This window comes from Rhamphochromis sp. 'chilingali', assembly GCF_963969265.1.
Source record: "Rhamphochromis sp. 'chilingali' genome assembly, chromosome: 12".
In the NCBI taxonomy this organism is placed as follows: domain Eukaryota; kingdom Metazoa; phylum Chordata; class Actinopteri; order Cichliformes; family Cichlidae; genus Rhamphochromis; species Rhamphochromis sp. 'chilingali'.
Window position 1 is genome coordinate 8,901,203 of NC_137939.1, and position 144,179 is coordinate 9,045,381.

The 144,179-nt window shown below is 41.6% G+C and overlaps 5 protein-coding genes across 8 annotated transcripts; 1 reads left to right on the forward strand and 4 right to left on the reverse strand.

The window, feature by feature from the left end:
* Positions 1-847: 847 nt before the first annotated feature.
* dalrd3 (DALR anticodon binding domain containing 3) lies at positions 848-17,249 on the reverse strand. The gene is made up of 13 exons (XM_080899509.1): positions 16,807-17,249; positions 14,016-14,323; positions 13,403-13,713; positions 10,683-10,741; positions 10,468-10,569; positions 10,323-10,387; positions 9,952-10,010; positions 9,778-9,860; positions 9,566-9,692; positions 8,414-8,472; positions 6,344-6,460; positions 6,194-6,262; positions 848-4,374 (listed from the first exon to the last, which is right to left on the reverse strand). The coding sequence occupies exons 1-13, from the start codon at positions 17,041-17,043 to the stop codon at positions 4,255-4,257; spliced, it is 1,716 nt and encodes a 571-aa protein (XP_080755635.1). The 5' UTR covers positions 17,044-17,249; the 3' UTR covers positions 848-4,254.
* LOC308407695 (uncharacterized protein) lies at positions 16,926-27,203 on the forward strand. Of its 3 annotated transcripts, XR_013973710.1 has the most exons (4): positions 16,926-17,066; positions 20,707-21,147; positions 22,228-23,738; positions 24,721-27,203. XR_013973710.1 is itself a non-coding variant. In XM_080899511.1 (3 exons), exons 2-3 carry the CDS (start codon positions 20,959-20,961, stop codon positions 22,399-22,401), a joined length of 363 nt encoding a protein of 120 aa, XP_080755637.1. In that variant the 5' UTR covers positions 16,926-17,066; positions 20,707-20,958; the 3' UTR covers positions 22,402-27,203. The 3 variants fall into 3 exon arrangements, 2 of the variants coding, with proteins under 2 accessions (XP_080755637.1, XP_080755638.1); XM_080899511.1 differs by having other exon boundaries at positions 22,228-27,203; XM_080899512.1 differs by lacking the exon at positions 16,926-17,066 and adding an exon at positions 17,385-17,445 and having other exon boundaries at positions 22,228-27,203.
* A 3,446-nt stretch (positions 27,204-30,649) lies between these two features.
* Positions 30,650-54,603, reverse strand: impdh2 (IMP (inosine 5'-monophosphate) dehydrogenase 2). Of its 2 annotated transcripts, XM_080899861.1 has the most exons (14): positions 54,119-54,603; positions 52,467-52,515; positions 46,738-46,839; positions 46,575-46,649; positions 46,107-46,313; positions 45,924-46,011; positions 43,514-43,713; positions 43,056-43,146; positions 42,649-42,744; positions 34,597-34,740; positions 32,498-32,642; positions 31,961-32,104; positions 31,246-31,329; positions 30,650-31,027 (listed from the first exon to the last, which is right to left on the reverse strand). In XM_080899861.1, the coding sequence occupies exons 1-14, from the start codon at positions 54,214-54,216 to the stop codon at positions 31,006-31,008; spliced, it is 1,545 nt and encodes a 514-aa protein (XP_080755987.1). In that variant the 5' UTR covers positions 54,217-54,603; the 3' UTR covers positions 30,650-31,005. The 2 variants fall into 2 exon arrangements, with proteins under 2 accessions (XP_080755987.1, XP_080755988.1); XM_080899862.1 differs by lacking the exons at positions 52,467-52,515; positions 54,119-54,603 and adding an exon at positions 49,840-50,007.
* An 8,547-nt stretch (positions 54,604-63,150) lies between these two features.
* arih2 (ariadne homolog 2) lies at positions 63,151-83,729 on the reverse strand. Its single transcript, XM_080899526.1, has 15 exons — positions 83,573-83,729; positions 77,079-77,623; positions 74,813-74,880; positions 74,271-74,343; positions 73,762-73,903; positions 72,354-72,475; positions 68,393-68,502; positions 67,614-67,731; positions 67,362-67,412; positions 67,021-67,042; positions 66,447-66,598; positions 66,010-66,153; positions 65,431-65,499; positions 65,128-65,244; positions 63,151-64,711 (listed from the first exon to the last, which is right to left on the reverse strand). The coding sequence occupies exons 2-15, from the start codon at positions 77,340-77,342 to the stop codon at positions 64,640-64,642; spliced, it is 1,524 nt and encodes a 507-aa protein (XP_080755652.1). The 5' UTR covers positions 77,343-77,623; positions 83,573-83,729; the 3' UTR covers positions 63,151-64,639.
* Positions 83,730-85,274: 1,545 nt separating this feature from the next.
* On the reverse strand, positions 85,275-95,770 carry xpc (xeroderma pigmentosum, complementation group C). The gene is made up of 14 exons (XM_080898314.1): positions 95,478-95,770; positions 94,031-94,327; positions 93,815-93,911; positions 93,192-93,276; positions 92,948-93,102; positions 92,643-92,763; positions 92,451-92,540; positions 90,360-91,226; positions 89,908-90,068; positions 89,608-89,689; positions 88,146-88,277; positions 87,852-88,021; positions 87,202-87,295; positions 85,275-87,032 (listed from the first exon to the last, which is right to left on the reverse strand). Exons 1-14 carry the CDS (start codon positions 95,587-95,589, stop codon positions 86,700-86,702), a joined length of 2,796 nt encoding a protein of 931 aa, XP_080754440.1. The 5' UTR covers positions 95,590-95,770; the 3' UTR covers positions 85,275-86,699.
* Between the last annotated feature and the right edge of the window lie 48,409 nt (positions 95,771-144,179).

Consider the following 144,179-nt stretch of genomic DNA (forward strand, 5'->3'; position numbering starts at 1 on the left):
CGGAGTAGGCCCTGGAAACAGTTTCCTTCAATCACCATCACTTCTTTTTACAGATATTTATTTTAATCATGCAGCTATTATATCTACTAACTCACATCCCCCACTCTTTGTTTCACTGTGAAAGCATGTTTTTTTAAAAAAACAAAAAACAAAAATACAACAGATGCAGTCATTAATAATCTATTGCTCCCACACGTGTAAGCACCACAGCTTTTAAAGTCATGACTACATTTAACAGTGAGAAGGAAAACTAATAGCAAGAATGTGCAGTGTGCAGTGTGCATGCACATGTGTGTGAGTAGACAAACAAATTATTTTGGGTGAGGCATTTCCAGCCAAGCAACAGTTTAATTGAGTTGCAGGCCAGCGTGCGATTGCACAGAAAATCGGATGTGACCTTCAAATTTCCTGATTCGAGTCCACATAGAGGCCATGTGATGACCGCTCCTGCAGCCACTAGATAGTCCCTAACCCCGTGTAGTTATTTCAGTTTTCATAGCCTGAGCTGGCGAAAGTGCACGCACTCTTTACGTAAGTAGAAGCACAGATACTTGTCTTACAGATGGCGGCATGTTTTAGGTCATTGTCATGCTGGAAGACCCATCCGATCCGTAACCCATCTCCAGTGTTCTGGCTGTGGGAAGGAGGCTCTTGTCCAATGTTTGCCACATGGGCACAGAACCAATCTGTGGGAGCCAAAATTCAAGCTGGGTGGGATCTAATACATCTTTCACTCAATGACATTTTTTTCCCATGGATTTTTGGTTCATATTCTGTCTCTCTGCATTAAAAATGAAACTACCATAACAATTAGAGTCTGTTTATTTCTTTCAAACTCACACATCCATTGCACATTTCTCCAACTGTATCGTGTTTCATAAAGTCACAATCACACATCTGCATCTGTATAGAATTAAAAATGACTGAATGCTCCAGTTTTTCAAACCAGTTTACTGAGCAAAACAAGGATGAGAGTTGTGTGTCATTTACAGTACACAGGTATACAGCTATACATCGACAGCAGAGATATATAAGAAGGCGCGGGGTTAAAGTCGCAAGGTATCAACAAAGCACGGGCCTTATAAAATATCAAGATGGTGTCTTATTTTTCCTGGAGCACTGCAGACTCAATAACTATTTCATAAAAGCAAGTAAAACCATAAGTTTGGCTTGAGTCAGAGTTAACGAACGCTTTTCTTCTATAAATGAGGAAATAAATGATCAGCAAAAGGGAGAGGGGGTCTACACAAGGGAAAAAGACAAATTACACATGACACTAGCGGGGTTGTATCAGTGAAGGATCACTGTTAGCAGCATACAGTGAAGTGTACATATCTGTGCAGTGAGCGAGTTATTGTTGAATCCAAGGGCAGCGGGGAGCAGAGCACGAGAGGATTTATGTATAAAACATCAGTATCAGTATCACCATCTGTCAGACACTGAAGCTCAAGACAAACATACAGTGAGAGAGTCTGTCATGCTTATTTTTAAGTCTGCAGAAGGGGAAAAACACACACAAACTGCGGGTGCACAGATGTGTGTAGGCGAGAGTTTGGCAGCGTTATTTACATTCAGATGGACAAATACACTTACGGGGCAGAGGTGCAGAGATTTTCATTAGAGGGGAATTAGTAGGAGCTCGGCTGTAAATAATGCATGCAGCAAATGCAAAGCAAGGTCTCCAGATGGAATTTCACTTGGTATGATCAAAAGGTTCAACAGATGAAGTTAGTGTTTGACTGCATTCCTGACAATTCTGCAGTCATCTTTATAGCTGTCTGGTTTGCAGTCAACAAGACTTCGTGTCAATTTTTTTATGGGGAAAAATATTGTCAAAGTCCTTGGACTATTTGTGCGACTACACTGTATAATATAGCCCTGAATAAAATAACAAACAGGGCCTATAAGGAGGGAGTCGGCATAAAAGACGGAGAACAGAATGAAGGATGGGTGACCGAGGTCAGGTGTTAGGGCCTGAGGCAGCAAACATGGCAGCAAGAGAAAAATAAAGCTAATGTAAGTCAGCATCGTTCTGTTTAGACATGGTTGCAGTGCAGTAGTGTAGAGTGTAAGAGGAAAACATGACAGTCTCTCTGCAGATCCTCTGCTTTAATACTGTGGTAATTACAGCAGCAGCTAACAGGACAGCTACTAAAATAAAAACAACACATTGTAAACGTCTCATTCCCTTTTCTAAAGAAAATAAACTAACGGAAAAAGTTTGCTTTTTTAAATCATACATTTACAGGGTCAAACAACATTTCATGCAGTGAAAAGTAAATCTGTCAGATATTTGTGATCAATAACACTGGACTGTACTATCATAGAATTAAAAAAAAAAATGCTATGGCACATTTGTTGGTCACAAACAATAAAAACTGAACGATCAATGTTAGATCCTTATCATTTCACTCCCAAAATTTACAAATAGCATTTTTGGCATAAAAGTCATACATATTGTTATCATGCCATTTCATGCATGTCCTAAGATTGTGACACGATGCATTACGTTTGTCCATAACTGTCCGAAACAGCTGTTTCATAGTAACATCTGTGATTTGTCAAGCAGGATAATAATCATGTGAACACAGTGATTAAGACTCAGATGAAGAATATATATTCTGTACATTTCTCTCTATTTTTTATGACAATAAATATTTCTAAGTGTTGATAAATACAAGGTGGTAGATTTCCATGAATGGGGGCATTTAACATTTGGAGAAGACTCATAAAAGTTGATTTTCTTCCTTTAGGCAGTGACTAAACAGTTACATGTGTTCTAAAGAGGATTTAACTGTTGTTGGTGACAGTGAGTAGATGGGTAATAAGTAATAAGGCAAGTCTTAATACAGATCAGTTGAGACAAACACCTTAATTATAACTTGGCACCAAATATAAATTAAAGCTACAGGCTAGTTCAGATTTGGGGATTGTTATGTGAAAAGGACAAATACATTTAATTTATGGTTAGCAAATTCAAAAGGGCACACCAGCTCTGCCAATCTAATTTAGATCCTGACGCCTGCTGTGCTTAAGGGAAAGACATTTTCTCCATCATGTAGTAACAAAGCCAAAATTAAAAGAAACATTCTGACATTATGGGAAATGTGCTTACTTGCTTTCTCGTTGAGAGTTAAAATAAACAACAAACAAACAAACAAAAAAAAAAAACCCCAACAGACTAATATCACCAGTAGCTTACTCGTGTCTCCAGGCAACTGGAGGTTTCCAGGAAACCATCCAACCCCTTCCAAATACTGAGTTTAATGCCAAGTTTTTGTACTGAAACAAACAGGTTATAATGTTCCAATTAGAACACTTTAAAAATTCATAGGTGGACTTTGTTATCTTGATTTAGAGCCAGGCTCGCTCTTTTCTCACTTGTTGCGTTAAGATAATTAGCTAACTAACTAGCTGAGGAAAGCTAACTAGCTGTAGTATCTTCCAATTTCTATACATCCAAAGGGTGCCAAGCAATATGTCTTGCGTAGCATATTATGTATATCATAGTGTAGTATACTATATACCTTAAGTACTTGTTTAGTGTAGTGTAGTGTGTATTGTAAAGTGAATTTAACTGGCTAAGTCTTAAATCAAAAACGGCAAGTTATGCATTTTATGTTAAAGAACATGAACTGCTAGCAGCTATATTTTGCAATCTTCTGACCGCACATATATTGCCAAAATTTCTAATAGTAAACATGACACTGTAACAGGCATATACTCCAAGAAACAGCAAACCATGTCCATCAGAAAAAAAGCTGCCGCTGCTGGCTAGCTAGCAATTGGCATGCCATCACTGTAAATGACTGCTGGTTAGTGGCATCGCCCCTTTTTCTATGTACAGAAGACTGACACAACTGAAATGCTGACAGGTAATTATGCAGCACTTCTGTAGCTGTATTTGTAAGTGTGTGAAGAGATAGTACAAAAGCACACAGCTTGAGACAAGGAAGAATTTCTCATCAGTCAGTAAGAAAGCAAATAAGCAGCAACCCAAATGTCAAAATATTTCTTTTACAGCATACAAGCAGCTTGTATGCTGTAAAAATAACCAGACAGTTAGAATATGTCACAATACACTGACAGGGAAATGCAGAAGCGGGACAGTGGGCAAGTGAAATGTCATAATTTGTTTTAATATTGCCAAAAAAGGTATCAGCTAGACACACACAATACACATGGATGTGGTGTGTGCGTAGGGAAGGCAGGGAGGTAGAGCCAACAGTGAAGGGTGGGTGAATTATGTCGGGGCTATAGTTGCCTGATGGGGGGAAGGTTAAGGGTGTCCAGAGCGCTGTGGTAGAGCTCTCTCAATGCTCTCAGCAGATACAAACGACAAAACATTTGGTTGAAGAGATGAGGCAGTGGCTCCTGCAAGCAAGACAGACAAGAAGAAAGACTGAGAATATAGCAAGGGTATGTGAGGGAGTGAAAATACAGAGGAACAAAAATAACAATAAAACAACTGCTGGCTTCAAAATAAACTTCAGTTCTTTTCTGTCTGTTACAGATGTGGTCAGAGGTGGCTCATCATGGGCATGAATATCATGGTAATTTCAGGCTTTCTTTGACGTGTTCTTTTTCCAGAGTGTAATGAATGCACAGCATAGATCTTTAATGACTTAAAAGAAAACAGGAACAGGGTACATAAGTTTGAATTTATCTTGGATTTTCTCTAATCCTCCACACAATTACAGAAAATTAATTATTCCACCCTGGAAAAAGACCAGTTAAAAAAAAAAATCATTAAAAGCCTCAAAGTACTAGGATGTTCATGCATTAACGCAGTGGTTCCCAAAGTTTTTTTGCTAGGCCCCTCTTTGTTTTACAACAAACATTTTCGCCCCCCCACCCCACGCACACTCATGCACGCACGCATGCACAAACACATCCTCCAACCACACACACCCATATTTTGCTCCATTGCGGTTTATTTCACACCTCAGACATTTAGTAAACAATTAAGCAAATAACAGTAATCTGCAATAAATTACAGGTAGTAAGAAAATAAACTACTAACTCTTTTACGCTACGTCCACACCTACACGGTTATTTTTGAAAACGCAGCTGTTTCGTCCACACGTAAACGGCGTTTCGAATCACCGAAAATGGAGATTTTTTAAAACTCCTTTTTTGCGCTTCTGTGTGGACGAGGAATACAGAGTTCGTCACGCAACGTCAAAGGTATGTGCCTTTTTTCATGTCAGGCTGTGCACCACGTTATTGTTTACATGAGATGAAATGCAAAATAGCAGATAGAGACAAAATACTGTTAATCTGACCATCTGCAGATTTTACACGCTTACATATACACACACAGTTACTGTCCCTCCGTTTAGAAAGGCAGAGGCGTCACGGTGGGATTATTTTATGTGTAGTTGTTTTTTCCTGTGTAATAATATTCAACATTGCTATCAATACATTTTTCAAAAAAAATGCCTCTCTGTGCAAAATGGGTTTAAAAACATGAACAACTGTGGGATACTGTTTGTCTGTGATTTGAACCGGGGAAACAAATTTTGGCAGGATCAGCCTGATATTATTTGTATCCCGCTGTAACCTTACTGTATAAAGAGCTAACATCTCCAAAATGTCACCCCTAGTTAGTCATTACAACAAGTGTTTGTGAACTAAAAATCAAGAAAATTGTTTGTCCGTGATTTGAACAGCCCAGCTGCTCCCAACAAAGGGAAAACCAATTCTGCAGGGAAGACCTACCTCGGCACTTGTGCAGGTGAAGCCAAAGGGAAGATATGCTTCACTATATTTTCTAGTTTTTGGCTTAGAATGAAGTTGGTTTGGAAACATATTCAGCTATTCAGCTTCATCTCCTGCTTTGCAGACCTTCCCACACTTTGGGAAGGTCTGCATTAACGAATGAGTCTATGCAATCTTCTGACCACAACTATATTTAAATGTAGTGTATAAGAAGAAAGGGAACACACAAACACACAAGAAAAATCACATAAACGCATAAGCAAATAGATTTTGCAGCATTCACACATAATCAGAAAACCCTACTGTAAGCATATTTGCTGTGGTAATATATAATTCAGAAAATGATTAAGTGTATGTATACAGACAAATATAAAATCTACTTCTTGTGGGACAATATGTATAATATAATCCAGTTAATTTGTACACAGTCCCCTCTGTAAGTACACACATACATATATGAGTACATCCTTACCCCCAGTACGTGGACCCGGTTGTAGTAGGAGCTAAAGTCTTTACTGAGCGACACGAGAAATTTACAGATCTGAGGAACACAAACATGTGTATGAGTTATATAAACATCTGCAACAGCGGACGTATCCACCTTTTCTGTTATTGCTCTTACCTGTTCAGTTTTTATGTTCACTCTGGCTCCACCCCCTTCGCTATCCAGAGCCTGTCCCGATTGTTCAAGCAGCTCCGAGAATGGAATGAGGTAATTGAACAGGAGAAGCCATTCACCCTGTCAGTTAAAACACAGTCACATGGTAGCGCTGTAGGATTAACACTGCATTACTAAAATTTAGAAGTTACAGTTTCTAATATAATTAAAATTAAGAAATATAATCAAATTGTAGAGAACAGCATATCATAGGGAGGGAGGGAGGGAGGTGAGAATAGAGCCGACGAGTTGAATCTGTTTTTCAATAGATTCGACACCACAGTGTCTGCTCCCACCCCCACAACCTCACCTGCAGTCAGCCTGGAATCCAGAGCCACACCACTGTGCCAGCCTCTCTCTTCACATGTTGCCTCCTGTGAGATTCCTGACACCCCTCCCCCACCCATCACCTTCACTCAATACCAGGTTGAGATGCAAATGAGGAGACTTCACTCAGGCAAGTCTGCTGGACCAGACGGAGTGAGTCCCCTTGTCCTCAAGGCCTGTGCCCCCCAGCTGTGTGGAGTCTTTCATAAACTGTTTATGCTGAGTCTGAGTCTGCAGAGGGTCCCGGTGATGTGGAAGACATCATGCCTCGTCCCTGTACCAAAGACGCCTCGTCCCAGTGGCCCCCAGGATTACAGGCCCGTGGCACTGACCTCCCACATCATGAAGACCCTGGAAAGGCTCATCCTGGACCAGCTGCGACCCATAGTAAGACCACATCTGGATCCCCTTCAGTTCGCTTATCAGCCTCGTCTCGGAACAGAGGACGCCATCATCTACCTGCTCAATCGTGTCTACACCCATCTGGACCAGCCGGCGAGCACTGTGAGGGTCATGTTTTTTGACTTTTCCAGTGCTTTCAACACCATCAGGCCGACCCTCCTGGGTGATAAGTTAGCAGCGATGCAGGTGGATGCTTCTCTGGTGTCCTGGATTGTTGATTACCTGACAGGAAGACCACAATATGTACGTCTCCCACAGTGTGTGTCTGACAAGGTGATTAGCAACACAGGGGCACCACAGGGGACTGTCCTCTCCCCCTTCCTCTTCACCCTCTACACCACAGACTTCAGCCACTGCACAGAGACCTGCCATCTTCAGAAGTTTTCTGATGACTCTGCGGTGGTTGGATGCATCAGCAGGGATGATGAGACAGAGTACCGGGCTGTGGTCGACTCCTTTGTCACGTGGTGTGAGCAGAATCATCTGCAGCTCAACGTGGCAAAGACCAAGGAACTGATCGTGGACTTCAGGAAGACCAGGAAACACTTGACCCCTGTTTCAATCCAGGGGGTCAGTGTTGACATTGTGGAGGACTATAAATACCTTGGAGTACACATTGACAATAAACTGGACTGGGCTAAAAACACCACAGCACTTTACAGGAAGGGCCAGAGTCGTCTCTATTTTTTGAGGCGACTGAGGTCCTTCAACATCTGCCAGAAAATGCTGAGGATTTTCTATGAGTCTGTGGTGGCCAGTGCGATCCTCTATGCTGTTGCATGCTGGGGGAGCAGGCTGAGGGTCGCAGATGCCAACAGACTTAATAAACTGATCCGTAAGGCCAGCAATGTTGTGGGGATGGAGCTGGACTCCCTCAAGGTGGTGTCGGAGAGGCGGATGCTGTCCAAGATAAAGACAACGTTGGATAACACCTCCCACCCACTCCATGACATGTTGGTCAGTCACAGGAGCTCGTTCAGTGAGAGACTGAGATTACTGAAAAGCACCACTGAACGACACAGGAAATCATTCCTGCCTGTGGCCATCTCCCTGTACAACGCATCCACTTAACACACTGTTTGCTGCTACAGCTACACATGTTTCTTTTCCAAATATTTATTTATAAGTGACTTATGTATGTATATATATGTATATATTGTACTATTCTTAGTTAGCGTATTGTCTGTCTTGTCTTAATGTTGGTTTAAAATGGAGCACTGTAACAAAAAATAATTTCCCCCAGGGATCAATAAAGTATTCTGATTCTGATTCTGATTCTGATCATAGAAGACACTAAAGTGGCACCTCTTCTTTCAGAGCAGAGAAGTCCAGCTGGGAGTCCTCTGGGATTTCTGGGTAAAGACCTGCAGATAAAGAGTCAGGAAAACTAAATGTAGAAACATTGTGATAGATTTTACATTACATGTTCAACATTATAGACATATTGATTGAACCCAAGAGACCAAGCAATAAGCCAAGTATCCCTTCATTTAGCTGTGGATGAAAGCTTTCATTCTTTTGGACCCTGCATATCAAGGACTGTGCACTTATTTAGGTTTATTCTCATCTTTTAGAAATAACTCTCCCAGTCATCACAGGCATTTACTCTTCATCTAAAACTCATATTACCTTTGGTGTACCACAAGGATCAGTTTTAGGCCACATATAAAATTCTGTTTAAAATGATGGCACTTCAAATCATCCAATGTCAGCATCCTTATTCCCTGCTAGTTTGTTTTTAACCTTTATTCAACCAGGAAGCCAAACTCTTGAGATGGGCCCAGAACCACTGTGTTGCCAAGGTGTCACCCCTTAGAACAGCTGACCCACCTTCTTCTTCAGCAACACACCTGAAAATCATCATTGTTGTTCCCTTTTTTCAAACCACATCTTAACATGGAGTTCACATGCAGAATAGAAACAATTCCAGCACAATTTGATCCAGCTCAAAGCTTAGCCCTACCTAAGCTTTGAGCTGGATTTTCCAGATTTATCAGATGACATCACTCATATCTTGGTTTCTCATGGATTTTAAGATCTGATTGACACACGTGTGTAAAGCACTTTTTTGTCTGACTTGCTTTTTTTTCTTTGCTATTATTTTTTATGATCGTTTTTGTTCTGTTTTGTTCTGGCTTCTTAATATTCATAACAACATTTTGTGTTTTGCATGTCCTTGGATACCACCCTAAAGCAGCTAACCTTGCTTTCTTATAACTGTGACAGAAATAAAATGCTCCACATGCAACATTATCCACCCACTGAGCAATATCGATTTCTGATTTATTTATGCAACAAAACATCACAGTCCCGCTGAACTATAAATAAAACTCGTTCTGGCTTTTAATAAGTCTCTCTTTCTCTTCAGACTGGGTGAGGTTAAAGGAAGACTGCAATCATTGGCCACAATGACCTGAATTACGGGAACATTTATTTACAGAAAAGCACAGCTCTCACCTTTCTCCACTCCTCTCTCGTAGCTGTCGAACAGAGTGTGCAATCGGGCGCAGTTATACATCACAAACACTCCTCCTCTGGGCCCCTTGGTCGACACACCGCCTTCCCTCTTGACGTCCAGCGTCACCTAAACATATGGCTGTCAGTCAGTCTGACTTAGCGCGTTAGAGCATGGCTGCTTGAAAGGGAACAGTGCTGTACTGATGACTCACAGGACTAGTGTGGACAGTCGACAGCAGCTCGAATCTGACTGTAGCAGAGGTCATGACCTTGATGATGTCCTCCCACGTCTGACCTTCAAGAGGAGGAAGCACTTGTCTTCAGTTAATTCAGTTTACTTACAGTCATATAGACTGTACAATGAGAATGCGCATAAACACACACACCTTCTACTTGATCTCCATACTTCATCTCGGAGGCCTCTTTCATCTGACCTCTTCTCAACCTGGAGGAGAGAAGGAAGAATAGAAGGCTCATTAATACAGGGAACCGAGCTAAAAATACACCACAATTACACGCAGACGAAGAAAAACATCAACAGCGTCTTATTCATCACATCTGCAACGTTACGGTGCAGGGAAGATGATGGTAAGAGTGTTATTGGTGAAAACAAACACATCTGGTGGGGATCTGGGCAGGGTGTGTGGAGGAGTAACAGAAATGACATGAGTATGTCACAAAAAGGATGAGAGAGGACAAAGGATAAAAAAAAAAAAAAAAAAGAGGCAGCACAGACAGAGGAACTGATGTGTCTTACTGCAAGTACTGTGCAGCAGTCAGGTGTGAACCAGGAGTCTTCACAGGCCCACAAACAAGATGCCTCTGCAGAAACAGAAAGCAGAACAGGTAAAAATAGGAACCCTTCATCACTGCAGTGTGTGTGTGTGTGTGTGTGCAGCTACCTGTGTGTGTTTGGCTCCGCTGGCTCTCCACAGCATTGCTATCTGCTGCTGGCGGAACTCATCTTGACAGGAAGTCACATGTAACGCTGTTACCATGGCTGCCTATGAAAGAGGCAGTGACAAAATTAAAATCAGTGCTTTGTCTGCCCGTTTTATTTTGTTTTTTATTAATAATTTTATATTAAAAACAAAGACATGGAGTGTGTTTGTCTCACTGTGCAGTCAGCTGTGGATAGGTCCAGTTGTGCCAATTGGGAAACGCCGTCTCTGTTAACTAAAACAGGACAACAGTCTGTCAGCTGTTATTATACAATATACCCTGGACACAGTCTGTTTGACCTGCTCCCCTGCTCCCCTCAGTCCATTCGCACCAGAACCTCTCGCCATAAGAACAGTTTCTTCCCCTCTGCTGTTGGACACATGAACAATAACCGTATGACTGTTCCCACCACTAACACATGACCCTACGCTGTGTTCACTGCATCATTCCATGTTTGGCACTGATCACCACCTGCACTCATGTATATAACAGGGCTCTAGACTAACTTTTTGACATGGGCGCACCGGTACGCCTAACTTTAAAAATTTAGGCGTACCGGCACAAAAGTTAGGCGCACTCAAATTTTTCAACCGCATTGCTTAACACCGCAGTTTTACATGTGCACTTTCTTTGGGGGGGGGGGGGGGGGGGGGAGTCCATACAGACAATATTAATTTCTAAATTATTAACTAACAAACTTGTGCTTAAAGTGCTTTGTCAATATTGTAGAAAATGTTAAAAACTTAATCATCATCTTGGCCTCCTCTGACGACCTGTTTGCTGCTGTCTGCTGCTGAAAGGCCGTGGGGAGAGGGGACACTTGGGCAGTGCATTTACTGCAGCATATAATGTGTTTTCTGGATACACTGTGCTTTTTCAGCATTCAAATATTGATGGCACCGTGTCAGAGCACTGGCTATGAATTTCAGACAGATCAGGCCTTAACTTAACAAAAAAGTTATCAATAGTTCTTTTCATCTTTTCTTATTACCCACAGCTACAGTACATCCACTTCTCTCAGGCCTAGGCTGCTCACTAGGGCTGAGTATCATCACTGATTTCTATAATCCATTCAATTCCGGTTCTCAAAGTCCTGATTTGATTCAATTTAGCCTCAGACAGTCAGAAATATTATAATTCTGATCATTTATCAGTACTGATACACATGAGACTTCATCAGAATTGTGAAAATCACAGCAGATGCCTTTGTGTGAAAGTAACTGAGAATAAAACACAGGAAAACATGAAGGAGATTTTCCTGGTCTGGCTTTTTATAGCAGATAACCTTAAAAATATTCTGCAATTTTGCATAATTTTAAGAAATTTAAATTTCTTCAGTATTGAACAGCAGAAATTAGGCTTTCTTGTCCGAGGTCATTTAAGTGAAAAAAGAAAAAGCGCTGTAAACAACGGTAGACTGGTGGGTAATAAGCGAATGAATAATGCAGAAAACAGATTTGAGACGGGAAACTGTTCCTGAAGTACAGAGAGAGAGAGAGCTGTGCAGGAAGTGTGATTTTTATCGTGGTGGAAGCAAAACAGCAAAAGTCAGAGGGAATTCATGACGACATTGATCAAATGTGAAGCGCAGTTTGCTGCTTCTTTTGCTGCAGGCTCGGTGAATTTTGGTTGGAGAGAGGCAAAACCTGCAGCTCAGAATCAGCGCAAAAAGACGTAAACACAGCGCGGACCCGAAGAATCGCTAAGCTCCGACAGCGTGTCCGTGTTCAGGCCGTCGGGTGAGAAAGCCGAGAAAGACGAAGCTGATTCTGATGTGTTGGGTCCGCTCCGTGTTTAGGTCTTTGTGTGGAATCCGTTAATGAATTGATATCGCTTTATTCAAGCTACTCACCTCTCTCTTCCACCTGCACTTTCAACTGGACCACGGCCAATCAGAGAGGTCCCGCCCCTGACTATCTCTGATTGGTTTAGTCCACGATAGGGGCATAATGTGTGTCTGTTGTTGACCACACGGAGAGTTAGAGATTTTTTTTTTGTTACCGGAACAGTTGGTCGCACCTGTGCGACCAAATATTTATTTTTAGTCGCACCACTGAAAAATTTGGTCGCATTTGCGACCAAATTGGTCGCACTCTAGAGCCCTGATATATCATGTATATATCTATCTATCTACTTAGCACTTTTAATTCTTATTCTCATTTTTATTTTCATGTCTATTTAAGCTTAATTTATAACAGTATTTATAACAGTATGTTTGCACTGAAGCACCGCAGCAATTTCCTAATGTTGTAAACCCGCTCAACATTTGGCAATAAAACCCTTTCTGATTCTGATTCTGATATGAAATCTCTGTTATCTCACTCATCTTTTATCTAAGCTAAGCTGCATCAATGCAGTTTTATTACTTTGGGAACTAAGCTTGCTGGCTTTCTTGGAATAAGTAGGTACCCCTCAGACACACACACACACACAGGAGAAAGTTGGCTTAGCTTAACGTAAACATAAAACAGTCTTCTAAGCTCACTAATTAAACGGGAATGTTATAATTATGAGTGCCGCAAGTTATTCTTGGCCAGGTGAGAAGCTTGCCGGAGCCTCCTGGCAACCAAACTGGAAACATGAAGTTTGAAGTCACTGGCTCAGCAAGAAGCAATTCTGGCACAAATCCTCAGATAAAAATAAAACAGAGCTTGATTTATTTGAGTGGACTGCAATTAGCTTCAGTAAAGAGAAAACTGCCAGTTTCATTTTAATTTTTTTTTTTGGACAAGCAGGAAGATGAGATATAGAGATTTCTAGACCTTGACACAAAAAGCAACAACTGATGAAAAATATTTGTCCTAGATTTGGATAAACTGATCATTCTTCATGATGAGGTGTAAATGAAGGCCTGTGGTAAGCAAGGGAACAATGGGGGAAAGCACTCAGACTCACCCGTGCAGGTGCCAAGGCTGGGGTCGTATCCCGGCAGCCCCTCCTCTTGAAAAACTTGCTTCAGGTTGATCCTGAGTGCTCCTTCGTTCTCTCCCTCCTCTGCTTTCCTCCCTCCCCCTCCGCTAGCTCTCCTGCCTCTCTCCATTTCCCTCTCTCTGTATTGAGACTTCTCTAGCGAGTCCTGAATCTTCTCCTCCCGCTCTTCATTCGTCCAATTACCCGGGGCTGTCGGCCAATCGATTCCCAGAGCTCGGAGGAAACTGATGATGTTGCTGTCTTCAGGAAGTGTTGGGCAGAAGGACACGGCATATCTAAGACAGGGAAAGGGATTAATTAACAGTTGCATCCATTGATGGTTAATTGATTAGTCTATAGATTATCAAGAAGCCAATGGTAAAATCTTTCAAATGTCCACTAATGCAAAAAAGAGAAAAATCAGCTAATTGTCACATTTGGGAAGCAGAAAACAGTTAATTTAGGGAATTTTCCAGTGTTATGATGACTGTGTTATTAATTCATTTTGAATGAGAGAAAAATTAAAACCAAGAGGACTTTAAAAGCCCGACATTTCTGTCAAGGTTTACAAGGTCCAGGTCCATTAAACCAGACTCACCCCTGTCTTCTCAGCAGTGCCCCCATGTGGTCAGCCAGAAGAACAGTCCTCAGCTGGCCTAAACTCATTGTGTCAGGACTGGGTGTGTTGGACTTAGGGTGCAGTGCGGGGCAGTTGAGCACCACACAGCCCTGCCTCTGACTCAAGGGCTTCAGGTACTCTGCAGCTCCACCCGCCAGAACGGCCCTGAATGTGGCAGCCCGATCCACCCGTACCCTTAGACCTTCACCCATCACCTCCCCACCAGCCACAGGGAGAACCCCACTACCACGAAGGGACAGCACTCTGGACATCACTGCTGGAGGGACCTGGGAGGATGTAAAAATAGATATAGGATGTCACATACAAGCAATAAGAAAAGTATAATGTATGAAGGGCGTTTTTATTGTTTTTATAAGTATTAATGGTTGTCTGATACATGACACATTCACGCAGTTATAATCACACAATCCTCCCCTAGCATTAGCATTGTATTAAAGAATATTTGCAAAGAGGTTTGCAACTTGGGGGGTATTTTATGACTCTGACCTCTAATTTGAGTCTAATGTCATGCAATCCTTCTTCATTCAGCTTAGACAGATATCAAAAATCAATTAATTCAAAATCCTGCTGACAGGCACCAGTCCTTGCAATCATTCTTTGGCTACCTGTTAGCTTTAAAAATTAATTTTAACATTTTATTCCTGGACTTTAAACCCCTACATAGTCTGTCCCCTGCCTATATCTATGAGATGTTATTTTAAATGAGTATGGCTGCTGCCCACTAACAAAGCATATTCTTGTTAGTAGTCTGTAAAGCTTGTTTAGTCACTAAAGATCGAGGCTTTGCAGTCCAGGTCTCACAACTTTGGATTTCCCTGCCTGAGCATCTCATCCAGGCTAATTTTGTAACCTCTTTTAAATCTCTTAAAGCACATGTTTATCATCCGCTTTCTATAACTGCTAATGCGGAATCTTTTTCATTTTTAAGACCCAAATGTGTATAAATGTTTGTTTTTCCTTAATCTTTTCAATTTTTAATTGTTTTTAAATTCCCACTGTAGTCATGCTTAACTCCAACTTCTCATATTTGTTGCTTTTATTATTGCTAAGCACTTTGTAACATTGTTTTGAAAAGTGCTTCATGTTTTATTTGTTCTACACACATTTTTGCAAATAAAAAAAAATGCACACCATTCTCAGTATGTCTCAGTGGAAATACCTCGGTGTTTATATCAACGAGGACCTTAATTGGAACACACATACGGACTTCCTCATCAGCAAAGGCAGACAGCGCCTCTATCATCTGAGGCGTTTAAAGAGGTTTAAGATCTCCAAGAACATCCAGAGGAGATTCTACACCGGGGTCATTGAGAGCATCCTGTGTAATAACATCACGGTGTGGTACGGGAACTGCACAGTACAGCAACAGAAAGCCCTGCAGAGGGTCGTGCGCACAGCTGAACGCACTATGGGAACATCTTTACCAACACTGCAGGACATCTACGCTGAAAGGTGCAGATCCCGGGCCATCAGGATCACTAACGACTCCAGCCATCCCGCTTACAAACTGTTCAGGCCACTGAGGTCAGGGAAACGCCTCTGTAGCCTGAAAACAAGAACTGAAAGGTTCAGGAGGAGTTTTTACCCACAAACAGTGAGACTCCTCAATCAAAACACAAATCGGACAACATGATGGACAATTCCATACACAGTATATAATTTTCTTTTGAGTTTTATCCTTATTTTTATTTTTATTTTATCATTTACATCTGTATTTATGTAAATACGTACACTATAGCTCTTAACTATTACAGCGTAATATTTTACACGATATTATACATTTTTATACTTTTATATAGATATTTTTTTTTATTATAAGTTTAGTAAGATGCACAGTCGGGGGGGGGAGTACTTGTGTTGTACTAGTTATAACTACATGTGACAAATAAATAAAGAATTGAATTGAATTGAAAAAAACATTAGATAATGGAGTCTGCTTTAGAAATCAATGCCAGTGCATCTCTACACTGTAAACAAAACGAGTGCATTGTGGAACATAACACATGCACAAGGATATAAACAAATATGTACTAATGTGTTTCTTTTTTAATCTTTGCATTGTCATATTTTATGGCTGAAGAGAACAAGCTTTAAACGGGGTCTTTTTGTGCTCTGTGTAACGCAAGTTGCAGCACAGCCAGCTTGGCCTTTCTGTCTATCTGACCTATATTGTATGTGTCAGTCATGGGTTAATAATTACTGCTGGCTGTTAGTGCCTGGTCGATGATGATGTTGGAGCAAAGTCAGCAACCTGATCAATCCACGGTACCAGGCCCTCTTAGTATCATTCAGATGTACCTACTGTTTTGTGAATTTAGGTGTTATTTATGACTCCGTGTGGCATTCACGGGCAGTCGGAATCACCTGAGCACTTTAAAGCAGACAGTTCGGTCCCTCGCTCCTATTGGTCGAGTCACGTTCGAAACAGCTGAAAACACCTTTATTCGTTTTTAATATCACTGTATTACTGCGCGAAACGAACTAGCACTAACATAAACACACTAGTGCCGAGGAACTACACCGCTTAGCGGAAGAATAAAATGAAGAGCTGTTTATCGGAACTTCAATGTGTTTAAGCAGCGGTATTCCCGCTGTCTGGTGACAGCGTCCGGTTTGACTAGATTTAAGAAGCGTGTTCAGAAAGCGCATTGAGCGGCTTAGATACTATTTAGCGCTATGTTGAAATAACATAAAACAGCATGGAGTCACGCAGAGGCTAATATATCCAACAGGTATCAGTCAAACCAACCTGTCCGTCGGCGTACAGCGTGTTAAGCATCGTGGTCGGCGACAAGAAGTCCCTGTTTCGTAGATTTTTAGCGCTGCTCTCCTTAAACCAAAGCTTCTCTGGTTCAGGGAATACCCTGTCACCGTTTACACGGCTGGAACCGTGGACATCTTCACGCTTCCCCCGCAGCGCGGAGCTCAGAGCACGGACTGTAGGGGTGATGCGAAGGGGCGAGAGCTCCTCGATGTTCTCCATCATCACCACCACCACAGCACAAACAGGTGAGCTTTCTACCAGTCAGCTCATTCACCCTCTCCTCATATCTTGTGTCAAGGCGTCGTCCCGCTGCTCGCGTTGAGACGGGCGAAGATGAGCCTGATTTTGGGTTACGCTAGCCGCACGGTTGCTCGCTGGTTGATGTCAGATGTTGCGCTGCATTGCCTGTTTTCTCTGCGGAACTAGTGAAATGTAATTTGTGTTTTCCTACGACATACATTCGCGTGTCGGACCAGCATGGCGCCATCCAGTGTTAGGTGAAATAACTGCAGTAGTTGTGCCCCAAAATTTGTGCATACTGCTCTCTGTACTGAGACTCTGGAATTTTGTTAGGGTTTGAGCTCGCCACCTCTTATCCAGTGAGGGAGAAAGGTCAATCATAAGGTGAGCCCAAAACTCAAAAGTTGACCCTGGTCTTAGAAACCCAACATCATGAAATCCTTCCATCAGGGGTGAAGTTTAGTTAGATCATTTTCTTATTGCTTACTTTTTTTTTTTTTTTTTTGCTAATACAACCATAAACAGCTTTGTGTGTAGAAACTAAACATGCAGCAATTTTCACATTGATCATCTAAGCAAGATTGTAAATAAAGTTATGGGTAGCACAAAGGAAGGTCCTTACAGCAGTTCAAAGACATGCAGTTAGTGCGGTTAGGTGAACTGGTGATTCTAAATTAGCCGTAGGTGTAAATGTGAGTATGAATGGTTGTCAACCTAGCAGAGCAGCTTTTCAGTTATTAAATACAAAGCTGAGTGCAGAGAGAACCACAAACAAGTAGCAGCTGAAGACAGCTGCAGCAAAAGCCTGGCAGAATATCTCAAAGGAAAAAACACAGCATTCGGTGATGTTCGTGGGTTCCAGGCATCAGGCAGTTACTGACTGCAAAGGAATTTCATCCAAGTATTAAAAAAGTAACCCTTATATTTAAAAGTTTGTAATTTTGCCCAAGTAATGTTTGATCATTTTGATAGGTGTATAGAGGCAAAATTATCAAAAATTGTCTCTGTCAAACAAATTATGGACCTAAAGACATGGAGATCCCATTATCTCTATGATTTAAAGAGACGAACTGCAGAAAATGTGTCATTGTCCCATTAATGACACGCTGCATTTTGAACAAAGAAAAGGAAAACAACAATGATGAAGCTAGTGTCAGTGACGGTCACCTAGCTTGGAGAAAAGTCCTCCTGCAACTGCACACAGGTGCTGGAGGACATCCATCTGCAGAGGTCAATGGACCATAACAGGAAAATGCCTTATAATGTCAGCTCACAACCGTGACTGAAATAATCAGTTGATGAAACTACAAGAAAAATCATGAGATCTTGGAGTGCTACCTAGTTCCCTGCACTTTCTGCCTCATCAGACCACCGACTGTCTGACAGCTGTCAAGTGTCTCAGTCCACATTTCTTCTTATTATAAACTACTAAGGTGATATTCAAGGAACTTTAATTGTCTGAGCTGCTGTTGAGGCAGATAATGAACTGCACATTACGCTTGGAAATTTGATTTCACTCCAGAAATGACAGACAAAATGGATTTAGTAAATGTGAGCAACAAACACGACTTCGTGTTACATGGCTTAACACCTCTCGTGTGAACATGCAGCAACCTTCGGTTCACAGGAAAGAGATGAGTCAGTATAGCGCTGACGTCTGGATGTCCTGATGGTGTGCAGTTAGACGTGCAAAGTCTTGTTTTCCTGTGTCCTACAAACAAAATGAAGCTTAATGGTTTAGTGTTTGGCTAGCACTCTGGCTGCATTAATCACACTGAACTGAAATAAGGTAAAAAAAAAAGTGTCTTCTGTTTATCCCGGCTCCCTTAAGTGCTGCTGGTCAGATAAATATGGCAAACACTTTATAGTTCTTGATGTTCTAAAGCTGCAGCAGAGAGCTTCGACACTCTCATCTGATACAGGCAACTCTAACATTTAAAGTTTGTTCAAACAAAAGAAGACTTTTTAAATGTAAAGTAGGGAAATGAGCCCATCTTCTATTAACCTCTGGCTACATTAGCCGTAGGCTCAGGGACAAAGACTGCCCTCTGTAGGATGAGTATAGCTAAGAAAAAACTACTGACTTGAATCACACACTTGGTTAGTTTAACCCTCACTGTCACTCATAACTGACCGAGAGCTCATAACTAATCTGAGAAATGAAGGGATCATTTCAGGAAAAGACTCCGTTCCCTTATCCTGAAGGTTTGTTATTTTGAAGGAATGATTTGGAACCAGGCAGTGCAGAGCGACTGCAGCAGCTGTGCTGTAATACTGCTCCCGCCTTGATTTTATTTATTTATTTTTTTTGGGGGGGGGGGGGCTGTCAAGTTATCTGGTTCTGCATTTGCATGATGTCCAAGCCTGTTGTCCTATATTTGCTTTTTTGCCTTGGGGCAGTACCTGATCTGTTAACCGATTGGTTCACAAAGGTCCATCTACAGTACAGTGGATTACACAATACAACCCTTCACTTTATCACGAACCTGTTTTAGCCCAAGCATTGCTGTAACATAAGACTTGCCTTAAAAGCACATTAAATAACATGCCTAAACTTAAAATGCAACTATTTACACCAAGTAGGTGTGCCATGTGTTACCATACACCTGCAGACAGACCTGCTCTGATTGGATGATATATGTGCTCATCATTGTTAGGTTTTATTGAACCTTTCCAGTGTTGTTTAGACGGAGAGTTAGACTTTGACTTCTTTCATTCAGAGTCAGAGCACAATCAGAATACATATCATAAACAATATGTGATACTGGGATGTCCTTTGCTTAGCAACATAAAATCCATTAGGCGAACATGTTATAGTTAAATAAAAGTAAATTAAACTAGATGTGAAGAAATATTTTAGTTTGTGTGTTGTTGTGTGTAATATTTTTTAAATGACTTTTGAGAGCAATTAAAACTAACTGAAGCAATTTTGTGCACTACAATAATTAAATAAAGTAAAGCTGTGAAGAAAATATCCCTAGTTTTAGTATCTGTTAGTTTAGTATAAAAATAAAGTATTAAAACTTGAGTCATGAGGTGTTGAGAGACTGTTGGAGACTCTGAATGTCTACAATACTATGACACAATTTGAGTGAACCGCTTTCCAAAAGTTGTTTTTATTCTAATACCTGTACTAAGTTTCCTAACTCTAGCCTCTGACACATGCCCTCCATACAATAATAATTAGACTTAAACCAAGAGGGAAACTAATTAAACCGAAACTAAAACAAACCTTTTTTTTTTAACGATAAAAACAAACATGAAATAAGGAAGCACCCTCTGCAAACTAAACATAAATTAAAGAACAATAATAGAATCCAATAAATACGAATAAGACTACATATCTGTGATAACTTGGCTAGAAGGTGAGATTTGTAAATGACTATTTGTTTTCGCAATTTTTGGCTGTTTATCGGTGTTTTTAGTGTGTTTACTAGGGTTGAGAGTGACTGGCGTGACGTGGATGACGGTATCAGGAGTTTAAAAGGGGGGATGAGGGGGTGGGAGACAAATAATCCTCTATTTGCACGTCGTCTTCCGGCGGAGCTGTATGACGCACGGGGTGCAAAGATTAAATAAATAAATAAATGCATCTTTTTAAAACGGTGTTTGTGTGATTTTTGTTTGTTTGTTTTTGTTTTTTAGTAAGTTGAGACGTGTTGTTGGGGTAATTGAACGCAACCCCAGGATGCACAACTGGCAGGAGAACGAAATCCGAAGACTGCTAAGGATCCGCAACTTGATCGCGGGCACGGCGAGAACTCCGCGGTTTACCGGCGGATAAACAGCTGCTGGCGGAGAGGGTCGTCCGCGGGTCACTGTACCACGAGCAGAAGACCCGCTGCGGGACCGAGCGCGTCGTCTAGCTGATACGTAGACAGCGACGTGATCTTCGAAATGCCCAGGGGGGGGAACCCGGTGAAGCGCCATCCCCAGCACCTACACCCGCCACGCCCACCTCCGCACCGAAGTGCAGTCAGGGACGAAGTGGACGACAGAGGGCTCAACAAGCACCTGGGCCCAGCGGAGGTGGATGACGACGAGGACCAGTACAGCCCACCAGAACACGTGCACACAATCAGCCCCGTGAGTTTGATTCTGTTGCAAGTTTGCAGGGGCGGTGCTAGATGCTATCAATCAAGCGCTGGTATCGGTATCAGATCGATTCTAGTGCAACAGGGTCAATACTTAGTTTCTGTCCTCGAAGTTCAGTACTTCTAAACCGAATTGTTAATTTTTATTTTTTAAGAATGGGGGGAAAAAAAACTTTAAACTGCACTCTAAAAAATGTCTGAACCATTCTGTTGAATGTCTTTATTTGTAGCCTTGAGCACACTGAAACAACAAGCTTGTTTGACGTTTGAACTTCTATGGAGACCAGTGCATTTAGATTCCAGTAAAAATCACTAAAATAGTATAAATAGTATGTGAATTGGTCGTGAGGTGCAGATATCACATAGACTGGTTTAAACACACTACTGCACAGGAGGTTTTGGTCCAGTTACACTTTACTCTGTTTATATTCTCTATACAGGTCTGGCTCCACAGAGTAGCTCAAGCCTTTTACAGCAGGTAGTGAGGTCTGTGGGAGCTACATCATTTTTTTCTGTGCACATTGAAAACCTACAACAAAGCCCAAGCGTTCATGGCTATTCTTCAGTTTTCAAATTATCAGCAAAGACCATGCAGAGGTGTTTATTATTATCCCATATACTTTTGATGTTGGGGTTTAGTGGAAAGGACTTTCTGAAATTGATCGGCATGCCCTTGGATGTTCTTAGTATTTAGGTGTAGGTGGGCTTCATTGTTGCACACACATTGTCTTTGAACACAAATTTTCACAGTTGGATCCACTCTGTCAGATAAGCTAGCTTTTAAAAGAATGCCATCAGATTCCTGCATGCATTTAAACTGACCTCTGGCCAGTATTTGGGTCTCCAGTTCTTTATCTAATCTGTAGGAAATCTGCATAAGGATCAGTATCACTTATTCAATATTCTGTCCTTATCAGGAGGCTGTTTTATTGCTGGAGTTTGTTCTATTCACCAGAGTAGATTTGAAGGGATGGTCGACTGTAAGACCGGTGGCCATAGTTTCACTTTGAGCAGACAGATGAAAGGGTGTCACTGTCTTCTAATTGCATGCTGCAATGTCTTTGTTTTACAGCACACGGTGATGGAGGAAGTCTCCACATCAGTGTTGGCGACGGATGCCCAGATCAGAGAGATGGACGCCTGTTTGCAGAGGTTAAAGGAGCATGAGAGGGAAATGAAGAACAGTCTCATGAGCCAGTTCATAGCCATGAATGAAAGAATAGGACGTGACACCTCAAACTTGTGAAAGACTACTGTCCAAGTTTCCTTTGCCTTTGGCTCCTTCAGGCTGCTGACTGACTCGTTCTTGTGTGAATGGCACTTGTTCACCACTTGTCCAGTGCCTCAGCCCAAATTAACCTCAACTCTGTTCAGTTGTAGCTACTACTGATCCAGGTCATGTTCACACTTTTGTTTTCTGTGAATTGATTTCAGTCGTTAGTTAACCAGTACATATTTTTAGATGCATACTGTAATTCAATTTTATCGTACTAGCAAAGTAAACGTAGAAAATGAATAGCTGGTCTTTCTGGTTCTGCCTTTGCTTTTTGATAACACAGCCTACTGTGGAAGACTAAATAGAGTGGCTTTCTTTGTGTCAAAGAGTGCTGTGTGTTTTCTTTTCTTTTAAATTTCCCTGAGCGCTCTCACCTTCTGTGTAGCTGTGTGTAACTCAGATTTTCATCTTGTCTACAAATGACTAAGCAAGAATGAAAATGCAGTAGGCATGTTTGGCTTTTCTGAAAAATTCTTTTCTATAGAAATGCGGGTGGTTTGATCTACATTCCTCTTCACTCTCAGTGCTTTTGAACCTTTTAAGCTTCACCATCATGCTTCTGGGATCTGAGTTGTGTGAGTCTGAAAATCTGCATTTGGTGGATTAATACCTGCAGCGTGAACAGAAAATAAAAGATAGCTGAGTTAGTCTAGTGTCTGACACGCGGGTGGGTGTATTCCTCCACCATCCAGGCCAGACATGTTTGAGTGAACACTGAAATGTAACACAAAGTAGGAGTGCGCTCAGCTCCAGATCTTAAACATGTATCACGTGCCCGGTCTTGACAAATATGAAAACAAACAGAATACAGGCACCAGATGGGAAACATTCATTTTTCTTACCAAATATTGAAAGCATATTTTGGCTGAGACATCATCAGGATAGTCTGATGTATAATAAGATGAAATAATATTTTAGAATATAGTATAATAATTGTATAGAAATATGAGGTGAGGTCCAATCAACAAAGAGGACACACCGGCACGATAGAGAGCAGGCTAACCACCCAGATGAGAAAACTGCCATGAAAGAACAAAACAAAAAACATCACGTCATCATCCACAGTTAAATACTACAATAAGTTATAGCAGAATAAAAGTCTAACAGACTTGTATGAAGCTTTATCCCAATATGTTTGTCTTTATTTTGAACCGACCAAAACAGAATCTCTTATGAAGCCAAATATGTGCTCTGCTTGTTGAAAGGTTTCACCCTCTTTCACAGGGTCGGTGATGGCAGGTGTGGACTCAACACGGAACCTGCTGCTCAGTCATTTCCTGCGATCTTGTGGAACTGTCGAATTACAGGTACTCCTCTGTAGGTGATGCTGTTTGGTGTAATTGAGGGCAGTTTTTTCCTCACTCTTATAGATTAAGCAGCCTTACCCAACAATGGATATTAAGAAGAACACGTGTACATATTGTGTGCTGGTTTGTGGAAACAGTGGGCCACACTCATTTGTAAAAGCAGAACAAATTGCAGCTGCTGCTTTGTGATGTGTTTGGAGGAAATGGTAAAAGCTTGTAATGTGATTTGACATTTACAGGACAACATGGGTTGTCACGAGCTTTCCGAGAAAGCATTGTTGTCATACATAAACCAGGTAGTAGTACCAAGAGGACGAGAAAAACCACTGTTATTTACTGTACATATGTACCACTGAAACCGTCGGTGGTAGAGCGCATCATAAGCAACGTGCCACAATGGGCACTGCAAGAAAAATAATAACTTTAACTGTCAGTTTAAAGTTTGAGGTTTATTAGAAATACCTGTTTAGCAATACAATTAGTTTTTAAAAAAAACAACAACTACACACATTTTAAATATTGAAAGTAAAAAATAATTTTCAGCTGCCTCTTCAGTTGCTGTTTCAGGTGTCATTCTTGGCTGACACGAAATTCCCGGTTGCGTTTCCTGCTCACAGCAATCCGGGAGAAAACGTGTCATTGAGGAAAAACACCTCTGCATTAATCAGTCGAACCACTTTTGCAGACCGGTGACAGAGTGTCACATGACCTTACAGGCGTTAGTTTCACTTTCTTCACTGATTCAACAGAAACAAAACCACAGGTCTGCCCTGCGTGGGCCGTGATGGTGAACAGCGAGACAGTAGCTGTTATCAAAATGGGTTTTCTCAGTGACTCAGCTGGGTATTTTTACCCCAGATGCTTTTATAGCGTTCTTTACTGCCACTGGTGTTTTGCTTTTACTGTTTAAACATGGTTTTTGTTCTTCGTGTGAGAGTTTTGAACTGACGTGACATGAATTCTGTCTTAAAAACATTTCAAGGTGACCTGCAGTGTTGAAGCGTAATGTCTGATGTGTGGAAGGAAGGAGGATGCCCCACCGGGCTGATGGGTCGGGGGATGTCTTGTGCGCCGTGGGATGGAAACGGACCCCATAACCAGCTGGGGCTCAGAATCACAGCTGCATTATGGGTTCCGTTACAATCCCACCCACAAACAGAGGGTTTCAGCAGGGCTGGCCTCAGGTCAACACGGCTAAAATAAAAAGAAAAAAAAGAACAAGTTAGAAACAGAAAGTAGGTGAATTTACATGATATGTTTGAGAGCAGTAATCAAACTCAGACGACCTGAAACGGAAAAACATGAGTGAGCTTTTCGATGCATTACTTCATGTTTGTTTTGCACTGACAAATGAGTAAGGCGCTTTTTAGTGATTTGAAATTGAGAATTGTGGCTTGTTTCCATTGTTGGGCTGCGCGAGCAGCTGAGGGTTTAGATGATTCAGTGGCAGTCGCAACACTAACTTCCGCTGGCTCGTTTTGTTCTGGTTTTTGGGCGCTGACACGACCTGATCTCAGACCTGCAGTGGTTCACAGTGGATCTGAATGGAAATTGTGTAACCTCCACCCTGATGTACTTTAAGTTATTTGGCTGAAATGTGAACAATTTAAAGAAAAAAAAGATGTATTTCATCAATGAACAAGTGAAAACCCACTTTGTGATACATTTCTTTTTTTTCTTTTTTTCTTTTTTGATAAAGTTTGATCATTTTCAGCCATTTATTCCGACTCTCTAACTGCTGGTTTATGCTTCTGCAGAAGCAGACATTTAAGCCTATAAGGCGATCAGAGTCCAGTGTTCTTTATGCTGTAACATAAAAACAACCATTAAAATCACCCAGCCACTCAGGTCTAACTCGGTGATTTAAAAGTCCCACACAGATTCAGACCGATGCAAGGAGATTTAGTTTATCACTCCAAACACGACACACCTCCCAGTCACACAGCAGCTTGGCTCATTACAGTAGCTTAAAAAAAAATTACAGGCTCACCATTAAATTTGTAATAAAATGGACAAAGATGTTAGCGAGAGTTATGGGATACAAACTGCTTTTTACAGAAAACTCTTATTAACCAAAACTGGTTTCTGGAACTGATAATAGATGCTTTTGTAAAGTCTTCTGTTCTTTTAAGTTAGATAATTTACTGTGTTGCTGTCTGATTGAACGCTCTTAAACCAGAGTGCGTCTTAAAGAAATACTCCCCTTAAAGGTTTGGTCTGCTTGAGGGGGAAAGGTAGCAGAACAACTGTACGGCTTTCCTGAGAGGCAGGAGTCAGAAGAGGAAAAAGTCGTTTTTGTTTTGACCCAAATAAAGCATATATGTTAAAAAAACAACGTGAGGTTCAGCTTGTCAGCTTTAAATCCATATCCATATATCCAGATATTGAAAATAGACCCATCACTTACTGTAACTACAGTCATAAATAGGACTATATAGGTATTCTAGCTTGAAAAACCAGTTTTGTGTTATCAGTTGTCAGAAAGAAAAAGAAAGCAAACAACAGAGGGGGCGCGGGAGGTCAGTCTGACAAGGAAGAGCTGATAGAAACGATAAAAAGGAAGAAGAGAGCAGACGAGAAAACTTTAAGGAAGAGATTTCCATCGTGGGACTCTTCCTGTGAAGCCTGAAATATGCCTCACTCTGCCCTGTAATTAACAGCTAATCCAGGAAAACAAAAGACGAAGTCACTGAAAGAAAGATGCCTCGCAAAGGAGACAAAACAGCAGCAGCTCAAAGATACTTTCAGTTTGTCTTGTCGGCTTAAACCCCTGATTTAAACCTGACGACTTTGTAGCTCTTCTACAGTGTGTGGGAGAATTAAACAAACCCATCCGTTGCAATCAATTTAAAAAAAAAAGCAAACTGTGTGTGGGAGGAATGTGAGGAAAGAGTTAAAGTTAAACTGAATAAGGAGAGAGAGAGGTGGAGCCATTCAGAAGCCAAGCAAGAGAATGAAAGCAAAGTGAGTGTACACAAGGAGCTGTCAGACACACGGCTCATCATTAGATTCAGTGTTGCTGAAATTTAAAAAGCTTTTACCTAAATGTCGAGCGGCTCACCTGCGCGTCTGAGTGCTGCCTGCGTCGTCCTCTGCAGTCCCGTCTGCCAACAGCTCTGGGACTCCAAACTTCCTCTTTAAATACTCCACAGATTCATTTCACTTTCACTTCTCCTGAGGGCAAAACTCCTCCTTTCCTTCCTTTATCCACTCCCACTGCCCCAACTCGCCTCTCGCCCTCCGCACAGAGACGGCAGCTGGTTTTCTTTATTTAAAATGCATTCTAGGCAAACAAAAAACACCCACAATTGGTGTAAAAGTTCACTTTTATGTGCCTTTTCTGTTTAAAATTGTTGTACAGTAAGCACAACCTCAGTGTATTTAAACTTTAACTGATTCAAATGCTTTCATTTATCATGAAACAGCCATATGTTTTATACAATGTTTTATTGTCTGTAGTACATATAAGTGACACACGATCAGTTTTTATGACTTAAATACATTTATTTTCATTTTCATTCTCCTGTAGTGACTGTAAATTAACATATTTTTATATTTTATAAAGGATCAGATTATTCAGATTAAAAAATACAAGTTTAAGTGCATGTAGGTTTTAGTAGCTGATGTAATTTTTAAAAAGTCAGATTCATATCTTTCAAACAAATTAACTTTCTTTTCAGTGAAAACACTTCTATGGTGCTTAAAAAAAATAAAACTGGAAAAATCTGGATTATCCAGGACCAGAAGATATTCTACTTTTTACCTTTTTTTTTTTTTTAATGCTGTGAGCCTACACAAGAAACGTTATTCTCTTTCACTTTGTTTTGGTGGATGGTTAAATCTCCACAACTTAAACCTACTCAGTCCTGTTTGGGTTAACAAATAGGGCATAAGAGTGTCGTAAATTTCAAATTCAAATTTTATTTGTCACGTACACAGTCATACACAGTACGATATGTAGTGAAATGCTTGGACAACTGCTCGTGACCTAAAGAAAACAAAAAAAGGAAAAGGCTATGAATAAGATAGGAAATAAATATGAAAAATTAAAAAGGGTAAATTTAACTAGGAAGGAATAGAATATAAATTAAGGTTAAAAATGAAATAACTGTAGAACACAAATTAGAATGAAGGGTAAATTTAACTGGGAAGAATAAGATAAAGATAAATATATAAATTAAAGTTGAAAATAAAATAACTGTACAACAAAATACACAATACACAATATAGAACTATATAAGAATGTATGAAGAAATATAAATATAAATAAATATATACACAATAACAGCAGCTGTACAAGTATTAACCGGAAATGAAGAATATAGTGACCAGTGTTGTGCAAAAACAATGTCCAGAAAGTCCAGTGTGTGTGTAAGAACTGTATGTGTGGGTCAGTACTGTGTGGTGGTGTGATTGAGAGACCGTATCGCCTGCGGGAAGAAGCTCCTCCTCAGTCTCTCTGTGTTGGTCTTCAGGGAGCGGAATCGCTTTCCTGACCTCAACAGAGAGAACAGTCTGTTGTTGGGATGGCTGAGGTCCTTCATGATCTTCCTGGCCTTGGTCCAGCACCGCCTGCTGTAGATTGAGTGCAGGTCAGGGAGCTCGGAGCGGATGGTGCGCTCAGCTGACCGCACAACCCTCTGTAGAGCTCGTCTGTCCTGCATGGTGCTGTTCCCCGTGTAAAGGTGCATTTTTAATTTAATCTCATGAACTGTTGTTGTAGATCAGGTTTTAACACCACGCACAGATAATCAAACATCATTTGTAAAATAATTATTGGACTCCGTTTTTTTTTTTTTTTCAAATTTTATACAATAAAACAACATCTGATTGAAATTATACTCAATTGTTTCCACTGCAAGAGAATGCAGTGTGTATTATATTATATATCATTTTCACACTGAAAGTAGGGTAAGGAAATGAATCAGTCACTTTAAAAAAACCCAGTCATAATTAGAATCTGAAACACAATATATGAGAGATATAGTTCTTTATGTGACTCATTTCCTTACCTTACTTAAATGATATATAGTTTAACCAGTATGTAACCATTAAACATGTCAACTGTATACCCATTTGTTTATTCCAAAGACTACATAAAATGCATTATTAATTTTCTACAGCTATGAGTAGCCGTAGTAATGACTTAATACTCATAATAGTAGTGACAACAAAGGTGGTGTTAATTGTAACTATTAAAATGGGCTAAAATCAGTTAATTTGGAAAGTTTAATATTGCATTGTAATATCGTAACCATTGTTTTATCTGTGTATGGTTTGGGTATGTCTCACAATGTCGGTAGAATGCTGCTGAAAAGGATGTAACATGAACATACAAATAAGCTTAACCCTTTCAAACGTGTTCTCATCTGAAGGTTTCTTGTAACCAGAGTGAGCCTTTGTACCCGACGACGGTCACTCAGCATTAAAGGAGCCATTGTGGGAGTTGTATCGCCTATTTTTACAATTATTTTGGAACAAATGAAAACCTTAAACAAAAAAAAAACAAAAAAACAGCCTCTGCCATAACCACTGCACCCTTACCAGAAGTAGTAGAAGTCACAGAAGTGACTTTAAGTACAAATGGTGGCTTTATTTCACAGATCGGGGTTCGGTTTCACATGTAAAACCTTCATCTATCCATTGTACTAATTGAGGCATGTAAACTGACTCTTTCCTGTGTGTTAATTACAAACGTCTGCGTGCGACATGATGGATGAACCGAGGGCAGGTGTGACCAACAGAGTGTGACCGGACAACTCCCATCAGACAGTCTGCGTTTCAGCCTGGAAAGTCCGGGAGATTCAGAGGATTACCTGATGCTCTCTGGAGACCTTCAGCAGATAGGAAGATGTGGAGGTAGGCGGAGAAAGGGTGGTGGCTTTCTATGTGATGGTGGAAACCACGGTCCTCGAAGCAAGATTGGACTGAGTGGCAACAAACAGAGCTTCTCTGGAAACTCTAGGTGGGCAGATCCATCCAAATGTTAACACTATACCCGCACAGATGGAAAAGAGTATTGATCTGATACTAAGTTCACTGAATTGTGTTAAACTATTTTATTAAAAGGATTTAGTGGTCATTAAAATGTGTTCAGAATTTGCAAATTGAGGATTTCTTAAATTATGACACACTGCTCTCCCCTAAATAAGCTGTGTTTACAGGTTGAAGTATCAGTACCTGTGTTTATATTGGCAATACTGGCCCTGTATTTGATAGGTATCAGATTGATACCAGAATTTGCAGAATCACACAGGACTACTGGAAACCAAAATAAATGTCATGATGCTTTGGTGTGTGTGTGTGTGTGTGTTCTCCTTAACTTTACAGCATGTACAGATTGATTAATATTCTCTGTCCCGATGCAAACTGCAAAGAATTACTTTGAAAGGCTTTTAACTGTTTGATACATTAAGTTTTGAAGTTGGATGTTTAGTTCCAGTTCTTCAGTGCAACCTACTCAGGTCAGCTAAGTATATAAATGTACAAATTTTAAACAATTCTTCAAATCAGATTGAAAAAGAATATTTCGTATAGACCCCTTTGACCTCTTTATCAAACATAAAATTAGAAATTAATCTAAAACAAGCCTGTTTTTAAAGTCTGACTTAAATGGAGTAAATTGAGTGGATGATGATATAAAGTGTGTAGAAACTGGCACACAGATGGCCGTCAGCTCTCGCTACTAACGAAGTTGAAATGAATGGGTCTGCTTCACTGCTTCCCTACATTAGATGAACAGAAACTAAATGGTCGGTTTAGAACAGTTTCTCATCTACAAGCTGCAGCACATCCTTTTCTTTTCTCTTCCCTCAGGTAACATGAGAACATGCAGGGCACAAGTTACTAGATAAGGATTCTTTAAAGTTTTAGCAAAGTTGTTCAATTAAACAAAAACAGACCACAGCCACTTATGAAAAACATGCTTTATTACTGGACATTTTTCATCTTGAAATGGACACAGCAGGGTTCAAATACTTTGAAACAACATGAAAAGCACTGGATATTTTCATGACACAATCACCCGTGCACTTATTGAAATGCTTTAATTCAGTCCTTCACATTTAAAACAGACTATGCATAGATGACACCGGCAGCAAGACTAATGGATCACTGGAAGAGTGGAGTTTGAGAGAGGTTGATCTTTACAGACTACTCTAATGAGAAGTGTGGGTGTGTGTCAAATACAGCTATCAGATGATCTGGCAAGTAGTGTTTTTGCATAATGTCTGTTGGAAGGATTCTCCATCAGAAGACAAGCTTCTCCTTAAAAGAGACGTTTCTCGTAACTGTGGGAGAAAGAGTATGAGAAGAAAAGATCACACGACTTATCCACGATACTCCCTGAGGTTTCCTGTTAAGACAGACACAGCAGTAGCCTGATTACAGGCGCTAAAGAGGAAGTTTAACTGAAGGCTTGTGTGGTTGTGGTAAGACATGAAACTAGGAAATTTGAAGACCATGAAATATGAAACTGAGGAAAACCCATGTCTGTGTGCGTGTGTACCTGTGCAAGCTGTGGACTCCGCCTTCTTTCTGAGCTGATGTTGTTCTCTTTTCAAATTTCAGGTCTCCAGAGTACATCATGGCTCTGGAGAAGGAAAAAAGAAAACAGCTGTTAGATGACAGCAGAAATGGTGAGAAATTAAGTACAATATAAAACTTAAGGAAATAAGAATAAAGCTGGACATCAAATTTCTGTGAAATACAAGATAATGGCCAAGCTATAGAACTTGTAATACACCTGACTGTACTTGGTCAGCCACATCACACTAATGTGATTTACAAAATGTGTCAAGTACATCAGATTCAAACTTCGTAATGAATTCCTTTCCCCCCCCTATAACTGTCAATGTATTTGTCGTCAAAAACATTTCTGCAAAAAAAAAAAAAAAAATTTGTTGGGCACCACTTTGGTCCCCAATCTTCCCCCACACTCTCTCCCAGCTGCCCTGTCTACTCCCTGCTGTGCTATCTGATAAAAGCAACCAAAAAAAAAAGTTCAAAAACCTTTCTGTATGATGTACAAATGAAAGTGTTTATTTAGACAGTAAAATTCATACTGCATATCGATCATGATTTATGCTTCAAATATCACTGGACATTTAATCACTTTTTTTATTGGCTTGCTTCTGAGTATTTAAACATTCATTTTTCTTCTCGTGTGGCTGTTTGAGTTCTCTCAGAGTGCAGCGTTAACTCTGACAGGTTTGTGTTTTTACCTGAGTTGGGTTAGGCTTTTAGCTCCGATGTCCTGGCAGGAGTGCTGAATGCCAGCGAGCAGGTAAGGAACAAACTTGTGGATGGAGCCTTTGTCCTGCACAGCTCCGGAAACACCCTGAGCGACTTTAATCTTATCGTTCTCACTGGGAGGGGAGAGGAGGGAGAAAGGAGTGAGTAGTGTGGAGAGAACCCCTTGTTAGGCAACCTACTGCTCACTGATAGCATATCAACTTCAACAGCCTGTTTAGACCAGTTTGTTCAGTGAACATCTTTGTAAGCTCGTTAGAGGTTGTCTATTAGATGAAGGTTTTTTTTTTTTTGTTGTTTTTTTAAAGTGAAATGCCAGCGCCATACTTTTCTAGCAGGCTCATCATTCTTTACCACCACATAGCAGTACAACAGCTGTGTTCTGCAAACCACTGAAAATGAAATGAGGAAGTGTTGTCTGCTGGGGAAAACTGGCAAAGAAAGGCCCAACAACGTGACAGGCAGACTGGCTGTGTAAGGTGGACAGCCCCTTGTTGTATTACGGATACCTGAAGTATCTGGTCTGGGACCCCAGGTTTTTGTCCATGGCGTCCAGGGAGCCCATGCCACGGTATTTCTTCAGCCTGATGCCATCAGAGAAGAAATATTCACCAGGAGCTTCACTAGTAGCAGCCAGCAGAGAACCCATCATCACTGGACACACAGAAAAAGAAAGTTACTGAAACATTTAACTCTATCATATATATAAAAAAAAAGTCAAAGATAAAATTGTGCCGAGATTACAACAATGAGGTGATTGATTTTTTTTTTTTAAATTTGCTCTTTCCACAGTCAGACTTTACCTTCTCACTAACTGTAGGGTGCAGTTAGTATTAGAGATAGACCGATCCGATATTACGTATCGGTCCGTTACTGACCTAAATTACTGGATCGGATATCGGAGAGAAATAAAAAACGTAATCCGATCCGAAGTATCACAAAGTCACCTCACAAAAAGCGCTACTTGGCGTAACCCAGCTCGGCGCATCGGAGCAGTATGTGTCACGTGACAGAGCGGCTGTTGTCTGCGAGACCTGTCGGCGGTCTGGTGGAGTATTTGGAGCCTCGCTACATGCTTCCTAACCGCGGCATTTCATCTCGGCCAAAACTATCCCAGAGAAGTAAAGCAAGTGTGTAAGTTCATGCCTAAATGTTTGCATAGTATTTCCACATTAAGCTTAACAACTGATATATTGAGCCACAGCTGGACTGGCGATCGGAGTTCCATACTGAGGTGAAAAGGAAGCGATTTGTCCCGTACTTCAGCTAGAATTAAAAAATCAACACTACTTCTCTCATTCACTTCCCCTCCCTCCCCTGTTATTACTTCAAGCATGAAAATGATCAATGATCAGCTGATCGGCTTTTCTGCCACAAGTCCACTCTTTCTCGTTTGTTTATCGCCCACTTTGTGCTAGAAAGAGGAGACCGGCGGATAAACAACAGCAGCACGTTTAAGCGTGATAAGCTGCTGTTAGAATGTATTTAATATTACTTTCTAGTGTCAGCTGAGGTTTTGGTGGAGCCACGGCTGTAAAAGCTGCTGGTCACGATATCGGTTTGGATATGTGGTGAGAGGGAAACATGAAGATGGAACTAGGAGATGTTCTTACTAAATCATCAGAGCTGAGCAGGGTGATGGAGAAACAGGTTTACCTTTTAGGTGACATGAATGAGTTGAAGGGAAGTTATGAACTGTTTCTGAGAGACAAATAACACCAGGATCCTTTCCTACGTAGCTGACGGCTGGTAACTGTGCAGGGGCGGGTCTAGCAAAGTTTTGTCGGGGGCCAGGGGCACAAAGAATATTTTTCTTTGTTATGTCATTTAAAAACTTTGAATAAATAATTATCTGAATCTTACAACAAAAGTGGTCATCTGATTAAATGTATAGAAATCCATTATTGTATATAGTAACTAGTAAGTCTAATATACACTTTAGTAAGTTATAGTACTTTTTCCTTTGGGAAGGTACCATCTGTGCAGTCTGCAATTCTGTTGAAGAAAGATGCTGAATCTATTTAATTATTGTAGAAAAATAAGTGATTTCTGTGCATTTGTTTTACACTTGCATTAAATTAAAGTTGATTACATCGATTAAGGGGCGGGGGGTGGTTCTCTAATATTTTTTCTGGGAGTTGGCAACCCTATTAGTTAGGTAGGCAAGTACTCTTTAAAATACCAGAATAGGGAGGATGGTGTAGGTTTAAATTTATTAGATTGATCAGTGTTGCTGAACTATAACATGTTTTGGGTGGAGTGTATTTTTTGCATACAGGTATAACAGAATAGCTTCAGTCTCTTGTTTTTTTTAAAACTTGAGTATGAACTTATACAAAATGCAGCAAGATATTTATAAAAAAAAAAAGAAATCCGTTATTGATTACAAAATACGCTATATCGGATTCATATCGGTATCGGCAGATATCCAAATTTATGATATCCGGTATCGGACATTAAAAAGTGGTTTCGTGCCATCTCTAGTTATGTTGCATCTTAAAATTCTTTAATCAGTTCTTCAGTAATAAAACAAGAAGATAAAAATCAAGTTTTTCTTTCTCGTTCGACATGGCTTCAATGCATATTCACCTGATGATCAAATCCATACCTGTGGATGCTCCAAGTGCTAGGGCCTTTGCGGTGTGGCCAACGGTCTGGATGCCGCCGTCAGCGATGACCGGAACGCCAAAACGCCTGGCATACTCTGAAACCTTATAGACAGCTGTGGCTTGGGGTCTGCCACATGCCAGCACTGTCGAGGAGAGAGGAGGAAAAAACAGATGAAGGTGGATTAAACAGGTACATCTGAGAAAGGTGCCCTGTAAAGAACCTCTGTACTACTGTAAATACACAACTCGAGCCAGATGCACCAACTTGTCTTGACTAAGCTTGATCCTGAGGTTTCAGCTAATATGAGCCTTTTAAAAATCTTATGCAGCTTGAAACCACCAAACCAAGCACAACTCAGCTATCCACATTAATGTATTGTGAGTAAACCTAGCAGTATGCGCCATCTTGCTAATGTGTCCTTTAGCAGCAAGCTCAGGCTGATAAAACCTTATGAAAAGTAATTTTGTCATTAAAATAAAAAACAAATTGAATTCAATTCAATCTGTAAACAATGTAGGGGATTGCTTCAGTCGGTTATTTAAAAACGCAGAATGTTGTCTTCAGTGACAGAGGCTGTGTGATGATGGCCAACATTTTTACTTTACACCTGCTCTTCACTTGTTGTATGGAGAACTAGCTTTAAGCTTAAGTGGTTGAAGTTGCTTAAAAATCAGCCGATAACACCACGGTATAACATATTTAGCTAAAGAACTGGCCTCAGTTTGGAAGATTCAGCTTTTCCATCATTTAGCCATTGTTCTTTCATATGTCTGACAGTTTGAGAAGGCAAGAGGAAAGAAATCTCCACTGACTAATAATAGGACAAACTGTTCAACGTTTAGAAAAAAGAAACAAAGTGAATGAGCAGACAAACTGGGAACATGTCTGTTATGTTTGTTAAATGTGAAAATGAGGAAGTTAAATTTGTCACATCAGCAGAGAAATACCACACTGCTCTAAGAATCAAACTCTCATAATACACGCTGCCTGTAGCTGCAGAGGACTCTTCAGTGGATTTCAAAGCCATTTTTCAAAAGATCAACTACTCTAATATTAAGCAACAGAAGTAAAGTGCCAAAACACAAATATCCCAACATTCCAATTCCTTTTATTAAACCGCTGAACTCGTCATTTCCTTCCAACTCAGGACTGCAAGGTACTTACCAGCACTAATGATTCCAGTGTTTCCCCACACAGACTTTAGTTGGGTGGGCCAGCAAGGTATATTTACTGCCAACCAGGTTTTGGTTGTTCAATCTATCCGGGTTGCCGTTGTTGCAGCCCTCGATATCAATCAGCTGCATCCCTCTACAGAGGATCTCGGACTCTATCTTGGACTGCAGCTGGCGAAGAGAGTGCTTCTGCTGCAAGCTGGAGAACCACCAAAACCACAGCCTCCAGCAGGTGAACAACTAGAAAAACTGCCAAGCTCACCAAGGCTGCGGAGCGGAAGGACTCATGTCCCCAGCTTAAGACCAAGACGAGTAAAAATCTAGTGCTCAATAAAGTGGCAGTTCTTTAATCTGATTATGTGGGGAAATACTGGATCCCTATTTATTTTCTACTCTGCTTCTATTCAGTGAAAAACACAAAAACGTTTCAGAGGGAACTGTTATCATATGCAATGGCCGTACTCTAAAACAGTGAAGCTCAATAGGTTCAAGCTACAAATCTTTACTATTCTACTCTGTTTTGACTCATGAAAAGCAGGGTCAAAGCAGAAACGAACCCACAAAGCAGGTGAGTGCAGATTAATTTTCAGCCAAAAACAGTGGCAGCGACTTCTTTAACATCTTTCCCCACATTGTAGACAAAGGTGATTAATTCTTATCATTTATATCCTTAAGCAAAGTCTGTCCCAACCAGCACACAAACATGACCACAAGTGCTGAACAGAGACACCCTGTGGTAGCTAGTCACACCATCTAGTAATCCTCTGCTTTTTATTTTGTTCCAATGTTAGGAATGTGTGTTAGACATGGATGAGACGCCTAACACAATAAGCAGTGGCCTTTGAACCCAGCCACTATCTCACCAATAGTATCTTTACATTTGTGTCTCAATCTGATGGCTTCAAACAGAAATCAAAAGGTCAGGAAAGTGGGTGGAAGAAGAGCAACATTCACTCAGCATTAGGGATGGGTATCGTTTAGGTTTTATCCGATACCAGTACCAAACCGGTACTTTTGAAACGGTGCCGGTGCTTAAAGAATGGAGAACACAAAATTGGTTCAAAAACTTCTCATGTTCAGCTGGTTTTTTTTGTAAAAAAAGATAACAATGTTAGCCTTTTCTGCAGCTATAGGGGATTTATGGTATCACTCTTGGCTGGAAGTGATACCATACTTTTTCAATGGAAAAACAAAAACAAACTTTGTCCAAAGACCTCTCGTGTTTAGCTGTTTTCCACTTTTTCTTTGGTCATTTTAGCCTTTTTGGCCAGGGTGAAGGGAGTATCTGCCATCAAACAAGAAGACAGCCGCATGTAACTACGAAGGTGTTTGCTAGTTCACCTTACATGCATTAATTCAATAACGTGGTTAGTTTACACACAGACAACATTAAGCTACTCACGCAGAGAATAACGGCTGCTGCCATCATCATCCGTCATCATTTCTGCTACACTGGCAGGGCTAGGGGCCAGGACTCTTGGGGTTTTTGGGGGATGTTGCTAACTCCGGGTCCGATAACAGGCAACCCACGTGCAGTAGATGTGCACGGTGTGAGGTCTCGCAGCAAGCTATCAAAAATGGCGCATTTCTTGGCTTTTAACAAAATGCTATGTCGCCAGGTGTTTGATCAGATTCGAGGTGTTACCTCCTTTGCACGGTATCACCTTAAAGCACTTGTTGCAGGCTGCTGAGTTTGCATCTTTTGCTGTGAAGTACAGCCAGATGTTGACCGCTTCGCCTTGGGCATTTTTAATCTGTAGCTCTGCTCTAAAAGAACGTACGTACCTGGGCCCGCCTACTGCGCTTGCAAAGATAAAATGATTGGCTAGAATCCAAAGTGTATGACATCTCAGGAAGAAGAAAAAAAGCACCGAAATAAAGCACAGAAATGTGCGCTGCTTTTCGGTCTGGTTATTACCGTTTATGTCAGAACCAGTGCCATAATGGCATCGGATACCAGTACCCATCCCTACTCAGCATAATCGACAAATTAGTGTGGACACACGAACAAGCAAAAACCCCAAAACCCCAAAGGCCAACTTCTAAAACTCTAGTACACCTACAGATGCAAAGCTGAACCCCAATTAATGCAGCAGGCTGTGGGGGTGGGTGGGGTGGGGGGGGGAAGACACACTGTGATGATGGAGCCAAACCGAGCCTAGTGCACACCAGCAGGGGAACTTACTGGAGTATCCCGTAACAGTGGTTGGGGTTTTGGGGCTGTGGAGCTTTATAGCTGGTGGTACACTGAGGGGAGCTGACACACGCACGCACGCACGCACGTACCAGGATGAGAAGTAGGGGAGAGAACAGGAGGCAGACAGAAAGGAAGGCAGAAGGTAAGAAGATGGCAAGATGAAGATGATAGCAAAACAGAATACAAGCAAAAGGAAATGAACAAGAAATGCCTAATGATATCACAAGAATCATAGTCAACATAGAGACAAGTGCAGTCAGAAACAGGGAACAGAGAGAGCCTCACTACAGCAGACAAACAAAACTCATAAAAGTGACAGACTGATTCAGTTATAACATTTAAACTGAGTTTAACCCTTTAAGACCTACCATAGAACCAAGTCCGCCAGAGCTTACATTATATTTTTACATGCTGTGGAGCCATTTTTGGGAGCATTTCAAGTTGCTATACATCAATACAACCATTATAGCCCAAACTTTAATAATATGTCTGCATTAGGTGCATAGTAATTACATAAATTGCAAAAAAGTGCAATAAACTACAAAAAAATTGAAAATCGTTTTTGTTTTTTTAACATATATTTCTAGTTAGAGAAATTTAAGAGGCTCATCCCTCAAAACTGTAAATACAAAAAAGTTGCACAAACTAGTTTCCCACCACAGGAAATTTATTTTGAGTGTCTTCATAGTTTTATTTTTGAAATACACCAATTTTTATACACTGCAGGAAAAACGAAAATAAATATTATAGTGCAAATTTGCAAAATAACAGCATATGCATCAAAATAAACTATTTCCAGCAGTGCAATATGAGTCCTAAGCATCCCAGAAACGACACAGAAAGTCATAAACTCAAACATAACTTTTTAAAACACAAGTATAGGCTCATAAGGCCCCGATCGTAAAAAAACTACATTTCCGCAAAATGACGTCACTTCCGGTTTCGGGCAGGTCATGCGGTCATGTGATAGTTCGCGCTGATGGACGTAGGAAGTGTTACAAACAGCTGATCGGATCGGCGAAGCGTGTTTCTGGAATATCATGTTTTTGTTGCTGCAAGTGATTTTTATGCAGTTTTTGCAAAGCTATATGTGGGAGGAAACTGTGACCTAGGACAAGCTGATGGCATAAGATGTAAGTACAACTCCTCCGGTTTCATATGCAAAAAAAATTATTGCGCTAGCTTACGTGGTTGCAGAGCTACCGGGATTTAAAAATAGTTACGCAAAATGGAGCGTGCCCGCTCCGATCGGCTGTAAAGGGTTAAACAAAAAGCTTTCCTCATTTCCAAAAGGCAAACAGTCAGGATTAGAGCTGCAGCTAGCAATTATTTTATATTCTCCATATTCTATCAATCATTCAACCAATTAATCAAATAAGTAGTTGTCTCATTAACAAAAATATTTTGTAATTATTTATTTACAAAAATAAATCATTAGAAACATAGCAATATGTATGTATGTATGTATGTATGTTTAACCTTTAAGCCTCTATAGGAGCATGTGCTGTGTGCAATGAAGAAACACGAGCACATAAAAATTCTCAGATTTTCTGAGGCCCTGTGCTTTGATACTTTTTCTGCTGCAGAAAGCAGACCTTCAGATGAGTGACGTTAATAATAATAACAATAATAACAACTACTTATAATTCAGTGTCCAAGCTAATAATGCCAGGTCAGTGGCTGAGAGTTTTAGTGGCTTGTATATTCTTAGTGGCCTATATATATTAAGAAAAAGCTTTCATTTGTATTCATATATATTGGTACAATTTAAGTCGTAATTTATATTTTATATTAATCTAAATCTGCAGTATAACGTCACTTTAGTCTTGAAATAAATATGCTCTAGTACACCCCATACCCCCCTTTAGACGCACCCCTGTTGTTGCAGGTATTGCTGCCATATAAAGTAGGACAGCTGCTGTCAGCCTTCTGCAAGCTGCCTTATAAACATACCAGGTTCAGTCAGTCTGCACTCGTACGCTTTTTAACTTCTGTAGCTTTACTGTAGATTTTCATTGTAGCACCGCTGTTTGTTTTACACAAAGTTTGCATTTCTTTACATTGGAGTTTCCTGATCAGCTCGCACGTTTTTGTTTTGTTTTTGTTTTTTTAAATACCAATTATAGAATTTTCTTATCTAATCTAGTTTGACATATCAGGCCCAACAAAAACAAAACAAATAAAAAGGTATAAATCAATACAGTTCAAGCCATTAACATTGTGAAGCTTTTGTGGAAACCAAATTAAACAGCTTATCCAAACCAATCCCCATCCCAAAGTCTAACCTAATATTTAAAAATAAAATAAAAATAAAATAAAAATGTGATACTCAAAATTAGCCAGGTGCAAATGTTTTCAAGGAATTAAAATAAATGATAAAAGGCTGCTGCATCTATAAAACCTCACTAGCATACCCTCTGAGTCTGAATTGGATCTTTCAGCCAAAGTGATGTAGCTGGAGGGTGAAGAGCTTTCGAGGAACACTAAATTCTATGATGTGCCAACAAAAAGTCCAGTATGATTGAAGTGTAAGGCAGACGAGTTAAATCACAGAGAGGTAATACATCTGCCGCACAGGTCGAGGTTGTCAGAATATACTTTAGATTGTATTTGTCAAAATCAAGACTATCTACAGGGTGGGCCATTTATATGGATACACCGTAATAACATGGAATGGTTGGTGATATTAAAGTCCTGTTTGTGGCACATTAGTATATGTGAGAGGGCAAACTCCTCAAGATGGGTGGTGACCATGGTGGCCATTTAGAAGTCGGCCATCTTGGATATAACTCCCCCCCCCCAAATAGGAAGAGGGCCATGTGACACCCACCCTGTATTTACTGTCTTAAACTAAGTAAGGAAGAGTCTTGCACATGAGGATGAGGTATGAATACTATCAATTACTTTTTCCAAGTAATCTTCCCCAAATTTAAGACCCAGTTCCTTTTCTCAACTGGAAGTGATCTTTTTGGTTGAGTAATTGGCCAGTGCAGTAATGAAAGTATATATTCATGAGATAAGAGCCTTACTGTGAGACTTCAACTCATATAAGTCCTCCCACAAATGCTTGGGGGGCTGACATGGAAACTCTGGGGAAGCAGAGGATGCAGTGTGTCTTATTTGAAAACAGCTGAATAAATATGAGGGCAAATTGTACAAAAGACATATCACTAAAAACTGAGAAAACTGTTGTCTTTCCAAAAAAATAAACAAATAAATAAATAAATTATAATGAAAACATTGACTCCTTTTCTTGCACATATATGAAAGGAAGAGGGGGGCTGATTATTACAGATTGGGGTCAGAGCAGAGGCAGAGACAAAATTAAGGTGGCACTGGAATTGATACCAAATTTAAAATAAATAAATAAATTAAAAAAAAAATTTCCACGGAGGCAATTACAACAGGGTTATCACAACAAGGGATTAAACTTGATATGCACTCCTAAATACTTAAAGCCAGAAAAAGTTAGACGGAAAGGTAGCTCCGTTTTGTCTAAGCTCCTGTGTATCAAGGTTTATGGGAGAAAGAGACAAAATTTTAAAGTGATTCCATAATAGCAGATAGGGGAGTCGTTGGATTTGTAACATAATAATAATAAATCATCTGCATATATAGCAATCCTGTGCACTATGCCACAGGATTGCACTACACCACTACAAAGACGTTCTGAGAGGTGGCTGAGAGAGGCTCTACTGATAAAGTGAAAAGTAAAGGTGAGAGTGGGAAAGCCTGCCGTGTAACAAGTTTTAAGTAAAAGAATCTCAGTCTTAGTACAAAAGTGATGCTAATGGGGTGATGCTGATACTCTTCACCAAATCAATAAAAAAGGAGTGTATGAAAAGCAGGCTAGATTTAGTATCATGATTAAAGAAATAAATGAAAAATAAAACAAATACAAAAAGCTAAACAAAAACTGAGGAGTACCTCTCACCCCCACCCACTAGGCCCCATTCCCCCAAAAAAACAACAACTTCAACTTTCTAACCCAAACTCCTGCTACACAGTAATAGCAGCTCCACAGAACCATAACTTAAGTACTAAATAGATGTCCCAGTGTAAATAAAACATCTCAATGAACATTAGTTTAAAACCATAATCATGTACCGCATTGTCTAACTTAGAGGACAAGTTCACAAAGGATGACTTAAAGTCCACTAGCACTGCAGCTTTATGCCCAATTTGAGTAATCAGTGCAGAAACCATAATAATTGATTGTTATTTTCTATAATAAAATGAGGCTGCAGCATAAATGTTTCACAGCCTATGATGTACAAAGATGATCAGACATCAGATAGTAGAAAGGGTCAGAACTGTCAACAACAGTTACCCCTGAATGCAACAAATTGTCAAACTAAGCAACTGGAAATGCTCACGTTTCCATCAGGAATCTCATAAAGTACACAAAAATACAGAATTAATTGTCCTTCAATACGATATACTACACAGGGTGAAAGTTTAGGTTTCCATTCTTGGTTTGGTCCGTGCTTTAGGATTCAACAAGCAAAGCAGACTTTAAGTACTGTTTATTGCTGCAGAAGAACTTTACTGCTGCCATTTTGTAGCAGAAGCTGCTACACCATACAGATCAAAGGCTTCAGACTGGTTTAGAGCCGTTTTATAAAAGGAAGCAGGAAGTGATGTGCCTGTTGTCTGTACAGTTTTGCCTTCAGTCACTCACCTTCCTGCGTGATGCAGATGGAGCCGCTGCCCATCCCCACTCTCAGTGCATCCACTCCTGCATCAATCAGATTCTTGGCCTGAGCTGCAGTCACAACTGCCACAGACCGGGTGAGACACAGAGGAGGGAAAAAAAACAAACAAACAGTAATTTTCACCACAAGCAACAGATCAATGAGCAGCAAATACAATCAAAGACATGAATGTTCAACACTCAAGCCCACTGGCTGTGAACAAATGTAGGATGTGTCGCTCCCCCTTTGCACGATACGCCTTTATCATGGACCATTCTGACAAGTGCATACATAGAAAACAGCATCCATTCTATAGTGAACACTTTCTTTTTAGAAAATACTTTCTCTGAATACTTTACATATGAAAATATTAGTGTGTGTAAAGTGAAGTTACCATTGCCACCGATGACCTGCAGGTTGGGGTACTTTTCTTTAATATATTTGATCATATTGATCTGGAAGATCGAGTTGCCCTGAGAGGAGTCCTGGAGGTAGAGAGATGAAACATAACATGATCTTCCCATTCAAAGACATGAAGACTCACCCAGATTGAAGATAACCCCTTAACAACAAAAAACTGTGTATTCTAAACAATAATTGGCAGGTCTACTCTGTCCTTCATCCAAGCGACTGCTTTTTCTTTTCAGATTCCATGGTTATGCACACTGTTTCATTAAGTGGTTTTAGTTAAATATTTGTCAGTGGACCAAGGCAGGTCTCTTACTTGCATGACAAAACCAAAAATTGGTCCCAGTTTAAGCCCCGTCCCCAGTTTCAACACGACTTAATTTACCCCCAAACTCTGCACCTGAAACATTCCATGCCTTTAAAAAGCACATTAGAAGTCCTTACTAGTACAACCGCATCCACTCCGCTCTGCACCAACAGGTCCAGTCGGTACTTGTCGTCATCGTGTGTGCCGATGGCTGCACCACACAGCAGCTGTTTCCGAGAATCTTTGGAAGCTAAGGGGAAGTCTCTGTTCTTCTTCAAGTCTGTGCGAGCGATGATGGATACCAGGGACCCCTCTTCATTCACTATGGGCAATTTACCTGCAGGAGGAACCAAAGGCATGAAAGCATGCTCATGCTGTGCACTTAGAAGCAGCTTACCCTGTTCCTTGGTACATTTTTCCCCATCATAGGGCTTCGTGATAATAGCCAAAATTATGATCACGATTATTCGGATTTTTGCGCCAAAAACTTTTATTGCACTGTAATGTAAACAGAGCACTGCTTTAACATCAACACAACAGTGTTGTGCTACATTCCAACTAATGTACAAATCATTACAGAAAAATAAAACTGATCCTCATCAACTAAAGTCATGGCATCTCTTGGAAGAAAAATAAATCATTTTATAAACTTTACACAAAAAACAGAATACTGCTGTCACGTTTACACTGCATTATATTCCTATTAAAAATCTTTGCAAAACAATAAGACGTTTATCCATCTCACCTAAAGACAAAATAGTCTCATTCTACTCACTGTACCAGCATGACATATGTGAATAAAATTTAGCAAAGAGAGCCCAACAGATACAAGATTTTTAAGAGCAATAACAATATTTCTACTCTATATTTGGCGGTTTAAAAATCCAACATTGGCTGATTTTGTTTTTCCCCTTTCAGACACATGAAACTGATTCCCATAACAATTATTATGTGTAGTTATGATCATAGTTTATCCTTACTGAGAAAATAATGACAAAGCAGTTTAACAATGGTCTTGTTTTACTGTCACTACAAGTCATGGGTTACTCATTTACACTCTGCAAAATTCTGCTTAGATCAGCTTGTTCTTAGGTGCCCCCAACAAGGACGTTACAAAGTGCCCTCTGGTGGACAAACAGTGCAACATTAACATTAACATGGCGGAAAGTTGTTTTTTAGTTTTTACAATTTCATCTATCAGCCAGCTGATATATCGGTGGAGCTCTAGCAGAACACAGTGGCTGTGAGATCCCATTTGTTCCCCCTTCCACAGTTTGTTTACAGTGCAGCTCTATCCCACATTGAGAAAATAATTGCATGAGGGGATAACATATCTTTTGTCCCCTACACTGACTAGACAATGCAGTTGTATTGGTGATTTCAGTGAGTCTTTGTAACCCGGATAGATGTGCTGATGGACTCCTCAGGTTCACCTTTTATGGATGTCTGCACTGACACTGGATAACGTGAATCATCCAGTGTTAGCTTAGACAATGCATTTTCCCCCCCCTCTGCCTTCATGAAGTCATTTTACCACAGTTAGTAGAGCAGGACGATATGACCAAAATTATTTATCACCATATACATGTGAAAATTTGCGATAACGATATAACTGACGATATAATTGACACTAGACAAAATACTTTACAACTCCACAACTTTATTAATGCAAAAAAAAAAAAATCTAATAAAAAAAATCAAAAATCAAAGAATTGATTTTAAGTGTGCCGTATTTTAAAAACAAAAAACAAAACCCAAAAACAAAAAAACCCCACAGTAATAACGACAGCCTGCTAGCATGCTCTACCAAAAATAGTGCTTTGTTGTGTATCTGACGGATGAAAGCTAAACCAATTCCACACCACTGAAGTTGCAGCATTTTTACAAACCAATTCTGGTTCATCTGTTTCATTCAACGATCCGCTTTCGCCCTTCTCATTCTCCGTCGCCGCCATGCTTTTTCCGCCATGTGCGTATGAAATCAAAGGCACTGCGCATGCACGTTTTACCCATATTCTATCGCGATATTTCATTTTCTTATCATTGCCCAACATTACACCGGTATTACCGTGAACGGTATGATATTGCCCAGCCCTTACAGTTAGTGAAGTGTTTTCAGGTGGTTGAAGAAGTTAGTTTGTTGCTTTGCAGATCGCACTAAATCTAAAGTATTTCCAAACAATGGATGAAGATCTGTTTAGAATAACAACCTCTTTGCCTTTTGCTGTGCCAGACTTTTGCTATTTGTTTTGACTGTTTGATATCTGTTGTTTATCTGTCTTTGTACTGTTTCTCATTCAGAGTACATCCAGGAAACTTTAAGCTGCAGCATGCAGGAAACAGCTGTGACTGGTATGTGCTGGCACACCGTCAGGCAGTGATTTAGGGACTGCTTTGTGTTCAACCAGCAGGGCACACATTCACATTAACAGTCAATCATGTTCCCGCAATTGTGGAAAGCCAAAATTATGATCAAGGACAAAATCTGATCAACTGGCCCAACTTAATCATCATATTATCAGGTCTTACACGAAACAACCTACACACCTTTCTTACTCCTCTGGAGGATTTCATTGGCTTCTTTCAGAGTCACCCCAGCGGGGGCAACCACCAGATCATCTCGCTTTGTCATCACCTGTGAGAAAAATATTACAAAGGTTTCTAAGAAAGTGTCTCTAGAGCATTTTGAGATGTAAATTTCAAGATCAAACCAATTTTTTGCATGCCCACCTCACTCAGTGGAAGGTCGTGGTCCTCCACCTTCAGAAAATCGATGTCTCTGGATGAGATGATGCCCACCAACTTGCCGCCCATTTTGCCGTTATCTGTGACAGGGATGCCACAGAACCCATGGCGTGCCTTGGCCTGGAAGACATCCCTTACTTGCTCGTTGGGGCTCATCACCACAGGATCTGTGATGAAGCCCTGCTCATATCGCTGGAGAAGGAAGGGGAGGAAGGAAATGAAGAGGGGGAAAAAACAGGATGGGGATGTGGAAAAATAAAGATTGAGCAAAAAAAAAAAAAAAAAAAAGGAGCGGTGAAAGGAACATAAAGGAATCATTGCCTATACTCTATAAGCTGGGAAGCAGACAAATACACTGCTCTACACATGCACACAAAAAAGACACAAGTTAAGAAAGATGAAAATAAACATGCATAAAAAAGACAAGAGACAGACTGAACACAGAATCACTACCTTGACTTTGCGAACTTCATTAGCCTGGAACTCTGGAGTGCAGTTGTGGTGAATGAAGCCTATACCACCTGTTAGCTGCAAGAAGAGATAACACATGCGTGTGTGCCTGAGGATGGCCAGATGTGATGACAGAACAATAAATGCCTTTGGTTGTTATACTCACTGCCATAGCGATGGCCATGTTGGCTTCAGTGACAGTGTCCATAGGAGAGGAGACGAAGGGGGTCTTCATGGTGATTTGTTTGGTGAGCGCCGATGTCAGGTCCTACATACACAGAAACACTCAGTTTAACCTTTCAAGCCTCACACAGTGGGGTAAGCAGAGGTGGAAATATTTAACCAGTTTCAGTTTAATGGCTGTGACATTACAACGTCACATTTTTTTGGACATTAAAACACTTGACACTATGTATCAGTTTGTTACAACATACCAGCACAAAACATGTCATGTTTTTAGACATGTTTTTAGAGTGACACAGAGTTTTTAGACTGTGTGTGTTTAGATAGTTAAATATTTGGAGCGAAGAAAGGCAACTAAACAGATTTATGAATGGCACTGACATTTCTTTCAACTTACAGGACAATCATGTCGTCTGAGGTGTTTCACCACCATCTGACTGTTTTCCAGCTGAGAGAAGTACTTCTACTTACAGCTATGCTTCAATAGTATATGTCAGTAGGACACAACATACTGTTTTTAATCTGAGTGACTGTGGAGTAAATTTAACATGTTCTCATGGTGACAGACAATATTTTTTTTAATCTTCTGATAAACTATTTTTGACAAAGTGGACTAAATGCTCAGTTTCAATTAAAGCCACATGAGAGATGCAAGTGACTTTTATCCTTTTTGAAATACATTGTCCATTACTTACTTTTATTTTAATAGACATTTGTGCATAACTCTTGAATTATGCCCAAAAACCTGTTTTGTGGGGTCATGTTGACCGTAGGCCTCCAAACTCTAACAGTCCTAGTAAATGCTTGCTCAGTGAAATGCAAGTAGGGTTGCAAAGGGGCGGAAAATTTCCGGTAAATTTCCGAAAAGTTTCCGGTAAATTTCCATGGTAAGTTAAGCTTGGGAATTTTGGAAATATTCCATATTGGAAACTGTCCATGGAAATAATGGGAATTATGGAAATTAATGGGAATTTAGGAGAACTAACTGGGAATATATTATTTCCAAGCATAAATATAAACAGAAATCATAAGAAAACCTCCATGCAAAATGTTTTCAACAGATATTTAAACAGATTTATTTGTAAGTACAGTAGAATAGAACACGTTTCAATAACTTGTTTCATGGATGAATAAAAACAGAAATGTTGAGTTCAATATTACCATCCCCTAACCCCGCTCATTCAAAAATGCCCCCTGTCCAAAAATCTCCACAAAGTCCCATTCAAAAGGTTAAATGAAAAATGCCACTTATCCTCCAAAACGTCCCATTAAACATTCAAATCTTCCTTCAAGCAATCCTCTTTTCTCATTTTTGCTCAGTCAATAGACTCTTCCTGGACCTCATCATCATCCAACAACATGTCCACTTCCTCAGCATCCAACTCTGAGTCTTCCTCTTCAGTGTCACTTTCCAGCTTTGTTGAGGATGGCTCTGTGTCAGGCTCAAAGAGCCGTAGGTTTGCCCGAATGCCGACCAGCTTTTCCACTCTCACATTTGTGAGCCTGTTGCGAACCTTTGTGTGGGTGTTCCCAAACAGTGACCAGTTGCGCTCGGAGGCGGCTGATGATGGTGGGATTTGGAGGAGGATGGAGGCTACAGGTGCAAGGGCCTCAGATTCACATAGTCCCTTCCACCAGGTGGCTGCAGATATGTGCTGGCATGACTGCCATATTCCATCCCCTTTCCAAAGGCCTTGCTTTGTTCGATACTTTGCCAAACTGCCTAGAACTTTGCCTTTATCGAGACCCAGGTGGTCAGACATGGCTGTAATGACCGCATAGGCACCGTTGATCTCTTCCCCGGAAAGTATGCCCTTGTCATATTTGGGGTCCAGCATGTATGCTGCTGCATGCACTGGCTTCATGCAGAACTCCCTCCGCTGTTCCAATGACTTGACCACAGCCGTTTCCTCTGCTTTCAGTAGTAGGGAAGTGGGCAGAATTGTCTGGATTTCTTCTTTGAGTTCTGCAAAAAGGCACTGGACATCTGACAAGATGGCACCATCCCCCTCTATCTTCGCTATTGCTGCTGCAATAGGTTTGAGGATTTTCTGACTGCTAGATACTCTTTCCCAGAACACATCATCCAAGATGACCTTCTTGATGTCACTGTCGATGCCTACAGACTGGGATATGGCCATCTCTTGCAGAGACTCCTTTCCCTCCAGAAGGCTGTCAAACATGATAACAACACCACCCCATCGCGTTATGCTGGGAAGCTTCAGTGTAGTACTCTTGTTCTTTTCCTTTGACAGAAATGTAGCGGAAGTTACTTGTTTGCCTTTAACATATTTCAGAACTTGCTTCACTCTCTTATTCAGAGTGTCCATTGTTTTTAGTGCCATTATGTCTTTTAGGAGAAGGTTTAGTGTATGGGCTGCACAGCCAATAGTAGTTATATGAGGGTAGGTCTCCTCCACATGTGCCCAGGCAACCTTCATGTTGGCTGCATTGTCAGTAACCAGTGCAAAAACCTTATCTGGTCCAAGGTCATTGATGATCACTTTTAGCTCATCTGCAATGTATTGGCCTGTGTGTCTGTTTTCCTTTGTGTCTACACTCTTGTAGAACACAGGCTGAGGAGTGGTGATTATGTAGTTAATAATTCCTTGTCCCCTGATATTGGACCATCCATCAGAGATGACTGAAATACAGTCAGCTTGGTCAATGGTCTGTTTCACCTTTGCTTGAACTCGACTGAACTCTTCATCCAGTAGATGAGTAGACAATGCATGTCTGGTTGGGGGAATGTATGCTGGTCGGAGAACATTCAAAAATCTCTTCCAGTACACATTGGATGTCAGCATCAGGGGTGAGCCAGTTGCATAGATTGCACGAGCGAAACACTCATCTGCGTTTTTCTGGCTAGTGTCATCCATAAAATCAAAGAATCCTCTGATGCCAGAGGGACCAGGAGCTGATGAGTGGGTATCTGACTCTGATACAGCTGAAACAGATTCATTTTCCCCTTGAGTGGAACTCCTGGCTGCTGCATGTGTTGGGCCTTGAGGAATTTTTTTGCACTTTGCAATGTGCTGCTGCATTTTTGTGGCATTCTTCACGTACGTCTTATCACAATACTTACACATATATACAGATTTCCCTTGTACATTAGCTGGTGTAAAATGTCTCCACACATCAGATAGCGCACGTGGCATTTTTCTGTAAAATAAAACAAGAGCTTGTAAAAATGCTAATGCAATGCAAGAGATCGTAATAATACAATTGCAATATGATAATAAACAGATATAAATAGTAAGGCTAGCTAAACAACTGGAATGATCTTCAAAACAAAACAACCAAATGAGGAAGCTAGCATCTTCTTTATGTTATACTAGCTATGGCTTATTTAGCATCTAACAGATGCTAGCATTTTATTTAGCATCTTATCAGATGCTAGCATTTTATTTAGCATCTTATCAGATGCTAGCATTTTATTTAGCATCTTAACAGATGCTAGCATTTTATTTAGCATCTTAACAGATGCTAGCATTTTATTTAGCATCTTATCAGATTGCTATCTACCAGATTAATACATTTTATGTGATATTCACAATTTAAACATTTAATGAATATATTTTCCCATAATATCATCAAAACTTACCTCACTTGTTAAGTCCACAGGCTCAAATGTGTACCTTTAATACTCTTTGTCCTTCAGGCTCAAAAGTGTGGTCCATGTGTACATGTGATTGAGGCATGCACAGTGCCAGTAGGTGGTCTCAATAGCCATGCAGCAAGCTTGTGCTCTGTACATGTGATTAAGGAATGGCATGGATATTCAAGTGTATTTGAATTGCATTTGTTTGTTTTTGTCAATATTATGCTAAAATATACTTTCCTCAACTATATTTAAGTTCCCTAAGAAGAGCCAACCTTCAATTTTGAAAATTCCCACTTTATTCCCATAAATTCCCGTTAATTCCCGTTTATTCCCATAAATTCCCGTTAATTCCCGTTTATTCCCATGGAAAGATTCCATCTTTGAAAATTCCGGGAATTTTGCAACCCTAAATGCAAGAGCAATGCATCAGTCACCCTAAAACTAAAAGAACATAAGGAATGCTTATACAGCATATCTCAACATGCTGAGCCACCTAAAATCACCATAGAAGAAATTCCTTCGTTACAACAGTCCAGTCCAAACATGAACACACCAAAACTAGCTGAAAAAAGAAAAAAGAAAAAAAAGAGAAAAGAAAATAGTTCAGAGCTACTGTTTAAATGTGCATTGTAAAAAGGATGCATATTAACCAAGTTACACATATATTTGGTCAGACTGTTGCTTTCTATGTCAATAACAAAAGGAAACTGCAGCTCTGACACAAATGTGGTTATGATGTTGCATGAACTAAGTCTAAGATGAACAAGACAGACTCCAAGAGCGCAAACCTCCACCAAGGCAGCTCACTCTCTAGCCAGTATTTACTTTGGGACTAGAATTGTGTGTTCTATGTATTCATTTTTCTCCTTTGTTCTTTTTCAACGTACTGGAGTGTGTAGTACAGTAAAAACAAGTGCAAAGTGCATGCTTTTGGTTTTTGCACTGTTGAAACCCATTTTAATATACTTCACCTACTTTTGAGAATAATTGTGTTTTTATGTGACTATAGTACATCTGTAACATTCATTGTACGGTTTGGTAAAATTAGTTTAACTGTTCAATAATAAAGAGCAAATTAAAAGTTTTAGATCATGAGTTTTTGCTTAAAAAAGAAAAATGTATTCAGGAATGCTGCACATGTATTCTAATTGTTTTGTATTAAAACAGTTATAACCTGTTATTGTACTCTACAAAAAAATGAATCACTGTACTCAAAAATATCCCAAGTCGACAAAATGTTGCCTGTCATTTTATGTAGCTCTAGACCTTCAGATCAATCTATTGACCTAGAAGGAGAAGTCAAAGGACAAATGTGACATAATTTAAATCTTTATAATGTACTTGCTATATGTTAAGAATACACACCACACTTGTAAGAATCATAGTTTCTAAGTTATAAGGCTTTTTGTCAATTTTCAACCAACAAATCATTAAGACAATGACTAAGCTAATAACATGACCCCACTCTACACCTCTGCTAAGAACTCATTCGATACTTCTACAAGTTATTGTGTTTACAGAGAGAAGGACAAAAAGTAGAAGTAATAAGATAAAAAGAAGTAGAAGTAACTTAACCACCTTAGAGAAATGGTCATTTCAATCAAACACACTATCAGATTTCCTGCCCCCCCCCCCGACGCCTTTAACCTTGTGAGCCACGGTGCTGTATGGGTTTATGCTGGTGCAGCCTTTGGTGACATTTCTCAGAGCACAACATTCAAGAGCAATAAACACAGGCGTTTCTCTGCTACAACCTTACTTGGTCTGGTATGACCAGCAGCTCATGAAGGCTAAAGTTAGTAAACATTAGATAGGTGTGCCCCCACCTCGGTTTGCCAGTTTTGTAGTTAGTTGGTATCCCCTGAATGTCACAGTGACAGCATTTAGAAAAAGTTACAGAGTCTCTTTAAAGTGAAAACAAACTGTGCAATTTATGGAAGCACTGTGAGATAACATTAGAGATGGGAGGCACACAGCTCATAATCCTCACTCTCACCTCATATGCTCCCACCCTGAACATTATCCAGCTTGGATTAGTATAATACTACAACATCAGCTTTAACCAGATTTTGCATGTTGGCAATTATTCGTCTGTCGACTCAACTCACCACTTGATCAGCAGTGAAGTCAATGTAGCCTGGCAGAATCAGGAAGTCACTGGGGGAGAAACAAAAACAGTTAAAGTAAAAGAAAGTTTAGATCTTTTCAGCCTACAGTTCTGAAGCTTCCTTTGAGATGTCAAACACTTTAACCCCCGATGTCTGACTAAACTGGCTTCACTCCAAGAGTTAAAAGGAATAATACACTAATTGTAATTGTAAGTATTTTTTGTAAATAGTGAACATGACAGGTTAAATATTGAGCAGGTGATTTTTAAGCTCAGAAATAGTTATGGCATTTGAGAAAAGAACACATCTTATGCAACTGCAAACTGGACATAACATGAATTTCTTGGACGGGGATCATCAGTGAGTGTCATGTTCACAAGACTGCATACATGGAGCAGAGTAGAGGCAAAGAGGCCCAGAAACAGACTAAGGGTATGAAAGCATGTTCATCCATGCGACCTGAGAAAATGTGTGTCATTAAGCCACAGCACTTTATTATGCATGAACAGCATTTAAAATCGATTAAACCTGGGGTTCCAGTGGGTCAAAGGATTCGCTGATACAGCTTTATTTTCTTACCCATTTAGAAAAAAAAGAAGAAACACTAAAACACAATTTGTTTGCTTTCCTTTTATTTTGTTTGTAATATATAACAGTTTTGAAATCTTTAATTGCTTAAAAATTGTTTTAATTCATCATTGGATTTTGGATTGCTTGGTCACTGGTTGGTTGTCAGAAATAATTACATTCAGATTTTTTTTTTTTTTTTGGGGGGGGGGGGGGGGTAGAAAAAGCTGAAAAGTTTCAGAGTCATCTTGTGGATGATTTGATAATCAGTGAATCAGATTCTTAGTTTTCCCTGCTGAGTAAAAAGCAATTTCATTAAAGAATAAACAGTTTTGTTGTGCAGAGGACTACCGGGCCGACGTTCTAAATATAGCCAGGGTCCACAGGATCCAGCTTAACAACACAGGACTGCATGAGCCAGAGCCTAAATTTAGGGCAAGTGTGTGCACCGAAGGACTGTTCACCCCTCTAATTTCCAATAGGCTTCAACTCAGATTGGTCCAGTATTATTAGCTGTGAAGGGCACCAGTGATCCTTTGACGCACAATGCCCGATTTATGAAGTGAAAACAATTAAAATTTATAGAGACTTTCAAAACCTCACTGAACAATTTTGCTGGGATTTCCCTGCTAATACATACAGCTGCACAGTTACACAGAGGCAGTGGATTCACCGTGAAACGTTCAATCCTGCGTACAAGGCAGATTTTCAAAAGGCGCGAAATTTAAACAGCGAGTTCATATGCCACTAGATTTGCTTGAAAACAAAACAAACAAAAATAAAACCATTAACAACGCAAAACACAGGCACACAAAACAAATTCTTGTTCTTGAAACTGACTGCATTCTGGGAAATGTAGGATCCTCTCTTTTTTGAGGGGGCGCTATCCCCGTTGAGCTAAAAGTAAGCCCTAGCAATAATGCACCTATTACACGATAATAAATGCAACAATTAAGTAACACCCTGATTTTCGCTTCATAATATTAGTAGAATGTCTTGAGAAACATGAACCACTTACGTACAAACTTAAGTAGCCCAACTTGGCCTGCTTACCAGGGATACAGGTATAGAGATAAGGTCCTTACTTGTATGTGAGTCCGTCTCCTCCGTTGAACAGCTGCTGTCCCGTCAGCCCGTCATCGGGGACGTAACCGGTTTGCCCGCTGATCAGGTAGTCCGCCATGCTGTCCAAACAGCCTTCACCAGTCCTCTTATCAGCCTTCGACTGTAAATAAATCACCCTAACAAGCTGCCGAGGTGCGCATACAGAAACACAAAAACACTCTCTCAAGCCGCACCGGCTCAGACACCGACAACTTTCCTCTTTCGCGCCGCGAGCTGCTCTCCTCCTCGTTCAGTTACCCTTCAGTGCGTCGTCAGGCTCCTCCGTGCGCCCTCTTAGCAGCCTGAGCATGTGCTAATGAAAAGAAGAGGACCAGAAAACGGCACCGTGAGAGATATTCGCTGCTTTTTCGAGCCTCTTCAACCTCAACAGACAAGTGCTCATGTTCTCTCTGCAGCTAACTCCAGCACGTGCATCACTCCCGTCTGACAGCGTTTCCGACACTGCCGTCACATCCGGAAGATCCGCCCCCTCATATATATTATTTCATTGCTGTAGAATTTAATGAAGCTCCTCTTCAGTATTCATACAAAGTTGTATTTACTCTCATACTGGTGACTTGTAGACCCTTTGAAGATAACACACAGATTTCTGACATTTTTAGGGCTCCAATGCTGCTTAAATCCAGCTGCACTGATTTCTGTTGTGTTTCTAGTTTGTTGCCTACAGGGTACACTGGGAGATGAAACATAGTATGGCAAGGTTATCCCAACAGAAAATAATTATTTCAATTCATATTATTTAAATGTAATGGTGTCTAACAAGGCTGGAGTTTACAAGTTAACGAGTGACACATTAAATGCGGTAGCGTCTTTCCCAACCTTTTTTTTCCCGAAGGTGTTCAAACCAAAAGAGTCCCCAGGTATTCTGAGCACCTTTTAAAAGTTCCAGGTGGCAACAAGAGTTGCTAAGGAAGGACATGTTAAAATAAATGCTTAGACTACAAGTTGTAACCTATGGTGGTTACATATTTTAAATTATTACAATAGTAACAAAATGTATTCTTTAATCTGGTAAGTTTATTCGTCAAGTTGACAGCTCATACAACGAGCTTGCTGGTCAGTTAGTAGTCTATAAATGACTGGGGTTTTAAAATTAACTTGATCTCCAAATCTTCTTATCTTACTGTAAGCTGCACTGGTATAGTGGACAAAATTGATGAATTTCATAAAGCTAAATGAATCTCAGCTAATCTGAGCTCAATCATCAGCCCCACACACTGTTGTAAAGTGAAAAATGTGCCTGCTCCAAGTAAACACTTGAGGGTGCCCTCTTCCTCCTATACAAGCTATGTTACTGTGTAAATATGAAACCAGGACACATGCAAGGTCAAGCAGAGCAGTGGGGCAGTGGATATCATCTTTGCCCACTACTACACTTATCTATTTTAGGCTGTAGCAGACGCTGTGGGCCTTGCACTTAACAAGGTGCCAATCTGATAATGTCAGAGTAGGGTTTCTGCACTGTGTCAACAATGCAGTGCCCGAAAAATTACAGTGATTGTGAATATATCATTTTAATCCTGTTTATATGTATATTTATTAACAAAACGTGTATGTCTTCATTGAAAGACTCTTTCAAGGAAGATCTCAGCCTGGGTGTTTATTGTCTTATGTAGTCTGGAAGATGAGTGGATGGTGGGGTGGGTGCAGTTTTCTCTGTGGTGGGGTTGGGTGGACTGTCCCGGGCTCTGTGGGGCCGGGCGGCGCTGCTGCACTGGGCCCGGTCTGGATGGGCCTGGGCCCCCTTTCCCTGGCGGGTCGCGGAGTATGGGGGTGCCTACTGGGGTCAGCGGGGGAGCTGGCCCCAGGGAGGGGTCACCTGCCCCTCCCTTCCTTCCCTCCCCATCTCCAGCTGCCTCCCTCTTCCCGCTCCACCACAACCACCCACACATGCAGGGCCTTGGAGTAGGGGTATGTCACCAGGGTGCAGAGGAGGCTACCCCCCCCCCCCCCCCCCCCCCCTCTGTCCCCTTCTGGCTGCCTCTGCCTCAATTTTATCCCACAACTTAGACATTCACATTACTCACACTCTCATTACACATACATATAGGATCTTGGGGGTGGGCACGATACACGGAGTCCAAAGTACCATCAGGGTGTACACCCCACCCCTGGCATCGTTGCCCACCTCTCAATTTTAAATACACGTAGACATTGAGGGCTAGCAGGAGGGACCATGCACTTACCTGCTGCTCTCTGGCAGGTAGCTCCATGCCCTCCTGGGTTTTAAATGCACCTTAGAACACACATGCATCAACATTACAATGAGCGGGTGGAGGGAGGTTCGGAGTCTTCTCTCACCCCCGTTCTCTGCGACCTGCTGGAGCAGGGGGGCTAGGACTAGGAGGAGGAGTTGGCCGTCCGACTGCGGTCTGGAGTGTGGAGCCTTCCTGCCGCTGCGGAGTCGGGGCGGTCTGCCTCCCCCCACCGCAGGGAAAAGGGAAACACCACCTGGGTCTGGGTGCAGTTCCCCCCTCCAGGGGCGGGGGCACCTAGACCCGGTTTGTAGAGTACGCTTGGGGAGTGTGATCGTGTGTACAGCGTCTCTTTATGTCTGTCTCCACGTTGGTTGAGTGTGGAGTAAGTGCATATGAGAGCATGAGGGTGGGAATGGATGTTTGTATCTGTGTGTGCCTGTATGTCTGTGTCTATATGTCAGGTTGGGTGTCAGGCGCCACCTCTCTGGGGACATCTCAGGCCCTCCAAGGTTTGGAGGCCTATCTCCCCCTACCACCACTTCCCCTGCCAGTGGCGGACCCCCTCAGACATCGGTGCGTTGGTGGTTCTTTGTGTCCGGGGATGGGCGTCCAGGTACACACCGGCTCACTCCTTGGCGGCCGCTTATCGGGGCCTGGAGCCTGGGGCTCGCTCGGGCCACTTCGGAGGTGGGGTGCCCCCGGCCTCTCGGCCTGGGGCTCGGTCACTCAGGCGCAGCTGGCTGCCGGCGGAGCTCACGGGCGCGTCACTGCAACTCCCCCTGGCTTCTGCTCCGCGGCTGCTGAGTGAGCCCTCATCTGGGACTCTCCTCAGCTCTTTCCGGGACAGTGGCGCAGCTGCCCCTCTGTTGGTCTTCCTTGGTCTCTTGTGTTCTGGGGGCCTCTGGATGTCTGGAGTTTTGATCTCCTCCACACCTGCTTCACGCCCTGGAGGACGGGGCTGTGGCCCCCCCACACCCTCTAGCAGATTATTACATGAAGGAACCTTTTAAAAAAACAAAAAACAAGCGCGTCCATGCTCACAGGTGTACACACGGGTGATCACACCCACAAACTACACCCTTTTTGGCTCCTACCTCAAAGCACACTGTGTTCTGTTGATCTTATGTGCTGCACAATAATGTTTAACATTTAGTATTTACTGTCATATTCCCATATATCATTGTGATGTTGTTTATTCTATTACTCTTGTTCTCTTCTGCTTGCTTTCTTTTTTCTTTCTCAGCAGGTGATCCAGGTGATTGATATATGCATTTTTTTTTTCTCTGCCCGTTCTGTTGGTTTTTGTCTTTTGCCCTTCTCCCCTGTCCCTCTTCTCAGCTGTTTCTCTTTCCCTCTTTCTTTCTCCCCTTCTTTCCCCCAGTCAAGTCTGTCCCGTATTCAGTAAGTGAAAATAAAATAAACAATAAAAGGTGAATCAAATGGACCATTACGGCAAGGCTGGGATGGTCAGTTTGGTAAAGTAAATCCGTTGGGCATCTTTCTTTGCCTTTAGACAACAATTCTGATGGCAAAAGAGCCAAACGGGACAGGCCAAAAAAAAAAAAAAAAAAAAAAAAAAAATGTGCCTGCTCCAAGTAAACACTTGAGGGTGCCCTCTTCCTCCTATACAAGCTATGTTACTGTGTAAATATGAAACCAGGACACATGCAAGGTCAAGCAGAGCAGTGGGGCAGTGGATATCATCTTTGCCCACTACTACACTTATCTATTTTAGGCTGTAGCAGACGCTGTGGGCCTTGCACTTAACAAGGTGCCAATCTGATAATGTCAGAGTAGGGTTTCTGCACTGTGTCAACAATGCAGTGCCCGAAAAATTACAGTGATTGTGAATATATCATTTTAATCCTGTTTATATGTATATTTATTAACAAAACGTGTATGTCTTCATTGAAAGACTCTTTCAAGGAAGATCTCAGCCTGGGTGTTTATTGTCTTATGTAGTCTGGAAGATGAGTGGATGGTGGGGTGGGTGCAGTTTTCTCTGTGGTGGGGTTGGGTGGACTGTCCCGGGCTCTGTGGGGCCGGGCGGCGCTGCTGCACTGGGCCCGGTCTGGATGGGCCTGGGCCCCCTTTCCCTGGCGGGTCGCGGAGTATGGGGGTGCCTACTGGGGTCAGCGGGGGAGCTGGCCCCAGGGAGGGGTCACCTGCCCCTCCCTTCCTTCCCTCCCCATCTCCAGCTGTCTCCCTCTTCCCGCTCCACCACAACCACCCACACATGCAGGGCCTTGGAGTAGGGGTATGTCACCAGGGTGCAGAGGAGGCTACCCCCCCCCCCTCTGTCCCCTTCTGGCTGCCTCTGCCTCAATTTTATCCCACAACTTAGACATTCACATTACTCACACTCTCATTACACATACATATAGGATCTTGGGGGTGGGCACGATACACGGAGTCCAAAGTACCATCAGGGTGTACACCCCACCCCTGGCATCGTTGCCCACCTCTCAATTTTAAATACACGTAGACATTGAGGGCTAGCAGGAGGGACCATGCACTTACCTGCTGCTCTCTGGCAGGTAGCTCCAAGCCCTCCTGGGTTTTAAATGCACCTTAGAACACACATGCATCAACATTACAATGAGCGGGTGGAGGGAGGTTCGGAGTCTTCTCTCACCCCCGTTCTCTGCGACCTGCTGGAGCAGGGGGGCTAGGACTAGGAGGAGGAGTTGGCTGTCCGACTGCGGTCTGGAGTGTGGAGCCTTCCTGCCGCTGCGGAGTCGGGGCGGTCTGCCTCCCCCCACCGCAGGGAAAAGGGAAACACCACCTGGGTCTGGGTGCAGTTCCCCCCTCCAGGGGCGGGGGCACCTAGACCCGGTTTGTAGAGTACGCTTGGGGAGTGTGATCGTGTGTACAACGTCTCTTTATGTATGTCTCCACGTTGGTTGAGTGTGGAGTAAGTGCATATGAGAGCATGAGGGTGGGAATGGATGTTTGTATATGTGTGTGCCTGTATGTCTGTGTCTATATGTCAGGTTGGGTGTCAGGCGCCACCTCTCTGGGGACATCTCAGGCCCTCCAAGGTTTGGAGGCCTATCTCCCCCTACCACCACTTCCCCTGCCAGTGGCGGACCCCCTCAGACATCGGTGCGTTGGTGGTTCTTTGTGTCTGGGGATGGGCGTCCAGGTACACACCGGCTCACTCCTTGGCGGCCGCTTATCGGGGCCTGGAGCCTGGGGCTTGCTCGGGCCACTTCGGAGGTGGGGTGCCCCCAGCCTCTCGGCCTGGGGCTCGGTCACTCAGGCGCAGCTGGCTGCCGGCGGAGCTCACGGGCGCGTCACTGCAACTCCCCCTGGCTTCTGCTCCGCGGCTGCTGAGTGAGCCCTCATCTGGGACTCTCCTCAGCTCTTTCCGGGACAGTGGCGCGGCTGCCCCTCTGTTGGTCTTCCTTGGTCTCTTGTGTTCTGGGGGCCTCTGGATGTCTGGAGTTTTGATCTCCTCCACACCTGCTTCACGCCCTGGAGGACGGGGCTGTGGCCCCCCCACACCCTCTAGCAGATTATTACATGAAGGAACCTTTTAAAAAAACAAAAAACAAGCGCGTCCATGCTCACAGGTGTACACACGGGTGATCACACCCACAAACTACACCCTTTTTGGCTCCTACCTCAAAGCACACTGTGTTCTGTTGATCTTATGTGCTGCACAATAATGTTTAACATTTAGTATTTACTGTCATATTCCCATATATCATTGTGATGTTGTTTATTCTATTACTCTTGTTCTCTTCTGCTTGCTTTCTTTTTTCTTTCTCAGCAGGTGATCCAGGTGATTGATATATGCATTTTTTTTTCTCTGCCCGTTCTGTTGGTTTTTGTCTTTTGCCCTTCTCCCCTGTCCCTCTTCTCAGCTGTTTCTCTTTCCCTCTTTCTTTCTCCCCTTCTTTCCCCCAGTCAAGTCTGTCCCGTATTCAGTAAGTGAAAATAAAATAAACAATAAAAGGTGAATCAAATGGACCATTACGGCAAGGCTGGGATGGTCAGTTTGGTAAAGTAAATCCGTTGGGCATCTTTCTTTGCCTTTAGACAACAATTCTGATGGCAAAAGAGCCAAACGGGACAGGCCAAAAAAAAAAAAAAAAAAAAAAAAAAAAAAAAAAAAAAAATGTGCCTGCTCCAAGTAAACACTTGAGGGTGCCCTCTTCCTCCTATACAAGCTATGTTACTGTGTAAATATGAAACCAGGACACATGCAAGGTCAAGCAGAGCAGTGGGGCAGTGGATATCATCTTTGCCCACTACTACACTTATCTATTTTAGGCTGTAGCAGACGCTGTGGGCCTTGCACTTAACAAGGTGCCAATCTGATAATGTCAGAGTAGGGTTTCTGCACTGTGTCAACAATGCAGTGCCGGAAAAATTACAGTGATTGTGAATATATCATTTTAATCCTGTTTATATGTATATTTATTAACAAAACGTGTATGTCTTCATTGAAAGACTCTTTCAAAACATTTTTTAATTGTCAAGTTTTATGTATCAGGACAAAAATAAAATCGTTTGAGTTAAAAACAACTTCAGCAGTGTGTGAAAGAGTGCATGCTAGGATTCAGTAGCTCATAGAAGCTTTGGCAGCCATAAACTTGAAGCATTCATTCTCTTTATGGGTTTATTAGTCTCTCTCACATTGTTGTGGAGGAATTTTGGCCTACTTTTTTTTACAGAGTTGATTCAGTTCATTGAGAGTTGGTAGCATTAGTTCATGCATATCTCTCTGTAGGTCCAGCTACAGCAGTGCAGTCAAGAGGCTTCGGATGAGGCACCTTGATTATTTTGTCAGTCAGTCTGTTGTAGATTAGCTGCTGTGCTTGTGATCAGTCATGTTACAAGATCCTGCTACAGTCTCAGCTGAAGCTTTTGTTTAGCAGCATTATTTGTTTTTGTGTTAATGGACTGAATGTTTGCTGCACTTTGTATTCTCACTGATGTGTGTCTAACCTCACATCCTACACTAGAATACTTTGGTATACAGAGGAGGCAATTGTTGACTCAATGACTGCAAGGTGTCCATGTCCTGGGGACGCCAAACTCCTTCTTACCTTCTGTATTTTTCCTAATAATTAGAAGATTAGTTTACCTGAGGTTGCATTTATCAGAATTTTTTTTTTTTTTTTTTTAAATATACCAATACAGAAAACCTTTGAACCTTAAAAAGGTTTTTGTTGTTTTTTTTGTTTTATTACTGGTATGACTGTGTTGGAAACAAAATAATGACACACTGCAGGTGTAGGAATGACCTCTGGTAAATGGACTTGTTCTTATATAGCGCTTTTCTACTCTCTGAGCGCACTCAAAGTGCTTCATACAACACGCCTCATGCACCCGTTCATCAGCATTGTTTTTTGTATGCCTAAGTGCTTTCTATCTAACATTCTCACACACATTAATACTCTGACGGATGCATCAGAGAGCAACTTAGGGTTAGGATCTTGCCCAAGATATTTGATACGAAGACTGGAGGAGCTAGGGATTGAACCACCATTAGTCGATCAAAACTTCCTGTTAGCAGATTATCCTCTACCTTCAGAGTTACAGCCATCCCCTGCTGTGTACGAGACTCCTCTAATTCACATTGACAGCACAGTGTGAGGGAAAAAAAAATTTAGATCTTAAGTCCTATATAGATCAATCATGTCACTGAAATCACTGGCAGGTGAGGTAACATTACCTGGTTGCTGTGTCACCCCAGGGTGAGATATAATAGGCAGCAAGTGACTAGGAGGTTCCTACTGTTTTGGAAGCAGGTACTAAAACGTTCCGGGCCCACAGGAGTGCTACTGTAACACAAATAACCTTGATGATAGCTATGAGGTAAAAAGGTCAGTGGATTGGATTCATCGAACTGTTGACACGTACCCCACACATCAACATTGTGGCTGACCACAAACAAGTCTTGCTTGCAGTGTACACCCTGATGGCAGTTGCCTTCTTCCAGTAAGACACCATATGCTGGCAGTGTCTATAAAAACAAAGTGTATTTATCCATTTCAGATGTTTTATTTGTTTGTTTTTAGAAATCAGAGTGCAACTTCTTGTTAAGGATGGATCATTAACTCAATCATATTTTCTCCTTTATCCATCCATCTTCTTCCGCTTTATCTGGGGCCGGGTCACGGGGGCAGCAGCCTAAGCAAAGAGGCCCAGACCTCCCTCTCCCCAGCCACCTCCTCCAGCTTATCCGGGCGAATACCAAGACGTTCCCAGGCCAGCCGAGAGATATAATCTCTCCAGCGTGTCCTGGGTCTGCCCCGGGGCCTCCTCCCGGTGGGACATGCCTGGAACACCTCACCCAGGAGGCGCCCAGGGGGCATCCTTGTCAGATGCCCGAACCACCTCAGCTGGCTCCTTTTCGATGTGGAGGAGCAGCGGCTCTACTCTGAGCCCCTCCCGGATGGCCGAACGTCTCACCCTATCTCTAAGGGAGAGGCCAGCCACCCTTCGGAGGAAGCTCATTTCCGCCGCTTGTATCCGCGATCTCGTTCTTTCGGTCACTACCCACAGCTCGTGGCCATAGGTGAGGGCAGGGACATAGATCGACCGGTAAATTGAGAGCTGCGCTTTTACACTCAGCTCCCTCTTCACCACGACGGACCGGTGCAGCGTCCGCATCAGCGCCGCATCACTCTCCTTTCATTTAGTAAAAAACTAAAATAATTAAAATTCCTTAAAATAAAAAAAACAACAACAAAACAAAACAACTTGATTTTTTGTCCTTTAAACCTTTAAGTGAAATTCTGTGTGAAGTGGTGTTTGTAATTAACACACAAGAGACAGGATCCGGTTTAAAAACTCTCTCAGTAACTCTATTTCTGTATTAATGTACAACCGTTGAAAATTACAGCTTTTTTTTGGTATTTTCTTTTTTTTCAATTTTTTTTAAAACAATCTATCTATGAAGAGCCATTTTCCAGAAGAAAAGTGAACAATGTCAGCAGGGAAAGGAAAAAGAGAAAACGAGGGCAAAATAAAGTATAGGGGGATGATGGAAAAGAAAGAGGAGAGCATGAGATGGGACGAGGAGAAAAATTAACAGTTTGTTTTCTGCAGCGGAGTGTTTGAGCGTGAGTGTGTGGGCGTGTGCATGCCATGTCAGTGGGAGGTGCTGTAGTGTGTGTAAATGGCAGAGATTACACTCACAGCTTCATAACAACTTCATGATCTGATCAGCGGAGGTGCTAATGCTAGATTTGCAATAGAAAGGGATCACGCCGGCTTGGATCTAGATTAGCTGAGCACAACTGAGCGACAGCATCAGAATGCGGAGACCAGAACGGGACCGATTCGGTAGTTTTACTTCGGCCATAACGACTCTTTGCTGGCAGCGGTTGCTGGAGCAAAAGACAAAACAGTGGAGGGAAGGTGTGTTTACTTTAAAAAACTAGTGATTGAATCTAAAGAAGTGAATGTTCAAACAAGTGTTTGTTAAAGAAATGAAACCTTCCCTCCAGCATGATGCAGGTTCTTGCATCATATGAGAGGGCTGTGCCACCCATCATTGAAGATATCACTCTCCAACAGTGAGAAGATGATGCACTACAAACCCCAACAACAGAACTTCTACACTCAGTGTTTTCTTCCCCCAAAAAATATCTGGAGAGGAAACTAAATTTCAGCTTCGCATGTGCAACTACCATCAAGTGGAATCTAGCCATTATGGTCGCTGTAACACCACCCATCTGCACCTTCTGCTTAAAGAAAAACATAAATAAAAGAAACAAAATCCTCTTCCCAGCTTTTCCTCATCTCTATCAGAACACAAGCTTCTCCATTCATGGCAGTTTGACTAGAGATTATGCCACAAAAGGTCACCAGCAAGTTTTTGCAAAAAGCAGCTCTGCTCTCTTTTCATAAGGCTTCACTCTGCTTTCAGGTGCTGGTGCCAGTGTCTCTATGTTTACTGACAAATAAAAAGCAAAGCAGCTGGCAGAAGACCTCTGAGCTTTGACCTACATGATCAGATCTGAAATGCTGAAACCAGTGTAACCGCGGTAAATGTGATGCTTTGAGGCAAAAACCTGTAAACGGGGTGGGGATGATGAAGAGGTACGGCTGATACAATCGTGCCACTCTGTGGCCCTGCAGCCTTATGGAAGTGAGGGGGAGGGAAAGATGGAAGCAAACAAGTGAGTGCAGTGAAGCAAAAGGAGGGAGGGGGTAAAGTATGACTGCACCGAGGCGTGGTCATGGAAGGAAGTAAAGGTTAGGAGGCAGGGAAGGAAGAAAGTAAAGAGGAAGATGCTGGTGCTTTGCAGTCGCGATGGAGCTTCAGGTGTCGTGGAAATCCTTCAGCAGCGTGCGTCGCCTCTGCTCAGCAATGTGCATCTGATTTTCCAGATCCTGCAAAAAGAAAGAAAAAAAAAAAGAAAGAAAAAAAAAGAAAAAGAAATCACTCACTATTATTTAAAAAAAACAATACTTTTCTGTCAATAAAAATCATATGAAACACTGAAATCCAAAACTCATCAATGAACTGAACCATCTAATGGATCTCAGTAGGATCAGTTATTCCCTTGTGTCTGAGATCCACTGTTTATCAAATTAATGAGCCATGGACTTGCCTAAAACAAAAAGTCACCTATTTTACTTGGGAATCAACTCAACAACAAATAAATACTCCACCATGCTTCATGTGCTGTCATTACTTGGATGTAATGAAACCAGCAACAGATTCCCATGGCTCATCCTGTAGTTTTCCCTGTCTTACACACCTAATGCATTTCCCCTCCCTCCCATTGTTTAGTATACTCTCTCACCCCTCTGTCACTGGCGCTGAGCTCCCCCTCGCCTCCTCTCTCGTAGCTGTCGGCTCGCTCGACCTTCCACGACAAGTTTTCTATCTCTGCTTCCAGTTGGGCCTGCTGGTACTCAAACTACAGAGGACACATGGAGGAACACAAACGTCAGGTCAAAAGAATCACTTCCCTCACCCAAAGAGAAATCTGACTGAAGTCACAATTACATTTGTTGAACAGATACAAAGTCAGTGGTAGGACAGTAAAAGGAAGGCACTGAAATCACAGCTGATATTAGATCATTTATTGAAGCTTGTTTCTCACCAGTTTCTTGCGCGGGCCCGACTCCATGTAATAGGCGTAAGGGTAGGTATACTGCAGTGTGTAGCGACACTAGGAACAAGACAACATGCAATCACAACACTGCACAGGCTTACTTGAGTTATTTTAGTTTGCACACAAAAACTCAAATTTGTAAAACCTTGATTTAAAAACTTTAAGCATCACAAAGTTAAACTTTATCACCATCTGTATATACTCAACCCAAGCAGCACATATGTTGCATGTGAGGCATTTTCATAGACATGTTACAAAGCAGATTTTCACTTTGAAATCCTTTAAAAGCAGAAAGGAACCAGTTGATCAGTGCAGTGTTAAAAGTGTATTTGCACATTTACACTGATATGCCGGGAGACCACATGCTCAGTGTGTTTGTGAATTCTAGTTAATCAAAGATGTTGAGTTATTTGCAGCTCAAACTTAATTGTAACTGTGATTCAGCCCAAAGGAAATGAATAAATAGATCACGGTTGATATTTTTTTTCCCCTATGTGCATCTGCTTCCCCATTTCTGCATTTCCACCTCTGTAACTCACTACCCATGCATGCATGCAGCCACAGTACCTTTGCCAGTAGCTTTGCAGCGTTATGCAGGTACTGCCAGTCGATCCAGGTTCCCAGATTGTTCATTACTCTCTCCTGGATCTTCTCCTGAATCCTCTGGTATGTCTGAGCTTCCAACTGCAGAGATTTGTTGTGATTCTCCCACTGGTGGGAAAAAAATTAAATATTAGTTTGTTTCTAGCAGTACGACACTTTAGATGGGGTGCAGAATCTTTTAATTTCCAATGTCCCACAAAGCTTTTATACAATGTTAAGCTCCCTCTTGTCTAAAACTGTAGGTTTGTTGACAGTGTAAGAAGCTGTCAACCCAATAAAACTTCAGAGAAAATGAAATTTAAAAAAAAAAAAAAAAAAGGTTTGTATCAGAGTGTTTGGAAACAGGACATAAAAAGTCAGGTTTGTTTAACCTGGAGCCTTTCTACGGAAAAACAGCTTACCCTCTCAAAGTAGAAGAGATATTTCTTGAGGGCCTCTCTGGCCTGAGCCTGCTGGCTCTGGTTGACTATATCAGGATTTTCTTTGTAGCGACTGCACTCGTAGTATTCACTGCCATGGGTCTTCCAGTCTCCAAGACACATCCAGCAGAAGTCTTTCACAAGAGGAAAAACAAAACAGATTTATGGACTCTCCACAGCACATGTTGACTTCACAGTACACACAAGTAAACCAAAAAAAAAAAAAGAGAGGAAAAAAAAGCCATAATTATAACTTCAGTTCTTATTTCTAGTAGTCTAAAGAGGATGATGTGATAATATATTGTTATGTCAATGAATGACAGATTGATTTAACCACATTTTTGTGTAACTGATAATTGGAGTAGCTCAGAAGAAGCCGTGTCTGCTAGTCCGCCAAACCGCAGCTTCTAACGTTTTGTTTTCAAGAACATAGTAGCAAGCCGTGACTGGAAATTTCTTGGAAATGCAATCATTATCCCAGATGGATGCAAATTGCTCCACAGAATCCTCCTCTGAATCATAGAAGAGGTGTGACATTTTGAGACAGCCAACTTACCGTGTTTGCACTTGGAGCATTGCTGAAACAAAGAAAGAAAGAAAAAAAGAGGAGGAAGTCAAATTAGTGAACCAGAAACCTGAAAACACAATTTAAGATTCACTAGGACCGTGAATCAAAGCCATTCGGCAGATCACACAAGACTAATGAACACAATGCTGTCACACATACAGCTTAGAGACTTTAATAAATGAAAAGCAAACACAAATAAGTAACATCTTTCTGGAATGATTCACGCAAGTGGCAAATGATTAGAGCTGAGGACAGCAGCTCTCAGAATGTGAATGTATTTTTAGTGTTTCCTGTGTTCTGGGAAAGTGTGAATTTCAGCTCTGACTCACCATGTGATTGCACCCTCCATTCTTCTCAATGCAGATATTGCACTTAGGACACTAGAAGACAAACAGAGCTCTTAACTTCCTACTCCGAGCTGAAAATCTGCAGTGTTTATACAAATTACATTTTCAAACTGTGCAAGATTTGTGACCAACGGAGAGTTCAAAACGAAAGTAGGTGTGCAGGCGCACAAGTGTGTGCAAGCAACAGTTACAGTACATGCGCATATCAGTGTGTTTACATGCAGATGTTCTTACATCTTTAGTGTGGGCGCTGATGTAGTTTGCAGTCTCTGAGTCGTCTGCACATTTGGTCAGCCATTTCCTAATTGTTGCACAGTCTGTGGGTGCATGATACATCTGACGGCATTTGAAACTGAGGAAAAGATAACAAACAAAGACAGTGATAAGCTTCACTGATTACAGTGACATAAAAAACAGACCGAAGTTAAAACTGAGTAAAGTTCTCAGGAAAAACAATATGAACCAATTACAGTAGCGACATAATTCCACCACATAAAGTCTGAACAAGTAACAAATTCTGCAAATAATTCACCCCATAGCTTTTGGATTCATAAAATAAAGATTTTAATAATAATTTTAAAAAAAGTCACATAAGGGGAAAAACTTCGGAGGATAATTTTTAGTTAAACCTCTGTATGTGAAACAATGATCCAATTTACTAATTCATGAAAGACTGTTAGCTCTGTGCATATCTGTAAATGTGCAAGTTTTTAATGTTTTGAGCCTCGATAAAAACATAATTAAAATCAAGTTTCAGAGTTTCAGTGAAATCTGTGAGAAAATAATAGTAATCTGCCTTGTTTTTATTTTCAGCAGCATGTTATTCTACTAACTTAGCAGGATTTATAGCCAGCACAAAAAAAATAAAAAAAAATAAAAAATCCAAAACAACAACACCCCCCTCCCAAACAAACAAACAACAGTATAGTAATGAGACTTTTAATTAGACAGCAAAAGAAATGAATAATCTACTTTGTGTGAAATTCTTACTGTAACTTCAATGTGTCACTTACCAGAAGACTTCACTGCAGCGGCTACACTGCACTCTACGTGCCCGTGGCTCCTGCACTTTGATGACCATGGGACAGTCTGCACCTGGACACAGCTGCAATTGGAAGTGACTCTGCAGAAAGCACAAAGAGACAATTAATGAATTCACCTCCAATGTAGGCACAAGTATCTGACATAAGACAACCTTGGTAATTAATTTCAACTGATGATGTATTTCTTTATCATCTGAGGGAATGATTGCTGGAAATGACTGTCTGATTGAGATATAAGAATTGGCATTAACAAAGATACCTAGTTGGTGAGACAGACATATATACAGGAAAGAAGTCAGATTTCACGCTGTGTGGAACAAATTCAAATTCAAATTTTATTTGTCACGTACACAGTCATACACAGTACGATATGTAGTGAAATGCTTGGACAACTGCTCGTGACCTAAAGAAAACAAAAAAGGAAAAGGCTATGAATAAGATAGGAAATAAATATGAAAAATTAAAAAGGGTAAATTTAACTAGGAAGGAATAAAATATAAATTAAGGTTAAAAATGAAATAACTGTACAGCACAAATTAGAATGAAGGGTAAATTTAACTGGGAGAATAAGATAAAATATATAAATTAAAGTTGAAAATAAAATAACTGTACAACAAAATACACAATATAGAACTATATAAGAATGTATGAAGAAATATAAATAAATATATACACAATAACAGCAGCATATACACAATAACAGCAGCGTGATTTAAGTAATGAAGTGAAACCAATGTCCAGAATGTCCAGTGTGTGTAAGAACTGTATGTGTGGGTCAGTACTGTGTGGTGGTGTGATTGAGAGACCGTATCGCCTGCGGGAAGAAGCTCCTCCTCAGTCTCTCTGTGTTGGTCTTCAGGGAGCGGAATCGCTTTCCTGACCTCAACAGAGAGAACAGTCTGTTGTTGGGATGGCTGAGGTCCTTCACGATCTTCCTGGCCTTGGTCCAGCACCGCCTGCTGTAGATTGAGTGCAGGTCAGGGAGCTCGGAGCGGATGGTGCGCTCAGCTGACCGCACAACCCTCTGTAGAGCTCGTCTGTCCTGCATGGTGCTGTTCCCGAACCAGGTTAAGATGTTTCCCGTCAGGATGCTCTCTATGGTGCAGGAGTAAAAGTTCCTGAGCACCTTGGAGGGCAGTTGGAAGTCTCTCAAGCGTCTGAGGTGGTAGAGACGCTGACGGGCCTTTTTCACCACGGTGTTGATGTGACAGGACCATGACAGGTCCTGCGTGATGTGAACTCCGAGGTATTTGAAGCTGTCCACTCTCTCCACTGGGCACTCGTTGATGACAGGGGTCTGGTAGTTCCTCTCCTGCTTAGTGCTGAAGTCCACTATCAGCTCCTTTGTCTTACTGACGTTTAGAAGGAGGTTGTTCCTCTGGCACCAGTTCTCCAGATTCCTAATCTCCTTCAGGTAGGCCGTCTCGTTGTTATCAGAGATCAGGCCCACCACGACGGTGTCGTCAGCAAACTTGATGATGGTGGTGGAGCTGGTAGTGGCCACACAGTCATATGTGTACAAAGAGTACAGCAGGGGGCTCAGAACACACCCCTGGGGGGCTCCAGTGCTGAGAGTGGTGGAGGCTGAGACATGTCCGCCCATCCTTACTGCCTGTGGTCTGCCAGTTAGGAAGTTGGAGATCCACAGACACATAGATGAGCTGAGTCCCAGATGCTCCAGCTTGGTGGTGAGTGTGGAGGGAATTATGGTGTTAAATGCAGAGCTGTAGTCTATGAAGAGCATTTTAACATAATTCCCCCTTCTAGTGTCCAAGTGAGTGAGTGATGTGTGGAGGAGATGAGAGATGGCATCGTCTGTGGAACGATTTGGACGGTAAGCAAACTGTAGTGGGTCCAGTGTGTCTGGTAGTGAAGAAATGATGAAGTCTCTGACCAGGCGTTCAAAGTACTTCATCACTACTGAGGTGAGGGCTACAGGGCGATAGTCATTGAGAGAAGCAGGGTGGGGTTTCTTCGGGACAGGAACAATGATGGACTCTTTGAAGCATGTGGGGATCACCGACTGAGATAGAGAGATGTTGAATATCTCAGTGAACACAGGAGCTAGCTGGTATGCGCAGTCTCTTAGGATACGACCTGGGATGCCGTCTGGTCCTGCTGCTTTCCTGGTGTTCACTCTCTTGAAGGCTCTCCTTACTTCATGCTCGGAGATGACGAGCACGTTTCCGGTGCTGGCAGTATCTTCCTGTCTGCAGCCGTTAGCGCCGCTAACACTAGCATTGTTGGAGTCCTTAGCTGCAGCCTCGAAGCGAGCATAGAAAGTGTTCAGCTCGTCTGCCAGAGTCATGGCCGCGTTCGTCATACCGGTTGTTGGTGCTTTATAGTCCGTTATTGTCCTTAGTCCCCGCCACAGGCTCCTAGAGTCACTCTGTTGGAGTTGTGACTCTAGTTTCCTCCCGTAGCGCTGCTTCGCCTCTTTCACCGCCCTCCGCACGTTATATGACGCGGCTTTGTACGGGTCCATGTCCCCCGTCGTGAGTCCCGTGTTGTAGGCAGCGGTGCGGGATCTCAGAGCGTCGCGGATGGTTTTATCCACCCACGGCTTCTGGTTGGGAAACGTTGTGATAGTCTTTGTCTCCACGGTATCATCCGCTAGTTTCCCGATGAATCCCACAACCGCTTCCGTAAACACGTTGACGTCATCGTCGGAGCTGTTTCTGAACATGCCCCAGTCTGCGTCATCGAGTGCGTCCTGTAACGCGGCCACCGATTGATCCGTCCAGCGCGCGACCTTCCTCTGAACCGGAACTTCCTGTTTCAGCCTTTGTTTGTATTTTGGCATGAGGAAGATCGCGGCGTGATCAGATTTGCCAAACGGAGGGCGGGATTGTGCCTTGTAGCCGTCCTTGACCGTAGTGTAGCAGTGGTCCAGTGTCCTTTCACCTCTGGTGGGGCAGGAGATGTGTTGATAAAAGTTCGGCGCTGCGCGTTTGAGGTTGGCGCTATTAAAGTCCCCCGTCACAATAAGCGCAGCGTCCCGGTGTTGTGTCTGGTGCTGTGTGAGTGCCTCATGCAGCTCGCATAAGGCGGTGACCGTGTCCGCTTGTGGTGGAATATAAACGGCACTTATAATGACCGATGTAAATTCCCGAGGTAGATAAAAAGGACGACACATGATGGACAGTAGTTCCAGATTTGGTGTGCAGGAGCGTGTGAGAGGAACAACGTTCGCACTGTTGCACCAGTTGTTGTTCACCATTAAACACACGCCGCCTCCCCTTGACTTCCCCGAGTCCCGTGTCCTGTCCATGCGGTGAACCGAGAAGAACTCGGCCGGCTGGATGGCGTGGTCCGGCACTGCTGGGTTCAGCCATGTCTCGGTGAAGCAGAGGAGATTGCAGTCCCGAATGTCTCTCTGGAACTTTACCCTGGCCCTGAGGTCGTCAAGCTTGTTCTCCAGTGACTGGACGTTGGCGAGCAGGATGCTAGGCAGAGGTGTGCGGTGTGCACGAGCTCTCAGCCTGTTCCTGACGCCGGCTCGCTTCCCTCTAGGCCGCCGCCGCTTCCCTTTGTTCTCCCTCAAGATCTCACTCGGCCAGCTCGGATCCGGAGTTAAAAACTTCGAATTGTGAGTACATTGTAAACCAATAGAAACAAGAGTGTCACTGTCATACCTAATGTACCCAATGGTGGTGATTTTGCCGATTTAGAAACGCTGAAAACTAACTTAAAAAACAAAGACAAAGAAAAAGTGGTCGGAGCAGTCGTGACGGCAGCCGACCTCACCGGCGCCATCTTTAAATCCATTCACTGATTCACTGATTCAAACATTCACTGATTCAACATTCACTGATTCAAAGCAAACACAAATAGGCCAACTCAGTTCTCACTGCCTCTCCAGATGCTTCTCATTCACTATACATGCAGACTTTGACACAGTATCTGAGCAAACACAGAGACTGTCACAGACCTCGACATAGTCTCTGAAGAGGTAGCGTCTGTATTTGTCCTTGAGCTCCTCTCCTGGCAGCAGTGGCAGGACAAAGTCTTCTGGCATCTGCAGGGAACAGTCCTGAGCCATACACGAGATACCTGAACACACAGACACATGCACATTTATTACAGTCCTAAATCACAGACAGCGAGACAAATAAGATGTAGACAGTGACTTCTAACACCTCTGTGTGCTTAATAGTACAAATAAACCCACTCTTTAAATTTAATTACAGCCATCCAAAAGTTCCACTGCAGCCATGTTTGGCCTAAGTAAGCTGGTTTCTTGTGTTACACTGACCTACAACTAGACTGGGGTCATCTGTCACCACAGACCCTTCCTTAGTGCAGCTGACATAGAGACACTTATCAGACTGAGAAGGACTTGGTTACATGGACTGACTTTATCAGAGAGACTGTTAAAGGCAGTACAGGGACGTGCACACAAACATCCTCACACATTTCACTGCTAAAGCATTTGCACTCCCACACACATGCAGCTACAGGGAGCCTGGTAAACTATGCACTTTATCACACATAAAATGTACAAGAGCTGAACCCAAATATTGGACTATTCTGATCATTTGGATCTCAGCTTAGGTGTCTGACCTCTCTCAGTCACAGGAGCGATCGTCAGGCTTCACTTCATCTAGTTGTTGCTAACATAGGTTTGTAACTAGATTTACCAACTTTTTGTCAGAGTGTAAGGTCTTCCTCTCGTCCTGCGGCTACACTGGTTTCTCTTTTTCGTCTGCTGAGTGAGTAACAGTGAGGAGCAGCAGTAACCGCTCATGGAAAAGAAAGGTATCTGGCACAGGTCTACAGTATAATGCTCAAAAAAAACTTAGAAACGATCAATGTACACACCCACACACCCATCTGCCATCCTGCTGACACAAGCACACTCTTTCACAGACACACACTGATAAATGAGGCTTCTGCAGGAGCATGTCTGCCTGTTTAACTCCACACCAGATGGAAATCATCAAAAGGTCACATTACACCACCTTTATCTTCCAAGTCCAAAGACATTCTTTAATTTTCCACACGTGCAGAAGCACAAATAAATATGGACATCCGGGATTTGCAGTGTTTTCTGTTAGTAAACATGGTATTGCTGGGTGGCTGATGTAGCGCAAATTAAACACCACTCTGCAAACTACGCTGGTTTGGCAGTAAAGCAAGGCAGATCAGAGGCTGAAACTGTGATGAAACCCTTAGTGGACAAATACACATACCAGCGCATAAATATACAAAGTGCAGACATACAGATTCTTGAACAGACGTTTGGGAGCTCTGATCAAACAAACTGTGACTCACTCCCACTCTAATAACCGCTCTGATGACTAGAGAGATGCTTACAAACACGCTTGCTGTGTACTCACCCACTCCCGTGCCATCTTTGACCAGTACGGTGCAGTGCTGCTCCCAGCATGCTTTACAGAAGGAGTGCTGGCAGGGCAGTGCCAGCAGAGAGTCTCTCCGTACGACCTGTAGACACACACCACACTGGAGGGACTGAGGGGCCTGAAACAGAAATCGAGATTATCAGCCTGATGAACCAGAGAGCTTGTTAGTAAGCTCAAAGTTTCTGACAAGAGCAGTCAAAGGTCATTTTTATTAATATAGTGCGTTTAAAACAACAAATACACATTAAAAGACAATAAAGAAAATAAAAATACATTGAGCTAAGAAGTTTATTGTAAGTAGAAGTTATTTTTTTAAATAAAGATTTAATAAAGACAAAATTTCACGTATTAATATAAAGCCAGAGTACTCTGATCAGCTGTGTTAGTACAAGTGGATTATCTGGTGCATTACAATCACAGTTACTTTGATGCAGATATGAGTACAGAGTTGAATCAGTGACAACAAATGATTATACCCCACTCACAGTGACTGATTTGCACGTGCTGCTGGGCTGGACCAGAGCGTCTGACAAGAGCAGAGACGAGTTGGACTTATATCTGTGGAAAGCAGAGGTCAAATGAGGAACTCAACAGCACATTAAAGTTGATCAACAAAGAAGTGGATGTTAAATGCCTGAAGAGATATCAAGTCGAATGTGTTACTAAGTATCAATGAGTACTAAAAGTAACTGTAATTTAAGTTTATTAACTTTTTTGATACCGTCTGCCATAAGTTGTTAAAAAAAATGATGGGCTTAAAAAACAACAACTACAAACAAACAAACAAAACAAACATCTAGTCTGTGCAGTTTAAACAACACAAAATGAAAAAGAAAAGAGTGTCAGAGCGAACTAAAAATGTGTGTGGGGGGGGGGCAGTTGCAGAGTGATATTACACAGGAAGATGATGAGATAAAAACAGTGAAGAAAAGAAAGTGCAAGGGCAGAAAATAAATTTGAGAAATGGATGTGAAGAACAGACAGTGTAAAAGAAATTCTGCAAAGATGAGAAGCAGTGGAGACATACCTGTCCAATATCTGTGAAACCTGCCAGTGGAAATGCACTAGGATCAGTTTTGCTACTGACGGTACAACCTGTGGGAAAAAGAAGGGACGCAGAGATGTTGAGATGTTGCTTCGATGATGTCCAATTCTAAGAAATAAAAGATTGCTTAAACGATTGGTGCGTGACTCCCTTTGTTGAAAGACTGCTACTCGAGTTCTGTGTGTAATTCTACAAATGACTCAGATCCAAGTTTGGCTGATGTTCAAAACACTGCATTATAGGTCCTGACCTACAAAGGTTTCCTCCTTAGTAAGACCTCTGCTACATAACAAGCGACTTAGTGGCAAAAGTAGACAGTTCGTTCAAAGTAGTGAATGTCGAGATTTGATGAGCTGAGCTTACGATAAAAGAAATGCCATTACAATTTTATAATAAAGAAAAGACACTCCAAGTCTTCTTAAATGTAACACTGTCTTTGTGTTTTAAACTCTTAAAGTACCCCTTAGGACTTATTCCAGCAAAGGCACTGAGACATACTTGTTTATTTCACCTAGTGCCATCAAGAAAAACACATGCCTCAGCTCTGCTAACAGGGGACTGCAGTTGTGCTGTGCAGCTGTCAAATTTGACTGTGTGGAACTGTGAGCAAAGTAACATGTTGATGGAAAACAACCTGTCGACTTAGCAATGTTACCCAAAACAGGTGACCTGAAGGGATAAAGATTTTTAAAAAAAATCTTTTACAGATTTAAAAAGATTTACAGCCCAGACCAAAAGTGCTACAAAGTTCTCTGTTCTTTATAGCATCCCACTGACAAGTATCACAGTTTGTAAATGTTTTCACTTCTTGTTTAGGGAATTTCTGCCTGTTTTTGACTGCAAACACCTTCTGAATGATTCTTGCACTTTTCAGGTCTCTCCACTGATTTTTGATCTGCAACCCTGCCCCTTTTAGACTTCGAAGTATTTTTACAACAAGAGCAGTTGAAGCCATTGTCTTTTTTTTTTTTTTTAAACACATACTAATAATTGCTTCAAGAATTTATTGAAATACGACTGAAGTAAATCCACTGCCTCTAGTTGCAACACACGCCCAAATCCATCCCTGCACTTAACAGCAGAGGAGATGTTTTCAATTAGTCGCCCTTTTTCCTACAATCAAACCTTCACTCATTGTCAAAATGTTTTACTTTACATTCCATCAGTTCAAAAGACTGGTATTGGTGATTTTTTTTTTTTTTTATGTTTGCCTGGAACCTTCTGACAGCAAGTTTTGTGATCTAGACTTTCAAAAAGGTCTTTTGCAGTTAACCTCCTAGGACCTGGTGTCCACATATGTGAACATCACATTTTGGGTTATTTAGACCAAAATACTAAATTTTGCTCTACAAGAGCCTGACATCCACTTACGAGAACATTATACTGCCACTGTTCTATCGAAATTTAAAGTGAATGTCCTCATATGTGGATCTAATTTTTCTCAAGAACAAAAGTCATGTAAAAAAAAAAAAAAAAAAAAAAAATAAATCTTATAAGTCTTTGTTTTTACATTCATCGGGCCCCAATCAGCCCAAATAGCAAAAAGAAATTAAAAATGCATGCCATGAAAGATTTTGGCTGAAAACTACATCTTAATGACATTAGGAGCAGAGTAAATGGCCCCTGAAAAACGCTGTGCCATCTATTTTCACACATGAACATGTGAAACATTGTTCTAAGGTGTGTTTTCCCACGGGTAACACATACCACAAGCTAGTCTGCATCAGCTGAATTCTAACTACTGGAAACACTGCCTTTTTCTTTTTTTTCCTTTTGTTTTTAAAGCCAAGGGGGCTGCATGAGTAAAGCATGCATGAGGAAGGATGCAAGACTGCATGCCACCGCATGCCTTCCTTGACTCTTCTGCAACATTTCCTGTTTCTCTCTTATCCACCTTTCCAATAGTCTCTGCTCCAATTGAAAAATAAATAAATAATAATTTGGTTCATTAGATAAATTTACCCAACTGCAATTTTGTTGGTGATCCATGATAACTTTGTACCTGCGATTTACTGTTTCTTATGAAACTTTGTAAACAAGAAAGAATTAGATTTGTAATATTTTCAATAACATGACATATGAGGCATGACAAATGAGGGTGACCCATACTGAATTATCTAACTTGGGGGGGGGGGGGGAACAAAAAAAAACAAAACAACCAAAACACACTTGCACCCTGCTTTTGCCTTTCAGATTTTGATTTCACACACTAAACCAATGTTTTTGAGAAGAGTGCAGCTCCACTCACCTTCAGTGCGGCAGCCACAGTGTTAACCTCCTCCATCAGCACCCGCTGGCTCTCTTTGTAGGTCAGACAGGTGAATTGGTACTCCTCTGGATCGAAGGAGTCGGCGCCTTGTTGCTCCACGTCACTGGCCACTCCGTCGTAGTATCCTGCAATATCACCCGGATCCTCCTCTTCTCCTCCATCATCCTCATCCTCCTCTTCTGAGTTCACCCCGAAGTCTTCCTCGTTGCTATCCGACGCCTGGCTATTCATGTCCACAGACATCCAGTCGACTGATTTGATAACCCGGACAGGTAGACTACCCGCCTACCTGTCGGATCCTACTCGTCCAATGAGCTGAAATGGCTTGACTGATGCGCCACCTCCTCGTTTCTCGCTGCCCTGTTTCCACTTTCTCGTGCCACTTCACTCTACGAGACACCGTGCCTTCCTGTCTGCCTGAAGCGCATACACAGCGCGTTCAGCAGCAGCGGAAGAAGCAAAAGAAGTCACACTCCCCGTCACTCATTTGGAAGGTTTGTTTGGATAATCTGAGGAGAAAAAGACTGGAGAAAAGGGGAAAAAGAGAGTTGAATAAGGAAAATGGAAAAAAAAAAAGAAAAAAGAAAAAAAAAGAGAGAGTTAGAATGAGCAATTCTAGCTTCTTAATCCAAAACAAGCCGTTTGTCCACGCCTGCCCTCTCCCTTCAAGTTTCATTTACAAACACCATTTGTGTACATGAAAGACAATAAATACATAAGTAAATCTAGAGACGATGCCTGCATTATCACATGGTAAAATACAGTGACCCAACATGTGCACTAAGCCACTCAATGTTGACTTTCTTACTTTGGTGAGAGTCTCTAATGCCATTTTCTCCATTTCAACAAAGTAAACACGTACAATGAAGTGAGCACTAGGGCTGGGCAATATCATACATTTTACGGTAATGCCGGTATAATGTTAGGCAACGATAAGAAAATGAAATATCGCGATAGAATATGGGTAAAACGTGCATGCGCAGTGCCTTTGTTTTCATATGCACATGGTGGAAAAAGCATGGCGCCGACGGAGAATGAGAAGAGCGAAAGCGGATCATTGAATGAAACGGATGAACCAGAATTGGTTGTAAAAATGCTGCAACTTCAGTGGTGTGGAACTGGTTTGGATTTCGTCCGTCAGATACACAACAAAGCACATTTTTTGGTAGAGCATGCAAGCGGGCCGTCGTTATTACCGAACCTATTTTATGTGGTACCCGGCACTCAAAAATTTGTCAAAAAATGTTTTAGTACGACTTTGCTAAACTACGAAGCCGCACCGCTTGATGCGTCGTCAGAGCGTTACGGCTACCGTAGTCAGGAGGCTCACGGAGTACTATGTACTTTGCTTCAACATAATATTACCGCATTGTGTGTGTGTGTATAGACTCTAAGTTTTGTGGATATTATACATTAGGGGTGGGTTTTGATTATCGATTAAAATCGATTCTGGCACTGACACTTGCAGTGTGTGAATGTGTGTGTGTGAATGGGTGGATGACTGGTTGTGGAAAGCGCTTTGGGGTCCTTAGCGACTAGTAAAAGCGCTATACAAATACAGGCCATTTTACCATTTGGATAACGTGATATTGATTCATTAAAATCCTGAATCGATTTTGCCCTCAGGTTAAACCTCACAAAATTTCAACAACCACCAAACAGCTAAAACAGTAAATGAGAGCAGGTACACGGACTCTGCACAAAGATGTAAACACAAAGCGCGGACCCGCCGACGGATCAGAATCAGTGAGATGTCGCCTTTCTCACCCGACGGCACGGACACGGTCGGGGCTGAAAGCCGACAGCTCAATGATTCTGATGTTTCGGCGGGTCCGCGCTTTGTGTTTAGGTCCTTTTTGCGCTAGATTCTGAAGCTACAGGTTTGATCTCTCTCCAAACAATATTGACTGAACCAGCAGCAAAAGAAGATCCAAACTACGCTTCACATAAACATTGTCATGAATTCCCTCTTACTTTTCCTGTTTTGCTTCCACCACGATAAAAAAAAAAATTAAAAAAAAAAAAAAAAAATTAAAAAAAAAAAATCACACTTCATGCAGAGCTCGTTGTCTCTCTCAGTGTACTTCACGAACAGTTTCACATCTAAAAATCTGTTTTCTGCATTATTCGCTTGCTTATTTCGCACAAGTCTACCATTGTTTATAGCGCTGTCGGACGCTGTTTTTTTCCTTTTACTTACTTCCGACAAGAAAGTCTCATTTCTGCTGTTCAATAGGCCTGCTGAACAAATTAAAAAATTTTAAAATTATGCAAAATTGCAAAACGCTTAGCTGCGTCTCTAATAAAACCTCTAACTTTGCTCTGCTTCACTTCAGCAGCATCAGGTAATGTTCATATGTTGATTAATGGTTTTCTTTCATTTTTGATCTACTGCAGAATATTTTTAAGGTCATCTGCTATTAAATCCCAGGCCAGGATTTCTGTGTTTTATCCTCAGTTACTTTGACAAAGGCATCTGCTGTGATGCTCACACCTTTGATAAAGTCTCGCAAGTGTCAGCTTTCTTTTTATAGACAAAAAATATGGAAATGTACTGATGTGTGATCAGAATTATAATATTTCTGACTGTCTGAGTCACAATTTCCCCGATTCAAATCGATTCGGGACCTTGTGAATTGGAATCGAATCGATTGTAGAAATCAGTGACGATACCCAGCCCTATTATGGTTATGCTCAGGATATGTCGGCCAATTTCCACTGGAAATGCCTTTTGGTTAAACTGTCAGTGAGGAATTTGCATTTGCACTGTTAAATGTTTATATAGCTTTAATGCACATAAAAAAAACAGCTGCTTGTTTATGTGAAAATACATTGATGGGTTTTTTTCTTTGCACTAATAAATTTGTGGAGTTGTAAAGTATTTGTCTCGCATCAATTATATCACTATGGAAAATTTTCAAATATATATTGTGATAAATATTTTTACCCATATTGCCCTGCCCTAGTGAGCACGTAAATAATCTATAGTACTGTGCAAAAGCATTCAGCCACCCATCATTTCTTTATTTTTTCATTTGAAGGAGCCGGACTTTCTTGTAATTGTTTAAAGTGCTCTCGAGCAATAGTTCTCCAGGTTTTCTGAAGATCTTTCAAAGAATGTTTTGTGGGGTTTTTTTGGCTGCTTTTTCACTTATTTTCAACCCAGTCCTTGTGCTTGACTATTTCCAGAAGATTTTTCTGTTTGTTTGTTAAGTTTCTTAACACTGACCTACAAATCATTCAAGCATTAAAGAAGGCGCCTAACTCAGGATATGAACCAGTGTTGTGTCTATACATAACAGACAACTTGGCAAAAACTAATTGTACCTGCATGCACTTTGATACTAGCATCCTGTCACAAAAACACATAATTTGTTTCCTTATAAAAAAAAAATGCTAAAGATAACACAGTTTTTCAGGCATAAAAATAATATTTTACCCCAACTAGGTGATTCCCAAAATGCTATAACCCAAAAACCTGGCATAGATTGGCAAAAACATGAGGAAATTAAACAATTTGAGGACCAACGAACAAGTGGCAGGCCGAAAAAACGATTAATGGCAGATGAAAAGTATCTGATACACAGCGGAACACTGTCAGTCATGGACCAGCCTCCCCAGAGCCCGAACCTCAACATTACTGAAACAGTGGGATCATCTTGACACAAGAGAACAAAATGAAAGGCATCCAAGATCCAAAGAAGAGCTTTGAATGTCTTCAAGGAGCCTGGAGAACTATTTCTGAAGACTACTTTAAGAAATTACAACAAAGCATGGCTAAGAGAGTTCAGACTGTGTTGACAAATAAACTTGATTTCTGCAGACTACTGTAAATAAATCCCTTCTATTTTTTTATTACTACATAATTCTGTAAACAAATTACATACTGCAAAGCTAAATTAAACAAAACAAACAAACAAAACAAACATGTATTGACAGATAAACAATGATAAAAATTAAATTAAAAAAAGCCTGAGTAATAAACTCTAGTTGGGGGAAAAAAGAAAAAGGGAGGAACCATAAAATAATAGAAATCATATTTGAAAACATAAAAGCTTATAAGCTGCAGATAAGGTTGAACAGGGCTTTCACCGCTGTCAAACATCTACTACCATGATATCTTTTCTAGGAATCTCTGAGTAATACCTTGGAACATTGGCTCACAAGGTCAAAATACAATACAATGATCAGTTATCATCCTCAATGTGGTAGAAAGCAAATGTCCCATAATCTCTAGAAAATTGTGTTCTGATAAAAAGGAAATAAATAAAACACAGATTAAAATGTTTCCCCAACAAACCAATTGATTTAAAATGATTGTTACTAAATAAATAAAAGACAAAAAAAAAAAACAATGAAAAAATGCCTGTGCCAAAGTTTAATGACAAACTGAAGTAAACTGGAATGAACTAATGAACCACATAACCTAATCACATGTCTTCTTCCTTGGGGAACACAGATGGATGAGATAGCGATACTGGGTCAAATGAATTTGACCACCATTACTTTTGACCGTTAACAATACTGACTTTCCTAGAGTGTTGTGAACTGCATCAAGCTGGCAACAGTCTTTGTGAGATGTGATTAAATACACTTTAACTGGAAGGTAGATGGTGGATTTTAGTATTAATTTGTCTTCGTTATGTGTGGATGAAATGTTGACTTCGTGATTAAAGTCATTCTGAACAGAGGACCTGGTGGTTCACACACTGAGGAGAGCCTGCAATGACTTTTTGTGAAAATTTCTCAATAACACACTTAAATGGATTCATACCTCACAACAAGTCAGGAAGACCAATTGCTAGTTTCCAAATTTGGTTCATTTACAAGAAAATGTGGTCTAATGAGAAAATTAAATCTTGTTATAGCTGACAAGCTAGAAAACAAAAAAAAGGAAAATGATGTTAAGATGAATGGCTGTGACTGGATTAAATCCATGGTCCCTAACTTCAAGGGTTCATAGTTCAGTTACACTTACATGACTCAGCTTCTCACATCTTTCCCAAGGATGAACTTTCCTGATGTTTCCTGATGTTTCATTAGCATCTGTTCAGTATAGCTATGCGTTTACTCTCCGTTTAGCTCTGCTGAACATCATCAGCTGTTTATGTTAGTGTTTCCAAAAATGTGTGTTGCCAACAGTGAAGTTAACAAGTCCCTTCGGGTGGTCAAAGTATGCAACGATAACACTCATAGCAGAGGTGAAAGGTGTTTCATCAGTCTCTTCTTTACTTTTTACATTTTCATTTATGAGTCATAAATATGCAAGCTTGTTTGCACCACTGGGCCAGGCACAGCTAAGCCATCATTTCAGGTCATATCAGAATTTCGAGTTCTGGTATGAACTGATATGAACAACTACAAATTTTGGAGCAATGCCCCAAAGTTTCATTATCAGTGCTGGAAACAAGCTTCCATATTATAAACACCAATACGCATAGATAACTCCTACCTAATTCTAGCCACTAATATTGGACCCCCAGTATATCGGCTGGGGTCTAACACAGACAGATGCTTTATATAAACTGCATTTACTTTCTAAAACCAACGCTGCACAGAACTTTACGTTTTTTAAAAATATGGGCGAGAAGCTTGCGGTTTTTTTTTTTTTTACTTATGGAGAAAACGTGTGTCTTCGCCGTGTAATACAAAGTAATCCCCCACTTCTGAACGGAAAATACATTGAGGATAACTAAAACAGTGACAGCACAAAGGCCCCTCTAGTAGGCTTATTTCGACATGTGATTTGATCAACAGACACGGGATCAAAGACGACTGCTGGTACCGGTGTTCAAAATGTGACTTTGTAAATAGCCACTGGACAGAAAACAAGGTTAGCCGGGAAAGCCTGCCAGTCGGCCCCGGCAGACAGACGAACGCTCGCATTCCACCCGATCCAGGATAAAAATAGGCAGCAAACTGGGTGACACACATCTTGCTAGGCTAATGTATTACAGCGACTCAGCACAGGTTTGATAACAGGTCTTGTGGGAGGATGAGGGTAGCGGAGAGTCGAGATTAAATTACGCAAATAAGCACCCGGTCGTTCCTGGACTTCAGCGTTTCGGCTCAAAGCGCCTCTGAAGTTAAATCCACACAACAGCTGGCTAACTTACCGTTAGCCGGATTAGCTCCCTGGCTAGCGTACTGGTATTTCTGTTGAGCAGAGGAAGTCACGCAATTGCAAAGCCACGACTCGGACGAGTTACGACTGTTGAACACCTTCATAACACACTTGCAAAAGTTTTCAAGCAACACTTTTAATGTATTCCCCAACAAGAATTGACAACATAAGAGCTAGCCAGGTAGCCACCCCTCCTCCTCATTCCCCTCCCGCTGTGCCTCCGCCTCTCATCCACTCTAGTCCGGGGATCGAGATGTAAACAAGGGCCTCTGGAGAAGCTCGGGAGCAAAGAGGCACATTTACACAACCGCTGCGTGAATTTCCACTGTTTAAAGTCGGTGGGGTTTACCTCTTAGTGCAGAGTCAAGTCAGCCCGCGGTGACAACCAGAGGCGAGTTTGGAGTAAGGAAATCCCAAGAGCGATTTACACGCTTTTGCTTGGCTGGTAGACGGAAGATAGACCGTTACAGGGGTACTTAACAGTGACGTCACGTCCGCGTTTCTCTCGCAGCCTTGCGCTCTCTCTCTCCCTGTAAAGAAAGATGCAGCACTTCTTTTGTCCGGTAGTATCCAAGCACCAAAGATCTGCCTTGTTTTGTTCCAAACATGCATCTGGTTAAATGCATGTTTTGATCAATATAATTTGACCTTCACTATGCAGAGAGATTGATTTATTGATTTCATGCTGAAAAGAGGATTAATTCTAAATTAAAATTTCTCAGGATATTGTAGCCTATGTCCACTGTATACAGTCGATGGTTTACACACATAGAAAATTCTCTCCCGGCATATTGCTCTTATAACGTGACACCTAAATCCCATCCACGTTATAAAGATTCCATAAGTAACTGTATAGTCTGGGACTGTGTCTCCTTATGCCCGTTCAGTAATCTAAAAAATAGTTACTTTTGGAAACTTCATGTTTAACAAATGCTTACAAGATTAAAGCTCTCACACAGTGCAACATACAACCTTCGTAATTGAGCCAGGTTGACAGAAAACTGGCAACTGCTCTTGTTATCAACCAGAGTACTTGTGATATTTCTCAGTATTTATTAAAAATCTGATTCATGTATAATGCAAGTTATCATTTGTTGCAGCTAGAAATTGCCTCTGTTAGCTATACAGCACAATCCTGTTTTACATTAATGCACGATCAATAATAACCTAATTAAATATTTTCCCACACGGAGAACTTTTTTTTTTATTATTAGTGGTACTCTGGCGATGATATACGGGTTGCTTTTATCTATGTAACTGTAAGAAGGCTTTTACTTGCACCCGAGTAGTTTAGGATTCGAATACTTCCTCCACTGCTGTCGAATGTCACTTTATGAAATTTGATCGTTTCATGCCAGTAACTGATAGTCTTTGGTATCAAATGCATCCTGGCATCATAAAGCTGCATTTCTAAATTGCTCCTGCTTTTGTTTCCATTCCTCCTAAAGCTGTAACTGCAGGCAGTCTAATGCAGCTCTTCAGCTAGACTGAAACATTAGACTTACAGTTCTTCTGCTATGAAAGTATAGGAGTGATGGCTTGATAAACTATGCATTATCCTCTGCTGTGCTTCTCAGCAGTGCCTGAGAGAAGTCGAGGGCTAAGCCCCAGAGGGAAATGGTATGGTAATAGGGTGGAATTAGAAGATGGATCTTCTAATGGAGCTGATGTTCAGTGAGCTGTTACTGCTGCAACATGACACATTTTACCTCTGCAGTTTACACTGATGTTGTCTTTACTTTTAAGGAATGCCTTACAGTCTACCTAAAAACAATCATTACCTTTTCATAAGAAAATTAGAAAAATCCAAATTTGAGAGAAAAGCAAGCCAAAGTCAGGCCCTCTTCTGGCAGTCCTTTTGTAGGTAAACACAGGCAGTTCACAGTGATCAAGACTCTGTGCCTAAATACAATTGAACCTTCAAGAACATAATTAATATGGCATTAGTAACACCTTTGTTTACTCACCATTTCAAGGTGGTTAATGGGGCAATCTTGATGATCTTTAAAAGTGTCCAATTAATAAGTATAGATAGCATAATCTATAAGAAATCTACAGCATTGTTTTTATTTCAATATATTTAAACATTTATTACAAAAATAAATTTCATACAAGAACAATTGGCAACTTTTAAATGGTTTGAAGACATGTAGTACGGAAAATCTTCCAACAATTACAAAACATTGATTACAACCCTGTAATCAATGTTTTTTCATCAATTTGTCATTGTTATGTTATTATCTCACAATTTACAGTCAGGCATCTCAAAATTTCTATTTACCAACTCAAATTTAGAAGAAAATATGATCCTAAAATTTGAACTTGAAATTTTGACTTATGGATGGTATTTTCTTTCTGTCTTTTTTTCAGTGTCGGAAACAATAATATACAGCCAAAAGTTATAAAATGGTGCCTAATATGTAAAAGAAATGAGTGTAAAAGAAATACTGAATGCAAACAATGACAAAGAGAAGAGGAGATATAAGCAAACCTCCTGCTAAACAGGCAAAGAGGACACGAAGCACTAAAGATAAATCAAAAATGAAAGAACAGTTTTAGTGATTTTCAAGTTATACACTTATTAAAAACTGTCATATAGTCTGCATATACTTTGTTAGATGAGGAGTCTATATCCATAGATCAACTTAAATGTGCACAGTGGTTGGTTCCTTACAATGGCTCTGTCAGATCTTTACCCAACATGAGTATTAAAAAAAAATCAGCTGACAAAAGTAAATAAGCGGAATGACTTTCTTTGTAAAAAAAACCCAAAACATTTAGATTGAGCCAGTAACAGAAGCTATGCTCTTATTTGGTCAGACCTGCAGGTTGGGGAAAAAACTGCTAACATGAATGTGATAAAACAGCAGCAGCTGACAGGAGCACAGATGCTGTGTGCTTATTTTTACCATTCATTATAATTTGTAGTGTTAGCACAGGAGGTATTGTGTTTAATTGCCACGCAAGTTATCCATTCATGTCAGCATAAGCTCTAAATGCCAACATTAATGTGCCCAGCAGGTTCAAACCTGTCTGTACTGGTCAAAGTTTGAAGCACTGAATATTTAAACCTGATATCAGTGCCCAATACTCACCTAATACACATGAAGATGTAAGGACACTTCCACAGTCTCCATGACAACCTATACTGTTGCTGTACATATGCATGTTTTTTTTCCCCATGTCCATGAAGTTCTCACATAAAAATCTTACAATACAGTGTACACCAAAATGGAGCTATGAACAGTGAGGCTTTATGTCGTCACCTTCTCCTCGCTTCCCGTATTTCCTTTCCTTTCCTTCCAGCGTTACTTCCAAAGGCTCCAGGGTATTTCAGTGACCCATGCAGCATCCTGCTTTGAAGTGATGTGAACATCTTCCAAACTAAATGTTGCAAGAAGTCAGTGAAAGTGCTTCTCTAACAGCATAATGGAATCAATCTTTGCTTTACAAAAACCTGAAGGTGGTCTCCAACATCACACTTTCTCAAAGGGGAATAAATGTTGCTCTTGACCCTTCTTCTCTCGTTTTGTTACTTTCTTCTTCTTCAGTCCGCTGGCATTTCCACCATCCTCCTCTGCTTGTCTGTTCTGAGGCCAGGACATTGCTAGAGTCTCGGATGCCGTCTTAGCTCCCGGACTTTCACCCTCAGCAGCCTCCTCATCTGAGGAAAACCCTTCGGCGTCACCTCCATGAGCAAGGCTCCCCAATCCCTGGTTCTTCTTGTTGTAACGCTTTTTAAGCCTTTCTCTAATCAGGAGTCCTTTGACCAGCAGAGTCCAGTTGGAGATGGCCCTCTTCTCTTTTTTCTAGATGTTGCAAGAAAAGAAAAAAAATTAAGCCTGTCACATACAGGTTTCTACTTGAAAGTAACAGCTGATACTTTGTGTTAAAGTTCCCACCTAAACTACATAATCTGGTAATCTTACAGGGTTGTAATCAATAATTGTCAAATTAGTGATATAAAAGAAAACACACCTCTTTCTCCTTCTGTTTCTGAAGCTCTTGTTCTTCCACCCACGCAGCTCTGAGGACCTCCTCGTGCTCCTCACACGCAATGTAGCCATCAGTGCTGAAACACACACAGGTGAGCAAATATCCCCTTAGCTTTGACATGTTTGTAACAAGTGCATTTATTTCATTTCTTTCTTTAGGAGTAAAAACATCCTGATTTTGATCTTTTTATTTTAAACACTGAAATGATTCAATGCAAATGCTCACAGAGAGGGATTTTACCCAAAGCCAACTAATGAGATGAAAATAAGCTCGCTGGAAACAATACAGATAAATTTGGAAAGCAACTAATTAAGCTTTCAAAAAAAACAAAACAAAACCCGCAGTTGTGATTGAAATTTGAAGATACTGTTATCAGTATCTGCCTTCACAACTAAAACTTGAAAACAAACACAAACTGTTTTTTAAGAAAATATCACGATTTAATGAGTCTGTCTAGGAATCAATAATGATGTGCACGGGTCAAAAAATGCATGATTTTGTTTGAAAGTCCCTCAATATTGTGAAATTCTAACTCTCGGTGCAGTTGTTCATCCTGAGATTCTCCTGTATGACCGTATCCATCTGCTTAATTGTGTTTACACCCCACCGAAGGCTCCTCAGAGTCATCTTACACAGCGTGCGAGTATCCTCCATGGAAGTCGAAACCTGTGACTGCAGGCGCTGCGTCAATGTTCAGTTTCCTGGCCACGCGGTGCAGGTTGGGCAACCTGATATGAACACAGCCCACCGGCAACATACAGGGTTTAAACAGGTAGACATTACCGTAGTCATTACGTGGGACCTGAGGAAAACATACAAAACCACAATGACACTGACGCTTTATCCTGTTGGTTCTTATGTTGCTCATAAAACTTTGTTTCGCTTAATCTTCTGAATGTGATGCTCAATCCCACACATATACATACCTTCCCATCCACGGCTATCGGCGGCTGGTACTCTTCAGTTTGCCATTCTCCAAACAGAGCCAGGTCATTCTCATCCTTCAGCTCAGACGTCATCCTGGCCTTACGGGAACGATTAGAGAAGCCCTTCACCATCTAAAAAGGAAAAGACGTGTTTATATTGTGAGTTCATAAAGTCACCAAAGCATTTCATGTTTCCATTATCTGTGTGTCTATTCAGTATGCAGCAGCCTCAGTCTGTTATGATTCCCCCTTCCTGTCACCTTGACGATGCCATTGATCCAATTGATCCAATTAATCCAATTAAGCCAAACTAGGATTTAATAGCATCAGTGCTACAAGAAGAATTCAATACATCTGCACTCAGCAGAACATCAATGACAGGAAAGGAAAGGTTTGCAAGATTTTACACCTTATATCATTTCATAATTACATCAGTCATTCTTCAAGACAAATATATCTCTAGCAATAACAGTTTATTCATGGGGTCAGGTTTAAGATCTGGGGGCAATATTGGTAGCATTCCATCAATTCCATATTATTAGTCCTTGTCCATGTATGCTTTATTCCTGTTGCCCACTTCTCATCAGTATGTCCTGGTTCCTAAATGCCTGATGTGGACCTTGTTAAGCTGGGCAATGTCTGAGCCGGTATGGCTTTGGCTCTATATCTCTCGCTCATGTTCTGAAGTAGGCTTGGGCGGGCCTAGCTAGGGGCCCTTACTGCATGCATGCCCTTATCGAGATTTGAACCCCTGGCTTATTGTCAGACCCACAATCTGGGATAAACCATGGAGCATCGGCTAATAGATCACGAAGATGGCCCCTGAGATGAGCTGCTACAAGAACACCTCCGGCAGATGAAGACAGACGGTGATGAGGAAAAGGAAGAGTAACAAGCACGGCCCATTGACAGATGGGAGGCACATCCAAGTGATTGGGACAGTGTACTGGAACATCTGTACCACATACACAACCAAAGGTGTGTGAGAATAACAGGGATAAAGTCCAGTGGGGGTTTGAGTTCCAGATTGACAAGCAGCTAGTGGTAAACCAACCTGACATAGTGGTGATTGACAAGAAGCAGAAGACCACAGTTGTGACAGATGTGGCAATCCCAGCAAGCAGGAACATCAAGAAGAAGGGGCATGGGAAAACACAGAAGTACCAGGAGCTGAAAGAACAGCTGGAGCAGATGTGGAAGGTAAAGTCCAAAGTGGTTCAAGTGGTAGCAGTACTCAGTGCAGGCTTGATCACAGGGCTGGTTCATTTAGAAAAACTGTGTTTTCATTACCAGGATAAACTCTCCTCCTCAGTCATGAAACATGCTAATGAACACCGCTCAGCTACAACTGCCTTCAGGTCAGAGTGTGACTGAGTTAAAAACAAACTGATGTAACAGAGAAACTAACCACAAAATGTCTCCTTTTGAGGAAGGGAAGAGAAGCAAACAAAAAAGAGCTTGCCTTGTATGGCTCCTCCCCTAACCGGACAGTCCTTGCTTCTTTCAGCCACGTGTCTCTGGAGTGCAGGGTGTGCACACAGTCCCTAGAGATGGATAAAGATTTAAACAGGACATGAATGACGACAGTCCTTTTTTTCCCCTCTCACACTGAAATCCCAGTTTTCCCTTGCTTTTTGGTTTAGCGATAAGACATAACTAACTAGGTTAACACAGACTGCACAGTATAAAAAGCATTATGTGCGATGGATTTCGAGGTATACTTGAACTAAAATGCATCTGTGATGAAAGTTTAACTAGTTACCGAGAGTATACTGGCTCCCCTCTGCAGTATCCCAGCACAGTGGCTGTAGGAGGATAGATGGCCTCATATTTCAGCAGGTGTCTCTTTAAGGCATACAGCGGGTGGTTCTTATACTCCGCTACAGACACTGGCAGGGGTTTGTTCAGAAGAGTTTTCTGGAGCTGGGAGAGCAGAGCAAAGAAAGAAATTGAAGTAGGTCAAGACAATGTTTCCTTTCATGCCATTCTTGCATTGTTAACGATGGGAGTAGCTGATGGGCCACAGCAATTTCTTGACTAGGAGGAAAGAATTCAATGTTAAAAATAGAGTAAAATCCCGTGTACATTGAACATTTCCTGCTAATCCATATGATGCATACAGGACATGTGATGTGGCCACTGGTTTTGGTAAGAAGAATTGTGCAGAAAAGTAAAAAAAAAAAAAAAAAATCGAAAAAAAAAAATCGAAGTCACCTCCTTGTCTTCCTTTATGTCTTTCTCGTCCTCGGGTCCCAAGAATGGCTCAAGCGTTTCCTCCCACCAGTCATCATCCACCCGCCTCTTCCTGGATGATGTCATCCAAGTCGGGTCATACTTCTTTCCCAGGTCTTTCACAAACCCGTCCCCGTCCACAGACACCACATATGTCACCGGTGTGGTTGCATTCCGGTAGCAGAGTTGAGGAACTCCAACACCGTGATCCACATCTACGCAAACCCAGGAAGCTGTTTTCTCCAGATACACCTCTAACCACTCGTCTGCACCTGGGCCTTCTCTCTTTGCCCCACTCCTCCTTTTTGTTCCATTGCTCGTTGTTCCTTCTCCTCCTTCTTCTTCCTCTTCTTCTTCCAAGTCTCCATCCTCCTCATCTTTTACCTGTTTTTTACCTCCACTGCTTCTTCTCTTTGGAGCTGCAGTATTTCTGCTGTGTGTGCCCTTGGCCTTCCCTTTCCCTTTATTCCCCTTTTTAGATTTAACCCCACTCTCTGAATCCTCACTGTCATCCTCACTGGTGGCTTGAAACTCATCTTCGTCACTAAGCCCTCCATCCTCCTCCCCTTCGCTGTTGCTCTCTTCCTTGTAGCTGACCTTTGAGGCAACACTGCGGCGTTTTGAATTCTTTGGTCTCTGCCCCCCTGATACTACAACTTTTTTCTCTTCCTCCTCATCCTTTTCTTTCTTCTTTGCTTTCTTTCCTCCTACATCTCCTTTGATCGTTCTCCCTCCTGCTGGTCTCTTGGTGCCAGGAGAAATCTTTGGCTCAGGGGAGTTTGTCTTGGATGATTCCTTGCTTGTGTTGCTCTTTTCTGGGGCTCCAGCAGATGTTCTAGCCCCTTTGGCCTGCAGAAATGAGATATTTCCAACAGCATGTTTGTAAGAACAGAACAACCTTAAAATCAAATGGCAGACACCACTGCATATGCAATACTGCAATGAGTTGAAATACTGTATATAGAGGCATATGTAAGTGTGATAAAATTGGTGGCTGTATCCTTTTAATAAGAACCTGACACCACAGCTTAGGCTGTACCTTTTGTATTTTCACTTATATTACAGTTTATTCATTTTTTACAGGCTAAAGTATTAGGTAAAGTGCAAAAGTATTTGCTCGTCTGCCTTCACATGCATATGAACTTGAGTAAAATCCCATATGATGTTTTTTCCACTCTTTCCAGCTACAACAGCTTCAACTCTTCTGGGAAGGTTTTCCACAAGGTTTAGGAGTGTTTATGGATATTTTTGACCATTTTTTCAGAAGTACATCTGTGAGGTCAGACACTGATGTTGGACGAGAACGCCTGGCTCATAATCTCCGCCCTTACTCATCTCAAAGGTTTTCTTTTGGGTTGAGGTCAGGACTCGGTGCAGGCCAGTTCCTCCACACCAAACTTGCTCATCCATGTCTTTGCTGACCTTGCTTTGCACTTATGCATTTCCATTGTTCTAGAGTCCAGTGGTGGCGTGCTTTACACCACTGCACCCGACACTTTGCATTGTACTTGGTGATATTAAGGCTTGTATGAAACCGCTTGGCTGTGGAAACTCCTTCACTGAAGCTCTCTACACAGTGTTCTTGAGCTAATCTGAAGGCCACATGAAGTTTGGAGATGTGTAGTAACTGCAACCACCGACCCAGCTCTGTGATTTTATGAGGCTTACCACTTCACAGGCGAGTTCATAGCTGGGATTAACAATCGCCTGTGGAATATTTAGTAGAAAGTACATTTCATGACTGGACTTGTTGCACAGTTGGCATCATATCACAGCACCACACTGGAATTCACTGAGCTCCTGAGAGCGACCCATTCTTCCACAAATGTTTATACAAGCAGTCTGCATGCCTAGGTGCTTGATTTTATACACCTGTGGCCATGGGAGAGACTGGAACACCTGAATTCAATGATTTGGATGTGTGAGTGAATACTTTTGGCAAAATGGTTTATTTTTTAATAGAAGGCTTTAAAAAATGTGTTCTATACATTAAACTGCAGCAGTTATCCAAACGTGACTGTTGTAATTATACCGCAGTGTCTTCTTAAAGGAAAAACAACAAACTGTCAGTACCTTGGCTGATGGGGCTTTGAAAGGAATCGGCTGCAAAGAAAGGACCAATCGGCAGAAAAGCTGCAGAGAGCGTAGGACCAAGAGAAACAGCTGCAGGAAACACAGGTGCATAATTATTTATTTTTCATTTGTACGTCGAACTAGGGGCACTGTTTTATAGAAAATGGACCGGTTTCATGCCAAACTACTAACGTGAGTCATCTCCTCGTGGTTTCTGGCTGAGAGGCTTGCCAGTCGCCTCTCGAGGAGCCTCTGGGGGTCCGGAACCTCTTCACAGGGAAGACTGGAGTTGAGGGTAAATGTTGCTCTAAACCTGGGAAAGAAGAGAGCCGGATGGATGGAAATGGAATCATAAGATATGGCGATAATTATAGAAGGCTACCAGTGACTGATGGCTTCTGAATAGTAGCTCTATTGTCCCTATTGTACAAATTTCTTAGTTTTACACATTCTAGCATTAAAATAGTTTCAGGAACTTCACATTTATAAGTACATACCATTTAAGCAGCCCAGAGAGGTAGTTTTGGTCGATGCGCTTAGCTGCCATGGTGAAGTGGACAGGCAGCAGCGACAGAGTGATGGCCAGCAGGTCTGGTTCACTGCACAACCTGTTGCGGAACATGGCGCTGGCAATCAGGCACATGAGGTGGACCTAAGAGACCAATCAAAGGTTCGGAACGTCAGGGATGAGCTAGAGAAGCACCATGAAAGGAAAGGTAGAACTAAACAGCGTGTTTTCACCTTGTGGGTGTCTATCAGCAGGTCCTTCTTATATCGGTTCACCATTCGCCTCAGATACGTCTCAAGTTCCGCCTGCTTTTTTTGCCTGGCCAATCAGAAATCATGATTATTGGGTTAAAACAAATATACCATTAACTGCACACCCATAGATAACGCATTTTCCACAAACTAATCACATAAACACACAATTACAGGTCCCTCTCCTGACACCTGTGGAGAAAATTCATACTAATGTACATTTGAATGAAACTCCATGACCCAAAAATGTTTTCCTGAATATAATGAGAGGATCGGGAGTTTGGAGACATCAGCTAACAATGTCTGGAGCTACATTCAGATTGTTTTGATATAAACAAAATCTAATTAAACTCAGAGCATGAACACAATGAAACTTTATTTAAATTATGCTAGTGATTCCTGAGTTTTAATAATGAGGTTGATTTGTTTTGATTGACTTTTGGATGTCTTCCTGTGTTCATTTCATTTTACAGATTAACACCTCAACTGTTTAAGAAATAATATCACAAAAAAGTCTGTTTTGCAACTCTTTTTTTAAAGAGCTATTTTATTTTCAAAAGTTTAGAATTTTATGTTGAGCATGTGCATATTCTATATTCACTTACCTCTTTCTGACTTCTGGGGTCTCGATCTCAATCTCCACAGGCTCAGAGGGCAGGACGGGTTCTAGAGGCTCAAGTGGACCCAGCGGCTCAGCTAGCTCTGATTAACACACACACACACTATTCATTTCCTTTGTTTTCCATTACTCCCTGCTTAGCATAGGAATAAAAAACAAAACAAAACAGTGTTATTACAAATGTTACGGATTTTACACTTACCTTCCACTTCTTCCCAATCATCCTCATCTTCCTCCTCACTGTCCTCCCCTTCTTCTTCTTCTTCTTCTTTCTCTGGTTTCTTGGTGTTCACCTTAAGCCGTGGTGGGGAGGTCACCATATCAAAGTCATCTTCGCTATCATTCATAATGGGTGACTCAAAGTATTTGCTGGTATTGACAGCAGAGCTGGTGTCAGATTGGGAAGACAATTTATTTCCTGCTGCTCGCTTTGAGGGCGCGCGGGGCTTAGGGATGACCTTCCTCTCTATCTTTTCCTCTTTATCTTTGATGTCCTCACCTGGTAAAACAGATTGAAAGATGTTTTGAAGCCTCTGTGTTTGACTGAGAATAAAGGAAAACACGTCAATACAAAACAGAAGTACAACCACCCTAAAAATGTATTATATTGCGAGCCAATTTTCTGAATGAAGATGTTTTTTCTTTCTTTTTTTGCTACAGAAAATTGACAAAAGTGCCTTAATTGTCTGGAGAATCATTTTTGTGCCACTGTAGGAAGTGCAACAGCATTGTTTATCTGAATGAAAACTACAGTTTATGAATGATTTGCCGCAAAGCATGAAGGGAAGTGCTGATACTGGCCTATGAGTACATAAGATGGATGACCTAAATGCCTCTAACACTGAAGAATAAAGAAATCTATATGAATTTTTGATTCTTTAATCCAACGGAGGAAAAATCAACAATAAAAATGAAAAAAAAAAAAAAATTCCAGAAAAAATATTGGTTATTTTAAACCAGATGCTTGTATTAGCCTAAAATCTGAAAATTGGTTTATCACTACTATATACACCACAGAGATAATGCTCTTATTCAAATACACGTCAGAGATCACGTCTGAGAAGCTGCAGATAAACCAGCAGGATTAAGAAGTTAACACACACACTTACACCATCTATGCACAAAATATGGTTGGTGTTTTGGTATGTGGAGCACAGATGTGCATCCGGGCCAGCAGATCCACTTCAGCAACCATGCACATCCTTAAGCAGTGCACCTGGATGCTCATACAGTGCCTTTATGGTTATGGCCATAATAGCTCGATATTATGCATTGCCTCCAATAAACCGAAGCTTTGCATTGATGTGTGACATAAATTATATTTTTGTCACGTTATAACTGCACAAAAACTGCTTCTCAGAGCAGTCAGAGGGAATGGATGACAGAGGATGTGTTTTACATTTCAATTATTTTATAATATTGTGAAGTAGTATTTTTCATTTACTACAACTAATGCTGATGTTAGTCATCTGTGTGAAACTCTTCCTCAGATGAACGTGTGTAAGTTTATTCATGAACCCAGGCTCACTGTGCACAGACCGCTTAGCTAACCTCCCCTGTACTTCACTTAATTTCCTAACTATTGGGGGCTAGAGGTTCCATTTATTTAATGACAGACACACATTTTAGGCAACTCCGACTTTTCATACCAGCATTTTTTTTCTTCGCTCTTGTTTTTGCCCCGCAGCTCTTCGCTTTCAGCACCTGCTTCAGTTTCTTTGTGTCGCCCCCCGTGTTTGCGCACTCTCTCCTCCTCGCCATGCCAGCTGCCGTCAGTGGAAGAACTTTCTTTGAATAATAATATCCAGAGCTAGACGAGCAGTAGTCCTTCAGAGCTCCACATGCTGTTGTATAAGGGCGAGGAAACAGCAGTTACCCAACACTGCCATTCAGGAGTTTTCATAATACAAGAAACTGTACCCGGTTGTTGTGGAGGCCGGACCTTGACGTCATATCCGCTCTCCTGTCTTCTTCTTCTTCTTCTTCTTCTTCTTCACTAAATAGATCCAATTCAGCTCCCTATAATTACAAGTTAACACCTGGATATTTATAAGTAGGCTGACACCAACATTTGTTTATAAATGGCTTTATGGTCTTATACATACATTATATATATATATATATATATATATATATATATATATATATATATATATATATATATATATATATATATATATATATATGTATATATATACATATATATATATATATATATGTATATATATACATGTATATATATATATATATATATATATATATATATGTATATATATACATGTATATATATATATATATATATATACATATATATATATATATATATATATATATATATAAAATGTGGTGTTTCAGGGAGGTGTAATACCACTTTTGGGCACTAAGGGGTGGTGTTGTGCTTTCCATAAGGTTTTCAAGGTTTTCAAGGTTTTCAACTTCGACAAAGGTCAGCTCCACATGCTCCTGGTAGTTAGGTTTCATATTAATACTCGTTTTTAACAGCCAGTGATCTCTTTTAGGTTATATAAGGAAGCATTTAGCCAGAAGCATGTTCAGTGTGTTCAACAGTAGAAAAACTACAGTAGAGACACAGTATCAGAAGAACCTCTAGCTACTGTACATGTTTGATTTAATTTAGTGGTAGCTAAGCATGTTTGAAAGGGCTGATGTTCAGTGTTATCAAAGAGGCTGTAACTGAGCATGCGGTGTCAGCAGTGGAAGTCAGTGGTTGTGCTGAGAATGAGAGTGAGAGGTTGAAAAATGAAAAACACTGTTATCCACTGTGTAATGCAAACCACTCTGAGCTCCACTCAATAAAAGCAGCCAAATATGATTCATGAAAACTTTTTAAATGGTCTTCCCTTGATAAATGGATTTTTTTCCCCCCACAGACCCCAGTGTGCCCGGAAGCATGTGTTGAGACGAAGCAACAACCGGAAAGAAAACAGAAAAAAGTCAGTCACGAATTTGGATTGGACTTTAATACATTGCTGAACAGATTCTGCATGATCACCAGGGACAGGAGACCATTAACAGGCCCGTTCAGCTGTCTGTCAAAATCACCTTGTTTGCAAAGAAAAAAACAATCCTTGGCAGAAAGGTAGAGAAATAAGAAGCAGAAAAGCCGGTGTCATGTCATGTGAAGCAGAAGTAAACTGTGTTATTCTAGGTATTGTGAACAGGGATTTCCTCACAGTTATTTTCTAAAACTTTACACAAGCAGATATCAGTGGTTTTTTGGGAGGTTGTGTCAACTGTGTCACTGCCTTCCACCGAGCAAGATGCTGTTTTTTGGGGGGATTTTTTATCCCACTGGAGCCCTGAAAAGACTTAAGTGGGTAAACGACGATGCCTGAGCGCATTCTTCATCTTGTTATTTTGCGCCGGGGTCTGCGTGACTTCCCTGAAACAAGTTCTGCCTCTTGATTCTGAATCAATTTGGCTCATTTCAGTTCAATTTAATTTTCATTTAGCCCCGTTGTGATCTGTATCGATCCCATTGAGGTTCTGTGGCAGATGTGTGTGTTTCACTTCAGAGAGCCATCTGTCAGCTGATACAGTCAGACAGCTTCAGACTGACTCACTGCAGTATGAGCCTCCTGAAACCAGGGGGCCCTTTCCATAGGTACTGCATACACCATACATATGCATACATACTGCATGCATACGCATAAATGAATGCGTGTTTATGTGTGGAGCGCGTGTGCGTCCATACTTCTGTTAGAGGCTTTGCCTTGACCATCATGTGGATGTGTGCATGCATATGTGAGCATGCAGGCTAGGCTAAGAGTGTGCTTATACATATAGTCTTTAGCATGTGGATGGGTGAGGTGACATGGCAGGAGTCCATGGTCGTGCGCGCTTTGCTCCCAGCGCAGTGCATGGCTTCCATCCCTATATGAACCATAAGTACAGTCAGATAGGAATAAAAAGCCATACAATGCACGGGGCATTGAGAAGACTGAGTTCTATGAACAAGGACACACACACACACACTGACAAACACGCATGGAGTCGGATGATAGATGGAAAGAGATTCAATTGAAACCCCCTTGAGCGAGAAAAACTCGAAAAAGGATAAGAGCAGGTGAAGGACACAGAAACCAAGAGAGAAAAACGAGCTTATAGGAGATGACTCTGCACGGCACTCCAGGTATGCTGAAGATCACACCGAGACTAATCAGAAAACAGCCTGCAAGTCAGATGGGGAGTACATGAAGCCTCGTCAAAGGCAAGTGGTGGTGAGGTGTGGCAACAGGTCTGACATCCACAATGCAAGGACACGGGCTATTTTATGCCCACGGTGTTGTCTCCACGGCAGCTGGATCTGTATTGATGATGATCAGAGCGAGCTGTCCCGGTGTATGGTGTACAAGATTTTTATAACAACAGTAGTAGTAGTAGTAAACGCCATGTTCGAAAGCAAAGACCTTCTTTTTGGATTCTGAGTAACCACACGGGGTCTTTGCTTTACCTTACCCTGTATGTATCCATATATATGTATATATTACAAGGACATCCGTTTCACCCCTTAAAGCTTTCCCAAAGGCAATTCATGTGAATTTGCAACACAAGTACAGGAAAGTGTTTGAAAATTCTTACAATGCATGTTCATTTGAAATTTTTTCTTTGATTAAATGAGGCAGTTACCTTCTTGTTAACTTATATAGGTTTAAAAACATAAAAATCGACATCACCTGCTAATAGATTTTGGTCGTTTGGTGTTATGTAATTGGAGCATACGTTCTCCATATGATCTCTCTTCACACGCTCTAATCTGTGCTGCTTCTTACATGTGGATTTTTTTTTTGAGTAAGTTATAAAGGGGGCAGATTTTCTTCCATTGAGCACCTGTTGTCCGCTTGGACACTTTTGGTTTTGAAGCAGCTTGGTACTTTTTAAGTCCACTTAACACAATGTATTACTTGATAGTTTTTGAATCCCCCACTTTTTCTACCACATATGGTCATTTCTGGATTATCCCCATAAACAAATGTCTGCTAGCACATGTAAGACTGAGATCTGTCTCAGTAACAGACATATTTTTACAGTGGAGTTTATGTTTTAATGCTGAAATATCTGCTGTCTGATATATCCTCCTAAGCCCCAGGAAGGATTTAGCAAAAGGATTGAGAATTTGGCAAGAAACTGTAATAAAATTAGAATCCCTCCTTCTCCCTCTTAAAAAAATCCCTACAAGTCTGGAGTAGGTATGTTATTATTGATTTCTAAAGAAATAAAGCCCCAGAAACCATTCCTCTCGTGCCTTAAGAGGCTTCGCAACTTCAAGGAGCGGATATGAAATAAATCCAATTACCGAGCTGTCAATCAGGCCGCTAATTAGTACGACTCCAGCACACTAAGTGGTATCAAAGCTGGAAACTCAAAATAGAGGCGACAAGAGGGAGAGACACACACACAAACACAAATTCACAAAACAAGCAATTCTTAGCTGAAAACATAACTACCGCAAATAAACCCCACATCTCAGACGCTTTCTCATACAACCTCCAGACAAGCTGCTGCTATTTCTGGATCGCCACAGACGAGCAACAGCAGCTTGAGGGAGGAGGAGGAGGAGGAGAAAGGGGAAGGTGGGGGGGTAGAAGAAGATGAAGAAGCGAGCATCCGTGCATCCGAGCCGGGACCCTGCAGGTTCTTCTTCTGACTCAGTACCCGCGTTCCCTGTGTCCTCTCGGGCTGCTGCTGCTGCTGTGGCGTCTTCTGAGCTGTGATTCGAGCAAACAGTGTCCGGCTTCAAACAGGTGGGCTCCGGGGTCGCGCTTGGGCTTCTCTTCGAGGGCCTGAAGAATTGTCCAAAAGAATAGTTGTTCCCTGCTCCCGTCCTCTCGTCCTCAAAGAGATAGGGTCAGTGATGCTGCCGCTGCCACCGGTGGATATGTGGAGTTTGACCGCCCCTTTACGCATCTGTGCGTATTTTCATTCAGCGGCAGAGGCAAACAGACGGAGAGAGAGCAGGGAGAGAGAGAGTGAGAGGGGAGGGAGGGAGGTGTGGTGGAAAAGGACAGTAGTAGGAGGAGGGGGTGAGGTAACAAAAGCCCACAAGTGAGGAGGAGCTAACAAAAAAAAGAGGGATTGTGGGGGGAAAGCGAGGAGGAGGCATCATCATACCTGAACAGGAGACCTCCCTCTGTTTATGTGTGTGTGTGTGTGCGCATGTCTGTGTGTGTGAGTGTGTCTGTCTGCAACAGAGAGGGTGCGAGGGAGGGGAGGCTTATGTCGCCTCAGTGACGCGCAGTGTTAATAAAAGCCAGGCAGAGGGGCTGAATAGGGCTCTTTTCTGTCTCATTCAAATACTGCCAGAAAGCACTTTCATTCTGCTGATAAAGTAGAGTGTGTGTGTGTGCGTGCGTGTGTGCTGGAGCAAGAGAATGTGTGAATATGTGGGTTTGCATCTCCGTGTGTTTGCCCTCTCTCTCTCCCTCTACCTCTTTCACTGCCATTTACACTGCGAACAGCCAGACAAACAGACAGATGAGTGTACAGCCCAACTGACGCCTGATAAACACAAGCCCCCCAAAGTCAGACTTCACATGGAAGATATATCTCTATCTATCTATATATATCTATATCTATATATATCTATATCTATATATCTATATCTATCTATCTGTAAGGCAAAAGATGAGGGAAGAGACACATTACTGAGCAGACAGGGAGAGACCGATCAGCAAAGAAGGAGTCCTTGGCACCTGCTTTCCTTAAATTAAGTGGGAAGCGAAAGGGAAGAAAATTAGTATGTCTACAGACGAGACACATTTAGAGAATAAAAAACAAAAAAACAGGGCAATAAAGGTCAAGAAGAAACGAAAAAGAAAGAAAAAAGAACTGGGGGAACACTGTGCGGGGATAAAGTAGAAATACTTGCTCTCGACCTCTTCCCTCCTCCTCCTCCTCCTGTTCTCAGGGACTCGGCTGGAGTCGCATTCCAACGCGTCGCTCTCAATCCCTGTTACTCCCGGCAACACAGTTCCTTGATCTGGTCCCACGTCATGCCGGGCAGAGGAGGAGGAGGAGGAGGAGGAAGAGGGAGTAGGACGTGAAGGTGGGTGCCTCAGAGAGGGAGGGTAAGACAGGATGGATGAGAAAATGAGTGTACGCAATGGGAGGAAGAAAAGGAGGAAGATGAAGAAAGACACAAGAGAAAAGCAAAGAGAGGAGAAGGTAAAGGAAGAAAAGAAGGAGAAGAAGGAAACAAATGAAGGGGCTGGGGGTGTTAGGGATAGTCACAGATGAAGGAAAAGGTGTGAGGAAGCAAAAGAGGTGGCAGAGGATATGAGAAGAGGACAGAAGAAAAAAAGAAGTAGAGATAAGATCAAAAATTAAAGCGAAATGGGAGCTGGTGAGAGGAGTCAGTCGGACAGGTGAGAAAAAATAGGAGCAAGTAAAAAAGAAACATTACCACCCTCCCCATGGCATTCCTTCCTAATTCTGAAATTAAAAAGGACAATCACTGTTAAGGCTCATTTGCTCCTCTTGAGGCCATTAAAGTCAGATGGGTTTGCTCTGGGCTGCCTGCTTTATTAAGGTTCAATAAACTCGTGTTAAGGAGAAGCGAAAAGTGGAGACAAGGGTAGAGTAATAAAGAAGACGGAGCGGTGACACGAGCGCACATGGCTGACGTAACATCTGGAAAGTTGTGGCGTTAGTTTTAAAATGCTTGCACCAGCAGACAGGTGGGATCCTGCCCCATCAAAATCACACGTAAAGTTCACACGGTTCAAGGCAGCTCTAATCCTTTTATTTTTTAAACTTTTTTGGACACTGTCTGGCAGAATATTGTGCTTTGGTTGAATACCCAAGACGAAAAGATGACTTAATCGCTTTTTAAACCACTTTGAAAATGTTTTGAAGCACATAGATCACAGCACAGCTGCCCGACAGCTAAAAGCGTGCTAATATATACAGTATCATTTAATAAACGAGCTCTAGAATAGGGTTTGTGGCCACTGGACGGCAGTGGAAATAAGCTCTGCGTGCAACACTGACAGTTAATCACTTTTTAAAAATGTGGACTCGTTGCAAACAGTTGCTGGTTGCACATCCGGCAAATGGGGAGGAACATCGTCTTTCATCCATCTCATTTACCAGGAAGGCTGGTCTAAAAAATGGGAACGCTGCAGTGCAGTTTGGCAACCCTGAAAACTAAATCCACAAAAACATGACCTAAACCAAAACAAAACAACTAGCTGAAAGACACTAAAAGTTCCACAGAGCTAAAGGGGCAGTATTTAGCCCAGTTGGACACAAGCAGTCGAGTGATTATTAATGTCAACCCATGGAGGCTCTGACCCTCTCATAGCTGTGGAGCCGTAACCTGTGAAGCAGACCAGCAAGACGCCATGCTATTACAGTGACCTGAACGTAGCAGTAACACATCAAGACATGCAACAGTTCTCTGAGAAGGGTGGGAAAGACAACTGTGAGCTAGAAAGCTCTGAGGTAAACAAAGCAAGTGTCAAAGCCTTTAGGAGGAAAGGACCAGAAATGCACACTTTTGCTAGAGCTCAAGGATACACACCAAGGATGTGTTTTGGTGGGAGTAAAGACACCTGTTGTTTCTTTTAAGGCGGCATCTTTAAAATAACAATACAGACTGCAGCGGCTTTAAAAACAGACTTCATAGAAATACCAATTTCCACATGGCAGTCTAAGAAGCAAGGGCTTGCTCGTAGGGGTCTATGGGTTGGCTCGCCACGTGTCACAGAGAGTTAGTCTTTTTTTCTGTCCAAAGACTGCCAACAATCCTTTAAGCAGGGCAGAAGAAGCAAGCAGGAAAATCACCCGCAGATGAAAATGTGAAGATTGGCGGTACGTTTGACCTGCTGTGCCCCAAACACGAAAACATATAGGTCTCTTAAAAATAGCATTACATGGAAGTAAGTCTGCTTTAATGGTTAATAATCTGGCACAAAGACATGACAACATGAAAATGTCCCCAAAGATGTGCCCTGATTACACGTTAAGCAGGAATCAAAAGCAACTAATCTCATGCATTCAGGTAGACCAGTTGTTTTTGGTGGAAGTAAATACGAGATTGTGTGAAAGTGTCCATCTGCAGTGAAACACTCTGCACATAAGTAGATGTGAACCATAATGAGACCAATTTTGGGCTGCACAATGGCCACAATGGGCAGACTATTCAGCAGTAATGGCTGCTGCGTGCTTCTTCCGAGGATCCTAAAATAGTAAACCATCTATCCAACACGCCAGGAAGGGTTATAGCAAACAGGATTATTGCAAATGGTATTATTGATCCACGGGCGTGTGTGTGTGTGTGTGTGTGTGGGGGGGGGGGGGGGGGGGGGGTGGATTATACAAGGGGTGGACTAAGGTTAAAGGGCAACTCATCTGGCTTTTCACTCATTTATCTTTATCGTGATTACGCCACAAACAGTGACGGGTATTCAGGCATTTGCTAGAAATCGTTTCTTTTCTCAGCTTAAAAGCTTTAAAAAAAAAGAGCAGAGAAATTACAAAAGAGTAAATCCTCAGAGAAAAAGGAGCAGAGTAAAAAAAAAAAAAACCCGGGGAAGCAGGTGTGACAGGAGAATCAGATTCCTCCTGTTGACGACAACCAGTCAGCTCCAAATGTCAAATGATGTCACTATCCAGTTCTCATTTTAAACCTCAAACACTTGCATTGGTTCGTGCATCTTAAGGAGCCGTGTAAATACCAACGTTATCTCAAATAAAATGATAACTTCAGACGTATGCAGACCTGAATTGGTGAGCACGCTTTTTAAACTTCACAGCTGCTCAGAAATATTCATGCATGCTTCACCAAGAGTGTATTCTGTATCACTGAAAGGCCACAGACAGACTTCTCTCACATTTTGACCATCTTTTCAGAGCAGTAATGGACACCTTAAAGTGGCCTCTGCTTGGATTCATCACAACAAATAGCTCAGTCGCCCCTTCATAGATCAAGTGCAAATTGAAGAAACCGTCAGAGATAAGAGATGAGGGACTATAACAGTCCACTGATATTCAGGGGAGTCCATTATGATCATTTGTAGCGTCAAACAGGCAGTTTGTAGTGATAACATTTACCGTTTTGCTACGGGCTATTCACAGCATCACTAATTTAAGCTTTCACAGCTGAAGTCCTAAGGCCTGTAGTTCAGGATACCCCAGGTATCTTTTTGTTGTCTGGCTTCACTAAGCCTAATAACTGCAATGGCTCTTGGCAGTAGATATCAACTCAATGAGTCAACTCAGGTTTTCTGAAATAACTAAGAGGGAATTCATGTGAAAAAGGGCTATGTTTGCTGCATGTGACCAATCACAAACTGCACGTCTAGCTTTAGAGCAGCATATGTCACAAATGAAATGCATAATCCAGGCCCAAAGCAAAGAAAAAAAGGTAGGAAAAAAGTCAGGAAGTAAAGCTGTCAAAAACTGCTCCGTCACTAAGATACAAGTACATGTGAATATAATTACAGCTGTGTTTCCATTAAATTCCTGTGCTTGGATGTGTTCTGATGTCACAGTTTTTCTGACGTGGTTTTAATTTCATTCATCTTGCTGCATGCATGGTAGTGTTAGCAGGTAGAGAACAAGTATACAGTACTGTGCAAAGATCCTGACCCCTCCCTCATGTGCAAAGACAAAAACAGAGTTTGTTCAATTCTAACAAGTTTTACAGTCTATAATTGGTCAACTGAAGGGCTAGATGCTTCTCTCAGGACCTGCCACTTCTTCTTTGTCCTCAAATTTTTTGAAGACACACTGCACACCACACTGAGATATTGCTCTTTATGAATCACTTTTTTGGTGCAAAAATATAATTCTATGCTTGTTAAACTGCGTTATGTTTGGCTTTTTTTAAAATAGATTCAACAAAAGAAATGAGGAAAAAATTCTACATTTTGTAATAGGCTGTTAGTAACAAAGTGCCTGAAGACACAATTTAAAACTGATTGAGCTGCCTCTTATGTGTACACATAACATTAGTTTGTGCCTTTAATTAATTTTATAAAAAATTATTTGAAAGACCTTCATAAAGTCTGGCGAACTGTCGCTGAAGAAGAAAAGAGGGGTCACTCACGATTTTTGCAAGGAACTCTAAAAGCACAATTTTAACCATTAGGTAAGCATCATCTTATGGTATCAACAGAAACTTTTAGCAGTTGACAAAGAAAAAGAGTCTCCTCCATCTCTCATTTTTAGACGGTAAAGAAAAGTCAAAGTATTTAAACAGCCTCAAATTTTTCCTTTGTAGTCGAGGCATCTAGTGTCCTTTGTGTGTGTGTGTGTGTGTGTGTGTGTGTGTGTGTGTGTGTGTGTGTGTGTGTGTGTGTGTGTGTGTGTGTGTGTGTGTGTGTGTGTGTGTTGTGTGAGTTTCTGGGCATTATTTTGTCATAGAAACCAAGACGGAGCAGCCTTTCCACTAACAGACTGGGTTGTTAGCAACACCAGCACATAAGTCTGACTGGGGGACGGAAAAAAAAAACAGAAACAGGGAAAATCCCAGGAAGTAGGTCACAGATACACATCACAACACAAGCTGCCTAAATCTAAAGGAGACACGTGAAAATTCTGGGGTTTAGCAGCAGTGCTAACATGAGGATGCTCAAGTGAAACTGAGGATGATGCAGGACTTGGTCACAAACCAAAGTACTACCAACAAATCATAATGCTGATCAATTATATTACTGAATCAAAAGATGATTTTACATCTGCTTAAAATTTACCGAGACATTCCACTCAAAACTAAAAACCACTCACGTATGTGATGGTCAGCAACTCAACCACTTCATGGCTGATTTGCTGTCATTTCCAATCGCTTCCACTTTGTTATAATACCACTAACAGTTGACTTTGGCATATTTAGAAGTGACGAAATTGGTGGCATCCTATCATGGCACCACTCTGGAGTTCACTGAGCTCCTGAGAGTGACTCATTCTTTTTGCATGCCTAGTTGCTCGATTTGATACACCTGAGGCCACGGAAGTAGTTGGAACTCCAGAATTCAAAGATTTGGATAGATGAGTGAATATTTTTGCTAATATAATGTATATTGCATGTATATGTCTCTAAACAAAAGTTGGACACACACATCCATGAAGGAAACATAAAACATAAAAAACAACTATACTAGCCTGAGGGCTGTGTTTCATTGTTAATATGCATTTGCAGATGATGCGACAAGCAGCAACAAAACATAGCTGGGCTCTACAGCTGTGATCAAACACAAAGCCATCAACTGGGGAATTTCAGAGTTTCAGTTTCTCAGCGTCTGCAAAGGAAAACACCCTCTTGTCTTACCAGAGTTGAACAATAATATTTTATGGAGTATAGATTTTTCTCGGTAAGTAGTCCTGCAAAAGTCTTCCTAGCGAGAGTCTGCTCACCTCATTAGAAGGGTGTATTTTGAAGACGCTAACTAAGATGGTGTTATTTTAACCTTCCCCTCAATGCCCTTATCTAACAGGTGAGGTTATGAACTGAGAATAAACACCTTTAGGTGGTGAGGCTGCGTGCTTTCATATATTACTTTCACATCTACTGTTGCAAAAGATCATTAGTGGAAGAGCAGAATAATGCAAAGAAAAAAACACAGTGAAGAAAAAATAAAAGGATGCATCCTTTGATCACAGCTTTAGGCTTTTGATCCTTTGGAGAGAGAAAAAAAAGAACTTGGAGAATTAGGTTTTAATGTTCCTCACAAACTCTGGGTGCTTCTGCGTGACTGCGTGCTCTGTAATTATACACAAAACATTAGTGGGGTAAAAGAAGGTAAGGCGGAGAGGAGGAGAAGTGAGAAAAGACTGAAATAGGTAATAGAGGGGGGGAAACAGGACAGAAAATGAATAGTGCAAGGCAGAATTGAACACAACAGAAGAGAATAAACTGCAATAGAAAAACATGAAATATGAATAGGCCCTTGATGATATTCCCACTCTATCTGCCTGTCAGTGGGACTTCATTGATATTCAGGGGAGAGCTCCCCTTCTAGCAGCACATATCAAAAGGCAGTGTTATGATCAATAAACATGCCATGGGAATCAAAGCTTTTTTCTTTGATAGCATTGGTCATTTGCCCAGAAACTGTTTGGAAGTGGGAGCCGGCTTTGAAGGCAGTGGGGTATGAGTCATTGGTTACATTTACAAGAGAGCAGAAAATCAGATTTTTAACCTTTTGTGGGTCAGCTGAGCCGGTGATCCTCTCGTCGCTGTCTCAACAGCAGAGAATCAGATGCCAGGAAGTCTCATCTCTGCTTACACAGCCTTGAAAAGAACATCCGTAAAAAAAGAAAGTTGGGATTGACTGTAAAAAATGTCCATAAACAGCTTCTACCCTTCGGCGTTTTGATTGATAATACTGCAGTAATAACAAATTGTGTGACATTTCTAAGTTAACCTGTGGGTTTAGGATTGATAGAATGTTTGGAACTGCATGAAAATTATGTATATAAAATCTGTGAGGAAATACTGCACAGTGGAACCATTTCCCGAACTTGTGCTGTGTCATTCCCAGGAAAAAAAATAATCATTTTTTGAAACGTTTTATCAGGATTTGGGGGTCCAAAGACTCATGAAATTAATCTCACTGACACGTAACATCACATTTTTGATTAAAGAAAGATATTGGGTTAAATGCTCAGTACGGCAAGAAAATCAACTTCCACAGACTTCCAAATGTCCTTGAGACATCACTCTGAACATGTAGCCTGTCTCGTTTTCTGTAACCCAGCGGCATCGCTCTAGGGGGTGACAATATCTGTCCGTCAGTCCACCAATGTGGTTCTGACTGAAATAGCTAATGAATGCTGGATGGATGTCCTGAATGATCTAGATCTGCAATAAGATAACGGTTAGTTGTAACAACAAAGAGTGATGGGAATTTATGTGCAGCTCAGTAAAGCCACTACAGTCAGTGCAAAACTGTTATTTCCTTGCATATACGAAAAGCTAAAGACAGCGAGCAGAAGAAAGACCCTCCCTGGAGAACACACAGGGCATCAGTGACAACAGATATGACACAATTACATCAAATAAATAAGAGGAGTGGGGGTGAAAGTGGGTTGCAAAGGGCCTTGCAGCTGGGGTGTAACTGTAATAAGGCTTCAGCAGTTTCTAGATTAAATTTCTTTTTCAAATCCGTGAGCATCTGCATGGACTTTGAATGTAAGTAGTTCATGTGGATTTCTGTTAAATGTGAATTTCAGTTTACTGAAAACTGCTGACACATCCAAAGATTCAAGATTCAGAACAAATTTTTGGTTTCCACTGATTAATAGCCATATAATGACAGACAGATTGGACACAATTACCACCTTGACCTTGTTCAGACTGGTAACAGACTTTGCTCTATCCAGTTTATAAGTTGATCCAGTTTTAAAGTTGGTCTGAAGGTGACATCTGACTGTGGGTAGTTGCAGACCTATCAAATGGAACAAGATCACAAGTTCACTACACACGGTCGCAATAACTTTGGTTATGTAGTGGCCTCCGAGCACTCTTTTCTGTAGTCTTACTGTGGTATAAAAGCATAAAGGAACCTTTTGTAGCACATTTGATGACATTCCACCTTAGCAAACCAAGAGCTGACCATGAAACGGAGATCAAGGCACTAAATTACTCTCAGTGCAACTTCACAATGCTTTGTTATGCTGTTCAAGCTGCTATTATCAAGACTTTCACGCACAAAGCCGACCTGAACCTGGAGTTAGAAGAGCCAAAATCTCTCCACAGAAGAATGTGCATTAACACATTTGCTAGACATAAAAGTTTGAGATTCATTGAAATGCTTTACATCAAAATTTGGGTTCTTAGCAGCCTACTGTTTTCTTTGATTGATGCCCAAGTCTGAGCACATTTCAGTTTGAGTGCCTTTGAGTGTCCAGCTTCACTTCAAGCTGAGTAATTTTAAATTTAACTCTGACAAGCCTGTAGAAGTTGGAGGCAGTCCTGAAAATATCGAAGATTTATAATCGGGAAAAACTCTGCAGCCACAGAGCGTGCAAAGAGAGGTCAAAACATTTACTGAGGAGGTATTCTGAGCACTTTTAGTTTATACAAAACTTCAATCATCCCCGAGGACGTCAAGTTAGAAAAGCAATGGGGCTTCCTGCAGGTTGTTTAGTATCAGTGCAGGTCTACGTGTCTGTGTGTTGGCATCAGATTGTGATTCTGAGAGTGTAATGAAATTAATTAAAACAAATGACTACCTCCAAAGTAGATCAGCACCTGTGCTTTGAGAAATTGTTGTCAGCGATGTGGTTAATACCTGACTTCTAGTTAATGAGCTAAAAGATGCAAAACCACAGGAATCACCCTGCATTACACCTACTCCATTTCCTGTCATTAACATAGACTAGGCCACAATATCAGGAAACAGAGCAAACTACTGCAGACATCCATCTCTCCAAAGAGTTTCGCCATCTTTTCCTCAAAGGATTCTCAGAGGTTCGCACATCAGATCTGATCAATAATTAAACAGTAAATGTTTCTTTTCAGTTACGCTTGTAGTTCATCATCTCATCCTTATGATCAGTTAAAGCTCAAAGTAAGTAAATAAGTAAGTCTATGGATGAGTCTGTACTGTATACACTTCACAACTCAGCTTTGTAGTCTCCTTGTACTTCTCTGCTTCTTTCATGCACAACTTTCACTCAAACAAGAAAAATCAAAGATCAAAACTACTTTTTTAAAAAAAACACTCTGCTCAGCCTTATTAAAGATGTCTTATTAAAGTCGGCTTCTGAAGAGGCGATCAGTCCCACAGTCTGCCCGCTGCTCATCACACTTCTATTACCACCGCAGCCAAATGTTGCTGCAATTACTATCGCTGTCATGGCTAACACAAGTGGCACAATCCTGGTGATTAGAGTCAGGTTTTCACACACTCTCATGGAAATGCAGATACACACACACAGTTGGTAGCAGTACTTGGCTTAGCGGACGCTCCATCGATGTGCTCCACTCAGCCACCTGCTGCCGTCTCCGTACCTTCGTTTCAGGCTGGAAGATAACAGTGCCGGAGACATTAGACATTAGTCATTAATTGAGCTTAATCGTCTCATTGTTAAATTGTCTGAAACCAACCTAATGATTATGCCAAGCTCAAGAGCACTAAACACCTGGCTGCTATAAACCTGAAGCCAAGAGTTTCTTAATCTAAGGGAGGGGACTAGAAATGGGTCACAGGCTCTCCTCTGCCTGGTCCATGTGTGGTGAGAGCAGGTAACTTTTAATGAGCCAGCGACAAGGCTGAAGTTGAATTCGCAGTTTAAAACTTTACAAACACATATTCATAGTTAATGGAAGGTTAGTGAGAGTGTGCTACGGTCCTCAAATTTGATACAGATGACACTCGTGCAAAGTTCTGGTCATTTAAACCCAGTTGAGATTTAAAACTTGAGCTCAACTTGGCTAAAATCAGAATTAGGAGTAGGATTAATGAAACTATAAAACTGCTGTAATTTTCCTCACAGCCACAGTAACACAAAGACATATGACCATGTGTGCCTGGAGCAAAACTCCAATTACTACAGCTGTGACATTGTTGCTCGGCAGGACAGTGACAGATGTCACAGATGAGAGTGTGCACATACATTAATGCATGTTTTCCCCGTGTCAGCCGGACGGCCACTGATTCTGCAAGCTGAAATGCGACCAGTGATAGTAGATTGGATGAACGGCCATGTGGATGGAGTGAGGGGGGCAATGCAAGGAGGGATGCATGTGACTGAGTGATGGTGGGGAGGGTTATGGAGGGTTATTGGGTGGACGACTGCCCACCCTTTGTGCTCCAAATCCGGGGAAATCTGCTAGCCATTGTGGCTCTCTGCTTGTTCACCAGCCAGAAAGCTGAGAGCGGGGATTTCAGCTCCACAGAGCCGATGACTAGCAGGCTTTTTTTTTTTTTTTTTTTTTTTAATCATCCTCTGTGGGTTTCTCACTTGCTCTTTTATCCTCTCTGCCCTTCTTTTTCTTTCTTTTTCTTTTTTAACTGTCTGCCTGCTTTGTTCTGGATACAGTGCATAGTCAGCCCCAGCCAGCTAAAGTATAATCTGTGAGTGACTGAGGTTAGTGATCTGGGTTTTTCAGCGTAATTTAGGTTTTTGGTGCATTATTTGGTGATAGTTTATGCCAGGCAGTATAGTGCCATGTTTTTACATTTGCCCCTGTTTAACCAGCAACACAGAAACAGCCTGTGTGCATTTAGACCAGGCTATTTTTATTGTGTAAAAAAATCCAGGCTCATCCTCTTAGTACCTGCACAGCATTCTTCTCCCCAAAATTCAGCATGGAGAAGCCTCTAAAACACTGTGAGTGTCAGATGTAAGGCGTGTCGCAGCTCAAAACAATATAAATAAAGTTCTTCAGGGTGATCATATAGAAGAATAGAGGCCTTCGCTAAGAATATATATTATACATATGTAAATTAATTTCTAAATTCCAATTTTTATACCTCCTTAACAATATTTGAAAGCTCTGATCTTTATTTTAAAATGTCGGGGAGGGTCACAAGCTATTGCACTCCTAATGAGCCAGTTGATGGTCTGCATGATAGTCTGATATGGGAGTTGCCAGCAGCAGAAAATCACTACAGAGTGTGGTAGAGGCGGCAGAGAGCATCATTACCAAGAGCTTTCCTGCCATTAAGAATCTCCACCTCCAGCAGAGCCTGTGTAAGCCCTCCACCTGACACCTGACTGCTGCCACAACTGTTAGATTTGTCATGTACAATAATGTCACACACATCCCCCTTACCCCATCTATACTGTAAATTCAAGAATATCTATTTATTAATCCCTTATCTTTATATTTCTTAGAGGATGTTTATGAATGCCCCACGTCTGTATAAATAGGAGGGTTACATCAGGGAGGGCATCTGGTGTAAATCTGTGCCAAACCAAACATGCAGATCAATCTGCTGGAGTGACCACTTTGGAAATAAAGGAGCAGCCAGAATTACCTTCTAGTTTTTAAATAACTTACCCATCTGGATTTGCTTCAGTCTACACAGCCTGTGTTTGTGGTGTTGCTGGAACTTTGGAGCAATATGTTTTGCTCCCGAGGCAAAGAAGTGCTTTAGTTTTGGTGTGTTTTAGGACTCCACATTCTCAAATCATCCACATCTTGGTTCCAAAAACATACCTGGCAGTGCCCACAATGGGTAGGAGTATCGAAAATGAGGAGTTAAAAACCAGAAGATGATGGCAAGGTGGCTACATCCATCTTTTGTATACAGTCTGTGGCTACATCCATCTATAAATTGTTTTCTTTGTTAAAAAAAAAAAAAAAGCTGACCATAAATAACAGGTCAGATCCGACATGAAACAGTCTTTAATTTGCCTGGAGTAGGCATCATGCGGGCTCCCCCCTTCCTGCCTGCTCGGTGCAGGCAGCACCCTCACATCACCATTCAGAGTACTTTAAGAAGTCAGGAGCAGGTGACGGAGACTACCACTGCGTGCTACACGTCATACAACCTGATTTTCCACACACTTTCTATAACTCGTGTTTAAATAACTCAAGAAAAGCAAAAGTAATTTCATTATTTATCAGTCTAGATTGTACCCACTGATTTATCAAATCACTCTCACGGATTGACAACAGCCAATTGTGCAACTGCCTAATGCATCAGAAGCACATCTATATAAGCATACATACACTTTAGTCAATTGAGTAAATAATTATGCTAAAATTAGAAAAAGACTTGCGCTCAAGTCGAAAACAAGCAGATGACAAGTCTATCGTTTAGGTTCAATTCAAGTGGAGTTTAAGTTTAACACTTAAAAGCTTGTAGCTTGTGCAAAGATAATAGAGTTTGTGCAGTCAGAGGTCAAAATATTTACTCATGTGGGACTCAAAGCATTTCTGGCTCTGCATGACAGACATGTGGGGAATAATCAGTTGTTAGTAATCGAGGAAAGCATCTCCGGGGGCAACGAGTTAGAAAACAAATGGGGCTTCTCGGTGGTTTTGTCACATCGGTGCAGATGTGTGTGCTTGCGCGTGCGGGTTTGGTTCCAGTCTCGTGCTGGGCTGTCGCGTCGCTCTGCTCCATTTCCTGCCTTGCTGCTCTGCGGCCTTTCACCGGCCCAGAGGAGGGGGGATGCGGACGTGAAGGGAGGTGCGATGGATGCCCATTCTGCCTAAAAAAGTAAAAGAGACGTAAAAGTGAAGCGGTGGTTCACCATGATGAGGAGAGGGAGGGGCAATTAGTAATTGTGGAGATTAAGGTCCATGAGTGCAGTCTTTAGGTGATGTTGCAATCAACTGACAAAATAGAGGCAGTTTAAGTTTAAGTGAGCCCAGCAAGACTGAAGGAGGGAGGTAAGGACAAAAGGAGAGAAGGTGCAGAGTGAGATTAGAAATCACTTTAGCAAATTTATGTGACTGTGGGATTAGAGCAGTTCTCCAGTTTTAATGACCAAATATGTACAATAAGACCATCTATAGTATAGGGAGAGTGGGTGTTAGCAGGTGATAACATAGCTTGTTTAAAGCAGACATGCAAAACAAAGTAGGAAATAAAAGTGTGAGTATAACGCAGCAGAGAAAAGCAGCAAAGTAACAACGTGAATTATCTATAAGATGTCAAAAGCATGAAAATAGTGAAGTTAATACAAATAAGTAGTGAAAAGCCCACAAGTTAGAGAGACAGAATCGATGAAATTCAATGAACAGGAAAGCAAACAGGCTGAACAAAAAAGTCTCAAACAGTGAATCTCAAAGTGAGTGTGGTAGGAATGAATTTAAAGAAAGACACTGTGAAGCAGCACGAGACGCAGAAGAAAAAAAAAATCAAGTGTAGCAGAGAGATGTGCATGCCGCTGAGGAGAGGGAGACAACAAGTGGTGATACATTACACATGGAGCTTTTAACTGGAAACCGAAGGAGCCTACGCAGCGCAGTGTAAAGAAAAAAAAGGTTAAAAATTGGAGGCATGAAAGACGCGAAGCTGAATGCGTGCATGTATGTGTGCATGTATGAGTGCATGTGTGTGTGTGAGATCCTGCATGAGCCGTGTGGAGTGTCGGCTGCATGGCTGAGCAATTTTTGTCCAGTTGACTGGTTGTGTGAGTGTGTACGGCAGGGGGTCCCAGGGAGAGCTTTGATCATTACCGAGTGTGACAGAAGTGTTCTGACAGAGAGGTAACCCCCCAACCCATCACACACACACACACACGCACGCACTACCAGTAACAGCATCACCATGACCACCACTAATGTTACTCCTATACATGAGCAGAGATGCTGCGGTGAACCTAAACTGAGTTTATCACCCTTTTCGCTGATTGTTAATCCTGCTCTTTGAAAATGCGCTCAGTTAATAAAGTACAAGCTTTTTCATTAGAACTAAAATCATTAAAGAAATGTACTAATTTTCTTTGATCTGTCTGCACAGTCAAGTGTAACAATGGCTTTGCTTTTATAGACGAAAACATTTGAACACATACTGCTTACAAACTATGAGCGACGAGATGTGACCATAAAGTTAACCTCAAAAATGTCAAACAACTTACCTGATTGGGAAAATAAGCCTTTGCCAATCCTGCAAACTTCCAGCACAGCTGCTGTTTCTAGATTGGACAGTGAGTCCCATTTTCTTCCTGTTAGACTTTCAACTTTGGTTTATCCAAACTGCAGCCCCTCATAATTAATTTTATTATAAAGTTTGCCCAGTGAACTTTAGCAAATTTTGGCTTAAAGGAGAGGGCAGTCATCCTAAAAGGTAATGATGGAGTCATTTTCACTTCTTCTCTAATTACCAACAGCCCACTAAATTGGTTTTCGGCTTTATCTAGAGCACTAATTTTGTATCCATTATCCCTGTTAAACAGAAAAGCTCCTGTGTGTGGGGCCAAGCAACATCAGCAACACTGGGGTGTAGTGCTATGGCCACACTATGTAATGCCGTAGGGCCTAAAGGGACTTTTGCTAATAGTGGGTCACTAATAAACACAGGATTGCCTTCTTCCACTTGTCCAGATCAGGGTCATAGGGTGAAACTGCAGCCTATCCCAGCTGCTACAGAGCGAGGCTTCTGTCCAATAAAAAAAAAAACTATTAATCAAATTCATGTGTGCTCTCTCTCTCTTTTTTTGGAATATAAAACACACTCAGCATAAAAACAGGCAGGTGGAGAGAGCGTCTGTGAGCATAACTCTATTTTTTCTGTTATATAATTTCAGCATGATATCCATATTTCATGCTTATACATCATTACAGTTATTATCTCTGTTAATATACTTTGTCAGATGTAATTCACAAACACACACACATGCATGAGGCTGGACAGTAACGTACCCATGTTGCACACACTTGTACAACAATACGCTATGTAAAAAACAAAATGCCCAGACTTCTCTCTTTCTAGCAACCTCCTCCAGCTCTTCTGGTTCTACCTGAGGGACTCCACCCAGTTGGACATGCCTGAAACACCTCATAGGTGTCTAGGAGGCAACCTAGTCAGATGCACCAAATTCGCTCTACTAGCCTCTTTTTAAGTGTGGAAGAGTAATAACTCTACTCTGAGTCCTTCCCAGATGACTGAGCTCTCTAACCAGTCTCTAAAGAAGAGTCCAGACACTTAAAAGGAAGCTCATTTCAGATCTTATTTGGGTAGGAACATAAATTGATCAGTAAATCGAAAGGCTTGCTTTCATACTCAGCTACAGCATCTGCAGTTCTGCAGACATCGCACGTATTGACACGTCCTTTGCTGAGAGCCTTGGCCTCGTACTTGGAGGTGCTAATTGTCATCCCAGTTGTTTCACACTCATTGCACACCATTGCATGCTGGAGGTCATCGCTCGATGAACCCAGTAAAACACAACTGATGTGTAACATGTACATTCAGATGGCACCACCAAAATCTTCATCTCTAATCACACCTATCACCACTCTGGCTTAACCGACCTTTCTTTCAACAGCTCAGAAACCCTACTCACCGCATATACAGTTTCTCATACACATATACAAGCAGATATACACATGCACATAGCTCTGCACTCTTTAATTGTACTGTAAAGAAAGGCAGAGATAGGAACTCGAGACCTAAACGAGCTCCGCATCTTGGCTGCACCTAGGTAACTGATTATGACTTAATCAGTAATAACCTGAGTTATTGTTAGCAGTACTTGCCAAGTTCTCACTTCAGTTGGATAAGGATCGAATAGTCCTCAACAACAGACCCTATCCCCCATATTCTAAAAAAAAACTTCCAACAAGGGATGTCTGGTCTGGAAAACTCTCATGCATCCTCAAATACCCTCAAGAAGATAAAGAGCTGGTCTTGTGTTCCACAACCAAAACAAGATGAGGACGTTATTCTATTGGATCTGATGTCTGACTAATGGAGAGGATTTCCTCTCCAGTACTCCGGTGTTGACTTTCCCTGTGAAGGTGGAACACACCCTCCTGTCCTAAAAAGGTGGTCACCCCAACGTTAACACAATATTGCAGAGGTACATCATCCGGGACAGCCTCACAACAATGAAAGTCTTAAGTGACTCAGGGGCACCCCGTCCACCCCACACCAGAGCCCTGGCTATTGAAGTTTTTTTAACTACCTGCAGTGAGCTCAGCCATAGTTATGGATAAGTCCTCCCACTAGTCTTCAGACTCTGCTTCCTCCACAGAGGATGTGTCAGTGGGGTTCAGGAGACCCTCGAAGAATTCCTTCCACTGCATGACGTTATCCTCAGCTGAGGTCAGTAGCACTCCATCCCTACTGTATACAGCATGAGCAAGGGTGGTTCTCCCGATTCACTTCACTGCTGTCCGAAATCCTTGCTTCACGGCCTCATGGAACTCCTCCCACGCCTAAGTTTTGCTTCGACTACTGCAAAAGTAGCACAAGCTGTAGCTTGTATAACTCAGAAATATTGTTAAAGTAAAAATGAAAATCAAAGTGATGGCACAATTGAGTTTAAAGTTAAGAAACTCTTAAATGAGTTAAAAAATGTTCCCGCACTGCCTGAAGTGCCAGAATAATCATTTGCACAGTGTTGTTTACAGCTTGCTGTACAGTAACAGTGTTAACTGTATTAATTTTTATAGTTCAATAAAACTGCCCTCTGAAAAGGATCAAAAGTGACGATAAAGAGGATCAAATCATCAGACTCTGTGAAAATCCCAGCCCACACATGCTTTCACTCCAATAATAGAACATTAATTTCCCAATTTATTTTGTCTCTAGTTGCCAGCCTGCCAGTCCTTCATTTGTTTTCATTGAGGTTCAGGTTTCTTAGACACTCTGTGAACTGGTAATTAGTTTCTCCTGGCGTTCAGTCCCATAGCTTCTGTGTGTGTGTGCACGCGCATGTGTGTGTGTGTGTGTGAGTCACATCCAGACAGAAATCAATTTCAGGCGGAGATCTATCAGCTTTTGTAGCCAGCGATCCAATCATCAAATAATGCATCTGATATCACGCTGTCGAGGTGGTCTGTTCAGGGAATGATTCACTCTCTCTCCCTCTCTTTTTCTTTTCTCCTTCTCTCTTGTTCACTTTCTCATTCCCTATCTCGCTGTCCAATTCTTGTCTCTGTCACCCACACACCTGCACTATCTCACACAATCTGTCTCTTTCTCTCTCTTACACACAGCAAGATGGATAGTGTTTGGAAAAATGACTTCACCTGTGTATTATCAGGGGAAAAGCCCTCCCTCAGATTCTTTTACGCTGTTAGATATCATCAGCCTGAAATGTTTACAGCATGCCAAAAGATATTTTCACATCAGGTGTTGCGATTCATTTTCCCCCCCTCCCTCCTAAACTTGATTTGTCTAACTGTAATTCACTTAGCAATTTTCTACATTTCACAAAAAGCAGTGACAATGCTCCCGACTGTGTTGCCAACAGGTTGAAATTGCGGAGATATTACAGAGGAAAAGCAAAAGCAAGTATGGCTTGCAGAAGTGTTTGTAATGAATGTTGGTGCTGGACTAAAAAAGCTAACGATAGCACTAATAGCTCTGTCCAGTATTCCTATCTATAAGAATAAGGTTGTGCTCAATTAGTCACTGAGATCAAACGATCAGAAATGCTTTTATTTCTCGGTTGATCTGATATCCTCGTGTTGGTGTTGTTCCCAGATCATCATACTAAATGTTGTTCCAGGATCAACATTGCAAGTGACCAATCAGGATGTTGTGACGTCATATTTTTGCGACTTCGGGAAAAACCGGCGTAAAACAAAAAACTGTACTAAAGCTGCGTGAAACCGCCTCTGTCCGCCGATCAACGGACCCTGACCCTAACCCTAACCCTAACCCTTTAATAAACGCTAAGCAGAATTGATATTGTCCTTGCAACATTGGAATTTCATAAATGCACGAATGGCTTGGCGCGCAAAAGAATAACGTCACAACAATGTGATTGGTCACTTGCAATGTTGAACCTGGAACAACATTTTCATGATGGTCTGGGAACAACACCAACACGAGGATATCAGATCATCCTTTATTTCTCAATGTATACGTTTTAAACAGTCATCGTAATTTCTCTTCTTTATCAGCCATAGTAGACATGTCCAACTGGGACTTAACCCACATATGGTTGCTGGAGTCTATCCCAGCTATCACAGGGTGAGAAGCACCATACAATCTTAGCAGTTGCAGGTTTAACCATTCATGCTCACATTCACACCACATCAGTTTAGAACCACAATATAACCTATTATGTCAGCATTGAGGGCAGGCTGGGGGGTTTGTACCATTTTCTCTCCAGGAAGCTTTGGGAGGTTCCTTCTGGTGGAGCTACCTTCCTGGGCTTTCTGTTCCCTGCATCTGGAAGTAATAATTCATTAGAGACCTCCATATTTAAGGACCGGTTGTGGCCGTGATTTTCTGCCAAACTGTTATACCTACCTTCATGAATTTATGATCTACCTGCTCAACCACCAGAAGAACTCTCCTGTTTCTCTTTTTTCACTTTCCCACTCTCAACTGGCCCTGCTTCCTGCACCTTCCACATTGCTCCCCACCTCTGTGAGACTCAATATGCTCTGGACCCAAACCACCATGCTCTTTACCCTGCTCCAGAACCCAGCCTGCCCACAGACCTACCTCCTCTCTTCCTCCACTCTGGGAGCCACAAATCCTCCCAGACCCCCAGCATCCGACTCCACTCCCTTCACTACTGCACCTCTTGAAAAAATAAAATAGCTCCAACAGAAAGACTCAAACAGGGTGATGTGGCATGGAAAGCTTCCAAAGGTTGCATGAAAACTGAGTAAATTAAAATAATTTACTGCAGTTCTAACTGTAAAAAAATCATCAGTAGAAAAAACACAACTCTGCTAAGATTAACACACATCTATATAAAGCGGGAAAACATCAGTAAATCATTTTTATCTTTCAATAAGGGGATGGGAAAGTCTCACATTAGGATGCGCTAGTTACTGTTTTCTATTGAATACATTTTTAGAAATTGTGACCTGAATATTATTTTGCTGAATGTCTTTAACCGAATGACTGACTTTCCTGTCTTTTTCTTTCGTTTCTTTCCTCGCCTCAGCTCTCACACCAAAAGAAACCAATGATCATTTTATGACAGTTAAAAATAGAATAATGGTGCACACAGATTGCAACGTGATTGGAGAATAATGTGCTCAATTATTTGTGTGTGTGTGTTTTAAAATACATGAACACAAAAAGTGGGTAAGACACATCTTTTCTGAGAGTCTATCTTTCAAAGGTCTCTAGAAAACATCAGTGGGTACTTCTAGTGTTGGGTGGTTATCCTTCAAGTTGAGGGTATTAACTGTTAAACATTATGGTGTTAAGGTTAGGACAATGTGCTTGATTCAAGGTAAATGTATTTAATGGTTGTTGACCTCTTAGACTAAGCAATTCCCATGCTGTGTTCTGTAGAGCTTTCTCACACCTCTCCTACCAGTCGGTACAAAGACTATACTCCAAATGCAAAAGAAAAAACTGAGATGCACTGACTGTAAACAATATTTGACCAAGAATTAGTAAAATTAATCAAATCAGGCCCTAAAAAATCAGCACTATAATTTTGTGATTTAGTGCAGTGGACCATCACTTTACACAAAATACCACATTATTACTAGACAGATTAGCATAACATTTCCTACAGGTAGCTATTGCCTGAAGAAGATGAATCTTAGTGACTTTGTTGATCCCAAGACTTTATAACACAGGCAGCCTTAATTTTCAGTATTTTAGCATCTGAGAAAAGATTAGATGCCCTGAAAATTCCACTGGTATCTATTTTGTGATTAAGACAAATACACTATTCCTTTATCTCAGCATTAGTGTATGAAATTAACCCCTTAAAGCTCTTGAGCCTCTTCTTTCTTTCTTTTTTTTTTAATTAATTTTTTTGTATTTGTATTGTATTTGCTATATCTGGCTTCTTTTTCTTCTTTTTTGCAATTTATAGCTTAACAATGTATCGTACAATCCATTAAAAATTATTTATTTATGGGTGATGAGCTCATGTATCAAATGTGATACACTTATGCGGGGGGAGGGGGGTTAACAAAGCAAATATGAAAAAAAGACGTTTGCATTTCATGCCTGTTAAATGATAAGCAGAAATCTGAATATATTCAGATGCAGATCAATTGAACATTTTTTGTAATCAAACCAAACCTGAGAGCTGACATTAAACATTCCCCACACCACATCTACTTAAATAAATACAACACACAAAAACACACACACACTCATATACAGCATTACCACTCTATGATACACTTTCAGTGTACTTCAGACACTAGCATTCCTCTGAGTGTTAACAGGTTTTCTTCCACTTGAATGTGCATGCTTCATGGCTGTGTGTGTGTGTGTCTCTAACTCAGGCTGAAGGGGACTACACGTGCAGACTGGCATCATGTGTGCATTTTTATGTAAATGCATGGTGTGTGTGTTTACCATCTGTATTCAATGCCGTGTTTGTAGCAAATGTGTATGTGCGTGTACATGTGTGGCTGTTTTGAGGGTTAAACATTGATGTCATAATGCATTGAGACAGATAGCCTTTCCCACTGTGATGTCGTCATGGTTACCACATGAAGACAAATGCTGTAAATATCTCTATTTACCATCAGTTCAGCACACACACACACACACACACACACGTGGACAAATGTTGATGTATGCAGCCACACGCACAACCCCCCTCCTTTCTTCCTCACTCTCACATTTTGCTAGTGTCACACGCGAAACATGTAACAGCACATATAAACACGTAAAGGACTTTGGCACATACACAAATTCACCGTTCGCTTCAGCAGCCATCCCAACACACTCTGTCCTACGATACACAATAATCTTTGGATCCCAGTGAATGATTATTCACTCATTTCTACACATCACTCCTTCTCTCGCTTCATTTCCCTCCTCACTGGGAGACCAGCCTGTCAGACAGAGAGAGACAGAAATGATGGAACACAATTCATGCTCAGACGACTGAATGTATAAGCGAATGAAGCGAATGACGTGCAACAGCTAAACAATGGGGAAAATGGCCCGATCTCCTCTTTCATATATTCGATTGCAAAGCATCAAAAAGTGTGCATCAGAGCCAAACCACTCTACCACACCTCCGCTAGAAAAACCTCGGGTCTGCATGCTGGTTTGTTTGTTGTTGTCGTTTTTTCACATATGCCTGAATTCGCAATTAAGTAGTTCTCACTTTTGCGTTTGTTTTGATCATGGTGAGTCATGGATATTACTTATTAAACAGGCAAACGCAAGGTGCTGCTGCACATCAACCTAATGGCTCCTGTATGAAGATGATTGGTTAAATAAAATGAACATAAAAGCAGGTTAATCAAGCAAGCATCCTGCTTGATCACAGAGGATGCGAGAGGAGATGCAATGTTTTCATCTTGCTGTAACGTTTTTTTCATTGCATGCATTAAATGCTTTTTTTTTTCCTTGAGCCTCCTCTGCTGTGGCTGTAATGGTTGTTTTTATCTTAGGCTGGTCTCTCGCTGGATCGAGTTGTTGTTTTTGAAAAACGGAAGGACAACAGAGTTGGAAATAGACTGCTGACGTTTCAGTGCTTGCGACTATACAATGGCCGCAGGTCACTTTTGGTTATTTCAGTTCATTTTCAAATTTTTCTAAGTTTATTTACATTCTTCGATCCATGTAGGGATTTTTACAAGGTTTATACATAGTTATGTGGCAGTCTGGCATTTCATATAGGACGTGAACTGGTTTAGACGGGAATGGTTTAGACATTTGAGACAAACTGGGAATCTGCTTCTTCTGTGTAATTTTTTTGTCACATCATTCAGCTTGGATGAAAGGTGTGAAGCAGTTGTTTCAAATATATTTTCCAGAAAACATCAGCTTTGGGGTGTAAAAATGACTCGCTATAGTGGTAAATTTAACTGGTGTGGTGTGTTAGTCACAGAACGAGAGCTCAGAGCATCAAGCCTTTCTATCTAGCAGTGAATGCAAAAATAAATCCCAAACAAATGCCCGGGTATAGAGTTGCCATCCTACATACAATTGTTATTAACTGCCCTTCTCATAACTGTATAGTTGCTCAGAAAAATGTGTCACTCTCTGCATCCAATATATATCTGAGCAACGATAAAGAAATACAACACAGAGGAGCTCAATTTTGATGTGATTTATATCCTTTAAAGCCAAATTTAAAGTCAAATTTTATGAAAATGGAGAGTTTACTTACGCATCTGACAAATTTGTTTAAAAAATGAATTCATTTTAATTTCCATATATGACTTTTAATTTCTATCCTATTTGCAACATCTCGCTTTTTTATTGCTTAAAAACATGTTGTGCAATTTATTAACATATTTCAGGCAGAACATCAACATCACACTGATGATGTAGAAGTCTTAAAAGCTCACAAAAACAGTATCCATCAAATATGATACACTACGCATAAAGGGGATATTTGGCACTATGAGTTCATCCCTTTCATGTGCATACGTGGAAAGGCAGAAGCAGGGAGAGAACCAGCCAGACTCCCAATAACATCATAGAACAGGCATCAGTGACAACTGGCATGACATTAATTAAGTCTGACAAATGATGTAAAGGAGGAACTGGGCTGGAGGTGGTTTGCAAAGCAGCTTGATGTAAAGCAACTCTAACTCAAATATTGTGCCCTGCAGTATGTGAGGATGGGCAAGTGGATTCAAAGCAGGGTATCAGCTGAGCTATCAGCGCTGGTAGAGACAGACTGATCTGCTGGGATTGTGGCTAAGCTTGACTTTGTGGTTCCATATCCGAGCTAATGTTCTGACGTTGGATGACTGTTAGCTGGCATTTTTTTCTTGACGTGTAGCCACAGTCAAAAATACCACGACGTACCTAGACGTCAATTCAATGTGCATCTCGAGCATCGCCTGAACATCTCTGTTAGACTTTCTAGCAAGAGAAAGTTTGTGTTCAAGGATTGCTTTTTACTATTCACTGAAGGATTGCAATAAAAGGAATCTAAAACCTTCTTGATAGAGAAAATAAAAAGCAAAACAAGCTTGCACTTCAAAAGTAACTGAAACTCACATTCTTGTGATTTGATGCTTTTGAGGGCATTCCTCAACCCTATTGAGTTGGGTTTAAGAGAGAAGAGAGGCACCGTGTTCACCTAGCAGCAAATGACACAGAATTTAAATGCATATAAAATTAAATAGCATAAAAGTGCATGTATACATATTAAACTTACACACCCAATCCTTGTTTTGTAAAGTCACTAAAGGTGTGTGCACCCTGAAAAAAGAAGAGTTAAAGATCCGACCACAAATGTATACATAACGACCACCTGCTAACCCAATTAGTTATTTTTTAAAAGAACAACGACAGACTCATTAGGTTCCTTCGTTGCAATAATGTAGTTGATATTCTGCAAGGGACCAAAGCCAATGCTTGTCCATCTATGAGTCACTTTTTGCTGTTTTGCCATTACCAGGAAGTGATGTCAGGGTCAACCATGTTTGCTGCGATGTTGCGCCTTTGCTATTCAGGCTAATCCACTCAAACCAAAGGTTCATTATGTCCCATGCTTAACACTGTTAAAGCATTTTTAACAATTTTCATACTTACCGCATGCAAAAACTTTGATGCGTGTTAGTCCTCACTGATTTAAGGGGTGACTCATATGTGGCACTTTCCCAGCTCCATTTTAAAATCTGAGACAATCTGCTGGGTGTCACGCTGTAACTGGTAAGCACCAAAGAAAACAAAGCAGGAGAAAGCAGTGATACACCCACTAATTTTATGCAAAACAAGTTAAATGAAAGCGAGACATGTGGCACCATAGTTTTGCTTGAAAACACTTTAAAAAAGTGTCAAATAGCAAACTTTCTCTACAGAAAACCGTAGTTATCGGCTACAGTAACTACATTTTCCTCCTCCGTGTAGAGTACAATCAAAGGCTCATACAGAGAATTGACATCTGCATATTTAAGAAACCCGCAGCTTTATCAAGCATCATAATTCTCAGCTCATTCTTTTTAGCTGTTTTGGTTTATTGTGACAAATCAATCAACCAATAACCAAAAAGTTGTTGATATGAAACAAAATGAGACATTTTCATTACACTTCTCTTAACTACTGCTTTGAACGTGGAAATGCGTTTTTGTAACTGCAGAGGGTAAAAGGAAAAAGAGGCCTATAAAAGAATAATGGCACCAAAAAGCATCACCCATGGACCGAGACAGTTGTTATGCTTCACTATCACCGTGAGGTTAAAAAACATTTTCCAAGTCATATATTATCTCCACTTTAAGTTTTGTTTTCTTGCTTCTAGAAGTAATATGTGACAGTGCCTTTTAATAGGACACAAACAATCAAAAAACACTGCTGTTATCTTTTAAAGCTCAAAGCATCCTTGACTGTCCTCGACAGCGACAAGACAGATTTTTTTCCATCCTGCTTTTCTCTTTGATTTTTCACTGTCCTTGCCTTTAGTTTGGTGAGATGGTCACATAAGCAGCTCAGTGTGATTGTGAATGCAAATGACGGTGCTCTATAAACACTATTTCTGTTGTGCTTTTGTGTGTGTGTGCGCATGTGTGCAATCAACAAAAATCTCAAGTGTATATATATGCACAGATCATTACATTTACTCACACGGCAGGCGCGGCATAGGAGAAGAATAGAGAAAAGAATAAGACCTTGAGTCAGAGAGAGAATAAGAAAGAATAAAAAGATGAATTTTGAAGGTGGATTTGATTCCCTCAGACAACTCCAAGGAGACTGACACAGGTGGAATATGAATGAGCGACTGTGTGTAAAGGTGTGCGCACGTAAGTGTGTGCGAGGAGCGGGGAGGCAAGCAGAGCCAGTGGTGGTAGAGAGACTCAGAGAGTGAAAGGAGGAGACGCTGAGAGAGAAATGTCAGTGAGTAAGAGAGCGAGGAGAAAAAAAACATGGTGAGGGGGGAAAAAAGAAGACGAAGAGGTAAAGAGCCTGAAAGGAAAAAAACATCCTGATGGAAGTAGGGAGAGACTGCTAAGCTAATCACAGAAGACAATAAGGAAATTATAGATAAGAAGTAAAGAAAGAGTGACATTAAAGAGAAGGGAGAATTAGGAGAAAGAATTAGACGCTAAAAAAATAGACGGAATGATTAATACACCTCAAAACAACTTATTAAATTAGCAATGATGTTCTCCAACAGTGCTGGTTGTTTGGGCAGAAATCCTAAAAATAGATTGACCATAAACGGCCTTTGTAGCCTTTCTTTCACACTGGTTATGTTAAGAAGTCAAGTTTCTGTCATCTCTGAATAGAAATGTAAAATGTAAAACGGCATAATGGAGATCAAATCTGATATAATTGCATCAGATGAAGAGGATGAGCCACAGCTAAATGGAGCGGACGAAAGCAAAACCGGTCGCTTAATGGAGAAACGATGAGGGAGAAAAGGGAGAGGATGGTGAAAGGCGAGGAAAACACGAGGAGGGTCAAAAAAGAAGAGAAACGTGTGGGAAGGTGACAAGAGGACAAAACAGAAAGACGGTGTGAGAAAAGGCAGCCAGATGAGCACAAGAACAGGAGGTAGATAGAGAGAGAGAGGGAGTGAAATACTAGGCAGACAATCAGGAATAAGGCGAGACTGACAGATCGACGGGAGGGAAGATGGTCTGGGGATAAAACCGGTCTCAGAGATCATTTGACGGGAGATCAAAAAAGTAGGTGATGAGGAGCGAAACGGCGCAGATGAACAGACGGGGAAGATGACTGCAGGCGAGAAGTAAAGATGATGAGATAAAAGAAAGACGGGATGGGGGGGGCAGCGATGGAAGACTTAAGTACCTGTGGTGTCACCTTTGTTCGTGCATGACGCCACCTCTCTGCAATAATATGATTGGAGACAGAGCAGGCTGATTCAAATCCCCAGATTTCACCTGTACTATATATAGCTGCACGATGTTTTGTTTTTAACAGCATTTCAGCTTCATTAAAAGCTCAGCTATGCCGTGCAGGACACAAAGTGAGATGCGCAAGAAAGCTTACACTACTCAGGACTGAGCGGAGGCAAAATTTTTCACCTTATATAACAAATTTATGGGCCATAAATCTGTGATAAAACTTTAAACAACTCAGTCGAAATCTTCTCAGAGACAGACAACCATCCTTGCTCACATCCTCACTCTTGCGGCCAGTTCAGGGTCGCCAATTAAATTAAACTAACGTTTTGTGTCTTTGGGCCGTGGGAGGAAGCCAGAGTGCCTGGAGAACATCCGTTTCAACCAACAGGACATTTTTTGTGTGAAGTTTGGATTACCATATCAAATGTTTGGAGGCAGAGCATCTGCATTCTGGGTACTACAGAGTAAGACTTGGCAAAACTGAAGAGAAAGAATCAAGCAGCTACCACAGAGAGTATGGCTGAGGCACCTCACTCAATCTACAACACGGCTGTTCAATTAAAATTTAAGGAGGTCTAGTTAGAGAAAATGTCCTAAAAGAAAGGTCTGGAATGTCCTTGTGCAGGCTGGAGCCCATCATAGCTGTCATAGGGTGAGGGAGACATAGTGCACCCTGGACAGGTCTGTCGAAGCAGTAACACAGAGACAGAAAACCATTTGCATTCACAATTACGCTTCATTTAGAATCACCAATTAAAGTAAACCTCATTCATGTGTATGGACTGTGGCAGGAAACCGGAGAACCCACACAGACATGGGCAAACTCCACAGAAAGGCCCACGCGGAGAGGGCGGTGCAGCCTCAGGATTCAAACCCAGAACCTTACTGTGAGGTGACAGTGCTAAACACTGCATCACAGCAGCAACCTTCTTAACTACCTATCACGTGTACGCCTCTTTTCTCTCTGCCTTTTCCCTGACTTCTTTGAAGCCCTACATCTCGACTGCTTGCTGAGTCTTCTGTTTTCACACGTGCTCTGAAAAAATGATTTGATTGGCAAAGTACAGTCACATGGGATGAATTACAACGCAATGTGTGTTTCCTGTGGTCTGAGTCCGGATCCATCTGATGACTGAGGATCTACAGCAGGGATGTTTGCTTAAATGGAATAGATACAAATAAATAAAATTGGAAGTAACATTTTGGCACAATGATTACAAAATGTGACAAATATCTGCTATTACTGCCTATTTTGTCAGAAATCTAATGTTTATTTGGTCCTGTAGATACTGGATAACAATTAGTTTTACACTATTTAGCGTCCCATACTCTTTAACATATAGTAACTTAACTTAGGAATGCATGTACTCTTTGCATAATTTTGATTTTTAGGAGAAGAAAAAAATGTAACAAAGTAAGTCAGCTGGAATTACATATGCGTTGACATGGCAGTGGCCGAGTCTTTGACACATTCCTTTCACACCATCGTGAAGGTGTGAAGAATATGCCAATACCAGCAGATATCAACACATGTTTGCAAAAGCTGAAAAGCCCAGGCAAAATGGATATTCATATTTATTAGGGAGCATAAATCCTCTGTGGTTCATATCTGGCTTCTGTTAATGGCAGCATTTTATACATAAATAACCAACAGGAAGTTTAGTGCTGATTAGTTTGTCTGCCTTTAGAGGAAAAAAGGGTTTCCTGTTATAAAATGTACAATTTGAGATTTTTCCGGATTTTCTTCGATCCAGAGGTTTTACTTTTTTATGTGGTGTTTTATAGGAGGCAAGTTTTCTGACCCGGAGGCCTGCAAAATCCATTCAGTATCCTTAATAAGATTTCAAAGATCTATGGTCATCAATCTTAAAATGAGCCTGCCTTTATAAATTTTAGAAAAATTGACTTTTTGAAAGTGCAGCGAACAGCAGGTGAAGAGAGAAGGTGTTCACCTCTGCAGACACACAAAGGAGTGGTTCATCACTTTTCTTGCAGATTAAATTTAGAGGACAGCTGAGGAAAGACTTCTCTTACTTCCCATTTATTTAACATTTGCTGAGGACGATTTCTGCTGATAACTATATGATTATGAGCCACTCCTGACAGTCTGGCCTGTCTGCGCAGTAACAGACCTCCAGGACATCCTGTCTGAAGGTACTGAGTGAAGGTCACATATTACAACCCACAAAACTCGGCTCAGTCACGTTAATGTGTTGAAGCCAGGAAGTAGTGACTCAAGAAGTGCTGACAGCTGTGTGGGCGGAAGAGCTGTGTACGAGCTCAGGCAAAATAGTAACATAAATCCCCCAAATGCCCTTTAGCAGCGTGCCTGATATTTGCCGCTGACATCGAGTTAATGTTTACAGTGTTGTTTGCCTGTCAGTTATAAGGACATCTCAAAAACTTGTTTATAGATTACTGCTGGGAACTCTGGGAATGTGCCGCACAACAGTTTGCTAAGATGAAGGAATAGTTGAAGGGATTTCGTTGAGTTTTCTCATTATCTCACGAACAGCTGGATTACACAAAAATGATCCTGTTCCTGAATAATAAAAATAATTAAAGCTGCAAGCAGCGTTATGAGGGCCCTCGCACCCCCGGCACGTCGAGCCACGCCCAACACCTAAAACCAGCACGTCCGATCTGATGTCACATTGATGGAATTCATGCATTTAACCACCAGCCAACATTTCATCTCATTCAATCATGATTATAGTCGTCCCACTAGGTGGCGCTCTAACCATTACTGACAAATGGCATAAATAACATTTCTGAGCTCGAGTCTCATCGCGCCTGTGACCTTTGGGAGAGATTGAACGTTGTGTTTTTGAGTGACAGCAGATTACTGCTTTTTGGCGAGTGATTGAAACTCCACGTGCCGCCATGATCACCCTGTTTCCCTGAACGTAAAAAGCTTCACAATTTAACATCACAAAGGTCTTTAGATTCCCTGCACTGGAGATCGTGTCAATCTGATGAAATCCTTTGGAGGAGTTCGTCAAAGTACGGTGCCTGAAAAGAGGGGAAAATGTCGTCAAAATTACACATTAATTTTAAAATGGCTGACTTCCTGTTGGATTTGGGATATTGCTCCAAGAGACTTTTTTGTACATCTTGATATCTTCTATAAGCTTACCAGGTTTCAGACTCATAGATAAAACACAGAGCAGGGGCTGATGTTTTGTAGGGGGCGCTGTGGAGTCATTTTGCGCTGTTCAATGAAAATAATCACATAACAAGAAAGCCTTCATCACATTGGAGGTGTGGGCCAAATTTCAAGACATTTTAAACTTTCCAGGCCCCTCAAAAGCTACTTCATCTTTCATGGTGAACCGCGTTGCCACCAGGGTGCGCCGTTCAGTTTAAAGTCACAAATTTTTGCACGGAAGCATCATGAGGGACTGATGGTGATATTCATCGCTTTTGAGGTGGCCATGATGAACCTGTGAAAATCAGTATATCAAAGTGAAAGACATGGCATTTCCTGTTCCCACTAGGTGGCGCTGTGCTTATTCCTGACAATGGGCATATCAATCTGTTCAGGGCGGGTCTGACATCATGCCTGTAAAGTTTCGTACTGATCAGTCTGGATTTCTTTGAGTTATACTAATTTGTTTCTTCATGGAGAGACATCAATGTTCGCCATGTTGCTGGGGTCACACCCTTTCGCGAAAAGTCACAGTTTTCACTGTAAAACAAGACCAAGTCCTTAAGGCTTTCCTGGAGAAATTTGAGGTTGCAGATGTCACCCATCACAATACTGTACCCCAAAGTGTAAAACATGACATTTCCTGTTCCCACTAGGTGGCACTCTCCCTGATGTCAATTGTGGCAGTTGAAATTTGTTCAGGGCTGGAGCCTGATCATACGTGTGGTCTTTGGTTCAGGTCGGACAATGTATGACAGAATGAGAGGCAATAAATTTTTTTTTCGAAATTCGTCGTGGCCCCACAGCCTCACCGTATCCCAAAAACTCAAAAGTTCCGCAATTTAACATGGCCCAAGTGTGTAGTTGACACTAGCTGACACTGACCAAATATGAAGGTTATGAAATCAAAACCCAAGGAGGAGTTCGCAAAAGTTCGAGGCAATGAAATGGCAAAATTGGAGCCAAAATGTAACCTTCTCTTCTAAATTGAATGACTTTTTTGTTCGTCTTGGCATGGTACACATTTGTGCCAGATTTCATACATGTAGCTCACACGATGTGTTCGTAGGGCTGCATTTAACAACGCATAGGTGGCGCTCTAAAGCCATTTCCCAGTGCTCATATGTAAAACTATTAAAATACAAAATTTTTCACCAGACCTGGCATGTGTGCATAATTTTACAAGTTTTTGAGCATGTTTAGGCCTTCAAAAAGGCCCTTGTTTTGCCTGAATGATGATGATGATGAAGAGGAAGAAGAAGAAGAAGAGGAAGAAGAAGGAAAAGAAGAAGAAACGGAGCCGATACAATAGGGCCTTCGCACTCTCAGTGCTCGGGCCCTAAATATTGTAAAATTAGTCATGTGTTACTTTAAGTAGCAGATTAAGCTCATTAAGCACTCTTGGAAGTGGTTCGGGTTAGCTTTCAAATCTATTATAACATCCAGTAACTATTTTTCCAACTACTGCTAATCGCTTCATCCGCTGCAACAGTTTATCTACTATTTCTCAAACATCCTCACTGCCTCGTCTAGCTTCAAGTCCCACGTACAAGGTGAAGTACAAAACAGGTCTGTTATTGTGCCTTTAAAATGAAAAACTGATTTAAATGTGCCCCCTATTGAGATTATATCCATAGATCTCGGTCACAGGGGCCTATAGACCAATTGGTGAGTGCCTGGCAACCAGCAGTCACGGCAGAAAAATGAGCTTTCCCAAATCAATGTCAAGCAGTTTTTAGTGGTTGTTGGCAGCTGTTAAATCAGTTATTAAAGCCCCAATCACACAGGCCTCGAGATGGGTCTGTGAGCTGCTAGTAACCACCAGTCACTAGGGAAAAATGTCTTTCCCACCTGGTTGGCCAGCAGTTGCGGTAGGTTGTTTGCTGTCTCTTGCTGAAGGTGGTTGCAAAGATGAGGATAAAGCAGCACCAAAATCTTCCATGAGATGATGCTCATGCTTTGGTTGCTCATAGTTGTAAGACCCAGCTAGTCTACAAACACTTGCTAAGTGGTGGAGAAACTGTTTAAACTGCAAATAGAGACTGGTTGCCTCTGAAGTGAAAGCCCCATAGTTTGAATCGCACTGCTTTCAGTGGTAAAGGCTTTTACTTCAAAGGTAAATGGTTTTCATTGTTTGTGTTGCATGTTTTCAACATTCAGATGACTCTGTGGTTAGCTAGTGAGTGTTTGCACGCAACTTGGCATCTTCCATGCAAACTACCGCCGCACCCGGCAACACCCTCCTTACCTAGCGACAGTCAGCAACTGTCTGCAACCCGCAGGGTAGTATACATTTTTCCCTGGTGACCAAGGGTTTCCAGGTGGTCACCAGCTGATCTCTACACCTGTGTGCTATAACGCTTTGTGGCTCCTGCTATGTTTGGATCACTCCCAGTGGATCTCCGATCCTTTCCTTCAACTTGAGCTACATTTTTATGGACGACAACAAAGTCACGAGACAATGAGCAACGTTTATGTTAGTGTGGACAAAAAAACAGAAACCCTTTCTATGTTGTCAGTGTGCTTTGATAGTGTGCACAGTAGCATGTGCCATAGTTGTTATTTGTGCAAGATACCTTTCCTCAGATATCTGAAGATTGCGTTACTTGGGGGAGGTGGTATTAAAATATGTAACCCAGCCTTTAATGCTGTCGTCTTATTATTCAGTCAGTTTAGCCCACTCTGTAGAGAAAATTGTTTCTGCAGTCTACTGCAGCCGGTGCCGCTACTTGCAAGCCATGACTTTTTAAAAAAATCTTTCTTTGGTATTTTTGTTGTGTATTTTGGGTTATAACAGGATCCGTAGTGGGCTTGCCCCGATGCATTAGGGGAAATGATGCTTTTCGGCTGTTGCTCGGGCTAGCTCCATGTTAAGTTGCTCCGTTATAATAAATACCGCAAGTTACGTCGTGGTCCGAGTATCATTGTTATACTAGTAACCCGGAGTGAAGATATAACAAAAGTGGCGACGAGGACGTCTGGACCGACGCTGCAGTCCGCTTTGGAGTTTTACATTTTTTTTTCCTGCTGATGCCTCGCGCTAACCTGGTGTTAGACGGCGCCGGAGGTAGGACGACGCTACCGGTGTGCGAAGGTAGATGCCGTTTTTTTTTGTTTTTTTTTCTCAGCGAAACGGGGAGGAATGTACAGCGGACAGGATGACGAAGGCAGACTCCGTAAGTGACGTTAACCAAAACATAAACGGATAAAAGAGACGTTACGAAAAGGAACAGTTGTGAGGGGAAGAGTGCCATTCAACCAGGAGCCGAGTAATGGCTGGAGTTACTGGCCCTATCGGTCCCTTCGACGAAAGCACGGAGCAATGGAGCTCATATACGGAGCGTTTTGGATATTTCGTTGCGGCTAACGACATACAGGATGCTAAACTGGTGCCCATTTTTTTGAGTGTGATAGGCCCAAAGACTTTTACCCTGCTACAGCCAGCAAAGCCAGGCAGTAAAAGTTTCACAGAGATCGTGGACACACTGACCAAACACTTCTCGCCCAAGCCCCTCGTGATCGCTGAACGGTTCAAGTTTCACAAGCGAAACCAAGAAGAGGGTGAGTCTGTCACAATGTTCGTTGCATCGTTACGCAAATTAGCTGAACACTGTGAGTTTAAAGATGTTTTAAATGACACATTAAGAGACAGACTCGTGTGTGGTTTAAGAAATGAAGCTGCACAGAAGAAATTGCTCACGGAAAGTGATTTGACTCTTGAGAAGGCAATTAATATCAGTGTGACCATGGAAATGGCATCAAAAGAAGCCCATGCGCTACATGCTACAGACAGAGTACACAAACTAGACAATGGTAAAGCAAATGCACAGGGACCATGCTTCCGCTGTGGCAAGTTAGGACACCTTGCTAGTGATTGCTGGTGCAAAGAAATGGATTGCAACAACTGTGGAAAAAAAGGTCATGTAGCACGGGCATGCAGGAACAAAAGGTGCAAGGATAAGGGCTCAAAGCCTGGGAATAAAAGAGGCACTGCAAGATTCAAAAAAGAAAGACATGTTCACACAGTTAAGCTTCATGAGGATAGAGCAAATGACTCCTCAGATGAAGAAGTGTTGTCTGCAATAAATACTGTGCGAATACTGAAGGTGGACGAAACCTCAGACGGCTTTTGGGTCACGCCCAAACTGGAGGGACATGTTGTAAAAATGCAGATTGACACTGGGTCAAAAGCATCACTAGTGTCATATAATGTCTATAGGACATGTCTGAAGCACCTTCCACTCAAACCCTCTGACACAGTATTTAAAGGATATACTGGACATCGAGTGCCTATGAAAGGAATGGCAGAGGTGACTGTTCAATACAATGGCCAAACTGCTAAGCTGCCTGTGTATGTTACGCAGAAGAACTGCCCTGCTATAATGGGACGTGTGTGGCTAAAAACAATCAGACTCAACTGGCAAGAGGTGAGAAAGCTGTTGCATGGTTCCTCTCAGCTACAGGCCATACTGGGAAAACACCAGGAGGTTTTTCGTGAGGAGCTGGGCAGCATGAAAAAAATTACAGTGAAGCTGCATCTCAAGCCTGACTCCAAGCCAGTCTTTATGAAGGCTAGACCTGTGCCGTACGCCATTCGGCCCAAGGTGGAGTCTAATTTAGACGCATTGGTCAAGAATGGTGTTCTGGAGCCGGTTACGACCAGCGAGTGGGCCACGCCCATCGTTCCAGTTCCCAAAAAGGACGGCGGAATCCGGATCTGCGGAGACTTCAAGGTATCCGTGAATCCTGTATTAACAGCAGAGCAGTATCCCCTTCCACTGATTGATGACTTATTTGCTGGTCTGAGTGGAGGACAAAAGTTCAGCAAAATAGATCTCAACCAAGCTTACCTGCAAATGCACGTTGAAGAGCAGTCACGTGACATGTTGACTATTAACACACATAAGGGACTTTTCAGATTTTGCAGGTTGCCTTTTGGCATCACATCAGCTCCAGCATTGTTTCAACGAGCGATTGATCAAATCCTGAGCGGATTACCTGGTGTGCAATGCTATCTGGATGATATCCTGTGTACAGGAGCAGATGATGAAGAGCATCTGCGCAACTTGGATGCGACCCTTCAGAGGCTGAAGGAATACGGATTGAGAGTCCGTAAGGAGAAATGTGACTTTTTCCAGTCATCTGTGGAATATCTAGGGCACGTGATTGATGCAAATGGACTTCACACTGCACCTTCGAAAATCACAGCAATCGTGGATGCACCCCCACCACGAAATGTCAGTCAGTTAAAGTCTTTCTTAGGGCTGTTGAACTACTACGGACGGTTCATACCCAACTTGGCATCACTCCTGAAACCACTGCACAACCTGCTACGCAAGGAAGAAGCATGGGAGTGGACAGCAAGCGGCCAAGACGCCTTTCAAAAGGCAAAGGATTCACTGACTGCATCTGAGGTGCTAACCCACTTCAATCCCAAGTTCCCAATTCAGCTTGCTTGTGATGCTTCTCCCTATGGGGTGGGGGCAGTGATTTCCCACATTCTCCCAAATGGCGAAGAAAGGCCAATTGCATTCGCATCAAGGACATTAAACACAGCAGAGTCCAACTATGCTCAGCTGGAACGAGAGGCGCTGAGCATTGTATTCGGTGTTCGGAAATTCCACCAGTACCTGTACGGTAGGAAGTTTACACTGTTTACTGACCATAGGCCTCTCACAACCATCCTGGGACCCTATACAGGGATTCCATCTCTTGCTGCTTCACGTCTCCAGAGGTGGGCGTTGATATTGTCAGGACATTCTTATGACATCAAGTATCGCAAATCGGAGTCTCATTGCAATGCAGATGGGTTGTCCAGGTTACCCCTTCCTGTTAAAAAACCCGTCTCTGACACAGTTGAGATCCTCTACTTCAGGGAGGTAGAGACAGCACCTGTTTCGGCTGTGCAGGTGAAAAAGGCGTCCAGAAATGACCCTGTGTTGGCAGCAGTGCTGGACTGGATCATTAAGGGTCTGCCTGCAAGTAAGGGTGTAGACCTGAAGGCTTTCCTGGGAAAGCGGGCGGAGCTTTCTGTTCAGGCGGGATGTTTGCTGTGGGGGAGGAGAGTCATCATTCCCATGTCACTGCGACCAAAACTGTTGAAGCAACTGCATGCAGGACATAGTGGAATAGTGAGAATGAAGGAAATAGCGAGAAGCTATTTTTGGTGGCCAAATATGGACAAACAGATCGAGGAGATTGCTAAGAACTGCTCTTCGTGTCAGATGGTCCGGAACAACCCACCACTTGCTCCTCTTCATCCCTGGGAGTTCCCACAGGAGCCATGGCATCGGGTACACATTGACTTTGCAGGTCCATACGAGGACAAAATGTTTCTTGTAGCTGTTGATGCACACAGTAAATGGCCTGAAGTGACCATCATGAAATCAGCCACCACTGAAAAGACCATAGAAGCTCTAGGAGAAATGTGCAGTAGGTTTGGATCTCCTACTCAGATAGTCTCTGACAATGGACCTCAACTGGTTTCACAGGAAATGGAGGCTTTCCTACAGGCTAATGGAGTGCAGCACATTACGTCAGCTCCATACCATCCTGCAACGAATGGTCTTGCAGAAAGGTTTGTTCAGACAATGAAACATGCACTGAAAACATCACAAGGCCAAGGAACACTGCATCAGAGACTGCACAAGTTTCTGCTTAACTACCGGAATAGTCCACATGCGACCACAAGGACATCTCCTGCCAACGCAATGTTCAAAAGAGATCTGCGCACTACCTTTGATCTTTTGAAACCCTCAACTGTGAAGGACACTGTACAAAAACAACAAGAGAAACAAATCATGTACAGGGGTCAAAAGGTCAAGGGCAGAGTCTTCAGCACCGGCGAGTCAGTGCAGGCCAGGAACTACCGAGGAGTACACAAGTGGGTTCCTGCAACTGTCATTGCTCAAACTGGTCCAGTTTCATATACAGTTCAGGTGGCCGATGGAGTCTGGAGAAGACACGTGGATCAGCTACTCCGGTCCGCACCAGTGTCTGCAGAAGGGTCTTGCGGAGATCTTGAAAATGCACTCATCGACTCGTCAGCCCCTTCACACACACAAGTAGAGAACTCCACCACATCAGGAACAGTGGTTCCACCTGTAAAGGAGACTATAAGAGAGACTGAGACATCTTCGGTGTCAGGAACAAAGGCTCCACAAGAGAGCACACAGACTGACGTTACCACAGACCGCCGATACCCCAATAGAGAGCGGCGGCCTCCTGTTCGTCTGAGTTATTAGATGGCACCTGACCCAAATGAACGGGGCAGAATAATCCCCATGGGTCATGGGGGAGGTTGAGGTAGTCCACCCTCACTCCCCAAGATAGCAATTAAAAGAGTTGGTGTTGTAACCTTACAGTTAATAAGAGGTGAAATGTTTGTGAGGCTATTACTGTCATGTGCCAGTGAAGACTGAAGTTTGTGAGTAGATCACCTGTTTATTTCATAGTACATCCTTTGTAAGAGGGGAGGAGATGTTGTGTATTTTGGGTTATAACAGGATCCGTAGTGGGCTTGCCCCGATGCATTAGGGGAAATGATGCTTTTCGGCTGTTGCTCGGGCTAGCTCCATGTTAAGTTGCTCCGTTATAATAAATACCGCAAGTTACGTCGTGGTCCGAGTATCATTGTTATACTAGTAACCCGGAGTGAAGATATAACAATTTTTTTTTTACACTTCTTCTACTTTGCGATGAACTCCAAAGTGGTTCAGTTTCCCATTCAAGCCAACTTTTAAGCCAATCAGCTTATTGTACGTGAAGGATTCTCTGTAACCTCCACACTGTTTGAATGCCTATAATCCTTCAGCATAGCCAAAGAGCAACAGGACCAGAAAAAAATACATAAGCATGAATTCGACTTATTCTGGAGAAAAACCTTGTCATGTAAAGCCCAGTAAATGTCTCACAAAAAAATAAAAACCTGATGAGCATGCTCCTGATCAGTTTGTGCCTCCTCCACATTGCAACAGTACACGCATTTCACTGCTTGTATCAAGAACTGCAGCTGCAAAACAGAACAGCCTGCTCACATTAATTGTCATTAAGAAGCTGTAATCTAAATGCCGTCTATGATCGGTAGCGGCGAAATGTGTTGACTCACATAAAGTGACAAAGCAGTGTTCTTAATGAAAAAGGAAGCTGCACTCATGTCAGTCTCTTTCCTTAAAGGGAGTCGCTTTGTTTTCTTTATTGCAAAGAACCGCAGACCAGCCACACAGATTAACATCAAGGTGTTGTTGTGGCTTAAAAATGTCACCTCCAGCTGTTATCTAATGCTGCCCTTTGGCGCTGCCAATGCACAGAACCCACTTTAAATTTGAACAAACTATGCAGACCACTTCCACTCATTAAAGTTTGCCAGTTTTTTCGATAACAGTGAGAAACCTGGTGGTGTGGGTGGGACTAAGATAGATCATCGTTCCCTGTAATGACAAAACACAGCACCTATTTCCGCTGTGCATTTTTAGCAATTTACCTTTTGCTAGGTGGATGAATTAATTTTAGCTGGAAGTCGGATCCCTGAAAACAAACTATTATAGTCTCAGAGTGAACTGAGCACACAAGACTCAAAGAAAAAAAGTGAAGGGACACAGATAGGAAGCAGAATGGAAGAGAGACAGGGGAAGGGGAGAAGAAAGGAGGAGAAGTGAGGGAAAGTGAGTGCTGCACAGTGTTAAAGAGCACACCTGGCTTGTGTTTTGGTGATCGACTCGTATCATTGGTGTGTGGGAACAGAAAAAAAATGAGGATGGACAGCACGGTGGGGTGGGGGTGTAGGGACCGAGGGTGGAGGGGGGGAAGCAAGAGAGGAGGGCGAGTAAAGGGAGTAACGGTCGTCTCCATGGTGAAGTACTGGTCACCATGGTTACCCACAGAGCCCGGGTCAGCGGCTCCAGGAATGTGCATGCTGTTTGCACACACACACACACACACACACCATTATTTTCTCCCCTTATGTCTTCTGTGTGACTTATATGTTTGCGTGTGTTCATGTGTGTGTGCATTAGTGCGTATGTGTGTGTGTGTGTGTGTGTGATGACAGATGAGTCCTGTTGTCAGAGTCACAGAGGGGTGTGAATGTCTACACTTCAGGGGGTAGGAGAGGAGGTGTGTGTTTTCAGTGTGTGCTAAAATGAGACAGGGGCGCCGAGTGTGTGTGATATTTTATCTGTTTAGCTTCCTGTTGGGGATACTGATACATGTTTGCATCCTATGTGTTGCCGTGCGTGTGGTTTGTTTGTGTAGGTGTGTGTGGCTGGGTCAGATAAGTTCATAGCAAGGAGGGGTGATGAGACTTCTTTGACTCAACTGATGCTGCCACATGCAGATGCCTGGCTATGTGTGTGTGTGTGTGTGTGTGTGTGTGTGTGTGTGAGTGTGTAACACAGCAAGGAGCGTGACTTAACCAACGTGCACTGGTGGGCTGCCATTTCTGTATCAAAAAACATCCCCATCTTCTTGCAAGCAGAGGTTTAGCACACACAGAAACGCACACACACACACACACAAATGTTTCCGCCTCCAGACACGCTCACCCGAGCACAAAATCAGAAGTTCAAGCAAGAAATTCACTCACTATTTTCCCAGCGTCCTTCCACTACATTTAGGCAATGCACGCGGTTACCACGACACGCAGGCATGCCACAAACATGCTCTTACATGCTTTAATGTATTTAGATGCATGGGGCTGTTTCTGTGTCTCCTACTGGAACCAGTGTGCCACCAGTTTTAGGAAAACTAAAATATCTTCCAGCAGACTGAGTATTTGTACCTTGCTTACAGTATTTTAATGTGAGCTTGCTTGGGTTTCAGATCAAATCTTTTGATTTTCCACATTTCCACACTTCCAATTTTTTGTTTTAGAAAATGCTGCTTTTACTTCTTTTACATATAGCATGAATGATACTTTTAGGATTCATTACACAGAGACTTTCAAAAATGCTGAGTTTTAGTTTGAAAACTGCAGGATTGTGTTTAAATTCGGAGAGACAGAAACTGAGACTTTCATGCACAGAGATGTATCAGCCTTTTGTGATTTTTCTATTTCGTTATGAAGTTATTCCCTTCCCATTGGCTTTCTTTTCTCAGTTCTCCTTTAGATTAATATATATTGCTGCTTTTTCTTTGTGACAACCTTGAACTCCTTTGTGTTACTGTCTTGGTGTTTGCCATTGTACTTTTTGTAGTACTGTTGCAAGCAACATCTTCCTCTTTGTTATGGCACATTCATGTATCTGTTTACCAGCGTGTCAGCGGCCTATAGATGGAGATGATTTCTGAAAATGTGCTAAAACACTTGTCTCTTGCAATGACAACAATCTTGCGAAATTGTTTTCAACTTGGATGTGACATTAGGTAAGAACATGGCCTTTCCTCTAACACTCAGGCTAAACCATTTTTATGATCTATAAGACTAAATTTACCATCCATGCAGCTGTTTTGTTTTGTAAGTAAGGTTTATTTATAAGGTGCTATTCAGCTGTACAAGCAAAATAACAAAAGCTAGGAATAATTTCAATGAAATATCTGTATTTGTACTGATTGTGTCCTAAAAGCCTGAGCAAGTTATCTGGGGCTAGAAGTTCTATACACATTGCATTAATTTAATTTTGTTTAAAAGCAGCAACATTAATATGTATCAATCTGTTGTACAAATAAATAACACACAATATAACAGACAAAACTCAGTTAAAACACTAAATAAAAATAGAATAAAAAATTATAATTGTTTATCCTCCTGAAAACTGAAGAGAAAAAAAAGGATTTTTTCCGTTTAACTTTTTTTTCCACTATAGAGGACACAATGCATAGGCTGAGCTAACAATTTTAGACCATTAGTCTTAGTTTCATATGACTGTCATGGTGGCAAATTAGCAGCAGTTGATTATTTTTGTAATTTCCAGTCATTACATTGAATGTTTAGCATGCATTGAGAATTAATTGCTCAGCTTAAGCATGTATGATAAAGGTTTATCAGTTGAGTGGTCAATGGACAATAGGACCGCTGGTGGAGACCCGGGGGAATCAATCAAATGAGTGCAGTGTGATGTCTTTCATGGGAACATCACTGGAACCACATTTTCTGGATAACAGTGTCCATTAAGAAATTTTTTTGAATTGAGCATTGAAAGGAAATATTTCTTTATAAAAAGTTTTGTATTTCCATAATCTGTTTCTGTGGCCTGAATATAACCTGCTAGCTGTGGAGTTTTCTCCGTCACTGCTGTTGCTGATTGAATTCTGTCTGAATTCAGTTTGAATGAATCAGCACACTGTGTGGATTTCTCCAGCTGACACAGAGGTCACACAGAGTTGACTTTGGATAACAAACGGATGACACTTCTGCTTCACTTGCTGGATGGCCAGTGGAATATTTTAACTAACTACTGCTTCAGCTCTACTGCCATGACGACAAATACAGGAAATCTTTCTTTCCTTGTGTGAGAATGCTTGCATTTATATGAGATTTTCACTTATTAACCTCCTTTAAACATTCCGTCTTTCCACTCTACTTCAGTGAAGCTATTTTGTTTTAGGTCCTAACTTTCAGAATGAGTACATTGCATCTTTAGCAGTTTTTAAACAATGTAAGGGCAGTCATGTACTGTTAAAATTCACCATATGAAGGTAAAAAGCTGCATGTTGTAGGTCTGAAAAGAAACAATGATAAGCAGTAGGATGTCGTAAGCATGCAAAAATGTTACAAAGACATCCACCCAGCTGAAGAGTGCTTGATGAGCACTTTACTGCCTCACAGAGGAGACTGTCCCTTTAATAAATGATCTTGCTATGTTCTGTCCATGCACTGAAAACTAACAAGTTTCATGACCTGGGGGGAAAGCAGACCTATTGAAAACGCTCTTTAAAAGGTCATACATTTACAGACATCAGCAGAGGGAGTGGGGCAGGTTCCCTAGTCCTGCGATAGTCTTATGTGGGTCTGAGGTATTTTGAAGGTCATTGACAATGCACAGCATGCCTCGTTGAGCCAGCCAGAGTAGTACGAGTTCTCAACCCGCTACCCTTTACCACTCTGACAGAAGATTCAGGAGGGATTTCGACTCCAGTAAGTGTTGCATTGTTCAGGCACTTTCACCCCCATTTTCACACATCAAAACCTCAGATTTATTTGAGCACTAAAATGTTTCAAAAGAAACCAAAGATAGAAAAGAAATGTGTTCCCAGAATTATTAATACCCTTCACAAACTGTCACAATCTCTGGGAAAATCCAAAGTGCTACGTCATTCCAAATAGTCCAAGCTTTTCTAAAGCATCCTAATTACCCTGATTAATTGGGAACAGTTGTTTTAATCAACTCAACAGGTGAAAAACAGCAGCTCTCTGCAGTTGGTTTATGGACAGTCATGGCTAAGACAAAGGAGCTGAGTGAGGTCCTGCGGCTGCACATTGTGGCTGCTCACAAGACAGGAAAGGCCCTACAGTGCAAAGTATTATTCAAAAAAACAAGATGTTCTGCACTGTGGAAAATCTCAGAGGATGTGGTCGAAAGCCAAAAGTGACACCTGTGCTGGCCAGGAGGATAGTGAGAGAGGTGAAAAAGAATCCAAGGATCACCACCAAGGCCATCCTGGTGAATCCAGACAGTCCAATGGACACTGCACACTGCTGGGTTCCACGGATGCAGACCAAGGAGGACGCCATTCTCCAGATAAGGCACACAAAAGCTCACTTGGCCTTTGCAAATGCTCATCTGGATAAAGAAGAAGACTTCTGGTCTTCTGTGTTATGGTCAGATGAAACAGAAATTGAATTGTGTGGTCACAATGACGTTTCCTTCATTTGGCGTTTAAAAAAAGGAGAAGCCTTCAACCCAAAGAACACCATCCCACTGTCAAACACGGTGGCGGGAACTTAATGCTTTGGGGGTGTTTTTCAGCCAATGGACCAGGGAACCTAATCACAGTAAATGGCACCATGAAAAAAGAGCAATACATGAAGATTCTCAACACCAACATCAGGCAGTCTGCAGAGAAACTTGGCCTTGTGCACCAGTGGACATTTCAGCACGACAATGAGCCAAAACACCCCACAAAAGTGGTGAAGAAATGGTTAGCAGACAAAAACATTAACATTTTGCAGTGGCCCAGCCAGAGTCCTGACTTGAATCCAATTCAGAATCTGTAGAGGGAGCTAAAGATCAGGGTGATGGCAAGAAGATCCTCCAACCTGAAAGATTTGGAGCTCATTGCTAAAGATGAATGGGCAAAAATGCCCATGGAGACATGCAAAAAGCTCTTCTCCAATTATAGGAAGCATTTGATTGCTGTAATAGCCAATAGAGGCTTTTCTACTGATTCTGGAAAAGGGTATGAATATCTCTGGACATGACACTTTTTGCTCAAATGTACATAAAAGCTGAGAAATGTTTTTTTTCCACAATGATGCCTCTTGTACATGTTTTGGGAGATGCCTGTGTCATGTCCGGTCAGAAAAAACTTGCTGGATGAATAAAAATAACTTTATGTCAAAATTTTTCACTTGAATTCTTAGATCCGTTATTGTTTTATACTTAAAAATATATTTGACGAAATAGTTTGATCAGTTGAAAGTCAGTAAGTCCCATGAGCTACCTCAATTAATGTTGACCACAGCTCCATTAAAACATCTGAATCCTTGATTGGAAAGTTAGTGTAACTTCAGATGAGAACAGAATTTGTTCAGGTTTTTATGGAAATATACAGGGTGTACAAAAAAGAAACGTTTGATTTCAAAAGGCTATATTTTTCTAAAGTAGAAGGTTGTGGTAAATTTTAAAATACTTGACTGAATATAGGTTTTACATACAAAACTTACAATTTTCACAAGGTCTCGTTGTGTCCTCCTCTGGATGCATGGCGTATGTACGTACCATAGTCAAAGTCATCCCATACTTCTGTGAGTATTTCTGGAGTCACTGCAGCCACGGCTCTTGTTATGCTATCTAGTGGCAACCAAGTGAAACTCAGAAATGAGCTCTTTCTAAACGGCTGCAGAATTAAAGCACTTTGAAATCATATTATTCTTTTTGACTCACCCTTTATTTCACATTTACCTGAAATTGCTCAATCCTATTTCTGTTTATGTATTAAATGCATTATTAGGTAAGCTGACAGCAGTGCACATGGCACGCTTTACCTCGCTGATTATCATTTCAAACAGTAAAACTGCATCTAATTAGTTACTGTGCAGATTTACAGCACAGGGCTGCTGCTACAGAAGTTGTTTTTTTTGTTTTTTTTAAACAGCTTGTCTTGATCTTGACCTTGGCCCAGCTGTGACACGCGACTCTGTGGCCCTGCGAATGACCTTTAACCTTTTTGACATCATTCATTATAAGACTCTACCCGTTGTGCGTTTTGTGAAAGGCTTTTGAAAAGGATCTGAATGGACCTCCTACTTCACCTTTATTGTCGCTCTATTCAGTCTTGATGTGGGCTCCCAATGGTGCATCGGGCGCCATCTGTGAATACAGTAGCTCACGCTGCATGATAGACACTGGAAAGCGTTAAATACATCAACGTGGACAACAACAGTATTCCCGAAGAAGCTTCGGTGAGGGTACAATGCCACTTGAGGCCCCTTCAATTAAATCTCAGACAAGAAACTGAAATATAGTGTCTCTTGTGGCGCCAAGATGGCCCCTCTGTCAGTATTTTTTTGTTCGTGTGTGCGTGGGGGGGGTCACATTGCCTGCCTTTAATGACAGATCATATAAAGCGTTCAACAAAATTCTTTAATACCACAGAAAAGTCAGGAATTTAAGTAGCATTTCATCGATGGCCATTACCTGCTCTGAAAGAAAGAAAGAAAAAATGTCATGATTAGTTTCAGTCGATCAAAAGTTTTAATGCTTACGCCACTCGAGGTGTCACCTTCAT

Bases quoted from the DNA above. Each gene is read 5' to 3' on its own strand.
- dalrd3 (XM_080899509.1), bottom strand. From the start codon at position 17,043: ATGATGGAGAACATCGAGGAGCTCTCGCCCCTTCGCATCACCCCTACA. The intron at 14,324-16,806 runs GTTGGTTTGACT...ACATCCTCCCAG, and splicing joins CGCTGTACGCCGACGGACAG to GTCCCTCCAGCAGTGATGTC. The intron at 9,693-9,777 runs GTGAGTCATCAG...CCATATGTTTAG, and splicing joins CGACTGTCCACACTAGTCCT to GTGACGCTGGACGTCAAGAG.
- LOC308407695 (XM_080899511.1), top strand. From the start codon at position 20,959: ATGCCCAGGGGGGGGAACCCGGTGAAGCGCCATCCCCAGCACCTACAC. The intron at 21,148-22,227 runs GTGAGTTTGATT...TTTGTTTTACAG, and splicing joins ACGTGCACACAATCAGCCCC to CACACGGTGATGGAGGAAGT.
- impdh2 (XM_080899861.1), bottom strand. From the start codon at position 54,216: ATGGCGGACTACCTGATCAGCGGGCAAACCGGTTACGTCCCCGATGAC. The intron at 46,840-52,466 runs GTGAGTTGAGTC...CTGTGTATGTAG, and splicing joins ACTTCACTGCTGATCAAGTG to GACCTGACATCGGCGCTCAC. The intron at 43,147-43,513 runs GTAAGGACTTCT...CTCTACCTCCAG, and splicing joins GAGTGGATGCGGTTGTACTA to GACTCCTCTCAGGGCAACTC.
- arih2 (XM_080899526.1), bottom strand. From the start codon at position 77,342: ATGTCTGTGGACATGAATAGCCAGGCGTCGGATAGCAACGAGGAAGAC. The intron at 72,476-73,761 runs GTGAGTACACAG...CTGTGTGTTCAG, and splicing joins CAAAGATGGCACGGGAGTGG to GTATCTCGTGTATGGCTCAG. The intron at 67,043-67,361 runs GTGAGTCAGAGC...TCTTTGTTTCAG, and splicing joins ATGGAGGGTGCAATCACATG to CAATGCTCCAAGTGCAAACA.
- xpc (XM_080898314.1), bottom strand. From the start codon at position 95,589: ATGGCGAGGAGGAGAGAGTGCGCAAACACGGGGGGCGACACAAAGAAA. The intron at 92,764-92,947 runs GTATGTACTTAT...CTTCTTTCCCAG, and splicing joins CTCTCTGGGCTGCTTAAATG to GTTTAGAGCAACATTTACCC. The intron at 91,227-92,450 runs GTACTGACAGTT...TCATTTCTGCAG, and splicing joins TCAAAGCCCCATCAGCCAAG to GCCAAAGGGGCTAGAACATC.